At 32.2% G+C, this 144,179-nt stretch overlaps 3 protein-coding genes and 1 long non-coding RNA gene across 6 annotated transcripts; all 4 read left to right on the top strand.

Moving 5' to 3' along the window:
- Window positions 1-685: 685 nt before the first annotated feature.
- Window positions 686-8,152, top strand: LOC143043329 (monocarboxylate transporter 12-like). Of its 2 annotated transcripts, none has more exons than XM_076215696.1 (6): window positions 686-775; window positions 2,277-2,518; window positions 3,569-3,712; window positions 4,850-5,440; window positions 6,311-6,436; window positions 7,351-8,152. In XM_076215696.1, exons 2-6 carry the CDS (start codon window positions 2,278-2,280, stop codon window positions 7,476-7,478), a joined length of 1,230 nt encoding a protein of 409 aa, XP_076071811.1. In that variant the 5' UTR covers window positions 686-775; window position 2,277; the 3' UTR covers window positions 7,479-8,152. The 2 variants fall into 2 exon arrangements, with proteins under 2 accessions (XP_076071811.1, XP_076071810.1); XM_076215695.1 differs by having other exon boundaries at window positions 4,850-5,662.
- Window positions 8,153-26,999: 18,847 nt separating this feature from the next.
- LOC143043328 (uncharacterized) lies at window positions 27,000-31,874 on the top strand. Its single transcript, XR_012968313.1, has 3 exons — window positions 27,000-27,101; window positions 30,027-30,231; window positions 31,638-31,874. It is a non-coding gene; the product is annotated as an uncharacterized LOC143043328 (long non-coding RNA).
- Window positions 31,875-52,704: 20,830 nt separating this feature from the next.
- On the top strand, window positions 52,705-66,578 carry LOC143043040 (oncoprotein-induced transcript 3 protein-like). The gene is made up of 5 exons (XM_076215538.1): window positions 52,705-52,822; window positions 55,401-55,601; window positions 63,646-63,831; window positions 66,139-66,205; window positions 66,551-66,578. The coding sequence occupies exons 1-5, from the start codon at window positions 52,744-52,746 to the stop codon at window positions 66,576-66,578; spliced, it is 561 nt and encodes a 186-aa protein (XP_076071653.1). The 5' UTR covers window positions 52,705-52,743.
- A 2,592-nt stretch (window positions 66,579-69,170) lies between these two features.
- On the top strand, window positions 69,171-111,490 carry LOC143042076 (von Willebrand factor D and EGF domain-containing protein-like). 2 transcript variants are annotated; one of them, XM_076214317.1, is made up of 15 exons: window positions 69,171-69,514; window positions 69,973-70,070; window positions 71,210-71,528; window positions 75,728-75,813; window positions 76,913-76,988; window positions 79,144-79,353; window positions 86,573-86,787; window positions 96,025-96,382; window positions 96,952-97,107; window positions 100,456-100,651; window positions 100,904-101,091; window positions 103,038-103,301; window positions 105,802-105,826; window positions 108,053-108,167; window positions 109,463-111,490. In XM_076214317.1, exons 1-15 carry the CDS (start codon window positions 69,383-69,385, stop codon window positions 109,587-109,589), a joined length of 2,565 nt encoding a protein of 854 aa, XP_076070432.1. In that variant the 5' UTR covers window positions 69,171-69,382; the 3' UTR covers window positions 109,590-111,490. The 2 variants fall into 2 exon arrangements, with proteins under 2 accessions (XP_076070432.1, XP_076070433.1); XM_076214318.1 differs by having other exon boundaries at window positions 108,053-108,171; window positions 109,463-109,578.
- The last annotated feature ends 32,689 nt before the right edge of the window (window positions 111,491-144,179 follow it).

Below are 144,179 nucleotides of genomic sequence, written 5' to 3'. Positions count from 1 at the left end.
GGGCAATAATCCTCTTGTTGTTTTGGCGGACTGTAAGAGTATAGTAACGCTCTATCTATCGCAACGTTATTCTAATTTCATTAAAAAAAACAAATTTATGATCATTTATGGCTGACGACACTTAAAGTTTTCTCACCAACTAGCATAAGAAAAATATACAGTCCCGTAAAAAAATATGAAACAAGCTAAATTATGTTCTACATTTTTGGTAACAAGAAAACCCAAAATAGAGGTAAATGCATACACCATTTATAAACTATATAGATATAGTGGTGCAGATTTGTATCCCTTTAAAATGATCAGTGCGTACAATGTACAATCGAAAAAAGGTCATTATGTCTGCATATTGACATAGAAATACATAATTTAATTCAGATAATCTATATTGTCTACCCTAGACCTGTTGTTTGTTTGTCCTTGTCATTTTTAGCCATGACGTTGTCATTTTGTTTTAGATTTATGAGTTTGACTGTTCCTTTGGGATCTTTCGTCCCTCTTTTAGAATGACCTGCTTATACATAAAAGACTTTTAATACTTAATGTATTAGTCATATGCCATATTGTCTTAAAACACACTAAAATTACTATAAATGAACCATCTATCTAATCTCAAAATAGTTAAAGGAATTAATACATAACTTAAATATGTACATGAATTAACTGATGAACGTATACATACTACATACATATCAGTTCGTATATAAAATGTCACGATAAATCATCCACCAGGCGTGCTTAATACAGGGGGAAAAAGAAGGATGGTCAGCTGAAATATGTAAGTTTATAATATTATCCTTTTGGTAAGTGCATTTATATGGATTATTATTTCTATTTTTGCAGCGTTTTACATTTTTTTTAATACACAAAAGTCGTCACCAAATACCCAAAAAGAGTCTGATACCAAATTTTTGTTAATGAATATGTTACACTGATTCACTCGAAGTCAATTAACATTAATGGTGTGATCAAACTATCAGTCCTTACAGTAACATTAAAACATATTAAGCATTATCGCTATTTTGTGCATTTTTCTTTTGATCTTTTTTTGTGATAATTTTCATATCATGCTTCTCGCTTGAGATGGAAAAATTATCGCTAGAAACTAAGGAGGCCACGTGGCGTTGCTAACGAAATTGACATGAAATTGACAACGTCGTCATAGGTAAAATAGCGATAAACAGATTATCATTGGTCATCTCAACTCGATTGCTTTTCTCACTTTCGCTGTACCAGCTCAAGCGAGAAAATCAATCTCGTTGAGATGATCAATGATAATCTATAATTATTACACAAAAAAAGTTTGGAAAATAACCAGTTAGAAAGTCGTCAATAACCCAAGTCGAAGAATTCATTTGAAAAGGAACAATCGTTCTAACGATAAAAATTAGACATAAGACATAAAATGGCGAAATAATTGAACACCGCACACAATCATATCTACGATTCAATTTTGATGCAAGGTCAAAAGACTGTAGATTCCTAATAGTCCTGATTAGTACAAAAAAGACCGGTGACTGTAAAAAAAAAATGAAAAATACAGCATAGTCCTACAAAACTAAACAACCGGTCAAATATGGTCCAACTAAGAAAGAAAAACATAACAGTCATCATCAATAAGCAAAACCCCAATACTGAGGAAATAATCGGAAAATCCACAAAAATTTTCGAAAAATCAGACAAAGAAAAATTAAGCACCAATACAGTCTAAAGTATGAATAGGGAATATGCAAACCAACATATGTTTGCCGATAATAAACATTGAACACATTGAATTAGCAGAACAGTCATCAAATTTCCAACAATTCAGACGTTACGTTTTGTTGTTCATCATATATAGGAACTACATCGGCAACTGATAGAATGCATCTTTTCATCATCAATTTGCACTATGAATTTACACTGTTTTCGTGTATCATTTTTTTTTAAACAGTTGGTCGTTAAATATATGGTTCAATGTATAAGAGTTAAACTCTGTTTTATGGTGGGATTTGTGGTTTAAGCAACTCAAACAACTTGATAACAACAAGAAATTTCATCCTCGAAAAATCGAGGGAATTTTGTTTCGACACAAATATACTGTTTCTTATAATCATGATAATACATGGAGAATTTGGTTAAACGTCAATAAGAAAGCAGTCCAACAAGGCAAACAATCAGAAATAGTGTGTTTAACAACACTACAGCTCGCCAAGCTGTAAATTGACCCGTGGCTAAGATAGTTGACTAACATACTTCCATGACCTACAAGAAACACTAAATTAAAACGACTTTTTCAGAATGAAAAGACAAAAGGAAGAACACATTGTTGCTAGAAAAATCAACAAGACCGAAATGAATAGAATAGATGGCGGTTTTGGTTGGGTTATCGTTTGTTCCGCTTTCATGACACTTATGCTGGTTGATGGAGTGCTATTTACACTTGGTATTTTATATATAGAATTTCTGGATGAATTTAAGGAAGGAAAAGGAAAAACTGCTTGGATAACTTCTCTCATTCCTGGAACTATGCTAACAGTTGGTATGATTTTTCTTAAACATGACTTTTGTGTGTGTATATCATTATGTATCTTTTTAACGTATTCCTGTAAAATCAGACAAGTTGATTAACATTATAAATTGAGAGTATTTGGTGGAGTCGTGATCCATTTTAGAGGATTTGATGCAGTACATTATAAAACGAGTGACTATATATTCCAAACGACAAACGAAAATCGACAAGAAATTAAATTATGGTTGACAGGTTCTACACCTTCATCGATAATCACACAACGAGCATTGATCTTTATTATATACAAGAGTGACTTTTTAACTTAAAGTTCTCATTTGATCCTCCAAACGAATTCGAGATTAAATAACTGTTATGAAATATACATACTAGATAATTATAAACTGAATATTTGTACTATACTATAATGTGGTTGTTGTGTTTTTTGTTAAAGCTAAAAAGTGGAAACGATATCAATATAAACAATCTTTTAAACGTAGATGCCTTTATTAAGAATGGCGGTAAAGGAGTAGAACAATACGGTTTTATTTACAATATAAACCAGGAGATGTGGTATTATTGCCAAAGATACAACTCTTCACAAGAGACCAAATGTCTCAGAAATAAACACCGTTCTATCATCAACAACAAGCAAAGCCCACACCGCATAGTCATTTATAAAACACCACGAAATCACAAATGTAAACAAAATCAAATGAGAAAAAAATACGCCCAATCATTAAACAAGAAAGTGAACGGAAAGCAAATATGTAAATACAACAAAAAACAACCAATGTATATTACAGACCCCTGACTTCGTTAAGTCACATACTTGTCATTTGGTGTTTTTGCTGCAGAAACATTAAGCTTAATATACTAACAGTACTTTGCTATTTATATGTGAAGTTTAAAAACAGGATGGAATATTCGCTGTATGCCTTAATTAGTTGTATGCAAATTTTGTTAAATAATTTATTGGGTCAACAATTACCTGAAGAGTAATTTAAGTTCAACTAAGTACACGCGTGAGAATATAAAGTCGAGCGAAGAAGGATTTTACATCTATATATATTTAATTTAAAGGTCCAATTACCGGTGCTTTGACAAATCGTTTTGGGTGCAGACTAGTATGTATAATTGGTGCTCTTCTCTCGACCACTGGATTTGTACTCAGTTGTTTGGCTAACAGTGTGTATCACTTGTACTGTTCCTTTGGAATTATTACAGGTAAATGAAAGACAAAAAGTATTGTATATATTTCACATGAATGAAAGCATCATCATGTATGGGTTCTGGTGTTTCCTTAGTTATATTTCCAAAATTTTATTCATGATTGATTGATTCTTTACGCTACTTTCATCACCAAAGTGCTATTAGTATTCTTGGCAATCGGTCTGCATTGGTGGAGGAAGCCAGAGTGACGGCAGACACCCGGTTTCGGTGAGAAAAGAAACAATCCTATTCCATCAAGATATTGGTCAAACGCACCTGTCATGGTTGAGATTCGAATTCGAAACCCCGGTGTTGACAGGATGTTGATACAACGGTTTGACAACTTAGACCATTTGGTCACTTATACCACTTCCTATGTGCATGGGCCATGTTAATAAAAGAGTGGTATTTAAATTATGTATTACCTGATAATGCCATTGAATTGAGATTGGTATCCCTATTGAAATTTCAGTTAAAAATAATTTATATGACAATTCACTGCATAATGCTGCACATTACAATGAAGTCAAAACAGAAGGTATCGAAGTATCTATACGTTTTATATTTTGCTTTCTCATTTCCATTTGTACACAAGACAATAAGACTTTTATAACTTTATGTATTTAACAGAAACTTGAATGATGAGGGTTTGTATGGTGTACCATAAATAAGGTTATATTATTATAAGGAAGGTAATTTGAAAGAAGTGTCTCCTGGGGGTTGATGAATAAAGTTTATTATATCTACATTGTCTAAATTGTGTTAGTTAGCTATAAAACCAGGTTTATTCTTCGATTTCCTTCAGAAAAAAGGATATCCCAAGTAAGATATGAACGTTGTTATCCAGTTGTTTGATGTATTTGGACTTTTGGTTTTGTTTTTAGGTAGTAAACGGACTTTCAGTTTTGAATTTTAACGGAGTTCGGTATTTTTGTTATTTTACTTTTGATATCTATAGTTCGTGCTAAAAAATGTAGAAAGAATTATGTGCTACCATTCGTCAAAAAGATGCTTTGAATAGGAAAAGTTAGAATAGAAGTACTTCGTTTCATTGCAAAATATAAAAATGCTTTTATTTCAATGCTTCAATTTAAGGAGTCAAGGTAAATAAAACAACTGTGTATTTGAATATAATTCTTTATATCTTTGAAGGTTTAGGATTTGGTGGAGTTTTTTTATCAACATTAGTATGTGTTGGACATCATTTTGAAAAAAGACGGTCGTTTGCTATGGGTATATCTTTGAGTGGTTCAGGGGTAGGAATATTTGTATTCGCTCCAGTTGTGCGTATTCTTATTGAAGAGTATGGCTGGCGAGGTACTCTTTTGATAGAAGCAGGATTTATACTGAACATTATTGTGTGTGGCGCTTTCTTTCGACCGATGCCAAAAAAGAGTGGAAGAACGACTGAAAAATCTGAAACCAAAGAAGAAGCAATTGATTTATTACGATGCGACAATAATTTGATATACATAAAAGAAAATTGTACCCCAAGTGATAAAAATTGTACTTTTGAGGAAAATGCAAGCCAGGACGATGATGTACACGCATCTAAATATAAACAAGAGATAATAACACAAACAAAATCTACAAAAAATACAACTTTGAGTTTCTTTTCTAGACATTTTGATTTTGGGTTATTGACAAATCCAATATTTACCATTTTTGTAGTATCGAATTGCTGCACATGCCTCGGATTTAATGCACCATATGTGTATTTGCCAGATCGGGCAGAGGAAAAAGGTATGAACAAGTTGGACAGCGCATTTCTTCTTTCCGTTATTGGTATTTCAAATACATTTGGGCGTATTTTATTCGGATGGATTGCAGACCGAAAGGGTGTAAATCGTCTTTTGCTTTACGGTACATCACTGGTCATTTGTGGCACTGTGAATGTTATGAATCCCCTTAATGATAGTAAAATTTATCTTATGATCTATGCATCTGTTTACGGAATGTTTATAGGTGAGTATGTATTCTTTTTATTCAAGATTATTGACTGGAGCTACAAAGGCGTAGCGTATTTTAATAAAAAGTTGTAGACTGAAATAGAAAGAAAAAAAACCCAAAGAATAATGTATTAGTTCTTTCGAAATCCAAACGGGGGGATAGGCTAATTACTTAAGTTACTTATGTCAGCCGTAGATTTGTTTTTTATTTAACCATGGGTTGGGTATTTATATTCAATTATCGTTTCTCGAGCGATGAGTTAATATTATTCAGTAATACATGGAAAAAACTCACATTCTTCACCTAGATTAATTCTTTTGTATTATTTTATTACATTCCGATGCGTACAAGGACTAGTCAATTTTAGTCAAGGTATTTAGTACCACCATAAAACAGAAAAAGTAATGTTTATAGCAGTACAAGAACGAAACCAAAAGATTGAATGATTGATCACACAAAAACATTTCTCTCCTTCCTGATGCTTGCTACGTTCTTTCTTTTCTTTTAATATTGTATCCTCTTTTCTCTTTTATTTATCTTATTGATGCTTTCTTAGTTTATTTACTTATATGTTTTGGAAAGAATGGTGATGCTAATAATACAAATAAACAGACGTTTTGTATAATTTAACTGTTAGTAAAATAATGAATAATTTCAATGTAGGTGTATTTGTAAGTTTGAATGCTGTGATACTGGTTGACCTCTTAGGATTAGCACGTTTAAATAAAGCATTGGGACTGCTAATGATGTTCCAGGGAATTGCAACTTTCATAGGTCCACCTTTATGTGGTAAGAGTTACGTGTATAACATGTATTAGATCTATACAAAACGGATATACGTCAATGAAAAAGTAAACTTAACAAAAAAGAAATTTATACTTCAACATACAGTCTTCAAAAATATAGATTTGAAATATTATTGAAAAGATGCTACATGCACTAAAAAGAATGAAAAATGCAGTTATAATTGACCCGTTGAGATATATTTGTTCATTCATTAGCATGTTTAGATGGTTAATTAGAAATTAAAATATACAGAGACGGCAAGTTTACTATACAAACTTGAAGCTGAAACCAACGGAAATGCAAAAATAATAACATCAGTAAAATCAAGGTTTTTTATGATTTGTTTTAGAACTTAAAATAGACCCGTCAGGATGGGAAAAATGGAACATACAATTAGTATGAATACAAGATTAGTACTAAAAAAAGACCCGTCAGGATGGGTAAAATCGAACATACAGTTAGTAGGAATACAAGACATGTGAGTATACGTCAATGTGATGGCAATCCAATGAAAGGAATGACACTCTAGATGGTAACATACAGTCTTAAATAATGGAAAGTCTATGCACTCTTTCAAGCACAAAATTGTGTATAAATTCAACAGAAACTGTCTGACGTAAACAACCAATTCTTCAAATAACAAAATTCCTCAAGATATGACATACGACAAATAACGATGTTGTTCCTGACATGAGACAGGCACGTAAAAATTGGCAGGGTTAAACCAGTTATTAAAGATCTCAAAACTTCCAAATTAAATCTCTATCAGTATATTAACAAAGCAATATAAATTATTCGTTCTTAAAAATCATTGATCATTTTTCAGTCTTGTGTTCTGAGTTTTTAACTTATCATTTGCTCATTGACAAACTTAAAATTCACCCAAATGTATTATTATATAAAAATATTACTTCCAGGTTGGTTATATGATGGAACCGGAAGTTACAACATTCCGTTTTATTTTATTGGCGCTCTTATTATATTTGGCGGCGTGGAGTTATGTCTTATTCCTCTCTGCAAAAGAAGATTGTCAAGGAATATATAATGCATTATGGGAAAATAGCAAGATAACTGTTTATAATAATAATTGTTCTTACTATTTGTGTGTTAAAAGGAACACTGCTGAAAACAGCTCCTATATTAGTATTTTGTTTGCATAAATAACAACATAAGAATAATTGATGTCGAATGATTGCCAATGGGACAGAAAACAAGCAGAAACTAAACGAAGAAACTTAATGTAACCGTAGGACCATTAAAACTTCAGATTGCTAGTTGTTTCTGTATTCTGTTTGTATAAGGCAACAATGTTAACAACAATTCACATCGCATGGTGATTTCAACTTCCAAATTTCCAACTCACTAGAAACATATTTTTGCGGTCTTTGACATTTAGATAGTAGAAGTCGACCAGTTTGAGTATTAACTGATTGCAACATATGAATGAAGATGCTGGATTCAAATGGATGGTGATGCTTTCATAACACAAGACGCTTACCCAGTCAAAGAGACCGGTCTCACTCCTTTTGGATTTCATGAGATGATATAGATTCTACCACGTGATCCCTTTGATTGCGATATATCGTCCAATCAAGATAGTTCAATATGAGGTATGTATTATAAAGAGTGAATAATAATGGTAGTCGACAGTATATAATAAAATCTGTTTATCAAATATTACCGTTTCAATATGCAAGAACATGCCTTTGGAATACATCTGATGCGGTTAGTGCGGGGCCTAATATCTTGAATCGTTAATTGCGTGTACTTTTGAAAAGTTCAAAACAGAAAAACAATAACAGTACATCCACGTTTTTCGTGTGACAATCTAGATTTTTAAATCCTAATCTTTATGAAATACTGAACACGTACAACTAAAACAGATCGTTATAATAATTTCAATAATTCAGCACTGGCATGTATTTTAGCTACTTGAATGACTATGACTATGACAATTCACTTAAAGGTTAAAACATATTTGGGTCTATGTTTGTTACCTTACCCTTCCATAACATTTGAATTCCTACTCAAGTTTTAATGAAGTTACCATTCCTTAATCCTTAGCAATGTTATTCAGATCCTACCAAAATTAGCATTGCTGGCTCAATTTTCTTAAAATTACCAATTCAGGGGCAGCAGCCCATTAACAAGTTGCCCGTTTGGTCTGAAAATTTCAGGGCAGATAGATCTTGACCTAATAAACAATTTTATCCACAACAGAGATTATCTAAATACTTTGGTTTCAGAGATATGAGCCAAAAACTGCATTTTACCCTATGTACTATTTTTAGCCATGTCGGCCATCTTAGTTCACGGGCTGGGTCATCGGACACATTTTAAAAACTAGATATCCTTATGATAATTGTGGACAAGTTTGGTTAAATTTGTCTAAGTAGCTTCAGAGGAGAAGATTTTTGTAAAAGATAACAAAAATTTACAAAAATAAAATTGTTAAAAACTGACTATTTAGGGCAATTACTCCTTAAGGGGTCAATTGACCATTTTGGTCATGTTGAATTATTTGTAGATCTTACTTTGCTAAACATTATTGCTATTTACAGTTTATTTCTATCTATAATAATATTTAAGATAATAACCAAAAAACAGCAAAATTTCCTTAAAATTTCCAACAGCGTGTTCTCCGATTCATTTGAAAATTTCAAGGCGGATAGATCTTGACGTGATAAACCATTTTACCCTTGTCAGATTTGCTCTAAATGCTTTGGTTTCAGATATAAAAGCCAAATTCTACATTTTATCCCTATGTTCTATTTTCAGCCATGGCGGCCGTCTTTGTTGGTTGGCCAGGTCACCGGACACATTTTTAAAACTAAATACCCCAATGATGATTGTGGATAAGTTTGGTTATATTTGGATTAGTAGTTTCAGAGAAGAAGATTTTTGTAAAATTTAACGACAACAGACGACGACCGAAAAAAAAACATACGGACCCCCCCCTTTTTTTTGACGTTTAAGTGGTTGCTAACGCTCGTACTTAATTACGAAGAAAGGGACTATCATTCTCTTGCATATACAAAGATCTTTCTTAAAAACTGAACAACACTAAATATAAGTTTCTCCCATTTTAAAAGAAATTAAAAGACTATCAAGCAAACATTTCATTATGTCAAATAAATAATATAAAAATTTGAAAAGAGATAACAGACTTGAGTTTAAAAAAGTATGTACCTGGTATATTAATATATGTAAAATAAATATGTTAACCTATAAAGTTAAAACACTTTCTTTACATTAACAACATACATGGACATGTAATACAAAAGTAATTTACCAGCCCAGTAGTCAACACTAGTCAACACTTCGGTGTTGACATGAATATCAATGATGTGGTCATTTTTATGAATTTCCTGCTTTCAAAACTTTGAATTTTTCGTAAAACTAATGATTTTCTTATCCCAGGCATAGATTACCTTAGCCGTATTTGACACAACTTTTTGGAATTTTGGATCCTCAATGCTCTTCAACTTTGTACTTGTTTTGCTTTATAACTATTTTGATATGAGCGGCACTGATATGCCTTATGTAGACGAAACGCGCGTCTGGCGTACTAAATTATAATCCTGGTACCTTTGATAATTTTTAGCATGACATGCTTTATTCAAAGTAATTATTTAAATTACCATTATTTATAGAATAACTAATCGAAGAATTCAAATAGAGAAAAATATTCAACGAGTGACCGAACAACACATTAATTCACGAATGCGCGTAGCGCATGAGTTAATTATCAGTGTTGTTCGGTCACGAGTTGAATATTTTTCGATATTTTAATTCTTTAATTAGTTATTCTTTTTATTACATTGGCAAATGGCTTTTTTAAAGAAATTAACGTAAAACATGTAAGGAACTATATCTTTTTCCTACGCATTCACAATTTGTTTTGATCCACCGTTATTGACGTCTTGACGACGCCTATTGTTTTATGACGTCTTAGAGTGAAATAACCACGTTTATTTCACATGTGAAATTATCGGTTTTAATTTATTTAACTGGAAAATCAATGTAATGCATTGCAACCAATGTAATAAATGTATTTAGATAAATGCTCAATTACACATTACATTAAATTACATGGAAAATTGTAATGCATTGTAATGCATTACACTAAATTAACATTACATTTTAATTCACTCCATCCCTGCTTCAAATAGAATAAATGTACATTGTTTCTTTTCAGAACATACTTTGAGCATGGACATAAAAAATATAAATCATACAATTGAGAGATTTAACTACTTTTTTCTGGTTACACGAAGATGCATTTGAACCATTGTCAATTAACTATTGGGAATTATTCGTGACATACATTTTCTATTGTAAGAGACGTCAACCGAAGACAAGAGTTCTAGTAATTATTTTTGACATCATTATTCAAAACAAATGGTATACTTATTAAAAGAAAGTTAAGAATGTTGGGAATCGTATCTCTGTTTTAACTTAAGTAAAATAATTTCTAATGTTTTCATCGCATTGTCCCGATAAGACTATCATGTGTATAATCTTAAAAATTGCATCAACACTTTTTATAAATTTCATTTGAGATGAAAACCTTTAAAAAAAACAACCTATTTTTGTATTATCTCTTGTAAACAATGATACAAAGGGATTACATATAAATATCATATAAACCTGTTCTCTACTGTTTAAAAGTTAACACACCATAATGAACTAATGAATAGACAAGTGAACTTTCTGAAAAGATGGTAGTGTCTAATGTTGAATTTGATGAAAATATCAGTACTAAATCAGCTATTTTATCAAAATAATAATCGCTTTATTCAGTATCGAATCATTCAGTGGTGGTCGTTTGTTTAAATGTTACATATTGGTTTTTCGTTAATTGTTTTATATAAATAAGGCCGTTAGTTTGCTCGTTTGAATTGTCTTACATTTTCATATCGGGGCCTTTTATAGCTGACTATGCGGTATGGGCTTTGCTCATTGTTTGAGGCCGTACGGTGACCTATAGTTGTTAATTTCTGTATTATTTTGGTCTCTTCTGGACAGTGGTCTCATTGGCAATCATACCACATCTTCTTTTTTTTTTATGTTAACCATTATATAAAACAAGTGACGTCGCATGGTTGTCAATAAAACCACCGTCACTGTCACTAAAAACCAAAGTAAAAAATATTGGAAGCAGTACGAGTCACTTTACTGAATTCAACAATGAAGAATTCAAATACTATATCGGCAGCTATAAAAGACCACGAGTTGACAAAATGTGACACAGTTCAAAGGAGAAACAAACGACATGGTGGATTGAAGAACATTTGCATGTTCGTTGATATTACATTTCATGGTCTTGCAAATGTTTACATATATTTATAAGGAAAATTTGCAATTCGTGTACAATCAAATTCGTTGTTCCTCTGTACCAACAAAATCCACGAAAATAGGTATACAGCGAATAGGACTAAACACTCTTTAAAAAGTTATCCATGTTATCTCTGATTCAAATGTGAATCAGAACCAGTCCTTCAACCAATTAATGCAATGTTTTAGGTTGCATTTCTGTTAATATTGACAATGCAATTTCCCATAGGAACTTCTTTACGGCTAAAACTGTACCATTTTACTATGAAGTTTTTATATTTTTTTTTATTCTTGAATTGAAAGTTCACATATGCACTACAATTTTGTTCAAAGGTCAAAATATAGGGCTGTGCGGCATATTTTCAACGTTTATATGCCCTGAACTTTTTAGAGTTTAAACTATCACTAATTTTCTTCACTACCCCTACCTCGAATGAAGGGTTACCACAGATTTCAATGTAAACAATATGCACACGTATATTTACTGGTAACATTTCCAAGTTATGTCTCTATGAGATGGAACACAGAGAGTATAACTGGGAACCAGTATGTACACAAAATTAATTTTCTATGAATATTCTAGATCTCCCTAGAAGAGGCGTGGTTTGGGAAACAGCTGTATTTACAAAGTGCAACATATAAGTAGTAATCAACGTGGAATTATGAAATACTATATCGTTAAAGTTATAAGAAACCTCAAATTAAAAATAAGTAATGCATATGTTTTTTTATAACTCAATGGATAGTTTTCAATATAAAACTTATGTACATATACTTTTCTCTGAAGAAAATTGTTTAATTTGTTTATATTTAGAAGAAGTTTACTTTAAATTAATTGCTTCCTCCAGGAAGCAATTCCCCGACATATTTTCCGTATGCAAAGTGACCTCAGTGTGACCCATCTCGTAAAAATCCGGTGATCGCAATACTTATGAATGTCTTTCAAATAAACCATAATTATCTGAATGTACATGTTTAACACGTGCTCAATATCCATGCCTTTTGTTGATTGTTGAAAAACAGGTGACAATCGTTAATCTTCGGCTTCAAAACACAAACTTTAGTAACCTGCCATATTTTTACACCACTGACCGATTGAAAAAAAAATTGAGGATTATACAAAATTTGTGCGAAAAAAAATGATAAAATGGTGCACAGAAGACTAAGTTTATGATGTTTGTATGCATTGGTACAAGAATTGTAATAACATTACTTTTCACCGGTCACTTGTTTCATATGACTTTTAAAGCAGTCAGTTTGTTAAAAATATGTTCCACACATCGTAGGTGTATTATTGACTTGCAAGTAAATATTTTACATCATTGAACCAGATTTCATGTCAGCTTAAGTAAAAACCTTATTCATATACGCATGGGCTGTACATGTACTCGGCAAGTTTGGAAATTCAAAGAAAACAACTGGCAACATTGAAAGTTAAATAAGGATGGACCTTTTTGTATACTGATTCGATCCACAAAAATCATTCTCACACAGGTAAAAACGATAAGAAAATAGGTTTTACCTACAATTTTGAATAAAACAAATAAGAAAAATCAATGTACGTGTGTAAATCTATATTCATATGTATAGGAACATGACAGATGTCCCATTCGTTTGATTGTTTCAGCGTTTGGTTTTTCCATCTGATTAGGGCCTATACATTTTGAATTTTTCATCGGAGTTCCGAATTTGTGTTATTTAACTGTTTTTCAACATCAACTTGCGACTCTTAAACTGTTTCGAGCATTACCACAGATTTCTGATCCGAGTCAAGGAGAAACTTTAAGCAAAACTTACCGTATTTGCTGCATTTTTATGCAACTGTCCTTAGTCTAAGTTTTGTCCCAGACATTTTGAGACCCTTTATAGCTTGCTGTTTACTTATACTAGTTACAAGTAATGTCCGATGTAGATGGAAAGGCATCTAAGACAATTCAATGGAGATTATGTAACGCATTATAAATAATTATTCAATTATTCAGTTCAAGATGTAATGTCATCAGCAAGTTACAGTTATACAATAAGACATAAATATTCTGCAATTAAAAATGGGTATGACATGTCTTGGTGAACAGAGCAAAACACTTCATCAGTTGATAAAGTAAAGACATATCAAACAACAATGTTAATACCATTTTGTTTTGATCAATATTATCAGAACCTATGACTTTAGGTTTACCAAAAAAAAAAATATAATCGTTCGCTTTTACTTCTCATGCCCCATCTAAACAAGTTGCATTTTTTTTCTTAAAATTTTCAAATTGGTCGCTGGCTTCTATTTCTGGAGTTAAACAATTCGTAAAATAAGAAATTAAATTGGCGTGGCTTAATGCAGTTGTAACGAAATTTATGAATGACAACTAACCTGTGTTCTACTTCCTGGTATCACCTGTTCTACGATCAATAAAAACATTAAAATCAGATACACACAAAACTTGGAGTTCCTTACTTTCTGAATGATGGGTAATATTTCATATTAATAGACAGTAGATTTAAATAAAGGAAACAGTAGTATACCGCTGATCGAAACTCAAAAATCGATAGACAAAAACAAATCCAGGTTACAAACTAAAACTGAAGGAAACGCATTAAACATAAGAGGAGAACAACGACACAACAGAAACACAACATGCAACATGCACAGAAACGAACTAAGCATTAGACAAAACCTTTGAGAATAACCAAATATATCATTAAAACTAAATACATGATTTTGGGATAGAAAAGTACCGTGATACGTCTTATAGCAATGTGAATTCACACTCAAATATAAGAGGAAACAAACGACGCAACAGAAACACACCGTTAAAATGTAACACACACAGATACGAACTATAATATAACAATGACCATTTTCCGGACTTGGAACAGAACATTTTTTCAAAAGAAAAAAATGGTTGGTTTTAAGATATAATACTTTTTCGTCAAGCTCCATGCATGTTGATTTAGTAGCGGAAGTCATAATACTTGTCCGTATCCTTAAACCGAACTGTAGGATATATAACAGAACTATTTTGATTCTAATTGAAAAATACTTCTTTTATACTTCGGAATTATGAGACACATTAAAAGGTGGCCAGTTTGATATGGTGAAACTATCGCGCCCTTCGACAAGCTCTTCTGAAATGTAAAAAAAACCGCGCAGTCCATGTTTAAGAATGTTCGCTACTTTGTATCAAAATAACAAGCTCTTCAAAAGATAATTACAAACCATTAGAATACAAATAAAAGAACAAAAAAGCAGCAGAAAAAAAATATATATTGAGATATGACAGGAAGTTACTCCATATAGAGATTCATGAATTTATCATTGACACATATTTTCTTTTAAAAACTATAAAAGATAAACAAGGATTTTATTAGATTTTCAAAAATGGATTTTGAACTACTAGTGCGTAGCAAAATTATGAAAAGTAGGGGTTGACACTTAAAAGTTTCATTTGCACAACATGGATAGCGGCTTTCCATATAATTCAATAATATAATAAAAGTAGTATACTGCTGTTCGAAACTTATAAATCGATTGAGAAAAAAAACAAATCCAGGTTTCAAACTAAAACTGAGGGAAACACATCGACTATAAGAGGAGAACTACGGCACACCAGAAACACAACAATAAAATGTAACTCACACAGAAACGAACTATGATATATCAATGACCATGTTCCTGACTTTGAACAGGAGATTTGAAGACAAAAATGGTGGGTTGAACCTGGTTTTGTGGGAAGCCAACCCTCCCGATTTTATTGCACTGTTAAATAAAACATTAAAATGACAACATTACATGACAGGACTACAATACAAATGAATGGGAGAACACATAGGACAGAGAAACACACGAATAATAGCTATCATAAGGTACCAGGGGTTTATAATTCAATACGCCAGACTCGCGTTTTGTCTACACAAGATTAACAAGTGACACTCAGATAACAAATAGTTTAAGGTAAAAGAGCATTGAGGACCAAAAGTTCCAAACAGTTGTGCCTAATACGGCCAAGGTTGTCTGTCTGGAATAATAATATCCTTAATATTTAGTATAATTCATACTTTTGCAAACAGTGAATTTATTAAAATGACTATATAATAGACATACATGTACTTGTTAAAACGAAGTAGTGACTTACTACAGAATAAAATGAATACATAAATCAACCTAAATCAGCACATATATAGATTTATATCCCCGAGGGTATCACAAGCCCAGTAGTCAGCACTTCTGATTGTGTTAACTTGAGTTATCATTGATATGTTCATGATAACAAATTAAGTGTTAATAACATTTTTAATTTTGAAATAATAAGGCTTTAGTTTTCTACATCAGGAATATATTACTTCAGCTGTACTGGTAAAACTTTTAGGAATTTTCCATCCTCAATGCTTTTCAACTTCGTACTTTATTGGCCCTTTTACTTTTTTTGATTCGAACATCACTGATGAGTCTTTTGTAAACGAAACCCGCGTCTGGCGTAATATACAATTTCTATCCTGGGGATATGTCTTAGGACAAATTATTGGAAGTCTTATGACTGTCTTATGATATGTCTCAGACTGTACATCGAAGCTATCCTAAGATAATCTTAACAAAGATGTCCTATCGTGGTCCTAAGTGCAATTTACTCGTTGCCGTATAATGATGTAATTATGTTAACAAGAATATACAACAATAGTAGGCTTTCTGTATGCTACAGTAGGTTTGCACACTTATTATGCTTAAACTTAAATCTTCTAAAATAATATCAATGTAAGTTTCAAAATATCTTAAATCGAATAAAAGGAAGAAAATTAAGAAGAAAATATCATATAAAATAAATCAAATTTATACCGTTAAATTGTGTACACGTTCACATGTATACGGTAAAATATATATTTATATAAAAAAGGAGATGTGGTATGATTGCCAATGAGACAACTCTCCACACGAGACAAAAAATGACATAGAAATAAGGTCTTTTACAATGAGCAAAGTCCATACCGCATAGTCAGCTATAAAGGGCCCCGAAATGATAATGTAAAACAATTCAAACGAGAAAATTAGCCTTATTTATATAAAAAAAATGAACGAAAAACAAATATGTTACATATAAACGAACGACAACCACTAAATTACAGGCTCCTGACTTAGGACAGACACATACATACATAATGTGGCGGGATTAAACATATTAGCGGGATCCAAACCCTCCTCCTTACCTGGGACAGTGGTATAACAGTGCAACATAAAAATGAACTATAAAAATCAGTTGAAAAAGGCTTAACTCATCAGATGGACAAAAATACAAGTGAACGTGGCCGGGTACTTGTACATCCCAACAACAATAAGACACTAGGAACAGATCTGAGAGTACTCGCAGTTAACTGACAGCTAGGTCAAAGCCACTAACAACTAATAAAACAAATCATGCATCAAAGACTAAATTATCAATCTGTACACATCCAAAATCCAATGGATTTAGTATAAAGACGTCATTAACAGTCATAGAAAAATATTACCTTTTGCAATACCAAGATACAGGATTTAAATAATTAGATGAGACGAACTCAAAGTGCCAAAATGCTTAGATTATTCTGGTTCAAAGGGGAATATTGTGTAATCGTGTAAACTCAGGAAATAAATAATTTATCAACAGTTTAATAAAACAGCTTCGTGGAGCTGAAAAGTGGACTATAGTTAAACATATGAATCACGGTTAAGAAGGGGTTACGATTTCGAAAACAAATTGATCTATTATCATGATAAGTCGAATACATTTATTTTTAATTTGAAAACAGTTACCATTGTTTTTACATTTCCATTACTTTCCCTATCCCCCCTCCCCCGACATTTAAATTTGTGCTTTACTTGTGCATGATCACGGTAGCAGCAATGTTTGTTTATATGTTAGGACATCATAAAATTATCATAACAGTTAAAATGGTCTTATAATAAGACTACCCTAAGACAGCTTATTAGAAGTCCTAAAGTTGGGACCAAAACTAGGACATATCGTAAGATAAGATCGTTTCGATAATACGGCTAAGAGCAAAAAATTGTCTTAAGATGATCTTAGGACATATCTCAGTCCTAAGACACCTTCGATGACACGGCCCCTGGTATCTATCTTTTGGACACAAAATAGCGTTGGACATTACTTTGGGTTTTTTTGCCAAAAAAAATGGAATAATTAAGTGTTATAAATTTTGGTTTTTTAAATTTCGTTTCTTATTTTTCTTTATTTTGGAGTCTATTGTAATCAATTCAACCAAATATACTACATTCTTATCGAACTGGCCAGTTTACCATTTTATGTGATGATTATCTACACTGAAATTGAATTCGTACCAACATCGTGCGCGACGTCTGACACGTAACTACCGGTGTCATAATTCACCCACGTGCTCAAACAAATGAGACAGTACTATTTTTCTATTTTGTAAATAAGATTTATTGTGTGGTAATTGAATGAAAATTGATTATTCTGTAGTGTGTATGATTTATTTTATAACAAAACCAATACTATAAATTATTGTACAATTCATTAGTAAATTTTAATAAATTTTTGTACCAATTGCTTGTATCTATCGTTTGAATGCTGTTTCAGAAATGTAAAATATGTTCCTACATTATTTTAGTTTGATTTTTAACACACCTTGCCAATTCAAATGGTTTCATCACTTGGTATCAGTCTTCCAACGTCGTTTGTTAATTATTAACATCATCTTCTCTGAAACTACTGGGTCATATTTTAACTAATTTGAAAGTTGGCAAAAATCATCTTCGCGGTACCTAGTTTATACTAGAGGCTTTTGTTTTCGTTTCAGAGATTTAAGCGAAATATACAAACAGAAGATGTGGTATAATTGCCAATGAGACAACTCTCCACAAGACACCAAAACCACCATCACCATTTCACTGGTTTTCAGACCCAGTTTTGGGGCCTACAAAACACTCTCGATCCTACAATCCTTATGAAAATAAGAAAGTCCTGAAACGTACCCGGTGTGTCTGGATGTTTTAATCCCATAGCTCACAAATTGCGCAGCTCCATCGGTCTCTCTCTTTGCCAAGACGGTAATAAGCTCTTACATTCCCATGTGCGAATAGTTTTCCCTTTCGAGCACAAGGTTATAATTTTGCAGACCTTTACTTCGTGTCAACATCTTTAATGTCTTTGACAATCCAGGTTGAGTCCTGTCCTACATGTACACCTTGCCATTTGAAAATTTCCTCATCATTGCAGCGCTGTTCTCGATTGGCCTTAAAACACTGGACACTTTAAATTTGCAAAACACTCATTTGCAAATCCGCCGCCGCCTCAAACAAGAGTTACAATGTCATGAATATAACCAAAATGTGCGGAATTACATGGGATTCAATAATTTCATTGGCTTTCTACTGTTACTCTTATATTTATTTTGCTATTTGATTTATAAAAACATGGGATTTTCAATATCCCATCGGACAGGGCAAAATCCCATGGGATTGACCATTATCCCATGGGTAAAATCCCATGGGATTTTTTTTGGTCCCATGGGATAATTGTAGTCCCATGGGATATTTGTTGTCCCATGGGACCAAAAAAATCCCATGGGACTTTAATTATCCCATGGGATTTTTAATATCCCATGGGACAAAATAAAATCCTATGGGATTAAAATTATAAATATATAGATATAAATATACAGTAATGTGAATGTAACAATGAATGCTGTTTGGTAGTAAAATGTTTTAAATGTATACAAGGTTTTTAATATTTATTTAATATACATGTACATATATCTAATATTTTTTTTCATTTTGTCACAAACATGTTTTTAATTTGTTTATATGACAATAAAGATTATTCTTATTTTGGAATGTATAATAATATTAACAGTCAAAGAGTAAAGTCCTTTCACTGAAACAAAATGATGAAATGTCTAAATAAATGAAAAAATATTGTTTTGAAATCTTTGTCTTGTTTATTCTACTATGAAAAATAGAACTGAAAAAAATATTTCATATTCTGACTGAATTGTTTACTCTTTTCACGAGGTAAGGTTTTCTTTGTTATAGTTTCATTGCAATACATGAATATGCAAACAATTTGAATTATATACCTTTGAGATGTACATAATGGTATGCCTGTACCAAGTCAGGAATATGACAGTTTTTGTCCATTCGTTTTTGATGCGTTTTGTTATTTGATTTTGCCATGTGATTATGGACTTTCCCAATTGATCTTCCTCTAGGTTCAGTATTTTTGTGATTTTACTTTTTATGCTTATATTTGCAAATTTATAATATAAACACTTTCTGTTAAAGTTTTTGTTTTCTTTTTTCCCAACTTGCTATGTACAATTATTCAGTCCACTATATAAGAGTCAAGTCAATAAATTATTTCATCCACCAGAATATTCCTGCAATTCTTAGACAAAACATTTTTTTCAATCTGTTCTTCAAAGATCTTCCTCGTACATCTTTATTGGATGGAGCAATTCAAATGAGAAGACAAAGCAAGTTTATTTGGACAACATACTAATATTTTGTTCATTCGTTCCTTCTTTCAATTGATAATTACATTGTTGCATTTATATGATCAAGTTCTTGTGCATCTATGATCGTGATGATATGACTCCTATTTGTTTATAGTCATTATGTTGAAATTTCCCCTTTCTAATAAATGTAGGAAAAAACACGTTCCATTTCAAACCATTCAAATTAATAAAAAAAAGTCACACTATGAAGAAAAATATCAACTTTAAGTTTTCTGTTCAGTATTGATCTGTTGTATGATGACCATGAAAACTGAGATGTCTGACCTACAAATACACAAAATTCAAAAATTATCAGTGAAGAGAGCAACAAGAGGCTCTCAAGAGCCTGAATCGCTCACCTGGTAAGCAATGCCTTCGGTCATGTTTTTTGACGAAATAGAAAATAAAACACAAACTTAATTTTATACACCCTACTGATCATTCAAATGAAGTTTGGTTGAATTTGGTTGAGTAGTTTTAGAGGAGAAGATTTTTTAAAGTTAGCAAATATGATGAACAAATTGTGAAAAATTGTCATTAAAGGACATTTACCCCTTAAGGGGTCAATTGACAATTTTGGTCACATTAACCTATTTGTAGATCTTACTTTGCTGATCATTTTTGCTGTTTACAGTTTATCTTTATCTATAATGATATTCAAGATAATGACCAAAAACTGCAAAATTTCCTTAAAATTACCAATTAAGTGGCAGCAACCCAACCATGGTTTGTTTGATTCGTCTGAAAATTTCAGGGCTGATAGATCTTGACCTAATGAACATTTTTACCCCATGTCAGATTTGCTCTAAATGCTTTCGTTTTTGAGATATAAGCCAAAAACTGCATTTGACCCCTATGTTCTATTTAAAGTAAGGGCGGCCATGTTTTTTGACGGATCAAAAATCGAAGCACACACTTTGTGCAGGATAATCTAAGGAACTATCATGCTAAGTTTCATCCAAATCCATTCAGTAGTTTCAGAGGAGAAGATCTTTTAAAGTTAGCAAATATGATGAACAAACTGTGAAAAATTGTCATTAAAGGACATTTACCCCTTAAGGGGTCAATTGACAATTTTGGTCATATTAACCTATTTGTAGATCTTACTTTGCTGATCATTTTTGCTGTTTACAGTTTATCTTCATCTATAATAATATTCAAGATAATGACCAAAAACTGCAAAATTTCCTTAAAATTACCAATTAAGTGGCAGCAACCCAACAATGGTTTGTTTGATTCATCTGAAAATTTCTGGGCTGATAGATTTTGACCTTATGAACATTTTTACCCCATGTCAGATTTGCTCTAAATGCTTCCGTTTTTGAGATATAAGCCAAAAACTGCATTTGACCCCTATGTTCTATTTTAAGTAACGGCGGCCATGTTTTTTGACGGATCAAAAATCGAAGCACACACTTTGTGCAGGATAATCTAAGGAACAATCATTTTAAGTTTCATTTAAATCCATTCAGTAGTTTCAGAGGAGAAGATGTTTGAAAAATTGTTAACGACGACAGACGACGACGACGACGACGGACGCCAAGTGATGAGAAAAGCTCACATGGCCTTTTAGGCCAGGTGAGCTAATAAAATGGCTATTTTATCATGTTAATGAACATTATAATAAACTTTCATTTGAATATTCATTGTTAGTACTCTTATTTCAGTGCTTTGTGTCTATGATTTACATATTATTGGTTGTTGTTTGGTTCCGTGTTGCAGTCTTTTGAATTAAGCCCATTGCAACAAATGTTTACAATTTGTTCAAATGATGTGCTGTTATTAAAACCACTGTCCGGTATAGGTTTGGCTCATTGTCAAAGGCTGTACAGTGAACTATTTTTGTTAAATTAAGGCAGCTTGCGGGTCTAAATCAAATTTTTTTCTTCATATATGATTTCGCTATATTTTTCTATAAATGAACTTTATCTTAGAAAAAAAAAAAAATTAAAATGGGGTCACCCTTCATTTAAGCTCTCAATCTGCCTTCGAAAGAAACATACATTTCTGTAAAGGTACTTTTTTTTCTGTTGAACTAATACATGTAATAGGAGAAATAGAGGTAATATCGAAAATAAAAAAAGAACTAAATTACAGAAATCACTTATATTTTTTATAATAGTTTAGTTTAAGTACAGCTTATTTGAAAATGATAATAATCAAGAATGTGTCCAAAGAACACTGATGCCCCACTCGCACTATCATTTTCCATGATCAATGGACTGTAAATTTGGTAAAAAATCTAATTTGGAATTAAATTTAGAAAGATCATACCATAGGGAACATGTGATCTAAATTTCAAGTGGGTTGGACTTCAACTTCATCAAAAACTACCTTGACCAAAAACTTTAACCTGAAACTCGCACTTTTATTTTCTATGTTCAGTGGACCGTGAAATTGGGGTCAAAAGTCTAATTTGGCTTTAAAATTAGAAAGATCATATCATAAGCAACATGTGTACGAAGTTTTGAAGTTGATTGGACTTCAGCTTCATCATAAACTACCTTGACCAAAACTGAAGCGGGACAGACGGACGGACGAACGGACGGTCGAACGAACGAACAGACCAGAAAACATAATGCCCCTCTACTATTGTAGGTGGGGCATAAAAAATATAGGTCACCAATGAGTCAAAAAAGATATTACATTTCTAATGCCAAAAAATGGCATTTTGCACCAAAGGGAGATAATTTGCAGCTTTTTCAATGATATATACATTTTAAAAGTCATCTTGGGCCAAAACGAATTGATTGTTTTGAATGATTTGTGTACCGTATGATAACATGGATAAAGTAACAACTAATAAAGTTATAAATAAAATGAGTTATGAAAAAAAAAAAAAATTAAATATTTTTCTGAAATTTGTATACCCTAGAGCCTCCTTAAATGTCATTTGATCTCTATTGGTGAAAAGTCTAATTGGAAATCAGACTGCTAAGTGCTTCTTATTTTTATATCAACACAGCCATATTATACCTGTCCAATATCAGGAGCTTGTACATAGTTCAGTGGTTGAAGTTGGTTCATATCGGTCATTTTTGTTTTTCATAATTTGTTGTTTTTATAAATTAGTCTGGTATATTTGAAGTTTGAATTGATGCTTTGTTTCAAATTTTGTTAGTGTTGTCTTTTATAGATTACTATCACATGTATAGGGTATGGGTTTTCTCATTACTTACAGGTCATCAATGGCCTCTAATATGTAATTACAATGCTTACATCCACTAAATTGAATTCTGTTGCATAGTTTTCTCATTCATCATACATTGTCATACCACATCTTATTTTAATAAATATTTAATCATTATGACCAAAACTTTTATAACAGTGGACATACCATTTAGGCTTTGTTGACCTCTGTAAATCTATGTTTGTTGATAATTTCTTCTGTTTAAAGCTTCCCTTTATCTTTAATGTTCTTGCCCTACACATAAAAGGGTAAACATTATCATTTAATAAACTAAAAACAAAAATAACTACTATTACATAATTAGTAGGCAACTGAAAATTTTGCCTCATTTGTATATACATGTAACATCGACTTGTTCATCATTCTTGCTGTTTAATATTATCATCATTCTATGAAAATGAGGTCACAGTAAAATTAACCTTGGCAGACAAACATCTTCTTATTTTTATATGATACCTTGTAGTCATTCCATACAACAACAAGTAGACCTATGCTTATGCATGTTATAATATCTGATAAAATGACAAAACCAAGAAAACTTATCATTAACCAAAGAACATAAAATGCGGTCATGGTTATATAAATCTGCCAGACAGACATGCACACCTTACAATTGTTACATATCCACCAAATATAATCTACCTGTAACTTTAAACATATGATAAACTGACAAAACTATGCAGTGTTTCATTGACCAATGAACCATTTAAAATTAGGTCAAGGTCATATAAAATATGGCAGACAGACATGTGCATCTGGTATGATTGCCAATGAGACAACTATCCACAAAAGACTAAAATGACACAGACATTAACATGTATATATAAGTTTTAGTGAGCGTTCAGGGTATACATTCTGAATGATTTGTATAGTAACTGGTTTAATCGAAAGTCCTTCATTGCTTCCACCCCTTGATGAAATTTAAATGGCGAGACGTTAATTAATTAACTATCTATCTATCGGCATGCGTCGTTATTTGGGATACGTCACGGTAGACCGATCTGATCATATTCAATATACCAATCATCCTTTGAATTTGGTCAATTGATCTTTAATGATTAGGACTGATTGGTGATGGCAGAGCATAAGTCTCTGGTGATGGTTATAAACACTTAGAAGTAAACTTTGCAAAAAAAAGTTTCCTTGGAAAAAATAATAAAAATATATGAATATGTTAAATAATTATTTCTTTTGTTTGTAATAATTGAAGACGTTTAGAAATAACAAAAATTTTCACTAAATGGGAAATTTTCAATTCAAGTTATTTTATTTGAAAACTTTGAGAAATATAGATCTTATTCGATGTACAATGTGGCCCGCTTGGAGATCAACTTGTTTGAGCTTAATTAGGGGTTGTCTACTTTCGTCTTTTTATATTGCTAAACATTCTATAATCAAGGATTTGTACAAGGCCTTGTTATAATATAAATGAATCTCGTCGCCAATATCACCATAATTTTATAAAGAACAAATACAATCTTCTCCTAAATAGTTTGCCATCTAACAATTCAAAAAGAAATGTTGAGTCGAAACTGAGGTGCCAAATCTATAAAAAGAATCAATTTTTTTTGTAGCAGCTGAGACTACTATGTGTTATAGTAGTCTCAGGTATCAGTAGACGTCGAAATTAAACTGTATATATTCTTTTTTCAAAATTTCTGAAATAATTTAACATTATCTATAGACAGCTTACATATGCAAATCTTTTTAGAAGTATGTGAGCGTAAATAAAATTGTTTATTACCCCCCCCCCTTTTTTTTTTGCCTGTTTTAAAATTTAATTGTAAACGATTTTGTTTCTTAATTTGTGTTTGCTAATTAAGTTGGGTTCATACTGTCAAAAGTCAAAAATGTCTCCTTGTGTATAAGTTATTGATAAAAAAAAATATTTGAAGCCGCCTGAAGAATAAATCATTTCCTGAACTATAAAATACATTTATCTGTAATTAAAGAAAATTCGCCTAAAACATTCTCTCATATTTTTAAACAATTGTCAAATAATTAATAAATTCAACGACTTTCTGTTTGTTTACTAATACTTTTCTTGTTCAGTTTTTGTTTATACCCATAATATATGAAGAGCTCTTCATCTATTACATGTAGAATAATACATGTAATTACTGATCACAAATTTTCCGGATGCATCTTATCCTATTTTCGTATCGGACTTACATGTTAGTAGTTGAACGGAATTAAGTACTTTTTAAGGAATTTACAACTAAAATTTTCAACAACAAATTTCTACACTTTTTACCTGGATTTTTTTTCTCTGTTTCGAAGCCGCCACCGGTGACCCCGTATCAAACATAGCCAACACCTCATATGACGTATTTACGATGTTAAGGTATTGACAATATACAATCACATTTATCAATATACAGCAAGTAAGTAATTTGGTGTTGAATGCCAGTAGATCAGAATTTGTTAATTGAACTTTACCTGTTTAAGGTGCACTAGCTGTCAAATTCATGTTCATCATCGATTTTAATAAAATTCACATAACGTGTATATATATATAGTGTTGAATTGGTTATTAAAAAATTTCACGCACAATCTTGGCTGATATGCATGAAACCATTATTTCATGAACCTGCATGAGAAAGACTAATCGCATAATACCAGAACCAGAGACATATTGTATCTTATGTCTCTGCCAGAACTAAAAAATAAACCACCTTAAGTCCACATAAGAGGGTATGGATGTGAATTAACAGCAGAGGCGGATTTAGGGGGGGGGCAGGGGGCCCGGCCCCCCTTTTTGGGAAAAAATTGGTTGCATATATAGGGAATCACTGAAGCGTGACTGGAGCGGGCCCCCTCTTAGGCAGTCAGTAGCCCCCCACTTATGAAGATTTCTGGATCCGCCACTGAACAGAATAGAGAATAACGGACAAAAAAGCTTAAGAGAATAATGGGAAAAAGTGTAAGTTATTAAAAATATAGCTAAAAAAAGAAAACAGAAAAAAAGACCCCCCCCCCCACCCCGAGACCATCCTTACCTCAACTGTTATTTGACGCTGCCGAGTTAGTTTGAGACAAAGACAGCCCGTAACCCTTTTGCATCAATTTGAGGATTACCCAAGGTTAATTTTACGGCACCTTATTCGCAGGCACTTGTTTCTATCCATTGGAAGAACCACTATCAACGTATATTTACGAGCACTTGTTTCTATCCATTGGAAGAACCACTATCAACGTATATTTACGAGCACTTGTTTCTATCCATTGGAAGAACCACTATCAACGTATATTTACGAGCACTTGTTTCTATCCATTGGAAGAACCACTATCAACGTATATTTACTGTTTCTATCCATTGGAAGAACCACTATCAACGTAAATATACGTTGATAGTGGTTCTTCCAATGGATAGAAACAAGTGCTCGTAAATATACGTTGATAGTGGTTCTTCCAATGGATAGAAACAAGTGCTCGTAAATATACGTTGATAGTGGTTCTTCCAATGGATAGAAACAAGTGCCTGTGACCTTATTTTATTTTGGGTTAAAGATAAACATTGTCATAATTGACAAGTTTCCTTCCCCTGCATTCTCTATCGCACATGTAAATAGCACGTTGGTCTCAAATAAGACATTGATACATTACAACACTTGCCGTCAGTATATGAAAATATTGATTAAGAAGGTATAGAAAAAATAACGCACGCACACTGTTATCCACCACAGGCCTAAATCGTTAGTCCACAAACAACGAGGGTGATCAAACCTAGCACTTTGAACACAGCCACCGGCATGGTGTGAATTTGAAAGCTTCCCAAATTTATAGTACTGTATTAACTATTATCCATTTCTACCCATAGAAAACTTTTGCCCTTCATTTGTCAGATTTAAAAATGAAATATGTTGATATTAATGGTATATTAGAATTATTGGGGAATTCAAACCATTCCTATTGTAAGTGAAAAAACAACTTATATCAGGGTGATTGATATGAGGAAAAAAAGGGGGGGGGGTTCAGGGCTGATCAGGAGTTCAGGGCCCCCTTTTTGGAAAATATATACAAGCCCCTCTTAGGCAGTTGGTGGGCGTGGTCTTCAGTTGTATTATCTTAAAAGCTTTCCACCTGTAATATTCTAAAGTGTAAATCAAGGGAAATTAATGTAAATTATCTTTGCATTGGGGTCTATTAAAGGGTATTTTTGGGGGAAAAAAGAAAGGAGGGTGAGTCCATGGGAGGTAATCCAAACCCCCTCAATTTGAGAATATGCTATTATCTTGTAAACGGTCCAGATCCCCACCCCTAAACCATATATATTCTTGAATGGGACGATAAAACAAATCAAATGAAATGAAGGGAGGTCCCTTGGGTTACCCCACCCTGTTCAATTTGAGAATGTGCTATTATCTTGTGAACGATCCAGATCCCCACCCCTAAACCATATATATTCTTGTAGGGGACAATAAAATTAATGAAATGAAATAAAAGGGAAGTCCCAGGGGATCACCCCACCCCTATACCATATATTCTTATGTGGGACAATAAAACTAATCAAATGTAATTAAAGGGAAGTCCCTGGGGGTTACCCCACCCTGTTCAATTTGAGAATGTGCTATTATCTTGTGAATGATCCAGATCCCCATCTCTAAACCATATATATTCTTGTAGGGGACAATAAAATTAATGAAATAAAATAAAAGGGAAGTCCCTAGGGGGTCACCCCACCCCCTCTAGTTTGAAAACTTGTAAACTATCAAGATCCCCACCCCTAAACCATATATATATTCTTGTATGGAACAAAAAACACATCAAATGAAATCTAGGGAGAGTCCATGGGGGTCACCCCCACCCCCCTATGTTTGAAAAACTTTTAAATGGTTGAGATCCCCAGTGGTTAGTTAAAAAAATTCCGGATCCCTGATCTCCACCCTTAAACCGTATTTATTCTTGTATGAGACAATAAAACAAATCAAATGAATATGGGATCATCCCCTTTGTCTTGGGTTGGGAACCCCCCTTTTTAAGATGTCTGGATCCGCCCAGCATACCATCTAGCTAGCTATAAAGGCTTTATAAATATGAAATAAATCAAACAAGAAAATTAACAGTGTAGGCAACTGTTTTGAATTTAAAAAAAGGCTTTAATAACAATGTTAAATTTTTTGTGCATTTATTTTTTGCTTATTTTCAATAATGGACAAAATTGCATGATTGAAAATTGTATGATAAGAAAAATCTGCATACATGTTATAGAGTGGAAACTGGGAATTTGACAAAAAGAAAACAACCCAACCAAAGAGCAGACAACGGCCAAAGGTCACCTACATGTATGGGTCTTCAATGCAATGAGAAAATTTCGGCACTGGTCTTCAGCTCATTAATATGTATCCTAAACGCGACTGAGATACCGCTCTCAGTTGCATTAATAAAAACCTCACAATAAGTTCTGAATATCAGAATTAACAGTATTGCAAGATTCTCTCAAAATGTACACATAGAGCTGAGAAACTGTAAAACTAATCATGCTTATTTACATGTAACATTAAAGTCCTTAGAATCAATCTTAATATGCATACTCTTGTACAAAGGAATATAAGTATGCAAAAGACATAAATGGTCTTCAAAAATAAGAGTATCAATGCTATTAATTTATGACAAGATCTTAATCAAGTATTAATTTCGGTTTGTTTAAATATTTTGGAGGTTATTATGACCTCCTTTTTTGTGATGATGTTTTTGTTTTTAAGTTGGGATAATTGTTTGTACCAACAAAAAGAAAAACACAAAGTAATCTAGAATTATGTTTTTATCATTTTTAACCGGATTTTTGTGACAAAAATGTCGGTTATTGATTTGGGGATGTACGGCGGGCGGCCGGGCGGGCGGGCGGGCGGTCGGGCAGTCGGGCGGGCGGCAATCAAATGTTGTCCGTGCATTAACTCATGAACCGTTCAACCAAAGCTTTTAAAATTTTAATATGTTGTTACTGACAACTAAATGAAGGTCAAGTTCAATAATGGCGATTTTGACTTTTACCGTTCAGGAGTTATGGTTCTTGAAAGATTGAAAAATGGAGTTGTCCGTGCATTTACGCATGAACTGTTCTACCAAAGCTTCCCAAATTTTAATATGTTGTTACTAATGAAAGAATGGAGGTCAAGTTCAATAATGACGAATTTGACTTTTACCGTTCAGGAGTTATGGTTCTTGAAAGATTGAAAAATGGAGTTTCCCGTCGTGTCCGTGCATTTTCTCATGAACTGTTCTACCAAAGCTTTTGAAATTTTAATATGTTGTTACTGATGACAAAATGGAGGTCAAGTTCAATAATGACGATTTTGACTTTTACCGTTGTTCAGGAGTTCTGGTTCTTGAAAGATCGTAAAATGGCGTTTCCATTCAGGTTGTTGCATTTACTCATGAACCATTCAATCTAAGCTTTTCAAATTTTAATATGTTGATACTGATGACAAAATGGAGGTCAAATTTGATATTGACGATTTTCACTTTCACCATTCATCAGTAATGGTTCTTGTGATATTGCCAGGACACAAATAAATGTTAATAAATCCGGTTTGCTGTCGTTGTGACAGCCTCTTGTTTTATGTTTAGGTTGTCAGCAAGATGAAAAGGACAAATATTGCAGTTCAAAATTCAAAATGTGGATAAGCTGAGGTTCTTGAAAGGTCCTACCTTTGCAGATTTTCATATTTTGCATGAATGAATTTAAAGTTTATATGATGGATGGCAGAGAAAGAAAAAAAAACTTTTCAATTATCCTGCTCCTGAAGGATAAATGTAAAACATCTTGTTTTCGGTAAGTTTTATGCTCCTATTTTAATAGTGTTAGTGCATTCATCTGTTCAGTCTTTTCTCTAAATTGTATCCTCTTTAAGTTTTTGGTGAGTGTTCACAATGGATTTCAGTAAGTAACTTGTGGATTTACATGTTTATACTCAAAATTTAGTACTAATATTAATGGGATTTTAGCATGACATCCTGGAAAATGCTTGTTAATCATGTTTATGTTCCAGAACATATGAGTATTTGGACTGTACGTACAGTCTGCCCAATTTTAAGAAGTTGGTCAAGTTTATTAGAAACAAATGTACAGTACAGATCAACATAACTGAAATCTTTAATAGATTAATACAAAAAGTTTGCAGTTGAAATAAAAACACATGTTTGGTTGAGCTGGTACTAGACACTTTTTTTTACATAAATAAGGCCGTTAGTTTTCTCGTTTGAATTGTTTTACATTGTCTTATTGGGGCCTATTTTAGCTGACTATGCGGTATGGGCTTTGCTCATTGTTGAAGGCCGTACGGTGACCTATAGTTGTTAATGTCTGTGTCATTTTGGTCTTTTGTGGATAGTTGTCTCATTGGCAATCATACCACATCTTCTTTTTTATACTACAAGTATACTAAAATGGTCTGACTGTATGCATATGGTGGGACTGTAAGTGTATACTTTTATGTTCCGGACCGTAAACGTACGGTCCAAAAACTGATATGATCTGGAACATTTGTACATGACTTAAAATTAATATCAAACACATTGTTTTTTTTTTTAACTTGGTAATAAGTTATTCGATAGAACTATAATGTTTTGAGATTATCCAAATCAAAAATATCCCATTTTTACATTTGACAAAGAAGAAGATTATTGATGTATGTATAAATGTATATTAAAATGAGAAGGCAAGCCAACAACACAAAAAATAAGGATAAAACAATATAATGTTTTGTATCAATGTTATAATTTCCAATATATCCAAAGGTATTTTTTCATTGAAATAAAACAAAATCTGAAATCTGTCAGAACTTTAAAAGCGTAAAGAAATATTGTTTCTGTTGTCTGCATTTTGTATAATATATTTCAAATTCTTGTGAATAATGGAATGTTATTATAGTTGCCTAAAGTTTTAACATTGATCTTTATATATATATTATATATATAACTTGGGAAAATACCCAAATGTTATAAAGAAGAATAAATTAATTGATTGTTATAAAATATAAGAATAGGAAGATGTGGTATATTGCTAATTTGACAACTCTCCATCAGAGACCAAAGGATGTAGTAGGTTAGCAACTGATGACACTGGACAACCTTTAACATTCAGTTAAATCCATACCGCATAGCTATTTTTACTGAAAATGATATTATTGCTACATGTATGCAAACAATTTTGTATAATACATAACTTCTCTTTTTCAGAAGGATTGAAATTCATCACCTAGAATAAATGGAGAAAACATAGATACATGACAAGAATAAATTCAAAGACAAAAGTTGGATCAGTTATTATTTTCATCACTCAGTCAATGATTTGAAGTTCTTTTAAATACCAAAAGATATTGAAACCACAATAATGTCAAAGTTCTATGCTGAATGACCAAAAAGTGGACTATATAGATACCATCAAACAATGCTGGATGATAAGAAACTATTAATGTTTTGTGGGGAGGGATATTGTGAACAAAATAGATTTACTTAAATAGCTCTTAGTACATTTTAGTATGTTAACCCTAAAAATAGAGCTTCTCATTGATTTCAAATGGTAAATAATTGTGTTTCAAGAAAGTAAACATAATTATATTGATACTTACATTATCTGCTTTGTTGTTTAAAAGTTTAGTTTTGAACAGTTACAGAACAATATGTTGAATTAATATGTTGAATTAACATTTCCAAAGAAAAAAAGATATTCAATTAAAAAGATTCATCTTATAACAATTTACTACCAAATAGAATACATTGTAACATACTTTTACTGTATATTTATATCTATATATTTAAAACTTGAATCCCATAGGATTTTAATTTGTCCCATGGGATATTAAAAATCCCATGGGATAATTACAGTCCCATGGGATTTTTTTTGTCCCATGGGACAACAAATATCCCATGGGACTACAATTATGCGAGCCCGTGAACAGCATAGGAATCAGCGAAACGCTAGACGCTGGTGGGTTAGGCCATGGATCGAACTGCGACTGATGTTTAGGCAGTAAAGTACACTGATGAAAAGTTGAACCGGAAATCTGCCGGTGATTTCGATGGATTCATGAGAATCGAGCCTGGCATGTTTCAAGAGCTTTTGCTGAGAGTCGCCCTTGCATCACTTACTCAATAAATCGGGCCTTCTTTATATCCTAGTAGTTCGGAGTCAAACCCGCGAGTGACCCACGACTGTTGTGCGACAGTCGTACGACAGTCGTACGACAGTGGCACGACAGTGACACAATAGTAACTCGCGCATCCCATGACAACAGCCCAAAACTATTTAATAGATCTTCCACGACAAAAAATCGTACGATCTGATGTGACCGGGGCTTTAGGAAGAAATTGAGAAATTAGAGAGATCCAGAGTTAGTTGAGTTGTGCTAGGCGTTTAAATAATATACATAAAACTACCAATAGTAATACTCCGAAACTAGAAAGACAGATTTAAGAACAGCATGCAAAGGAAAGCAACGGATATGTTATCTGAGCGACCTTTTCGAATAATCCATTCAGAGCTCTTCAAAATTGAAAAGAAAATTTTGAAGAAAAAAAATCTGGAGTGGGAAGCAAAGTCAATTCATTTAGTTGACACATACAAGTAAAAATAAATATATACATACAATTTGCGCAATCAGATGATGTTGTTATTGCCGCAAATGATGCCTAATACTTTGATATTGAAGTGGCGCTGCAGAGGTACCATTTGCGCAAATTAGTTGTGGTTCAAATGAGTTCATTTTTGGCGCAAAAAGATATCGCCTGTTAATCTTCAATGTGCACGATTTGTTTTACTTAACAATATTCATTAAGGTTACAAGAGCTCAATTATTCGTATCCTGTATCATCCAATCAAAAGCCGTAAAGGATTAAAAATTATATTCTGAGTACCATCTCGGGGGGAAAGGTAAACAAATAATCGCTCTTGTAACCTACACGCTGTTTTCAAAAATGCATTTAATTTATCTGTTATTTATAACGTTTGCAAATCTAGACAACCTTCCAGATAGACACACCTCCAAGTAGAGTGAACAAATTAATATTCCAAGTCTATGAAATCCTTTTTATATCAGACATTTTTTTTAAAGAAGCCCTAAAACGGATACATCAGCATGTGCAATATTGAAAACGTTCCACTGTCGATAAATCAAAAGTAAATATTTCTTTTCGAACAGCGTCAATACGGAAAAAAACCGTATTGGTGCATGGCCCTTATATGCTTAAAATAATGATAGATAGATAGAAACTCAAATAAGCAAAAATGACAAAAAAGATAAAATAAGTTATTTCATATCGGTTGTGAATTAGCTTCTCTTATTGGATAAAAGGGTCCACATGACATTCTGTATTCGTCAGTAATAAATTCCACCAGTCATTAACAGTACAAAACGGACCAGAAAACCGGTTGTTAACGAACAATTGTACATGTTAATGACCGTTGGGGCGTGGTTTCTCTGTTAACGACTGATGAGGTGTGGGTTCTTTGTTAAGAGAGATGTCCCTTTTAATAAAAAAACATTTTCCTGTTTTCAATTTTCCATTCAAGTTGTAAAATTGTTTACAATGTGTTTTCATGAATCATAAAATTATAGAAAACTTTACTTAGTATTTTATCTCTAGTATAATAGTTATTGAAAAGCTGGTCATTATCGTGATATATGGATTGAGACAGCGATAATGACTAAGCCGAACAAACCATGCCCCACCGGTCATTTTCATGTAAAAGTCTGTTAACGACCGGTGTTCCGGTCCGTTTTTTTAATGACCGATGGAAATTTTTACTGAAGAATAAAGAATGTAATTTGACCCCTTTTTATCCAATAAAATAATTACGCTTATTCTCAACCGATATAAAACAATATTTAAGAAATAATTCATGGGGGCTTGAATATATCGTGATTTTACCACGGGTTGGCCCTTTATGACAAATATTTTACCCCTGAGCGATAGCGAGGGGTAAAATATCGGCATAAAGGGACAACCCGTGGTAAAATCTAGATATATTCAAGCCCCCATGAATTATTTCGATTCTGATAGGACACATACGGCAATTCTTTTGGATCGAAGCGCTCTAGGTGTAGGCAAATATTTGCCGTTCCCATAAATAAACGCACTAATAAACTAGCGTAAAAGAACGGAGCAAACTGCATTAGTGACATGCTTAAACTATTTAAAATAATGTATTTAGACAGCTTTGGATGAATTTGAATGATAATTTATTTATATGTCTTATATGATGTACAATAAAGGGCTTTTGCCACATTTTAGCATCATTTGTGTATGTTTCCTTGTGATGATTTTCGGATTCACAAGCGTGTATTTTCCCGTAAAATGCTTACATTCTAACGTCATTGTTCTATGACGTCGGGTATCTCATTCATAAAAAAGCATATGACGTGGGAGTACAATCGGAACAGCACTGGCAATATATTCATATTTTACCACGGGTGTGTACTCAAAGCGTTTGAAGGACGTCATGTTAGAATATTTCATATACTGAAAAATTGCACTTGAATGAATGGCAATAACCTTAGTTATATGTACTACTACGACTAGTCTTTACTCTTTGCTATACTAAAAAATCGTATAATAACTGAAGTCTGCTTTAAAAACTTTTAAGTTATGATAATTTGTAAAACCATGGTCCCTCCATGAAATAAAAATATAATCATTGAAGAACTGGTCATTATCGTGGTACATGAACTGCCCATAGGACAGTGGTATTGACTGTGACAGCGATAATGACCTCGCCTTTGGCTCAGTCATTATCACTGTCTAAGTCAATACCACTGTCCTGTGGGCAGTCCATATATCACGATAATGACCAGTTTTTCGATAACTTTTATGTTATTAAAAGTTGCCAATATAGTGGGAGAGACTCTTAATAGCAATACAAGATCAACAAACCAGACCACTGTAAATTTATTTAGTTCCCAACATTCAAATGGTACATAGCGATGGACTGTTTAACATTAAAAGTGTATTTGATAAAAAAAAAATTTTATTAATAAAAACAAAGCAAAAAGCTAACGTAATTTAAAAGTTTGATATTATTTCAAAAAGATTACATAATTTATGGCAAAAAAAATCATTTTTGATAGATGTTATTCCCCTTAGTACATAATAATGCATTTGAACACACAGCCTATTTGATAAGAACAGATAATTTTCAATTTAATTTAAATGTACAATTTTGAAATCAGGATTAATGGGAGTTATATAATTGTTACACTAGGTACTCGCACCAAGGATGCAGATTACAAAAAGTGCTTTAATTTTGTCATCTGACCTTCAATTATGTTTGTTAAGTAAAAAGACAAAAAAACAAACAAAAACAAATAAATCCACACACAGTTGTTGTCCATCACATATGAATGAGCATTTTGTTATCTGAAAATTAGCTCAATGATTTTTCGGGAAAGCTTAGCTCTCGTTAAAAAGTCATCAATTTGAAGAAGAAAAATTTGTGGAGTGTTAGTTTTGCTGTCAAGGCTTTTCTTTACTACTTATTTTCTATATAGTTTACTGTCCTTTAAAATATGAATCTCACGGTGTGATATATTGCAAAAATAAACAGTTTTTCAGTGTACAGAGCTTTTATGTTTATTGTGAACTTTATGAAGAGATGTCCATGTGCAAAGTGCTGAATCGGCAATGATTCATGGTTGTTTCATTTTAATCATGTGCACAAGAAAGAGAAGGTTACCTTGGGTAATAGCTGTGAAAGCTGATTACTCATCTATATATGACATTTTATAACATATCAAGAAATAGCCTTTAAACAACAAGAAATTGACAACAGTGATCAATGACAGTTCGAACAAGGAGATACATATATATCACTACTTTACACATTTCGATGTAGGACAAGGGTTCATCTGAGTTTCAAAAAATATTTATTCTTGATTTACAAACATGCTGTTAAACTTCAAATCCTTTGCATGTGTGTATTTATCTCGCCAGCGACGAAAGTGGTAAATAAGAAATATGTGTTGCTTTTCCGATGGCGACAGAGACGTCAACAATTGTTAAGTTTTCTGCAGAAGTCGGTTTGAAACAAACTATTTGCAATAGACTAATCATACTATCTATTGCTGTCAGAACATATCAGTTTGAGAACTGTTTTGAGGCCCTGTCACCTAGGTCATGGTCCAGTCTCTTTAAATAAGTTAGCAAGAAGTTTTCTGCTTAAGTAATTTTGATAAGAATTACTCGTGATGAAATAATGATATTTTCTGTATTATATCAGTTTGACGACTATTTCGCAGTCTTAAGGGCAGGGTTCAATGGCTTTGAAATAGTTAACAATATTGATGTCTATCAGATCATTTCTTTTTTGTGAGATGTTTGTTGACTGGTGAGGAATATATAGGAATTTACATATTATATACACGAAGCACTCGTTCGTTCTTCAAACACTAATTAAGATTGTATATAGTTTTATAAGAAACTTGTTATTTCAATTGCACTAACGAATTATGTTTTGTTCAAAAATTATGGATACATTTTATAAATAGTGTACGCATGCAGTAATGTAGCGATATAATATTGTGAAAGTAATTTAATTCGTGGCTGTCAATTTTCGTGCTTTGAGCAAAATTTACATGTTCGTGGGTTTTTAAATTTGTGGATTTTAGTTTTCTAAAAAAAATAAAGTAAATCGTAATGACCACACTTATTACTCGAGATAAAGTGATCGACAGATTTAAGACCATCAAAGGTGTTAATTAGGCCATAAACATGTTACCCAAAGAAAACAGTAAAATTAACAAATCGGCGTTTTGCATTTGCGCCGATGTTTTACAGGTAAATTACAGTTGAGTGTTATTTTTCATTTATCATAATTTACTTTTCCGTTAGCCAGTTGTAAACATGATATGAATTGTCAATCATAACATGTATATGACTGTTGTCCTCTGCTCACCACGGGAAATTGGAAGTAGGATAAGTCAATTTAAAATCAAGAAGTAAATACCTAAGATAACAGCACTCTGTTTATACTAAAATGACGAGTTAAACATTTTATTTACTACATTACATCCAAGATCCTTTAGCACATACTTACAACTTCTCGTCCAATCAAATTGCTTGAATTTGCCTTCTAATTTTCATAGTACATACTTTTTCCGTGTACTAAGTAACTACGCATGAATGACCACAAGGGTAAGATTTCATTGTATTGTAATCAAGATATTAGAACAAAAATTGCTACTGGCTATTTTGAAATAAATGATGTGTTCCAAATTTAACTAAATAGTTTGTAATTAGTTTTCAAACAGATTTTTAATATCCTACTAATCAATCTTTTGATGTAAATTTTGTTTTGACAATTAAAAAAGTTTCTTTCATTTAAATAAAGAGTAATAATAATGGTGCTTTATACCTTGATTAAAGTACAACTCAATCTAAAATTTGTAATCCTTTATCTTCCATGCAATTACTTTGTACACAAAAAGAGTCAACCATGAATCTTTTGAAGGGAAATTACTAATAAAGCAATTTGATATATTTAGTCATAAATTGGTAGATAATTGGTTGCCTAATGTCCAGTGACAAATATTTCATGCATATAAACTATCTACTAGACTACCTATGGGTACATACCAGGGGCATTTCCAGCCATTTTTAAAAGGTGTTTCAACCAAAGATGTGGGAGGGGTATCCAACTGTTTGTACTCATTCAAAAGCTAGTTTTAGGTTTTATGTGAAATTAAAAAAATGTTTTCAAGAATGTAAAGCTGTCACTGCAGTTTAAGAATTGTCTGCTCTTGGTCAATTCATTTTGTCATCTTACCATGTAAATAAGTACATGTACAGTAAAACAACTCTTCGTTCATATCAATAAACATACTTACACCAGCAGCTACCTTCTTTACATTCTAAAGTCAAGAACCTTTTGAAATCCCATTTTTACAATGATATTAAAGTGAGTAGATTTACAAAACTACGTAAATGAGCTACATCCAGTCAGCCAAAACATATCAATAGACTAATTACAGGATTACTCAAGTTGTAAATATGTTGCTAAATTGGATATTGTATAGAAAGGTATATACTATGAAAATAAGAGCTTGGGGCACAGCCCCTCGCTCTAATTGTCATAGTATATACCTTTCTATACAATAACCGAGACTAATTCAATATAATTTTGAATTGATTGTGACATAAACTCAGTAACGAAATTAGTTGATTCGTGTAATTACAGATTTCCTCGACCATAATTATAGACCTTGGAATACAATACTGTTAGTATGAATACACCCTATATTTTTCTGGCAATACTAGTTATGAGACGATAATAAATTCTCATTTTTCATTAATCATTCACTCGTAATAAACATTTAAATGCAATATTTTCTAACTGAAACCCTTATGTTATGAATTGTTTCCAGATATATGCGTTCACGTAAATTCGTTACGTTATTCATGGATCCTTGAAAATTTTGAAAAATGAAAGTTTCCCTGAAAACTTTTTTTTTATTTCGTTCGTCATCATCTACTTAAAAAGAACTTCTCCTCTGAAACTTTTGGAGTAATGGCCATTTACAGATGCTTTTCTTGTTGCGTTTTGTTACGAATCAGCTCTTGCATTGGTAATTTTTAGGGCAACTTTGCAGTTTTGGGTTCTTATCTTTAATACTTTTTTAGATGTAGATAAAATATCAACAGTAATAATGGTCAGCAAATAGTCCGGCGGGTACAAGCATATTTCAGACGAATTGTGCACATCCTGCTACAAGCATGAAATTTGGTATAGACCTTCTTCAACTATTACTCTTTTATTTTAGGTAGGGAGGCCTTTAAAAAAAATGTCTCACTCCCGGTAAAATCCAAAATGGCGGACATCATACTTAAATCCGCCAAATATCGAAGGCTATTATGTGAAAAGGTGTTATTATCATGCTACTAGCATAATATTTGGTACAAACCTTTGTTATGTACTACTTTTTGATATAATATGAGGCAGGCATTACCTGTAAATGGGGACGAAGTCTGTATTCATTTTTTTTTAATTCAAACATGTTGATAAAAGAAATCGAAATAACGTAACGTTTCCGATATTGGTTCTGTTGTAAGGGACTGAGTTGTGACGTAATCTAAGTCATGACGTCATATTCAATGTAAACAAAGAAACGCTGTTATCAGGTTACGTTTTTTTCATGTCAAACAATTATTAAAAATGATTGGGTGTTGAATTCCGTCCTATATTTGTTGATATGTTGATATATATACGATTTATTCAAAGTCTCACGCAAACAAGACAGGAACAGGAAGTAGATCTGAAAAAAAGTTAACGATTTTGAGTTCATTAGTAGAATGAAAAATTCGGGAAATATTCCCGATTTTTTTTTATTTTTATTTTTTTTTTAATATTGATTTTTCTACCGTTATTGGGGACTTTGTCCCCATAATATGAGGCAGGCATTACCAGTGAATGGGGACGAAGTCTGTATGATTTATTTTTTTAAATCAAACATGTTAAAAAGAGAAACGGAAATACCGTAACCTTTCCGATTTTGGTTCTGTTGTTAGGAATTTTATTTGTGACGTTATTTAAATTGTGACGTTATATTCAATGTAAACAAAGAAACGCAGTCATCAGGTAACGTTTTTTTTTTCTATAACAAACAATTTTTAAAAAGGAATTAGTTTTGCTTTCTTTTCTTGGACTGATAAATGTACTTTTTATTCAAAGTTTCATGCAAAGAAGTAGATATCTGCGCAAATCTGGGAATTCAAAAACGCGACAACAAAAAATTTGAACGATTTTGAGTTCATAAGTACAATTGAAAACTTGGGGAATTATCCCGATTTTTTTTTTTTTTATTGAATTTTCTACCGTAATAGGGGACTTCGTCCCCATAATATGAGGCAGGCATTACCTGTGAAAGGGAACGAAGTCTGTATGATTTTTTTTTCAAGTTTAAACATATCTTAATTTTAAAACGGAAATACCGTAACGTTTCCGATTTTGGTTCTGTTGTTTGGGATTTAAGTTGTGACGTTATTTAAGTTATGACGTCATATGCAATGTAAACAAAAAAAGGCTATCATTAGGTAACGTTTTTTTTTCATATCAAGGAATTATTAGAAATGAAATTAATATACATTGTACATTTCTGCGCAGATGCTGGAATTCAAAACACGACGTAAAAAAGTTTGAACGATTTTGATTTTATAAGTACAATGAAAATTTCGTTTTTTTTTTTTTATTAAATTTTCTACTGTTATTGGGGACTTCGTCCCCATATTATATAGATTAGAGTTTCAAAAACGCTACATCCGGTAAAATCTACAATGACGGACATTATACTTAAATAGGCCTATTTTTAAGGGAGGGTAATTGAAATGTGTTTTAACTAGAGATAAAGGATACTACAGATACAGTTAAGTCGGCTTCATATCTTGACTTACATCTAGAAATTGACAATGAGGGTCGGTTGAAAACAAAACTTTACGACAAAAGAGATGATTTCAGCTTTCCAATTGTGAACTTTCCATTTCTAAGTAGCAACATTCCAGCAGCACCTGCATACGGGGTATATATCTCTCAATTGATACGATATTCCCGTGCTTGCATTTCCTATCATGATTTTCTTGATAGAGGTTTGCTGCTCACAAGGAAGCTATTAAACCAAGAGTTCCAAATGGGGAAGTTGAAATCATCCCTTCGTAAATTTTACGGACGCCATCACGAGTTGGTTGACCGTTATGGAATAACCGTTTCACAAATGATATCGGATATGTTCCTTACGTCGTAACTACAATCCCCTCCCCTTTCATGAATATGACATACCGAATTAGACTATTTACCCGATTTGTAATCACTTAAGCAACACGACGGGTGCCACATGTGGAGCAGGATCTGCTTACCCTTCCGGAGCGCCTGAGATCACCCCTGGTTTTTGGTGGGGTTCGTGTTGTTTATTCTTTAGTTTTCTGTGTTGTGTCGTGTGTGCTGTTGTTTTTCTGTTTGTCTTTTTTATTTTTAGCCGTGGCGTTGTCAGTTTGTTTTAGATTTGTGATTTTGACTGTCCCTTTGGTATCTTTCGTCCCTCTTTTAACGTATTGCTACTATCTTTACATTGTGCAGGAACCTTTTTTGGTGCTTATGAAGGATACAATGTATAAGAAATATGTCTTTAAAATCCTTACTTCCAGTAAAATCCAAAATGGCGGACATGGAAATATCAATTTATTATTCAAATATTCAATTTTTTTCAAAATGTAAAGAAAATGATTTTTTTTTTGCTGGTCATTAAACTTTTGGCTTCAAGTTATTCCCAAAGCCACTGATTTTATCATGTTGAAAATTTTTAAATACAAAGATGACCCTTCCGGTCAAAATTTGGCGTAAATTTCAAAGATGAGTCCTCAATCCATTTCTTTGATGTAGAGTTTTGGATAGATTGATTAAAACAAAATAAAATCACTTTAGTACTAAAACATTTTTAAAACTACTACTATTTGGCCCAGAATATATGTTTATTCACAGATACCACCACATGCCAAAAGGCAGTGCACGGGAGACCAGATTTTTTCCACATTAACAATGACCGCGGCATCCTTTCTTACATCCACAATGTACAAGCTTCTGACAAAATGATGAGGCCACAGAAAGAGTTTTTTTAAAGGGAATCCAAATTGTCCCTTCGCTATCCATTAGCGCCTGGACTGGGTAGCACCAGAGCCAATCCCGAGCTCGTCCCCTAAACACCTGCATTAGTATATTGCACGTTTTACATGCTTGAAAAGACTAGACCAAGTTGAGGGAATAGCCTCAATTCTAATTAGCCTTCCCTTTTGTGCAAATACTTTTTTTCTTTCATCGTTAACCAATGTTAACATAAGTTTGTGCGATCTTACAGTAAAACCCAGGTGATTTAGGCTGATCAATCATCATTCTTTATGTTAAAGTCACATCTTCAAATGCCATCAAAGTCTCCCACGCAGTCTTTTTTTCCTTTTCAAGCATCATCAGTAACGACTATTAATCATGACTCGTTTAAGTTCGTGTTTCACTGCATCAGACACATGCACCATGATTTAAGTGTCTGTCTCTTAATCTGAACATGGTCCTACACTTGAAATACATCACGTGGTGGATAAGATATAATATCATGAGCATTTGTCGCTACAACTACAATACTCATCAAAGACTTCATCCACTCTTGTTACATTTTCAAGATATTTTATTAAGGTAAGGACATATTACCCAATCAGCATACTCGTTAGAAAACACCTTGAAACTGTAACAACAGTGGATGTAGTCTCGGATGCGAACAAAGACAATACTGGTATTTTAAAAGCTCAAGAGCTACATTTAGTGTAAAGGGAATACACAGACGAATCCAGGGTAAAACAAATCCTAAAAATTGGCAAAGTTTTCTGAGAGATGACGACAATAAGAAAGAATTTTTAAGTTTTCATTCACAGCAGCTTGCTCAATAAAATTGTGAGGAAAAAGTAGTTGTAGCAACAAATGCTCAGGATGTTCAGTGTTATCCACCACTCGATGATTTCTCAAGTTTAGCACCATGTTTACACGAAGAGACTGAAACTAGAATTAAGATCGATGTGTCTGATGCAGTGAAACACAGACTTAACTATGCCATGACTCGATACTGATGTCATTGTTGTTTCGCTATTCCGTGAAACAGGGGCAGACAGACTTTGGTTTGCATTTGGGAGTGGAAAAAGCTTAAGATATATATCTATCCATGACCTTTCCAATGCACTAGGCATTAAGAGATAACACGTTTTTCTGGAAAAGGAACTGCGTTGGTGACATTAATGGCGTTTGAAGATGTGACTTTAGCATTTAAAATGTTGATTGATTAGCTAACATCACCATTATCTTTGAAATTTACGCCATATTGTTGTTTTTTTATTACCGGAAGTGTTAACTTTGTATTTAAACATTTACAACAGCATAGAATTAGTGGTTTTGAGAATAACTTAAAGCCGAAAATTGAATGAACAGAAAAAACCCCAACATTTTCTTTACATTTTAAACATTACAATATGAAACTGATAATTATATGTCAGCCATTTTGGATATTACCGGAGGTAAGGGTTTTAAAGACATATTTCTTTTACATTTTATCAATGTGAGAAGCACCAAAAAAAGGTTCCTGCACAATGTAATGATAGTAGCAATACGTTAAAACACATTTATTACCCTCCCAAAAAAATCACCTTCTTTTTGTACAATATCCGCCATGTTGGATTTTATCGGAAGTAGGGTTATCAAAGACATCTAAGCTATTAATTGTATCCAAAAGTAGTAAAACACAAAGGATTGTACCAAATATTATGATAGAAGCATGATTCTAACACCTTTTTACACATTAGCCTTCGATATTGGGCTGATATAAGTATGATGTATGAGTGAGACATTTTTTTCAAATGGCTTCCTATTTGAAATAAAAGAGTAATAGTTGAGTAAGGTCTATGCTAAATTTCATGCTTGTAGCAGGATGTGCACAATTTTTCACAAAACCGCCGTACTAAAAGTAAGATCTACATATAAGTCACAATGACGAAAATTGTCAATCGACCCTTTTAGGAGATTTTTTACCTTTGTATTTAATTTTTAATATTTTTTTGTATTTTTTGCAGTGATTGTCTACATAAATCTGCTTCTCTGAAATGCATTTGAATCGCAGTTGGCCACAATCATCATTAGATTATCTACTTCGGTAATTAGCTTATATCTCTAAAATTATTGCTCTTTATAATACATTTTAACTTTTTAACTTTTTTGTTAATTTTAGTGATTCGTTCAAGAAATCTGCTCCTCGGTAACAACGTTTGAAAAAAGTAATCACATTTGGCCACAATCTTCAGTGGGGTATCTAATCTTTAAAACAAGTCTACAAATAGGTCAACATGATCGAAACCGTTAATCAACTCCTTGTTAGAGTAAAGTCCTTTGGTAATGTTTTTTTCATATTTTTGCGTTTTTTGTCTTAAAAAAATGAAATGATAATAGCGAGATAGAACCTTTGCTGGGAAAAATAATCAGCAAAAACCACAACACTACAATGAGGACAATAATGAGAAAAAGGCAGACAACTCCTTATTACTATTTTATCTTTAATTGTTGCGTTTTGCAATATATAATGGAAAACTTTAAATGACCAATAACACATATTTTTTGTAATGAATTCTATTCTTGTCTACAATGTCGAAGAGTGTCCTATGTTGAATATGCTCAAGTACCGAGGTTAACGACACATTCCCTTTCGACCCTCTAGTTATATTTAAATATTCTTCTGAAGGAGGATTGAGAATATAACAAATTCAGCAAATTTTTTAACTTTCTTTTTCATTACAAATTTTGTTTATTACACTTTTAGTTGTTACTTTGTTTATGATATGGTACAGACATCAACGAAACAAATTAATTTGTTATGGCCTCAGATGACTTTGAAATGTTTCTATCATTGAAAATGCTCATTGGTGACCTTTATTCTTTATTATTTGTTTTCAAATAACCTGGACTGAAACTAAACTATTGTAAGATTTAAACGATTTCTGTAACATGTATATATTTTATTTTAATTTCGAAATTACCTTTTCCCCCTATTAGTTCAACCAAAAAAATATCCCTAAACAAAAATGCATGCTTCTTTCGCAAGCAGATTGTGAGCTTAAATGAACGGTGATCCCATATTTTTATTTTGTTTTAATGGCTTTTTAGTAGCTATATACGGTTCAATTTTTAACGGAGCTGAACACATATTGCACTGAACACCCAAATCGAACATCTGAGAAAATAAGCAGTGGGCATCTTAAAAGTCTATTTAGAGACTGAACGAGTTGTAATGTGCCTTATGCACATCTTTCAACATGGAATAGGTTCATTTATTAAAATTTTAAACGGAGAGCCGTGGTGTAGTGGTAAGGGCATCGGGTCACATATACAAAGGTTCCTGGTTCGATACACGTTCCGGGGTGAACATTTCAGGAATTTATCTTTCAGCCTCCCGTGAAACCATTGGCGAGTAAAGTCCAAACAAAGTGTAATATGAATATGTTAAAGCTAAATGTAATTAAACGTTCACAGTATTGATATCAACAGATGAATTTGTTTACTTAAAAAGTAAAATGTACGGTCGATATGTGACATCTACAAAAAGTGATCTTTAGAAAATTAAACAGGTAAAATATGTTTCAAGCATCCTTTTTCTTCAAACATGAATAGTAAATAGTTATCAGGGGTACCAGGATTATAATTTAATACGCCGGACGCGCTTTTCGTCTTCACAAGACTCATCAGTGACGCTCAGATCATAATAGTTATAAAGCCAAACACGTACAAAGTTGAAGAGCACTGATGACCCAATGCATGGACTTATGTCAAATTGTTCATGTTGTTCTTAGTATTTGAAGAAATAAAACAATACATCTGTTATTCCATTATTCAAGATGTGCATTTAAGCATTGTTGTGATTTAAGTACTCCTTATTACAGAACCATGAATCGTTTGGAGGGTTTCTTCAAAACCATTTTTCATTGGATTCAATATGGACTCAAAATAAGGTTGGTGAAACCATATAGTAAATAAGCATACATCTACAAAATAAAACGGAACATTAGTTGTGTTCATAAATAAATGTAGGTCTATTTAAACTGACATAATATGTGCAATTTTGACACCCTCACGTTATATTTATGAAAACATATTGGATGTATTCTTGTTGATTTTGATTTAAAAATAAACATGATAAATATTCAGTTCCACTAAGTTTCTGTTAAGGCATGTTATTTTTAAAAGCTTTTGTAACTTGAAAAGTAATAGATTTTGCTCATTTTTTTTTATTTTAAAAATAGACCGAAATAATGCTATCAGAACTCATTTGAACTCGGTAACCTCGGTAAACAAATAGTGAACTATTTTCCTTATAACTTATAACGAGTCTATTATGTGTCTGTCAATAAATAAAAATAATACCCCTTTTTCCTTTCATATTTCAGCATTTCGTGAGTGTTTGAAAATTAAGTGGCAAATATTTAAATAGAATCCCAATGTGTTATGAAAGATATAAAGATCATAAAATTGGACAACTTTCGAAATACAATATAAATTGTTGTCCCTAATGGTATCTTGTCCTCTTCAATTACATTGTCAATCGTTAAAAACGTTTTTTTAGATATTGTGCTTAACATTATATATTTAAAGACGGAATATATAAAGATAAGAAACTGATAGATAACCAGAAGCACGACTTCAGTTAAGTTGATTTTGAAATATAATTCAGCAGACGCTACTGGACTGTGAATTCAAATTAAAACATATTTTATTCAAGGTAACATAAAACACTTTACAAAACTAATATTTAACTTAAATTTACAAATGAGGAAGGGAAAACCCAAAATAATATAGATTTTCTAACTTGATAGCCAATGTTCTTTAAAAGCATGTTTACTTTAAAGGTAAATAAATATAACTTTAAATATCCTCAATAATGAAATATGAATAAGCAAACCAGTTAATAAAACACTATTCTTTCTTTAAAAAGTTTTTAAAATTTTAAGTTGGTCCGTTGAACAATCATGACAATGTAGTATTGATAAATTCGAGTGTATGTTTCCTCCGATTTGTATTAAATCCCATGTTAAACAAAAGGTGATTTGTGTATTGATAGATTATTTAACAAATGCATTCAATGCTCTTTGACGTGGTCGAAAATATCTTGCCAAGTGTACAAGATCAAAAACTAACTGAAAATTTGTTCTTCTATTTCTAGGGAAAGATATGTGAAAACCACGATTACGTTTCAGCCAAAATTCCTATTTTTGGAATGACAAGCAACGGTATTCTTTCCCCTCACAACCCTATGTTTCTTTCAAGGCTATACCAGTATTTTGATTATTCTCATTTACGTATTAATAAGAAGTTAATTGATGTATGTGGTGGGATTTTGCGGTTTTATAAGACAGTAAACCAAAATCTTAAAACAGGAAAATTTAATCATGCCCCAAAATGGCAAACACATTCACACAGAGATCAATTAAAGATTAATAAAATGTACATGACAAACAACTCTCCTGGGAAAACTTTAATCAGGACAGATATTTAGATTGTGAAAAGAAGGACTTATATGCTTTTCCTAACACAGAAATATAAAACTGGATTAATCGATATATGAAAATATCACTTCTAAAACTGATAAAACGGTTTGGTGAATAGAGTTAGCTACACTACACGTTTGGAATCTTATACAAACTTTACTGATAATTATTTGTTTTTATTTATTTTTTTATTGTGGTTGGTGAATTATTATTTTGCCTTTTGTAAACTAAAATCACACTTTATTATTCGAAGGAAAAGAGCTTGAAATATTGTATAGACATATGTTTATTAATGAACACCATTTGTTGACCAATAAATGTCTTAACGTGTTAAGTATCGTGTAAATTCTATTGTTTTGACAAATTCAACACTAGTTGTTATATACTTCTTGAAGGTTTTGATTTCATTTACTGATAAATGTGAGCTTTATGGATGACGTTTCAATATATCTTGACGGGATATTCGGTTGTGTAAGAAAAAAGTAAAATCACAAAAATACGGAACATCCCTAAATCCAAATCTCAAACACATCAAAGGAATGCATGACAACTGTCATATTTCTGACTTGGTACATCCATTATCATTCGTTAGTGTGTTTGTAGCTAGCTAAAGCTTTCACTTGTATGGTAGTAGTATGAAATTCAATTATTTTGACAACGATGTGTGAACAAAAGAAAAAGACATACATCATGGGTTGACATGTTAAAAAAAGGATTAAAGCAGTCAACACAGGGTAATAATCTGAATCACAATAACAAATAAAATAGGTAACCAAGTATCACAAAAAGCAGAAAGACAAAGCACATTAGCAATAATGAAAGACAAGAATGCAAAAATTTACCATTATGATAGCGCAATAACACAATGGCCGGATGTGTAAGTAAGGAGTCACGTCATATGTAACAAGGAACACAAAAAGGCGTATGGACAAAGCACACAAGCAAACATGAAAACAAAAAATCAAACAATTTATCACAGAACTATGACGGGATGTACAGAAAAAAGTAAAATCACAAAAATACTGAACTCCTAGTAAATTCAAAACAAAAAGTATCTAATCAAATGGCAAAATCAAAAGCTCAAACACATCAAACAACTGAATAACTACGGAGCCCGACTAAAGACATGGAAAACAAATATGTTTCAGCTGTGCGCACAACATAATATATTGTGCACACAACTTATTTAAGCTGTGCAAACATTATATTTATAATGTGCGCACAGCTGAAACATATTGTGCGAAATAAATGAAAATATGTTTTGCGCTCGGATTCATTGACTATTCCCATGGAACGGAGCTTTAATGTCTCCTTTTCAAAGTGACAAAATGGAGATAAGTGTTTATTATAACGATTTGAAACATACTTGGCATTAGAGCGATGTCACTGTCGAACTTATGTAGACTTTGATAAAATGGTTTTACATATTTTCTTGTAACAATGTTATTGTTATTGAGATATTGAGATCAGACGTGGCACGGTACTTGTCTATCCCTAATTCATGTATTTGGTTTTCATGTTATATTTGGTATTCTCGTGGTGTTTTGTCTGATGCTTGGTCCGTTTCTGTGTGTGTTACGTTTCGGTGTTATGTCGTTGTTCTCCTCTTATATTTAATGCGTTTCCCTCGGTTTTAGTTTGTTACCCCGATTTTGTTTTTTGTCCCTGGATTTATGAGTTTTGAACAGCGGTATACTACTGTTGCCTTTATTTAACATTTCTATTTTTTCTTATGCATAATTCACGACTAATGATTTTGTTATGCCCCGACGACGATATAAGATAGTCATTATATTTAAAAGTCCGTCTCTTTATAGGAAAAATATTTTGGTCACAGTAGTTTATGATGAGGTTATAGTGTCAACAACTTAGATAAATTAAGATATCATTGTAAAAGTGTAAAGTTAGTCATATCAACTTAAAACTAAGTAAACGCACACGTTCATCATTAAAGATTACTATGTTTAATCATGATTAAGTACGGTTTTAAAATTTACTGTTCGTTGAAATTGAAATGTGACGGTGTGATCAGACTAAAAAGTTCACCATGAAGTTGTGATCAAATAAAGGCAAAACTAAGTACGTATATAATTTTAATACGAATGTCAATTAGACAGCTCTCCATCAAAGCCATCATGTATTAAAAGTTAAGAATTATAGGTTAAAGTACGAAAGTGCGGACATTATTGCGGAGCGTTGGCTCACACCAAACTGAAAGGCCCCAAAAGGACTATAACAAAACGATATCGCATCAGCTCCACATCAAATGGATATGATTCAAAGCAGACTAAACATGTGCAATGTGTTTGTGTCAATGTATTGCTATTTGTATCCATCTGATGAGTTGAACATTTTTTAACTGATTTTTATAGTTCGTTCTTATGTTGTACTGTAACACCACTGTCCCAAGTTAGGGGAATGGTTTTGATCCCTCTAACACGTTTAACCCTGCCACATTTCGTATGTATGTGCCTGTCCCAAGCCAGGAGCCTGTAATTCAGTGGTTGTCGATTGTTGATGTGTTACATATTTGTTTTTTGTTAATTTTTTGTACTTCATTTAGGCTGTTAGTTTTCTCGTTTGAATTGTGTTAACTTTTCATGTAAGGGCCTTCGTAGCTGACTATGCGCTATGGGATTTGCTCATTGTTGAAGGCCGTAAAGTGACCTGTAATTCTTAATTTCTGTATCATTTGGTCTCTTGTGGTGAGTTGTTTAATTGGCAATCATATCACATCTTTTTTTTTATATAAACAGTAGAAGTAGTATTCATAAAGACAAATACAAGAACACTATATTACGTTAAGATACTAAATAACGTCAGTAAACCTGCTTATAATACTGCAATAAATAGTTAGTCTTATTGGTTTTTAAAATATTGTTATTGAATTTATATTATTTATTCTTTACCAAATGACATTCCAAAGACGGTCGATATGAAATTACTGTTATTCAATATGATTGTTTTATCTAATCATAATGATGATATTAAACTTAAAGGATTGTAGATTAATATTCTTCGAAAGTATTTCCTTATTTTAAGTTTACATCATATTCTATATTCCTTATTAGCATAAATTGATATGAGTTTAACCTTTAAATATCATGAATATGTGTGGTCAATTTCTGACACTTGCATTTATTTAAAAATAAAACCATCTCCTTGCAATGAACACGTGTAGACGTTTTTGAAAAACCCAGTGACCTAATACAAATTTTACAAATAATTACTACATGATATAAATAGAATTAAAGGTAGTTTTGGAAGTTTTTATATAAAAGCACCTAAATGTCCTTTTAAATAACAAATAATTACCAATTTTGATGACTTGATTGTAGTATATTAATACGTAGCATATTTTTAAATCCACGTGAAACGTTCCTTCAAAGAACCCTTGTTAACAAGAAGGATCATGATAACATTACTTTGAATTGTATAACAACTTCGTGTAATTATTTTATTCATATACCTATTTTGTATTTCAATAACTTCCTTGTCAGTACGTGGGGTATCAGTCAGTTATATCATTGATGTTTATTTTACCATATGTTATCACAGTTTTAAACAACTTTCAATGATTCCCTTCAACAGAATCCCCTGGAACTGAGAAAAAGTGAGCCATCGATGAATAGCTTCTTTGGTCACTTATATCACGACCAAAACAGACCGATGAAGAATATCCCATTCATATAATGTCCATAATGATTAAGAAATTAAAATCATACAGGCATGATAACTTTCAAATTCCTTTTTTTTAACACTAGAAAACCAGATTTATCAAAAACGGTCATTTTAGTATGACCAGCTCTACAAAAATAAAATAAGCATAATCACCGAATTAACAACAGTGGATACGTCTTAAAATCGACAGAAAGACTAAACATGACTGCATAGTTGATTACTAAGATTTATTAGATGATGTTAAGTTATGTTTTTTGACCTTCTAAACTTCTAAAATTGAAAAAAAAATTATGAGATTTTGATCTACATCTACAAGTTTATTCAAGACAACATTATAAGCTCAGCTTACCGAGACTAAAAACTTTTAGAATGCAGGTGTAACTCGTATTCAATTCATAAATTGTAACAAAAGAAGCTTCCATGACAATTTCGGAAGACGCCAACTGCTAGAAAAGACAAAAATGTCCTGATCATATACAATCCGTTCGAATATACGTAACAGAACAATGTATAAAAAAAAAAAAACACAGAAAAATTAACCCTCCCCCAAAGAAAAAAAATAATACAATTTAATGCATTCTGTAAGCTGATTCTCCAATAGGAAAGTAATTTTTGAAAATATTCATTGCACACCAAAATATTTGTACATTCGTCTCAATATGTGGAAAGGGTAAAATATTTGGAGTTAGCAATGCAAACCTGCCCATCCAAACAAATTATCTTAAAGCTGATAAACAACCAATCGGAAAAATACAAGTCGGACACATGGCACCAATGCTGTTTGAAGCATGTAACATCATTATTTGCTTTGTTTTATTAACGACAAAAAAATGTGTTGATATCATGCTGATAATTCGATGGAGAAAAGGTGAATCAAATCTGCCGTATCTGATGTGGAGTGTCTCGACGGGTTTACATAAAACAATCTATACGAGTTTCACGATTACCGGACACACTATGATTATGTAGAGTACGTATTTGCATTTGAAAAACACATGTAACAACTTCAACGTCAAGCATATGCTACAACTAGTTACAATTATAGACAATTTTCGACCAAATACAATAGGATCACCAGGAAAATGACTACGAAGAAAAGAGCTGAAAGTGGTTAAGATTGGTTTCTTTTCATCAATTTTTTTGTTGATGCAAGTTTGATTTTTTAGAATTTTATATAATGTGTCAAGGTATTTACTTTTAATTCTTCGATGTAACGTGTTTTATATATTTTTTTGATTCATAAAACATTATTTGTAGTGCATTTAACGATAGGAATTTCCAAAAATGTCTTTTATGCTAATAATTATGTTTCATGTGATTTAAAATTAAACCTTTGAATTTCAAGAGACATAATATGCTCCATTTACAGTCCACTAAATTCGAAAAGAATATAATGAATATGAACCCGGAAGATCATAATTTTCCAATGATTGGTTGCTAGTTCATTATTTGCGTTATAACATGTATATATAAATAAAGATCACAATTCCATAACTTTAATTTTAATGATATGTAAGTGTTTGCTTGATGTTAAGCCGTATTGGAAATTGGTTTTTCAATGGAACACACGTCAATATCAGCATTAAGGAGTCTAATTGTAGTACTTTGCAGTGTTATACTGGATGTTAAAGGAGATGGTAAGTGCTCACAATACCCTAACATATATTAACACTAGATAACGGAAAGACCTTTTGATTTTGCTCATTTTTGTTATGATTTATTGATTTTGTGGTGCGCAAATTTTCATGGGAAATCTTTTGATTTCGTCTTGATTATAAAATGTATCAAACTGTCTTATTGTTCTGTGGAAAAGGCGTTAATAAATTCTTCTGATAATCGTTCTGTTAATTTTTCTATTAGGTTTATTGCCCTTTTCAGTAAAAAGGGACCGCACCAATGCTTTAATTGTAAGATACCTTCACGTTTGACTTTTTCTAATTATTTTATTTCATACCAATTTATGCTATTTCATGTTCTAGTGCTGTATGTGTGCCTCTCAACATATTAATTAGATGAATTGTTTATACTCGAAGCAGTATTTTTTATTTGGACCATTGCCATTTTTCTCTGTTAATACTGTTACACCTTGGACTTGTTGTGATCGCATTTCCAGCATCACATAAACAGCCAAATGAAAAATCATTCAGTTCATTTTATTAAAGGCCAATACAAACAATTTGTTTTTCATCTTTAGTCTGTTACTAAAGACTCATGTGCCTGCAAATGGTCTAACGAATATGGCAAAGTATTTTCCTCAAAGATAATTCGTGTAAAATAGCGGCTTTATCATTCTGCTTTGAGTAAATCTTTTCTACACCTACGACTTTTTTATTTTTTGGTATCATTTGCCTAATGTTAACAGCAGCGTCATATCATTATTTCCTGCTGAAAACTATTTGATGGTCGTATTACGAAGCCGAGGTTTACTGTTACCTTTGTAAACAATCAAAATAGAAGTATAAATAGTCATGTAAGCAGGTGTTTAGCATGTACAATATGATATAAATTATTTCGATAACGGAACGATTTTTACGACTGCTGACTCTCTCTGCCAATTTGGTTTTCCCCTTCGTACTTGCATTTACCGGCGTTTTACGTGAAAGGTCACGCTGAGGTAACTGCACAATGAAAACTTGTCGGCAAATGTTTTTGCTGGAAGGGAACAATTCAGAAAAACAATTTTATTTCTTAATGTGGACAAATTGAAGAATTTTCTTTTGAAAAAAACATGTACAGAAGTTTTGTAATGAATACAAGCCATTAAGTTATAAAAACCATACATGCATTTAATAATTGCCCTAGATTAATATCAAATATGTTATTTAAAAGATGCATTTTGTTAAAAGGTGACATTCATTATTTCCAATTCCTAAATTAAAGGTAACTACAACCCATAATGCATTCAGTATACATCAGACAAAATATAGATTTCAATTAAGATATTTAAATATTTTTGTAAAATAAAAATAATTTTGATTTGACAGAAACTACCGGTTACATTAATAAATCCAACTTCTGACTTCTACCTGTCTCTTATACATTGCTAGGACATTACCCCATGCAGTTGAGTCACAATCTGTAAGCCAACATTGTATATATGTATATATATATCTGGTGTAAAAAAAAATATTGACACCTTATGTTTGTGGTATAAGATCTTGACCACAAGTTTATTGTTTTCTGTTTAGTATTAAATTTATTTTAAGATCCATTTTGTTACATCTTGGAATCAATTTTTTTGGCAATCGCCAATAGCAGTCAGCAGGGTTAAAGAACATCAGTTGTTGGACCTGTTAGTCAAATGCGTTTTGTTTAAATATACTTTTTCACTTGTTTTGCCTTTTGGAAAATGTTGTTTGTGCTGTATTTAGACCCTTATACAACACAATTTGTTAAACATGCACACGTAAACAAATTGCTGTTTTTATCCAACGTTATCATAGGTTTGAACGTATTTTTCAATAAAGATTTGTTTGTTTATATATATATTTTTTGTGACTGTATCTTACATTAATTTGTAGGATCCTTTACTATAGATAATTTAGCTGATCTGTAAGAATAACATCTTCATGCCTTATATATCATGTACTGAAGTACGACTCTAGATTAAAACTGACGTGGAAAGGTAACACACGGCCACCGAAAGCTTCATTTTTGAAGCCCAGGTGGTCGTGTGGTCTAGCGGGACGGCTACAGTGCAGGTTCGAATACCGGCGAGGAAAGAACAAACAATTTGCGAAAGGAAATTTACAGATCTAACATTGTTGGGTTGATGTTTAGACGAGTTGTATATATATATATATATTGTGTTTGTGGCATAACATGTTGGCAACACGTTTATTGTTTTCTGTTTAAATTAAATTACATTTTTTGTACTCTCATATTATTTCGTTTTTTGAAATGTTCTATTAAATAGATAGTCCTGATAATTTATGACAGAGGGTTTGACAATGAGTCTTGTACAGGTTAAATACATTAATTATTTAATATTGAATTGCAGAGTAATCGTGTTTGATTGTGACTTCGAACCACAATCATGCGGGTGCCTCAATTGTCTAGCTTTGTCAGTTTTCCTATAAAAGGACTGTAATTTTTTTTGGGGGGGGGGGGGTGGCACTCCGGCTTCCTTCACCAAAAATATATGACCGCCATGAAATAACACAATAGTGGCGCTAAATACAAAATGTTATGTTATAGTTTCTTGTTATTTTACAGATCCATGTGCTACGGCTAATTACCTAAACAACTGGCGCAGGTCTGTGGCTTTTGAAGTTGATCCATCAAACAAACTATGTGACAATATTCTTGAACCGGGTTGGTACAGGATCACTAGCGGACAAGGTGACAGAATGCCAACAGAATGTGTAGAGGGTGGATTCAGATGCAATACTGCTGTACCGATATGGTTATCGAACGGTAAGTGATATTCTGTTAAAAGTAGAGGAGCATGTTTATATCCCGGTTTTAGCTACAATTATAAAGAGTGAATTAAATTTATTGCTTTGATAATTAATCAATGATGAAAAAAGGAAGGCATCCCTGAATCAAGATTAAAATTAAGCTGTAATATATAGAAATAGTTTATATTAACATGTTTGACATTTGGATTGTTAACACATGTGTTGAGGTGGGTGGATTAAAGTTGTAGCAAATTTGTGGCTCTCTGCTTTTTTTACTTCCCGCGTCATCGAACATACTATAAATAAAAAAGATAAGAACGAGAATAGAAGTTAAAATGAAAGAAGAAAAACATTTGGCGTTATGTTGATTAATTGATGATTCCAATTGATTTATCAATTGTATCAATTGATACTTATAACTTTTTTTTCGATATTAATATTGTTGTAATATATTATACGAACATTTCTTGAATTTTCAAAATCAAACTTAAACTAAAGTCTGTATTACATGACGATTATTTAAGCTTTTATAATGTTGGCTTCTTTTTCTTGCATAGGTCAACACACCAAAACTGTTGACATATCTCAGCAATTAAATATATTTCATTTTGTTCAATTTTAAGAGTTCGCCCAGGTGGAAAATGCATAATTCATATATTCGTAGATTTTTTCCCCTTTATTTGTATTGCATTTGTTAAATACTTGAAAGAATGTATCAGCAATGACAGAGAACACATTTGAATGCACCGTTTGTAAAAAGCGGCAAGATTTAAAAGATACAGACTGCTTCAAAGCTGTGAAATTTTAAAAGTGGCAGGAAATTAATGACCATATTGATCTGTTCAATTTGAAATTGGAATTATAGAATGTTTCTTGCAAATAACATATTTTACGTTGTTCGTGTTGTAAAATCACTATAAATACTAAAATTACTACACTGTCCATATTTTATGTTGGTAATTTTTTTTTTAAATACAAAATTTCTTATCTACTGATTGCGTTAAATGTAAGTCAGGTTAAATTACTAAATCCACTTGCATTATGCTGTTAACTAACTTATTTTCCTAGAGCGGTTTGATCAGGTAAATTCGCTTGTAGTATACATAATGTAAATACATTTCTTTGTAAAAAAATCAGGATTTTCTTTGTATAAAAGACGAATTAGAAAAATACACATTACGGAACCTTAGTTGGAAAGAAAGAAAGAAAAACCTGTATCCACGAAAAGAAATTTTGTTTGTCGTACATATGTACATAACATTAGCTCTGATGAATAGAAAAAAAACCATCAGGAAACCAATTAATATAACAGTTGAAACAAACCAAATAAGCAAACCTAAAACTAATACATATATACTGTGTATACCACCCTAAACAATGCCGACGGGAAAAGGCATTACCTCCTCCACTAATAGCGTTAATATTTTGAAGCCTAGGTGGTCGAGTGGTTTATGGTCCTGAATACAACACAGGTTGTGTCGCCCCGATGTCATAGAAGTATGGTATCGAATCCCGCAGCGGGAGGAGCAAATATTTGCTAACGCAAAATCCAATATCATCAATGTAAGGGTAAATTTGAGACGAACTATATGTTAATAAACATGATATATATAATCCATGACTAATGCGGTTAAGAAGAACATTAGTCAAAATATGTTTAAAATTTCATATGGTGTGGGTTAACGTTTGTAGAACTTCCCAAGTAGGTTAAACGGTCATATATGGTCATATCTGAAAAGACATGTACATCCAAGTAACACTGTCGGATCTGTTTACACATGTATATCAGAAAAATATTTTGAAATGCGGTAAAGTTAAAAAAGTACGTCGATAATAACAGGGAATTCGTCGGGTTTTATCATTGCATTTGTTCGACGTGTTTTCAATAAGCTAGCAACCATTCATGGCCATGTAAATGTATAAAACCACTCCAACTTGTTAAAACATCATAAAACAATCAACATGTAGTTTTAGGTTGTGATACTTTAAAAGTCTTCACTTAGATCTATTTTGGGTAGGCTCTTCTATGAACGTTTTTTTTTTTGTTGAACAGCCAGCATGAACGGTTGTCGTATTTAGGTCAAATATGTCAATTTCGAATTGCAATACATTATAGTCATAATGAATGAAAAAAAAGAACTTGTGCATCATTTAAGAGTTTGGAAGTGTTTTTTTAAGTGAGCTTGATTTACAACTGAAGACAACCTAAATGCCTAATGACACACTTAACCAGAGCTCGATTTGAATCAAAGATTAGTGACTTTGAAATTAAATTTTGCAGATCTTCAAGATGCAGTGTTGCGGTCAACATTGCAAATATTTGGAAACGGGCCAAATGAAAACGTTTAAAGATGGAAGACATTTTCATTTGAACGCCAATTCAAAAAACCTTATTTACTGCGTCACGTGTCCTGGTTGTCATGAAATTTGAATTGGACAAACCTTTAATTTTTGCGTTAACAATAAATCGTTAATGAGGTCAAAAAAGGAATTGCTAATATCTTCCAGAGTAAACGCGCGTTTAATCGGTGTCCGTTTTTTCAGTAGTAAAGGGGCGTTTACATCAGAAGTCACAAGTGTATTTTTACGTGCACTTAAAAGTAAACGCGCGTTTACTCTCCGAGTAACTTATTGTGTAAATAATAAAATGAACATCATGTACATTTGTATATCTGTTTTATTTTGTTAAAATGACTTTTATCAAAATATTGTACTAATGTGTGTTTAAAACCGTATGAATTCAAACCCCTTTAAATTAAATCGAAATATTAACTTTTCCCTTTGAAAAAAAGAAGGTTCAATTACTTGCAGTAGCGGATTTTCCATATTTCTATTTAAACGTTACATGTTAAAATATTGACGCACACAAATAAATTGAAAAAACTATTCCAAAATTAAATACGACAAAAGCTATGTGTACATGTAAAATTAAATCGTATACAGTATCATGAGTAATTGGTCTTAACAGCATATTCAACTGGCTTATGCTTCAGGAAATAGAAAAAAATTGACAGAGCGTAAACACATTTGGTTCCATGCCGTAGCAGGATCTCTCAGATCTTTATCTAAGAATCAATTATTAGTCATTCTTTGTTAACACGTCTTTACTACAAACAGTAAAAATGTGTTTACCTTTGCCTAAAATATATAGGAGATGCGGCTTATTTCACATTTAGACGATGATAGATATTTTGAAAGTACTAATCTTGTTCTATATTCATCTAAAGAAAAAAGAAACCAACATTTCATTACTTTTGGAATAATGCCTTATGATTCAAAGTATCTTCAAGTGTTTTCATCAACATTTATATGACCAATAATATTCTTAGACATCCTCCCTACCAACAAAATATGATAGCATAAGCTTTTTGTTTTAAATTTCAGTCCCAAAACATATTAAATAGTGGGGAAAAGTCTAAAACATTGCAAGATATAAGATAAATCACAAATGCACTACTACATGCAACAATACCAAATTTGATAAAATGCAATGATCAAACTTATTTTATTCTAATTTTTCAAAGAACCGAAAAACACATAATTTAAAATGTGGATATCACCAATTTACTCCCTCCAATTTAGAAAGAAGCTAGATAATTTTGAGCAAAAGCAAAATATTTATTGGTCAATGAGTTTTTTTAAAAATGTGGATTACTAGTATACTGCGCCCAAAAATAAAGCATCCAGAGAGAAACAGTTGATAGCAAATGACGATAATCAAGATAAATAAATGCAAATTTCTGATTCCTTGCCAGACTGCTAAATTTTGTTTTCTCTTATGTTGGGTTGATAAGACGTTCATGTTTAAAAGTTTTTGATTTTCATATTTTTTGGCCTCGTGTATTACTGAAGAGACATTTATTTGGGAAAGGTAAAATTACAATGATACGGAACTCCTAAGAAAGCTTAAAACGGGAAGTCCCTAGGCAAATAGCAAAATCAAAGAGGGAGGGGTAAATTCTACTTTGTAAAGAATCACACTGATTCAACAAATATTTCTCTGAAACTGATTCTATCAAAATGATCGATGACGTTTTGTTTTCTCATTAAATAATTCAAAATTTGGTGACTATATTGAACTCATCTATCCAATCGAACTAGAGATAAAAGATACAATAGATACTGATTAGTTTAGTCTTCCTCATATCTTACATCTAGAAATTGACAATGAGGGTCGGTTGTAAACAAAACGTTACGACAAACGAGGTGATTTCCATTCCAAATTATGAACTTACCATTTCTTAGAAGCAGTACTAGTATTCCAACAGCGACTGCGTACGGAGTATATATCTCCAAATCAATACGATATTCACGCGCTTGTATTTCCTACCATGACTTCCTTGACAAAGGGTTGCTGCTTACAAGGTAGCTATTAAACCAAGAGTTCAAAGTGATGAAGTTGAAATAATTCCTTCGTAAATATTACGGACGCATCACGAGTTGGTTGACTGTTATGGAATAACTGCCCTCACAGATTATATTAGATATGTTTCTGACGTTGTAACAACAATCCCCTTACCTTTTCATAAATGAGACTTACCGAATTAGACTATTTACCGGTCTTGTTATAACATGATCAACACAACGGATGCCACATGTGGAGCAGTATCTGCCTACCTTTCCGGAGTACCTGAGATGTTTGGTGGGGTTCGTGTTGCTCAGTCTTCAGTTTTTCTTTTTTATTTCGTGTGTACTATTGTTTGTCTGTTTGCCTTTTTCATTTTTATACATGGCGTTGTCATGTTTCTTTTCGATTTGTGAGTTTGGCTGATCATCTGGTATCTGTTGCCCCTCTTTTAGGAATGTTACCAAGATAAATACACAAAGTAACGCCGAAAATTAAAATTAGAGGATGACCCAAAGTGAATTGAGGGACAATGAGTTTTTCTAGTATACGATGAAACTCTCAGAAGTTATAGGGGCATATAAATGTTTGAAAAATATGCATAACAGAATAATGCATATGCATAACAGATGCATTATTTTACCTGTGAGTAAAATAGTATTGAATTTCTGCTTTCCATGCTAATATATGATTATCCTTTACAAAACATCAAGGTAAAAGTGTCACACTTTCATTCGTAAAGGGAGTTCTTATGGGAAATCTCATTGTCTATATTTATGTAAGTGCAACCTAAAATTAAACGATTATTTCACATTTCACATTTTTTTATTATGTACTCTGTTGGTATCATTTATTATATAATTAGTTGTAAATACATATAATCGGTATATTACAATGATCGACAAGCGTGCTGCATCAACAACTCGTACTGATATCAGATCAGCACGGTTTTAAAGGCTTTTTCATACCTTAGATCTGTATGACGTCATGTCATCGATTGCAGTAACTGTTGCAAACACTTTATCGAACCACTAATATGTATGGTGTAATTTCAAACCTCTTATCTGTCATTACGTCAGGTTATATGAAAAACAACTGCGTGAGGTATATGTATGTAATGAAGTGTACATGCTATTTTTCAATATCACACACCGTATGAACCGGAAACCAACATTATCTCTCGAGCAGGATCTTGCGATTAAAGGTTACACTTTGTAAATACAGCTGTTTCTCTAATCATGCTTCTTTAAGGGAGAAATATAATATTCGTAGATAACTCCTTTTGTTTACATGCTGGTTTCCAGTTGAGGTTGCCTCTCATAGAGATATAACTTGGGAATGTTACCAGTAAACATACATGATAATATTGTTTATATTGAAATGTTTGGTAACCGTACAGTTGAGGTAGGGGTTGTTAAGAAGTTTAGTGTTAGTTTAAACTCTTTGCGACATATAAACGTATATATGCTGCAAAGCCCTATATTTGGACCTTTGAAAAAAAAGGTTTTTTTTGAAAGCTTCAGATTAAATAATGGCAACAGTAGTATACCTCTGTTCGAAACTCATAAATTGATAGAAAAAAACAAACAAATCCGGGTTACAAACTTAAACTGAGAGAAACGTATCAAATATAAGAGGAGGACAAAGATATAACAGAAACACAACATTAAAATGTAACATACAAATAAACGAACTAGGCATTAGACAAAATCCGATGAAAGTGAAAGTGGTACAGTTTAAGCCGTTAAGTGAGTTCGCATAGTAAAATGCATTGTAAATATTTACAGAAATGCAACCTATATTGAAGTCTCAGTTTTATACGAATGTGTTTTGAAAAAAAGCCGTTTGATTATCTCTTTCTATCACGTTTTGTGTAATCAAACTCGTTCAAAATGCTAATCAACTTACAGTGAATGGAAATCTATGTTTCATACATTTTCTACTAAATAAATTCATCGTTACTGGTAAGGAGTTCATATGTGTATTTGGTCTCTATCTATAAGACGCAGTTGTTGGGGTGATGAATTTCTCTTATTTATTTCGATAGTTATCGAAACAATGAATTACTGAAAACAGTTGTGTGCTTTTTTCGTTAATTTCATTTGATTGATAACGATACATTCATTGAATTCATTTATATGAGGCAGGCATTACCCGTGAAAGGGGACGAATTCTATATCTATTATTTTATCAATTCAAACATATTTTAAGGAAGTTCGCTTGTCATGATTTTCAATTTTTTTTTTACATTTTCGGAATCCTCTGGTTTTATCAATTTGAATGCCGAAAAAAATGCCCATTGATTCCCATTTTTCTTTTTACAAATCTTTACATGTGTAATGATAAGGTCTTATTAAATTTTAATATCTGTTTAATTTTTTTTTGAGAACATAAACTTGTTAATGATAAAGCTATGAAAAGTCAAGAGAAAATATTTTCCATTAAAAATATTAAAATTTTGAACTTGTTGCCTTTTGTTGGCTGTTGTTCGTGTGATTCTTTGTCAATTGTGTTCTCCAATTTATTTATATTGTAGTCCTGTGTTGTCATTTTGATGTTATATTTCACATGGCCATAAAAGTGCGAGGTTTGGCATGCCACAAAACCAGGTTCAACCCACCATTTTTTCCTTTAAAAATGCCCTGTACCAAGTCAGGAATATGGTCATTGTTATATTATAGTTCGTTTCTGTGTGTATTACATTATAACGTTGTGTCGTTTGTTTTCTCTTATTTTTGAGTGTAAATTCACATTGCGATAAGACGTGTCACGGTACTTGTCTATCCCAAATTCATGTATTTGGTTTTGATGTTATATATACATGTTATATTTGTTATTCTCGTGGGATTTTGTCTATATGTGTTACATTTTAGTGTTATGTCGTTGTTCTCCTCTTATATTTAATGCGTTTCCCTCGGTTTAAGTTTGTTATCCCGATTTTGTTTTTTGTCCATGGATTTATGAGTTTTGAACAGCGGTATACTACTGTTGCCTTTATTCCAGACAAAATTTCAATGGCTTGTATCTCGAAAACAAGCATATTGACTTATATATATTTTTTTTGCCCTTTTCATTTCTTTATTAATCCCCAATCAATATAAACTAGTGATTTGATAAGTTAAGTATTTTGAAACTGAGAAGCGAAGTCAGCTCCCTTTACTTCAAAACTTGTTAAAAAAAGAAACGGAAATACCGTGACGTTTCCGATTTTGGTTCTATTGTTAGTGATTTAAGAGTGATAGAAACGCATCAGGTAACGTTTTTTTTTACATCAAAGAAAAGTTAAAAATGAAATTGTAATTGTGTTCCTTCCTTTATTTTACCGGACTTATTAATATATATTCCACTCAAAGTCTCATGACAAACGAGACTAGAGAAAGGAAGTAGATTTCTTCGCAAATACGGGAATTAAAAATATTGACAAAAAAGTTAATGATTTTAAGACAATAACAATCAAAACCAAGGAGTAAACAAAGACTCACAAAACCAAAAGACATTTACATCAACAGTTATCAATAAAAAATAAGAAACAACACGAACTCCACAAAAAACCGGGGGTGAAATCATGTGCTCCGGAAGGGTAAGCATGAATGAAAAAAGTACAATAAAAAAAATGGGGACATTTTCCCGATTTGTTTTTTTTTTATTATTGATTTTTTTTCTACTGTAATAGGGGACTTCGTCTCCTCTAAATTATACTTATCTACTTTTGAAGACTCACTTGATGTTGGAGAAAACATTTTTCCGAATGAAGGAGAAGTAGTGAATAGAACAGCATATGGGTCTCATTACAGTGGCAATTGTTACCAAACAACTCATGATATACGGATAAAAGGATGCAATGGGTTCCTGGTGTATTATTTAGTTCCAGTGGCAGCATGCAGTTCAGCGTACTGTTTTGGTAAGAAAAACATAACTCATATATATTTACCGTATATATTTTTATATTTATTCACAATATAACAATAGTAATGTTATTAACATGTAGACATGAATACATGTACATAAAAAAGTCGTTAATAAGATCAAGGGTGCAACATCTTGATCATAGATAAGAAAGAAGAAAAATACGAATTGCATGTTGATTCAGAATAACGTTATATTGTTTTCTTATTCGTCTGTTATTTTCGACTTCGTATTTAACTTTGACGTGTAAATTTTGGTCTCCACCTTTGCAGTTTATTCAAACTTCTTATTCCATTAATTTTTTTTCTTCATCAAACCGAACAAAAGTATTTAACCTGTCTGAAAGTTCACGCAACTGCAATAGTTCACCAAAGTCAGGTCATTAAAAATAGGAGATGGTAAAATAAAGTACTGAAATTACAATTAAACGTTAATATAACATGTTTAGTGCCAAGCTTTTATAAAAGTGCTACTAAATTTTTTACATATGTTTTGTCTGTTTACACACCTACTCTTGTCAATGTATAGGAACTATAATCCACTGTCTCTCAAGCTGGTAATTTATTTATGAACTAGTTATGAAAACTTATTCGTCGCATCATTTTATTTGGTTAATGTCTGTACCAAGTAAGGAGTAGGACAGTTGTTTTCCACTTGTTAAATTGATTGACAACGTTTGATGTTGTCTTTTGTTGTGGACTGTCCCTCTTTGAATTTGTCTTTGAGTTCGGTATTTTTATAATCCTTTTTATGCCCCACCTACGATAGTAGAGGGGCATTATGTTTTCTGGTCTGTGCGTCCGTTCGTCCGTCCGTCCGTTCGTTCGTCCTTCTGTCCTGCTTCAGGTTAAAGTTTTTGGTCAAGGTAGTTTTTGATAAAGTAGAAGTCCAATCAACTTGACACTTAGTATACATGTTCCCTTTGATAAGATCATTCTAATTTTAATGCCAAATTAGAGAATTTATTCCAATTTCACGGTCCACTAAACATAGAAAATGATAGTGCGAGTGGGGCATCCGTGTACTGTGGACACATTCTTGTTTAAACATGTTTTAACATAAAGTAGATTTCAACATGTTTATGTATTAAAGAAAGTGGCATTACATGCATAGTAACACAATATTTCAGAAGAAATAATTTCTAAATCATAATTTAAACAGTTTTGTGACGCTTCAAAAAATACTACTTGTTACCTATTGAATGATTCGTTGCAAAACGTATATACTTAAAAAATATTAAGCAACATGTTCACAGTATCAAAATGTAGTTGAATTCATGGGTTATCGGATTGTAAGTGTACGTTATCTTATCACCCTGCACTTAAGTTGACTTAAGTGTAATTGTACAGCATTTGTCTCGTTGACAATAATACAGCATTTCCCTTTGTTTGTATTACACAGGTGGTTATATCATGCCTTGAAACAATGTTAATACTATTGCAGTCTGGGTATATTCTTAAATTATAATTCTGGTACCTTTGATACCTATTTACTCAAAACAAAGGGTGTTACAGAGAGTCACATATTTCATAAACTAATAAGAGAGCTTGAAATTCCTTATCACGACAGGATATCCATATTCATTCGAATCACATGAAATTAATTTGTGTTGGGCTCTTGTTGCTTCTATTTTGTTATTTGTATACTGCAGTTTGTCCGCCGATATATATGAGTGTTTGTCATGCCATGGTCAGTTAATTGTGATCTAATGAGTTTGAATGTCCGTTTTGCATCTTTCGCCACTATTCAAATGTCAAATTAAGGTAATAAATTAAGCATTGTATAAACTGTTTAATTATCATTGTTTAAGGATTGTACACATGATTTACTTGTAGTCATTTTGTAGTCGCTCTGTCCTGGAGTAAATTATTTTAGTTGTTGTAAGCATTCATAAACTCAAACCTAATTAATCTTGCCTCATACATTTCTTTATAATAAGTTTTTGTAAAAGTATAAATTTGAGTGACTCCCGATAATAATAAAACCAGAGTTATCTCTTAATATCCAATGAAGCGGCTGGAACTCATTTTTTGTTTTATTTTGAACACTTTTAGCGGATTTTTTATACATGTAAGACGCATTTTGACAAATATACTAATTTTATCGGTTATTATATTTTTTTATGATAGATTTAATGCTACAATATGCTACAACACTTACTGTCAGTTCACGATTATAACTCTTTATATCAAACATGAACATTATAACAATAATATTATTGTTTGCTTTTTCAGTTTGGAGGTTTATGTCAATTTTTGTCTATCTTTTGTTTTACTCTTCCAATGTCGAAAATGTATTGTAGGCACGGAACAGCCATGTCCAGCAGGAACCTCTTCAGATACAGAATTTACACCTGGATGTGGAGGCGAGTATAAGGAAGTTATCCTCTTACTAAATAATATCATGCATATATATGCATATTTTGCGATACTATCACGAAATTTAACTCAATGTACTGTTGATTATAAACCGAAAGAATCGTGTTAAATTACCATATTCTTAACTTATATGTAAAAAAAATAAATATCAGTGAACATTCAATTCAGTAACAAATACGTAATCAACAATGTACTGCTGTTTGCCTAATGAAATATAAATGCTTGCCAACATATACATACTAAATACATTTACTTTGATTATTGAAATTTGACAAACCATTAATAAAGTGTAACTAGTATAAATGAAAAAAATATTTTGAATAAATTTTGATATAGCATGGACACAACCACGGCCACACTGTAAAAACAAGTTATTTGTATTTATTTTGCAATCATCTTTTAGTCTACTGCGACCCGTGCTGTACGTATAAGAGTCAACTCGAGAAATAAGGTGGGAATTATGCTTTTGACAATTTGATGTTGTCCGTCGTCTGTAAAACAGATGTTCAATAATCATCAGCCTACTCATATACAGTGTACATTTTGGCATCAGTAAAATTTTGTAAATGTATCAAGTAATTATACGACCCCAAAACAAATTTGGGATCGTATAATGGTATGATGTCGTCGTCGTTTGCATCGTCGTCTGCGTCGTCCGAAGACACATTGGTTTCCGGGTAATAACTTAAGTTTGAGTTAATAAATCTTTATGATTTTTTTTCAAAAGGTTCAATACCACAAAAGGATGGTCCCAACCGTTTAGGAATAAGGGGCCCAAAAGGGGCCCAAAACAAGCATTTTTCTAGTTTCAGGATAATAACTTGTGTACAAGTATTCCAATTGCTCTGAAATTATACCGCTAAGTTTAAAACCACAAGTAGAAGGTTTGGATTCATTTTCGGGGTTATGGGGTCAAAATTTAGGAATTAAGGGCCAAAAAGGGGCCAAAACAAGCATGTTTCTAGTTTCCAGACAATAACTTGTGTGTAATTTTATGGATCTCTCAGAAATTGTACCACAATGTACCATATAACAAAGGGAAGGCTGGGATTAAGTTTTGGGTTAATTGACCAAAATATGTAGGAATTAGGGGCCTAAAAAGGGCCAAAAAGAAGCATGTTTCTAGTTTCCAAACAATCATGACAATAACTTGTGTTTAAGTGTATGTATCTCTCTGAAATTGTACTATAAGGTTCAATACTACATAAGAAAGCATGGGATTGAGTTTACGGGTTATTGCTCTATGGGGGGTTTCAAAAAGTTAGGGGGGTAATTTTTGTTGACCATTTTTTTAAGGGATTCCTTTTTTTTATTCCTTTTTTTTCAAAATTTGAAAAATTTTATCCAACATTTAAACCTTTGCTTTTTCAACTTTTTATACCACTATTCCACATACTAAACTTAAAACTCGAATGAAAGAACTCGTCAGCTGATGTTTCCTTAACAAAAAGGGCACAAGACGTTTTAAATATCTAGTTCTGGGCTGGAATTCAGCTTACTTTGTAAAAAAATAAGACAGAGTCAAGGAAAAAATACACCGAAGAGGATATCACTGCCATGCTGGACTTTTTAATTGACAACATAATTGTTGAATTTGGAGGTTTAGTCTTCCAACAGACTATTGGAATCCCAATGGGTACCAATTGCGCTCCTCTACTTACAGATTTGGTTTTATATTCCTATGAAGCAGAATTTATACAAGGGCTTGTACAGAAAGAAGAAAAGAAATTAGCACAGTCTTTTAATTTCACTTTTCGGTATATTGATGATGTACTGTCTTAATGATAATAAATTCAGTGATCACTTACATTAAATATATCCAAGGGAACTTGAAATTAAAGATACTACCGACACAGATAAATCTGCTTCATATTTAGACCTTTTTCTCGAATGACTACTGATGGTAGGTTGAATACCAAAATGTATGACAAACGCGATGATTTTAATTTTCCTATAGTCAACTTTCCATTTCTGTGTAGCAAGATCCCAGCGGCACTAGATATGGAGTATATTCTTCTCGATTGATACGTTACTTTAGAGCTAGCTCAAAGTACGTTGATTTTGTTGAACGAGGAATACTGCTTTCTCAAAAGTTGCTAAGACAGGGCATGAATCAAACAAATTAAGGTCATCACTCAAGAAATTTTACGGTTGCCATCATGAGCTGATTGGTCATTATGACAAAAGTGTGTCAGAAATCATATCTGATATTCTTCCTCAGTCATAATAACCTTCAATCATTACTGAACTAAACAAAGAAATAACACGACGGGTTCCGTATACGGTGCAGAAAATGCTTACCCTTCCGGAACACCTGATTTCACTCCCGGTTTTTAGTGGAGTTCGTGTTATTTCTTATTTCTTATTTATAACTGTTGATGTAAATTTCCTTTGGTTTTATGAGTCCTTGTTTACTCCTTGGTTTTGATCGTTATAGTGTTTGGTAAGTTTCAAGAAAAAAATCTTCAGTTGTACAGTTTTGTGCAATATATTTGTTAGATCTTTGACCACATTGATTTTGTGACAAAAACAAATATTATGTAAAAACATTTGATCACAATGCAAATTCAGTCAGTATCAAGCTTGAATATTGTGACCAAACTTGCCCCGACTGTTCAGGGTTCGACCATTGGGTCGTATATAGCTGCGCCCTGCGGAACACCTGTTTTTTTTATGTAACCCGTGTTTTGGGAAAAATACATACTCTGTAAAACAGACTGCTAAAACATGATTTATGAGAAGAATAAAGAACTAGCTGAATTATATATATCGAGAGTATAATGTGAAAAATATTTCAATGCGACACATACATAAAATGCACTATATCTGTCTTATAAATTATGCGTTTATCATGCATATTAAATATGGAAAAAAAACGAAAAAAATATTTTTTATGCACAAATTCTAATTATAAAAGTTGCATTATCTGATCTTGTCCTTCTGTTTGTAGAGTTTCCCGATATATCGGTTTCTCCATTTGTTAAGCCAACACAAGAGGAAGAAGATATACAACATTTTACATACAGTAAAGTAAAACTTGAGTGTCATGCAAATGACCTTCAGTCGGATTACATATATGATGTCAGATGGTATATCAATGATTTAGAAATAAAAGAGGCTAGAACATTTAACTTGACGAAAACTGATATCGATGATGGTCTAGGTGCAATGAAAGAACATACGTGGACGTCAAAATTTCGACCAAACTTCATTGTTAATTGTTCAATGAAAGTAAGGGGAAATGGATTTGGATCCCCTAGTCCAGAACATCGTTCAGAGCATTTTTTTGCTGGTATCAAGGTATTAACTATAGACATGTTTTATCAAAAAAATATTAACCTACAGTGTATATAATATTACAAATTTTTATGGAGTTATTTAACTTCAAAACGAAGGATTGTTCTTATGATGAAACGACACGGAGTATGTAATGTTTCAATAAAACGATGATTTGCAAGGTCATCATATCCCATTCTTCAAATGCAAATTGCTGTCTACAAAATAGATATAAAAAGATCTTGTACGAGTGCCAATTATACAACTCGAGCTCTCTATCTAAGTCACAATTTGTATAAAGTAAATCATGACAGGTCAAAGAACGACCGTCTACACTGAGCCTGGACTCATACAGCACAGCAACATATAAATGGCCCCTCAAATGACTAATGTAAAACTATTCAAACAGAAAAACCAACGGTTTAATCTATACGAGAAACACTCTTTTTATATCAAGCATGTCATAATCATTTAAATTTTAGATAACTCAAGAAAACAATTATGTTGTAAACGAGAAGTCACCGCTTACCATACCTGTCCGTTTAACTATTCCAGTAGCATGCTATTGGAATAAAAGAAGGTACGTTTCATATTCCACATGTATTATCGCTTACGAATGGATCATTTCAAATTTCTGACCTTTCAAGAATATATCCAAATCTATCCAATTCAAAATTGTCCAGAAAAAAAAACAATCGATCGCAGTACTAGTCACATAGACTTTGTCTTAAACCGACTAAGATAATCAAAAGTTTGGCCGTTTGAAATAATAATTAAAAAAAAATATAATATGCACTTGAATTTTTGTTTTTATTTGTATTCTGGATTTTAATTTGATTTATAGCTGGTGTATTTGTCATGTTTAACTTGTATAATATTGCTTAGTTCACATTTCAACATCGCCAAAGATAGATCCCCTTGTTAACCAAACTCAAATGCAAGAAATCACTATTGCTATCTTTTAAGATACACAAGAACAGCTATATGTCTCTTTGGTAGTTAAACACCGAGTAAGTAGTGACTATTACATCGTCCATTTCCTTCTTTTATTGTCCTTCTGTACTTTTAAACCAGAACTGATCTAAACAAAATAACTGTTTGTCAGTGAAATATCATTTTGAAGATGCCTTTCCAATTTGATTTGAATTAATAAGATTCAGATCGCAGTACTATATTAAAAACAAGTATAAATGTGACAATCATTAAGAACCCATAGAGCATATATATTAGACAAATTGTCACCAGAGCATACGGTTTTGCCTGTGAGAATTCACATCAAAACCTGATGAAATATGTGTCGCTTCCAATAACGACTGTATTTTCTGTATATTCACGGAGAGAAAATATAAATGCAATGTAGTTTGTATTAACTTTATGCACTCTTATAAAGAAAAGAAAGCACTTAATGAAGTGTATGCGTTCGAAGCACTTCTATTCTCTTCTATCGAAGAGCACGAAACTAAACATATTTGAAAGAAAAAGATGTACAAATAAACATTTGACTGTTTTCTTGTCCTAGAAAGATGCGTGAACGTACAAATATCCATCGATGCTCACTGTAACTCACATACCACGTTCATTCCTGCCGAGTTTTTTAATGAATCTTTATGCTTGTCACTTTGAAATTGTATACAGTATTGTTATTGTTAAGTAATTTTATATTCGAATTTTGAATTTCGAAATCTTATACATATATTTTTTTAATATCTCTTATTCTAGTAAACCTTTTCTGCAACAACTTGCGAAAGATGAATGTGTTATTAATCTCCTTGCTGGCATACCAAACTACCAAACGAGACCCTCTCAGTGTAACAATGAAATAACAGACAGTGGCCTTGTATTTGAAAATCAACTTTGTGGCATCGCATTCAGTTATGATAATTGGAATGAAACACAACACCTGCAACTATATGGTGCTGTAGATAATAAGATTAATATAAAAGATCGCATAGTATTTCTGCGGTTATATAATCCACTTATATCACAGGCAAACGCTTCCTTATTTATGTGGAGGAATATCGTATTGCCAGATGTCAAGGTATTAATGTTATTTGTCTGTTCTTTTCTCCATTTGTCATGTAAATTTCAGTTAATGTTTGATAATCAATGTATTTCAATTTAAACTGAAAATTCAGGTTTGAAACGTCTAAAACTCATAGATGAAGAAAGTATGTACACCACTGCACGCTGAAAGCATACATAGAGCAATCAATATGTCATTGGTCCATGAATATATCCTGAAAAGAAAATGGCTGTTGATTACAAAGTTAATCAAATAAAATTGAGAATGGAAATGGGGAATGTGTCAAAGAGACAACAACCCGACCAAATAAAAAACAACAGCAGAGGGTCACCAACAGGTCTTCAATATAGCGAGAAATTCCCGCACCCGGAGGCGTCCTTCAGCTGGCCTCTAAACAAATATATACTAGTCCAGTGATAATGAACACCATACTAATTTCCAAATTGTACACAAGAAACTGAAATTAAAAAAATACAAGACTAACAAAGGCCAGAGGCTCCTGACTTGGGACAGGCGCAAAAATGCGGCGGGGTTAAACATGTTTGTGAGATCTCAACCCTCCCCCTATACCTCTAACCAATGTAGAAAAGTAAACGCATAACAATACGCACATTAAAATTCAGTTCAAGAGAAGTCCAAGTCTGATGTCAGAAGATGTAACCAAAGAAAATAAACAAAATGACAATAAAACATAAATAACAACAGACTACTAGCAGTTTACTGACATGCCAGCTCCAGACTTCAATTAAACTGACTGTAAGATTATGATAACATCATATGAACATCAGGCACAATCCTTCCCGTTTGGGGTTTAGTATCATACCATCATAACATATATGAGAAGAACATAACCCGTGTCATGCCAACAACTGTTTTTAGAATAAATGTGTTTAGTTCCGATGCAAAGACCTTATCAGTGACTCAATATTAACGCCAAAATATGCAATCTTTAATGACTTGACAACAGTATCGTAATTATATCCCTTCTTCATAAGTCTATTCAAAGGTTTTGTAAGTTTCTGAGGTGAATACTGACACCTTTGTGCTTTATAAAGAATATTTCCATAAAAAATTGGATGTGAAATACCTGAACGTATTAGAAGTCTGCATGTTGAGCTATATGTACGAATGATGTCTTTATACCGATGATAAAATTTAGTAAATGTTTTGACTAGACAAAGTATTGAAGTACTGAATATATGATGACCGCAATTTCTTGTGGATTGTCAGAAGCACTTGTGCAAGAAAAAAAAAACCGCATATCTATACCTGAAACCGAGGTTAATGTACAGATATATATTTTTTAGACAAGTTCCTTCGTGGGTGATGAATAATAAACAGGGAATTAAACCTCATCGTTATAACTATTATATTGCAGTGATACAAATCAGTATACTGTGGTTTGTTGTTATATATATATTACAATGATATATGTATATTAAAAGTTACATGTATATATAATTTTCATCCATTTGTATATCATTCTATTCTACTATTCTAAAAATAGTGCAGTGCAAGTGAATGGTGGACACTCTTCTGTAAAAATTCGATTTTTCTAATAGATTGGATTTAATTGAGGAGGCATTCATAGTATCACACAAATCAATCTCCCATGCAGACTTATTGCAAGGAGCTATAACTGCATAGGAGACTGCTGCAAAATTTCTTGAGATATTCTTCCGCACGCGTTAACACTATTTTTTGGTACGATCAATGACTTTTTACTTTATTACTTTATTTTCGATAATGTCAGCGTATTAATATGTTTATAGATTGGTTACCAGTCAAACACGAAATTTGTGTAAGTGGAAATCTCGTCCTCAAAAATACATCGGAATGCCATCACGATCATCGCGATGTAAAAATTGTGTTTTGATTTATAATTTGAATCAATTATTACCTTCCTTGAAAACTATCAGAATAATATTTTATATAACTGTTCTGAACAGTTCAAGCCCAGTTCTACCAGAATGGTTTAAGCAAATATAAGCATTACACGGTTCTAAGGTAGTAATGTCAGAATCAATCTAAAAATAGAACTGTTAGAAAGATTAATGGTATAGGGCTATCAAAAAAAAAACAATCTTATTCTCTCTGGGTCAGTGCAAAGGAAGACATGTTCAAGTAAATTATTGGGTAGAACTGTCAGAATTATTTTGATAGGTAGAACTGTTAGAATCTGTTTTAGGGTAGTATATAGCTATCAATGACGTAAATAATACCCGTTATTACTCAAAATTGACAGGATTGTCTCTGTTAGTAGCTGAAACGTAGCTTTTTTTTAAATTTGTATACGAACTTAAACATTAGGATATGTATACGTTTGATATTTCCGTAATTTTTATAAATTATTGAGTAATATATTCTCTAAAAATAGATGAATTTATAGGTTTAATTTTGGCACGCGCTTATAAGTTGGTACTATCAAAACTACTATGTGATATCCTCTCAAAATCTGTCAATCTTTAGTTCTATACATAACTGCTCTACAGTAGTCAGAAACTGTTCATACTGTGACCGGATAACTCATTTTTTCCAAACAAAAACAAAAACATTTATGGTGAATGATATTTTTTTTAAATGAATCACCTGGAATAAATAAACCCTGTAAGTTAGCAGTTCAGGGCAGCTGACAGAGGGTTGCCTGCTTTTAATTTACATACTTAATTTGCTAGGGAAAATACAAATGGTTGGAAAAACCTCTTTACAATATATATTCAATAAAAACAGCATCTGTTTACAATTACTTATTGTATTCTTCACACTTTGAAATTTTGCATTTCCAAATAACTTTATATTTTTAATATACATTATAAAATAAATATAACTGTTATTTATATTGTTTCCTTTCTACTTTTCATTTGCACTTTTTAAATTTCAAATACAAGCTTGTGTTTATTACACACAACCAATTATGAAATATTTGTTATCTACATTGTTTGTCCAGGGCCGCGTTCAATATCGTAGCTGCTACGTAGTGCTACGTAGATTTTGACTATTGAACATGTAGCTATAGACTAGCTGCTACACAGATATTGTTAGCAGCTTCGTAGCCGCTACGTAGCTGCTACGATATTGAACTCAACCCAGGTTAATGCCTGTTAGATATTGGCAAAGAAAAACCACGTGTTTCAATCACTAGAATTTCGATGTTAAAAGGGTTATTTGTAAAATAAATTTATGTGTACTTATGAAGAAGCTGATAGTTGTTCATCTGACAAACCTGGCCGATTAAAAAAAAAACAAAGGATATAATTGATTCAAACTGAAATGATCTAACGATGGTAAATTTTATAGATTAAATGATAAAAAGTACAAAAGTATTACTTAATGTATATCCATGTATAAGTGAATGTATTCTTGCCAATATTGTAAACGCAATCTCTATCACTAGTCTTCACTTCAATCCCGTAATTGATCCTGTTATTCTAGAATCATTTTATGAGTTGTTTCCCGGAAGAGATGCAGAGACAACAAAGAATTCACTGAAAAAAACTTATGCGTAATGTGTTCAATCTTTTATATAGCTACAATTAATGGATAAGCGTTGAGAAAGAAACCAGGAGCCCGGAAGCGAATGTTTTGTATTAAATGAATCCACGCGAAAACATGATTTCAAATTATCATGCTTTCCATTGGCATCGATCCGTTGTGTTTAAATAGACAACTTTCGAGTTCATCAGTCACCGGAAAAAAACCCTCATCACTTATGCGCGCCTTTATCACGTCATTTACAAGATAGTGGGGATCGCCTGTATCCCTCCACTATTAACGTCCATCAAGCGTCTTAGTGATCGACATTGTGCAGCATAAACTAGCAATTAGGGTAATTCTGTAGGTATTAAATTACAATTCCTTAATGATGCAAGTGCTGATTGTCAATTATAAGAATTCAATTTGCTGAATAATTAGTGCAATTTAGCATCTTAGTTTTTAAACAACTCTCTTTACATGGGAACGAAAGTGACGAGGCTACTAAACGCACAAGTGATGTTCACTAAAACCAAAGTTTTTGACGGAAATGCATCGATCCCGAAAGTTGTCTATTCGAAACCAGTCTACAATTGGCCAGGAAATACAACCCTATGATAAAAGTGTGTAGTAACAGATTAAAATCGGTAATTGAAAATCAGACGTTTGCCCTGCCTATCTAGTATCTGTTTGTTATCGAAAATAATTAGATAGTTAAATTTTGTGTATATTTTTTGTTTTAGGTTACAATACGTGACTCTGAACAAGAAACTGACCCAAAAGGATGTTGGTCACGGAATGATCCTCATATGTACAATTTTGATAGCAAGTATGAACTAGTGTTTTGATTAATAACACATTTAACTGTTGATATATACATCATAGGTTACAAATAAAATGTCAAAGTATTGGAACATCCAGATGGAAATTATAAAATGATGCAATTGAAGAGATTATCGATAAGAGACGGTACAATGTGGTGAAATGTCCGGAAATCAATTGGGTGGTAGAGATACGATTTGTGGACAATAATGGCCCATTCTACCAATTGTCTTCAAGAGGACCAAGGGCATGCAGTGTTTACTTTCCTACTTTCAACCAATTTGACTATGCCGGGACATTACTTTTCACAGCCAGTTGCAATAAAGTCACACACATGGTTTCCCACTCATAATTGTGTTCAATGTCAATATTATCCACAAAGCGAAGAGACGTCAATCTGCGTATTTTGTTTGGTAAAACGACCCCTTCTGTCTCGGCTCAACTTATGTTTCCGGATTGACACAATATATACAGAATTTTTAGAAATAATGAGCGTTTACTTTATTGTTTTTTAAAATATACTTTAAGTAAGCCTTTCTGATATTTTAGGAATCATTTCAAAATTTTAAAAATAATATTTATACTACATTTTATGGAGCAGGATCGGTTTAAACGTCTGGAAATTATCCCCAGTTTTATTACGGGTTCGTGTCTTTAGTTTTGATTGTTGAGTTTTGTGTACCATAGGTTGTTGTTTTTTTCTTTTTCTTTTTTAGCCATGCATTCTGTTGTCAGTCTATTTTCGACATATGAGTATGAAAGTCCCTTTAGTGTCATTCGCCTGTCCATTGCTATATATGTCGGATGTGTCGTGTATTGTTTTGTTCATGAAATAACCATACTATATATTACCTTTATGTTCTGAAACCTTCTTTTTAAACAAACATTTCTAATTTTTGTGGAGGGTGTGTGAAATGACTGTACAATGGCACATGCCGTTCACACGAAGACCATCACATCACTTTAATCATCGAATATAAAATTTTAGAATGTTTTACTAGATTGTAATATAACTGAAAATATAATTAAAAGGGTTTGTAACCTTCTATATAATTTGATGTTTTATTTTTGATATTTTCTGACAACTTGCAAATATATTTTTACAGAACCAATTGGGAACTTCAACAGGATATCGGCGGAGGAGAATACATTATGTACAAACACAGAAAGTTGCCTCTACAGGTATCTAATACAAATAGTACAAAAAATAAAGTATTTGGTAAACATAAATTAAATATATGGTTGTTTTTTTTAACTTGAATAAGCACATATTAGTATTGTCGCGCACTTGTCTGGATGTTCCCAGGTGCAATGCAAAACTCATTTATAGATGTATTACATCACAATAACCTATATAGGTAGCACATGTTCTAGCATTTTATTAACACAAAAATAATGTTTTCAAACGGATTTATACATATGTGTTTTTGATCGTTTCTAACATTTGTCGAATTGCGTAGAACATTAATTCGATGTTTCAGAATCTAAAGAACCAATGGTATTCAAAAATGAACACGACATCGTAAATTGGTTGAATTTAATAGTTTTAAACAAAATAAACTAATCACAACGTTTTGGTGAATGCTTTCGAAAATATTACCCAGCATGTATTATATTCTGAAATGGCGATTTGGCTTCAATTTGTTATGTGGAAACTACCGCGTAGGGTAAATAGCAGAGACAATTGAAAAAGCACACACACAAACATGTTTGTAAACTTATCGCACCTTTACATAAACTTATTCCAAAAGGTTACCAAATAAACACTGTAATAAGATCATTGAATATTGTTTTTATTGGTATTAATATTGATTTTGTTATCAGTTAATTAAAAGCAAAGCAAATATTACTAGTATGTTATATACATATACACATTCATGGATCTACAATCTGTCGATGCCTGCATCTTGGCATTGCACAAGGTCATGTTTTTCTCAGACTGTTTATGACGTCTTTACACTAAATCCATTGGATGTTTGATGTGTACGGATTGATAATTTAGTCTTAGACGCATGATTTTTTTATTAGTTGTTACTGGCTTTGAACTAGCCGTCAGTTAACTGCAAGTACTTTCAGATCTATTCTAAGTGTCGTTTTGTTGTTGGGATGTACAAGTACCTGACCACGTCCACTTGTATGTTTGTACATCTGACGAGTTAAGCCTTTTTAAACTGATTTTTATAGTTCGTTCTTATGTTGTACTGTTAGACCACTGTTCCAGGTTAGGGGGATGATTGGGATTCCGCTAACATGTTTAACCCCGCCGCATTATGTATGTATGTGTCTGTCCCAAGTCAGAGCTTGTAATTCAGTGGTTGTCGTTTGTTTATGTGTTACATATTTGTTTTTCGTTCACTTTTATAAATAAGGCCGTTAGTTTTCTCGTTTGAATTGTTTTACATTGTCATGTCGGGGACTTTAATAGCTGACTATGCGGTATAGGCTTTGCTCATTGTTGAAGGCCATACGGTGACCTATAGTTGTTAATTTCTGTGTCATTTTGTTCTCTTGTGGAGAGTTGTCTCATTGGCAATCATACACACATCTTCTTTTTAATATTCATAGCAGATATAGAGCAATGGTAAAATGACCTTTTGCATATATAATAAATCTGTTTTTAGGAGAGTAACCCTGTTTGTTCCTATTAATAATACAAATTACGTTAATGTATCATCCTATTCTATTATGTTATAGATTACTGCTTTATATCAAATCAATATATGTAAAAACGATGTGAAGTAGACCATCTTATTTGCTAAATAGGCTAGTTTTCATTCGTATTTGTGTATTTCAGAAATCGTTATTTTTAATCGATATGGCTGTATATTGTAATGGTATTGTGTTAATTGGCTTACAGTTTGAGGGCTGACATGTATCTAATACCTCCTTTTGCTTTAATCAAAACTTCAATTTTGAAGAAGATAATCATTACAATTTTAAGGAAAGAAACATTACATATGAGAGCTTAATCTTGACTCAATCCAAAATTGATTCAAAATTTAAGCCATTGTACTGTCTTTTTTAGGGTACATTTTGATACTTTTATTGGCTAATTTCCTTTAATGCCATTTCTTATGTTACACAAGTAGAAAATTTTATCAAAATTGTTTGCATCAGCATTAGTATATATATATATATATATTCTTTATTCCAAAAGCAATACAGCCTATAGGTAAAAGCAGCACTGAATACTATTGTTATGTTATGGAAAAGGGGAACATTGTTGGATATTATTTGAACTTTTAAGATATAGTTAAATTTCCGTAGGACAATCTTCATACTTTAACATGCTAGTGCAGCAAATGCCTTTATTATAAGAAAGTATATAACATTTCAGATTAATGCATACTTTCGAAAATGTAATGGAGCTGCCTTGTGCAATTGTGGACTTGCTGTTAGAAGCGGGGATAGCGTGTTCGTTGCCAATTTTTGTGAAACTGAAGTTGAAAAAAATGGAATAAGAACAAGAAAATTGAATCGTTATGTTATACAGCGACTTTGTGATGATCGAAGCTTGGTTGTGACAGAAGATGGGAATAAAATTGAGGTAAATTCGTGTATTTGTTAATTTAATCATGAATAAGAAATTTACCTAAATGGACAAATAGAAATAAGTCGCATTATACAATGTATATGTTACAGTGAATTTGTATAATCAGGGATTATGTAGAATCCCTGATTTTTCAGGGAATATGTAGAATCACTGAAATTATTAGTAATAATATATAATCCCTGAATATGACCAGTGATTTTACATAATCACTGAACATTTTAATAATTATTCTACATATTCCCTAATATGATTTCAGGGATTATCAATAATGTAAGGATCCTTTGTTTGTTAAAAAATAATAACAATATAGACAAATTATCATTTTTTTCTTTCATATTCCTTGCCAGATAACATTATTTTGCTTTTAAACACAGAGGATAATCTTAAATATATAACCAACACAGGGTTTCGAGATAAAGTTGAAGACTTCAAAATTAATAATAATCAACATTCCCTTTATAGCGATAACTTTACATGTATTGTTTGTTGCTATTTGTAAATCCACAGAGCTTGTTATTTGTGGTACAGAAGATTATGGAACATCTGTTTTGTGGTGGTTTTTTTGTTTTTTTATTATTTTTTTTTGTCAAATGAACAAGAAAATTCAAACTGAGAGAACTTACGCAGTTCAATGTATTGATGATAAAACAAGCAGAACTAGGATTGATAAATAGAACAAGATTTTAGAAGAAGCTGGTATTTGGTGTAATATTCTCATAGCAATTCCAGAGGGAAAAAAGAAAAGGGAAACCCCAAAAACATAATCATTGGCAATTGTTCACAAAAAGTCTGAAAAAGAACATTGCCTGGCCACAAAACATGGTATTTTGCTTGAACAGGTTCAAGGTTGCTCATTCCCTTTTTATTGGGATACCTCGAGATGGTTTTACTGAACACTTTATTTTTCTTAGGCGTGTCGAAAATTTTTGATTCGATATGTGAAGGAAAAGTTTTTAAATTTGAATATTGTGATAGAAACAGATGTGAAGCATATTATTTTAATATATTGCGTTTAACATTTTAATATATTGTGCCTAACTTTTTTTTAAATGGTGTTATCATTTTGATATATTTTTCTTAACATTTTACAATTTATGTTTATATTGATGTTTAAATATGATTTTATAGAATAGATTATTTGGCTTTTATTCATTTTCTTTATAACTAAAACTATTTCTTCATTTCAGTTATTATGTATAATCCCTAAAATTTTTTCTAGTGATTCTACATAATCCCTGAAAATTTTAGTCATTATACATAATCCCTAAACTAGCCAGTGATTCTACATAATCCCTGAAAATTTCAGGGATTCTACATAATCACTGATAATACAAATTCACTGTAACATATATATATATATATATATATAGTTTTGTGTGTCAAACTTTAATGACAGTTTTGACATTATAGTGTAGGATATAAAAATACCAGTACCCTATCCAATCATCTATAAACATTAGGAATGTATAAACATTTGATTTGTATTTGATTTGTAAAATACTTAAATACATTATTAACAGACATATTTATATATTATTTGGACAGATTGTCTAAATAGAGAGATATCCTATATAATTTGATTGCTGATTTTACCCAATTAGGAGGAAACTAAGTAAGACATCATGTTAGATTTATTTTTATGCCCCACCTACGATAGTAGAGGGGCATTATGTTTTCTGGTCTGTGCGTCCATTCGTTCGTCCGTTCGTTCGTCTGTGCGTCGTAAAGTTTTTGGTTAAGGTAGTTTTTGATGAAGTTGAAGTCCAATCAACTTGAAACTTAGTACACATGTTCCCTATGATATGATCATTCTAATTTTAATGCAAAATTAAAGTATTGACCCCAATTTCACGGTCCATTGAAAATGTAAAATGATAATGCGAGTGGGGCATCTGTGTACTATGGACACATTCTTGTTATTAGTGTTATGGCATTGTTCAAAAGAAATTATTTAACCTTTACTATCTAGCTAATCATGTATAAAAAAAATATCCCTTTATCTACCCAGTCTATATAGAAAACAGATGTGTTTCCAAACTTAATATTTGGTATAAATGTATTTTGCAAAACTTTACATGTTTTACGTCCTATATCAAAAATGAGGTTATATTGTAACGTTTCCTTAACTTTGGACTGGAGTGAGTTTCTCAACTATTTGTGACTGACGGTAAACACAAGCAGGGTACAAGACATATCTTTCAAATCCTTCAAAAGATAAAGGTGTTAATAAAATTTAAAAAAATGTTGTAAAAAATGAACTATTTATTCTAACGGTAAACAATTATTTTATGTAAACTATAATCAATAGACAATATTTTTTAACAATTTTAAGCAAGCAAATAATATAATAAGGATAACTCTGGTGAAGTATTCTGGTTCATAACATATAGATACAATATGGATAAATGTAATTTGTTATTGCTCTACTGAAAGTGTTCATACTCATTGTTGAAACTGTCATAAAATACGGGTTTGTTTGCATATCACCCGACTGATCAGTAAATTAGAAGCAAACTAAATATTATTGTTATATATATATATATATATATATATAGATTGCCTAACAATGTAATTTTAACACACTATTTAGTATGTAAATATAAGAATGTTTAAAATATTTACAAAATGATGAAAATAAACGCAATATATCATTTTGTAAATATTTTAAACATTCTTATATTTACATACTAAATAGTGTGTTAAAATTACATTGTTAGGCAATCTATAATTTTATTTGTGTAATTGAATTAATCTCTGTACTGATTAATCCACACTCCCATAGATTTGTATGTCATGTGCTGCTATTTATAGGCACTTATATATATATATATATATACACATTTATGGATATACCATCTGTCGATATCTGTATCTTGGCATTGCAAAAAGGTATTGTCAATAAATACAAAGTATGGATTTTGTGTAACTTATAAACCCACTGGGTCGTTTATTTCCATGAATTGATATTGTTTATATTCATTATATTTCTAGAGAGTAATTCGTTATAAGAAAATATTGGCTGAGTACTATTATTAGAAATGATACATTGGAAAAGCGTGCATCTGTATTCAGGATGCATAGAAAGTCTCTGACTTAAGGTGGTATGGGAGTCTACATTAAAAATGATAGCATTTGCTTATACTTTGCCAAAACGTAGTATCTACTGATTTTTGTTCAAAAATATCATAAAATTGGTAGATCACCGCGCATTTTCTCAAGCTACAGGTCGTGACAAAATGACATATTTTGTATGGATTATATCGGAAAAATCACCATTATGTGATTAGAACCAAAACTAAATGATAGAATTGTAAAATAAAATACAAGCAGATAGCTTTTCTAAAATGCTTTGAAAATATCAAAAGAAAAGATAGGGTCAACGTGCTTTTTTCCCCTGCTAAAATACAAAATAGCAAAATTCCATGTAGATTCCTTCAGAAAATGCACTATTTCAGAATGCCAATTTGAAAATTCAAATTCAAGCAGAACTTATCAACACTTGTACGGATATTAATATTTATAAGTTATAATCTTATAAATTTGTTCTTTTAAATGCAAATTCACATTAGTTATCTACATTCCTGCATCAAATTTTGCTAACTTGATTGAAAATCTGGAACTTAGATTCTCTGCTTTTTTCAATCCAAGATGGCGAAGGACACCCATACCACTTTAAGCGTTTCGCGTGATCTGTTTATCGAGTGTGCGATGTACCTCTGGAGTTAAATCACGACTGAAGAAACAACAACAAATTGAAGTTTTTAACGACCTTGATTGGCTATACAGCACTTGAATGGTCGGACGAAGAAACACAATAATGTGTCCTCTATTTATTCTTAGTAGAAACGCACCTGCGTGTGACGTCATAATTATTGATAACAACATTGAGACTGTTTTACGGAGAGTAAGCAATGGCGGCCAACGTTAGTAAAAGTTTGTGCTTTTGGCAAACATGAATATTGTATGACAGCCTACGATTAAACTATAAGATCTTTGTCTCTGAGCAATGAATAAAAGAAAAACGACTCATTCAAACAACGTTTTTACAACTATCCAGTAGATATTGAATAGGAAGACTTATTCCAAAACGCAAGTTAAACGACGACTCAAGCCTTAAAATATGCAATGGAAGAAAGATGTTTCTTGAAATAAATACCACATTTTAACTTTAGTAACCAATGTTAATCACATGTATATTAGAAAATGATTTAGTCATAAGGTTATGCCAAAATCGTATGTACTTATAACCAAATTAGGTTACTTAACTATAACAACGGTTGTCAGAAAAACGGCTGATCAACATCAATCAATGTTGTGTACGTAATACATACTTGTCCAGGTTATCCGCTCTATATATAATATAAGCATGTTTAGACCATGATAAATACACATTCTCTCCTATTTTTATATTAGATTTTGTTCTCAATAATTTAAAAATTTTAGAATTAGAAGAATATATTCTCGATAATCAAAACGAAATTAGCATGATTTCATTTGCTATTTTAAAATCACATTTGGTTTAATAACAATATAATCAACATGAAAAATTAAAACATATCATAAATGTTGTACAGCACAAACTTAATTTCATAGAGGGGAACAGTGAGACTAAAACATTTGTTACAATATGTCTGGTTAATAGAAATAAATACTAAATGTTTAATATTGATATTTGCTGTGTTTTCTACAAACCTTATACTATTTGTATTGTATGTTTAACAATCGTCGAACCTAATTTAGTCTATATAAAAATATTTTCCAATATCTAGCATTTTGTGGTTCCCCTCTTTCCCTTCCCAATTTTTGAATCAGTCATAATATTGATCTTTTAATCTTGTCCGGCATATTTTCCCCCAAAAAAATAATTAAATGAATAATTTATACTAAGTAAAGTGTTCAAGAATTGCATATCATGGGGTTTGCAATGTTAAAATCAAATGATTTAATCTTAGAATAATTAGTATTTATTATTTTTCTAACTGGAATAAGTGTTCTTTTAGACAAAACTTTTTTCAATTTCTATTATTTTTGAATAACAATAAAGAGAATTCCAAAAATTTCATTCCTTTCGAGTTGACCGAAAAGCTATAACCTACTTTTATTAACCAACTAAGTGCATTATTGCCTTTTATTATTAAAAATTACATATTTTCTGTAATGGACCAGTTTTTTCTGTAATGGCCCTGCTTTTTTTCTGTAATGACCCTGTTTTTTTGTAATGGTCCTGTTTTTTCTGTAATGGCCCTGTTTTTCTGTAATGGCCCTGTTTTATCTGTAATGGCCCTGTATTAATGCCCAGTTTGTCTGTATTAAGCCCTGTTAGAGTTTTTAATAATGTTAATAAAACTAAGTTGTAAAGAGTATAATACCTTTTTGCATCTTATTTAATTTAGTAACCAGCAGCCAACATTAAAGAACCATATAAAGGGATCACTTTTCATCCTGTGTTTTAACACATATCTCTTTCAACTTAATATCTTGGATATTTGGTATATTTAAAGCTTTATAATGGTAAAGTACAAATTATTTTGTTCAAACTAAACTGTCATTAAAAGAGTCAGACAGTACATCAAATTAGCAGCAACACATACACTTTTGTTCAGTTGGTTAATAGATGTATTGAGAAATGGGTGTTTTTATAATGGCCCTGTTATATGTCCTCGGTCAGTAATAATGGCCTCGGATGTCTGTAATAGCCCTCGGCATTGCCTTGGGCCATTACAGACTTCCTCGACCATTATTACTGACCTTGGAATATAACAGGGCCATTATAAAAACACCCATTCATTAATACTATAGTATTCCATTCAAAACCACAATTTCAATTTTGCACACATTGTATCTTTACTAGATTTGTGTATACACGTGTCACATAAAGTGTCATCTGCATAGATCAATTATTCTGTACCCTCTATTTCAATTACTTTTTTGTTGATGTTTTCTAATTAGTAAAAAGTAAATCCTCCCTCCAGGGATTCTTTTGAAGTATTTGTTTATTTTTAAATACTTGTATCAAGAATTTCACACTGAAGACTAGAAATATCAAGACTTTCTGTTCTTTTGGTATCTAGATTCTTACAATAATTCTTTCCATCTTTGAATAATTTATCCTGCTAATTGATATTGGGAATAATTTTGATTACTAGGTCTTTAGTTTCCAATCTCAGAAAAGTGTTTGAAGATTTTTCACCTTCTTCTATTCATTTTATTTTTGACCTGATTAAGAACCTCCTCATTTTTCTTTCCATAATACGTTAAGATTTGTTTTTTTTTAGTTTTGTTTTAGCAAAGTTTATATATGTCAAGGTTATTTCAGTATATTTTGAGGGTATTCTTTTTCTTTTTCTTGAATTTGAATTGTTTACATGTTGCTATGGGCTTTTAAACTTTTATAGACGTGCGTAATTTAGGATTTTATGCAATTATGTATGTGATTTACTTAAGAATTGAATGCTTCTTTTTGTAACTTTTTTTTTTGGTGCAAATGCGTTGACGGAAGTGCATTTCTAAATATATGCGCACGGTCAACGGTTTTACATCACTATAAAGTTACAAAAAGAAGCATACAATACTTATAATTACATTTTTAGCTAGGACCATGAAGCACGATTTTTGTCAAGTTTTTATTTAATTTATCTGTGCACTTTATTGTGGGACTTCATTGTATTGTGTAATAAAAATGATTATGGAATAACGCGAGATTACAGTGTGGTCAATCAGAATAACGTATTATAACGAAAAATACATCATTCTAATGTAATTATTAAAAAATGTTAATTGAGCTTCGAGATATGTGTTAACTTCTCGTGGATCATACTTTCATCAATTTTTTCTGTTTTACTTTTATATAAACCGTAATTATACTAGTAGAAAAAAAGTTAAGTTCATTTATAATTTCTGATTTCAAATGGCTTACGTCTGTAATATTCTTACAATTGGCCGCTTTGTCTTTGAGGCTATTGTCTGGTAAGACATTTTAAGCATATGTATACCAAGAATATACACCTTGTAAATCAAGGGATTTTGAAAGTTCAACGGCCTCTTTCAATAATGTGTTTAAATTGTCAATATTTAGTCTAGCAAGGTATGAAATAAATTGAATTGTAATAAAATTTTCAGCTGTAGGTCATCCTAGTTGGGTGCCTCTTTTTTTGATTAAAAATAAAAATTCTCATTTGATTTTATCAATTGATGATAATATCTGATTTTGTAGGTAACTATTCCAACAGGGACGAAAGTACAATTTTCTCATGGTAAAGTATACGACTTTTATGGAATAAATGGAATACACATTTATCCTTCAATGCTAGACTATGATATAACGGACGGATTGTGCGGCACTTACAACGGAAATACTGCTGATGATTTTATGGAGTACAAAGGACTTGCTCCTACATTATCAAAATCGGATTTTGCTAAATCTTGGAAGTAAGTGTAAACATTAAATGAGCCATTTATGCATTTGATATATGATTATGCATCCTTACAATGCCTGTGTGTTATCGAATTAATTCTTCTTTTCGATATCGCTTTGCTTGCAATAACGTATAAACGGTTTGTGTTCAACAAATACATGTGGGGTTATTCACATGAACATTTAGAATCATCAAGCGCGCTAAACGTGCCATCAAAATGTAACTTCATCTAGTTTCAGAAATTCCCTGTACTTAGCCAGGAACATGACATTTGTTATCCATTCCTTTGATGTGTTTTAGCTTTTGATTTTGCCATTTGTTGAAGGCTTCTTCGTTTTCGATTTTCCCCATATTCTGTATGTTTATGACTGTTCTAATTCAGGCTTGTGTAATTCATTGGTTGTCGTTTGTTGCTGTGTTTAATGCACAATTGTTTTTCGTTCAATTTGTTTGTACATTAATAGGCTCGTTAGTTTTTCTCGTTTGAATTTGTATTACATTTGTGAGTTTGGAACATTTTTTAGCCGACTATGCGGTATAAACTTAAATCATTGTTGATGGTCATACAGTGACATATAGCTGTTATTAAATTTTTGTGTCATTGTTGGTCTATTGTGAAGAGTTGTTTCATTGGCAATCATACCACATCTTTTTAAAATATACATGTTTTTATAGAATAGAACGAAATTATAAAAACAACAATCATAGATAAATTATTCATTGAACATATTACTGATAAAACGACTGAGACAAGTCCCTTGTTATGTATTATATACAAAGTGAGAGGTTTAGCGCTATAAAATCAGGTTTAATCCACCCTTTTTCTACTTTTGAAAATGCCTATACCAAGTCAGGAATATGACAGTTCTTGTCCATTTGTTTTTGATGCGTTTTGTTATTTGATTTTGCCATGTGACTATGTGTGTGGACTTTCCGAATTGATTTTCCTCTAAGTTCAGTATTTTTGTGATTTTACTTTTTATATCTAAGTTATCCCGAAGCATGAAATTTGATATTAAAAGGTGTCGTTGGTACCTGTAGTGTAATAGTTCTTACTCGAATATATGTTTAGTTGCATACTATTAGGTGCATTTATTTCACAGCAAAACTAGTGTTTAATTTCATATAACATATATATCACATTTGACTGTATGTGACGTTCTTTAAGGATATCATAAAAATGTGTTTGATCGACAATATTTCTATCGGTAAAGGTTGAATCATATTTCAACAGTCAGTCGGTATTCCTATCTTTACTAATAAGTATGCATTTCTAATGACAACATTTGCAACAAATTTTGAGCAAAACAGAAAGAGCAAAACAAAGAGACATCTTTCAAATTATTAAGTGCAATACTCATAGAAGAAGACCATATAACAATACTGAACGAATAACAATGAGATCAAGAACAACGATCAAGAGTTGTTGACGTATTTTCTAAACGTGTTGAAGTCCTTCCTTTAATCACAAAGCGATTAAAAATTAATCTAGACTTGTCTCTCGTTGTCTGTTGTTAATTGTAATTCAAATACCAAAATTAAAATACTACAGACTGTCTGTATATTATACTCATTTGTGTAGAGATTCAATCCTCTGTTTTTCATTTATAACTTTTACAACTTATACAAAAACAATCCTTTGAATTAAACATACATTTTATTACACCAACTTGTATTTACATTTTTATAACTAGAATATACACTTTACTTTGTGGCATTACTTTGAATACAGAGTATTGCCAGTTTGTGAAAAATGAGTTCCATCTGTTCTGTATAAAAACACTTCACTTGCCCCAATGTTCTCATGTAATATAGCTTTTCCCCCATGTTATATTACGAAGTTTTTGACCTCTGAATTTACACTTTTTCTCTTCTGTTCGATTATTGCACCCGCATTCAAGGGTGCCAAATGTCATTATCTGCACTGTAGCATTGAAGACCATATTATAGTAACATATTTAAATAAAGTCTGATTACGTAGGATAGACCATTTTACATTTTCAATTAAACCCTTCCCTGTCAATTCTAAATCTGTCAAATCATTACCTCGACAGTGAATAATAATAAAATGAGAAGAAGGTAAAATAAATCTTTTTGCATCCAATAGGGAGTCTAAATCTTTAATCTGTAAACCAGGTTGCCCAATGCAGTATGTTGTAACACCTTTTGACCCCAGTCCAAGGTTGTTCCTACCATATTTCTTCGCCTCTATGTTGGCCCAATGAACAAGGGAACTTCCAACAATCCATAAAAATCTTGGGACCTGTGAAAACCTGTAGCTTGTTAGCCTTTTGAAACTAGAAAAATTGCAACCTAATATATAGCGAGATCAAGCATGCGATTTCCGTCTGCCTAATCTCATAATTACCTCCTCTGAGACCCTCTGTCTGTAACAGACTTTCCAATTTGGTCAGTTTTTGACCACCTTACTCTGAGCTCCAGGACTTTTTTCCTAACTAAAATAGCAGAAATTGTAAAGTTGGAGCCATTCGTAACAGACTTAGTTTTTGAAGTAGTTATTTTCCCTCCTCTTAGCAAACAAAAGAAGGCAACTGAAAAAACTGCTGAAAATAAAGCAGCTTCATATTTATTCTTACATACTTTTTCTAAACAACTTATCATATCGGATAAAAATTGCACTGTAATTGGTGCTCTGCTTTCATGACGTTTCCTCCTTGAATTCTTTTTATTCCTTCTAATGCCTTTCCAATGATAAAGAATTTTGTAGTATCCTGTATGCCTTGTATTTTATGATGGTATGAAACTCCTGATATATAAGATGATATGGTACCCCCCCCCCCCCCCACCCAAGCCCCGAAAGACCCTGTACTGACAAAAAAGCTATAAAATTTAGCAAATCATTGACTGGCAACGGCCAATCCTGTTTTAATTTGTAAGATGATCTAAAATTACAAGGTTTTGGCAGAGCCAAATTGTGTGATTTTTGTGTATTTTTGGACACACACCTTGATTGACAATATAATCAGCCACCTGACTTAAATATTCCAGATCTGTGTTGGAATTTTGGTTAGCCACTGGTCTGCTTCTAGAGCTAGGCTTCTGAACTTCCCCCACTGAGAACGAGAAAGACAACAGCAATTTGGTTTTGTTTTGAAAGGATATTAATTGCCTTAACTAACGTTTTATTTTTTAAGTTCATTAAAACCGTCTGTCTTACTAAATTCATAACTCTACTTGATTTGCTAGTTTTCATATTAATGATTTGAACAACCGCCTGATTATCAACAGGAAAAATAACTTTTTTGTTAACAAAATACGACACAGGACATAAGTGCTGCTACAACTAGAAACAACTCTAACAATGTCATATCTCTGGTGATTCCAGTCTCAACCCAATGTTTTGGCCATATGCCTTGAGCCCACTGACCTGCAACATAGATCCCATACCCACCTTTTGACCCCCTGCACTATCCGTGAACAACTCTACTTTCTTCTTAGAAACCCATAAATTGTCTGTTATTACAGTGACACCATTGTATTGTTTTCAAAAGTATAACCAAACTTCTAAATCTACTTTCATCTGCTTGTTTACTCGAATTTTGTAATATGATTTTCTTACCCCGATTGTTGAATTTATGAGTCTGCGACAGAAGGTGTGGCCTGGAACAACCATCTTATAAGTAAAATTTAGGAGCCCAAGAAGGAATTGCATATTATTAAGAGTTATTTGAAAACTGTCTAAGGTATCTCTGATTTTTTGTGAGAGTTTGACAAGTTTTTTATTTGGAAGCCGCATGATTAAATTCTGTGTATCAAATTCTATACCCAAAAACATGAGTAATGTAGTAGGCAAAATAGTCTTGTCACTAGCAAGTGGAATACCTATTGTGTTGCATACCTCTTGGAATAACTTCAAAGTATTGGCAACTGTTGATGTTGGCTCGACTCGGCAAAAAGAAAATCAGCTAAATAATGGAGGATATCATCATTTCCGCTTTTTTGTTGTATTATCCAATATAAAGCTTTTGCAAATTTTTCCCACAGGGCACAACTTATTGAGGCCCCATTGGGTGCATTTTATTAAGATAATATTCACCCTGAAATTGTATCCCCAACAAGTCAAAATCGTGCGGGACAATTGACAACAAACGCTTTTACATCACACTGACTTAAACATGGCCAACGTCTTGTGTGTATTAATCAAACATACTGATTCGTCCACTGAACTGTACTGCACTGAACAATGATCCGTTTATTGAATTTTCTCAGGATAGGATAAATATTGAATAAGTCTGAAATCCCCATCCTTTTTTGGCACTAGCCCCATTGGTGATACCTGAAGTGTGGGAAAATGTGGGTATCTTTAAAAATTTTGGGTAGCTGTAATGCGCTTTTTTTTAATTGGAACTCTCCCCTGAATCCCTAGAGCCAAAAACCATATTTAAAACCAGATTTAATTTCATGTGCTTCATTGTTAGGTAGGTCGAATTCTAAATAATTTTCCAAGACTGATACTTTAATAGGAGTATTTCCTAATGAATATAAAATAATATTTTTTGTTACCTCTTTCTTGGGTCCGGTGATTACATTGGACCTTTCTGTGTTTGACACTGCATATTTCACATACGTCTTTAAACCTACAACGAGGGAAGTAGGGACAGTGATTACCATTATTATAGTATTTCCATGACATATTTACACTTCCGCTTATTACCTGTGATTGTTGATGTAATCTGAATTTTAAAGCTGTACCTGCGTTTGAGTTATAATTACCCCGATTTTGTGTATTTGTTCTATAACCATGTGACTGCACTGAAACACTGTTTTGTACAGACTGTGGGAGATGTGATGTGTAATAGCCAATATTCACCGTGTATATTTCCCCAAGATAAATTTGGATTTTTTCTATTTTTAGCATAAATTGCTCGTCATAGGTGTCCCAATTTTTCTGATCTCGTTGCCGCTAATCTTATATCGCGCATATATTTTAACAATGCATGTGCCCTAGTGCTGTATGTCTCAATGTAGACACTCGTAAAAATCATGAAAGCTGAAGTCCATTCATGTATGGACAAATAAACACCCGATGATCTTTTTTCAATGCAAATTTTCCCCTTTTTTAATTTTAAATCGCCCTCGTCAACCTTTTCCATTTCTTTTTGCGTTCTCAAAAAAGAATGAAGTTCTTTAAACTTTCACTCCCAAATCTTTTCCTTAGTTTTAAAAGGCACGTGTTCCCCCACTGTGTCATGAATGCTAGATTCTTGTGACGGAGTGAAATCAATGGAATTATTTGGAACTTTAAAGTGTTTGTGTTATGGGTCATGCCTTAAAGAAGGGAATGCCCGTGCATCCTCCTCCGACTCATTACCTGATGAGATATCAGTAGTTTCCTCCGGTCCTACTACCACCACGTGTCCGACCTCTTGTGCTATCTTGGCAGTTCTTTTTCGGCATACTCTTTCCTCCTGTCCTGTCGGTAGTTCTTCTCTTCTTTCCCATGTCACTTGATGGCGATCCTATGGCATTTCTCATGTTTGGCATCTTTTCTTTTTAGATAGTTTGACTAATTTGTGTAACACCTGCTTTCTGGTCTACAGCAAATTAACAAGTGCCCGATACGGGAATTCCAAAATTCTGATTCAAGCTGATACGGAAATTCCAAAATTCTGATTCAAGCTGATACGGGAATTCCAAAATTCTGATTCAAGCTGATTTGGGAATTCCAAAATTCTGATTCAAGCTGATACGGGAATCCCAAAATTCTGATTCAAGCTGCGAGCGCCATCTATGGCCTTTCACAATATAACAATGAGTTACAGGCTGCAACACCCACGCACCCACACAAATATTTGATTGAATTAAACCAGATTATTGAAATACAAATGTTTTATAATCTCTATTAAAATTCACTTTCATATGCATGTACTGATTATGACTATTTGTCTTTTCATTCAATAATCCTCATCTTGGTGATTACAACCACATATCGAGCCATAATACTATATTCTAGTGAACTTGCAATTAATGACACTTTAGCAACTAGATGGTCTATATCATATTTTGATCTTATTTTCGATACAAATAAAAAATCTATGACAAACGTTATGATTTTCAGTTAATTGTCAACTTGCCATTTCTTAGATGAAGTATGTTAAAAACTTAAATTTAGAAGTTTTCCCATGCGTTTTATCATTTTTATTGTTACGCAATGGACAGGCATTGACAATTTCGTGTCATAAATTTCGCTAATTAAACTAAATATCTCGTATGATCAGAGCGAGATCGAAATATTAACCTACCTTTTTAATAAAAGTCAAATTATCAATCGAGACAAAGAAGTAACACCAGTAAAAGCCCTTTTCGGCTCCAAAGCAGGTTTAAAAAATTGTGAAATTGTAAACTTTTAACCATTTATTGAAAAGTAAAATTCTTCTGTTACATAAATATCGGCTATTTGTGACAATATATATCAGGTGCTAGCATGCAAATTTACGGAAATCGTCACAATTTTGGGATTTGAGCTAATTTTTAGACGATTTCCCTCTCAAATGGGAGTGGTCACATTTGTGTTCAGTCTTAATATTTAAATGTATGTTGTATTTGGTGATTATAACATAACATATATAAAGATTGGAATGAACACGAATGCTATCACTTTTTAAACAATATCCTTAATAAAAAAAAAAGCATATGAAAAGTTTTATGGCATGTTAAGTAGATTTTTCATATCTAAGCTTGAATTTGGGCGTCGATCTTTAATGACTATATAAGTTCAAATCTTTCACATCGACTAATTGAATGGAATAAAAAAGACACTTAAGTGTTTCAAAAGTGTTCAAAATCTTGCATCAGATAAACCTGAAATTTGAGGCCAAAATTGCCCTTATCATTAATTAAAATTATTAATTTACATTGTATTGGGTTGATTTTATAGATCAACACTGTTTTGAAGTCATGGTATTCTACGACTTTTCCAAGAAATATATGTCTGTTTTAATTTTCTGTTGAAGATAAGAACTAAACTTTATTTTTTTTACGCTAACAAATAATCCTTTGCTTTTGAAAGTTTCATACCATATTATTTCCTCTGGTAGTATATCAATTGCAACAAAGGAAACCTGGTTTATACAAATATTTGTATATATTGTAAAAACAACTATGCCATTTGTTGTTCATTATGGTTCTTATAAAGAATATTTACAGCAATCATTTTTTTTGTAGGGAAAATGATAGTATTTTAATTAATTTAGCTTTTTCTCTACTGAAATAAACAATAGTTTAATTGCATTCACGAAATTTAAAGCGCTAAATTTCCATTAAATAAAAAGCTATGCAGAACCAAAGTCCATCCCGAGGATGTTTGCTTATCTCGCTTTTTACAGTGGTGAAATATTGGGAATCATCCAGTCTTATCCATGTGGTGACATTAAAAGTCATGCTCGTTGACACCTACCTTTCTTTTTCATAATTTTATTAAATATTTTTTGAAAAGCTTTTCTTTAAAAAATATCATTAAGACCTTTCTATGTGTTCATAGTTTAAAGAAAAAGGTTCAAACGTTTGATATAAATGTACGAAATCTCGGGGAAAATCAATTCCTACCAATTCTTTAATGACCAAGCACACGGCTTCCCCTATGAAATTAAACTACATACCAAATACGATTATGGTTTTATTCAAACAGACCTTATTACAAACTAACACATAATCGACACCTCATCCAAAAAAAGCATGCCTCCGCTACTTCGTCGTGGTGAGGATATCAACTGAGTATCAGTGCTTCGAATGACTGGTATAACTGGCATGGCATCTCTGTATCAAATTTTCCCCTTCCTTTTATTTTTTATTTTTGTTAACCTAATATTTGTTAAGTTTAGAGCATAGATCCATATATTATATTGATTAAGTATGGGATTAAATACCAGCTGGTTTGCAAACCTTTTTCATCGTTGGACATCATTACAAATTGAATATAGCTGCTGAATCACCCATATAGCATGTATAGTACAACTATGCCGTTTTGTTATTCATTTTCAACTTTTCCTTTTTCCAAAAATGTTCTGAAATATTTTATAGTCAGCTGTAGTCAGCACTTATGTTTAAATAAATATTCAGATATTAAAAATGTCCATCATTACTTCTCTGTTTGTCCAAAATACACATCATGTAGAAAAACCTTATTCAATAGTCTAAACTGGCTATCCAAAAACTTTGTTTAGACACAAAACTATTAATTTGCGGGTACACTCAAGCTTGGAATTTTCGAACGAACAATATATTTAAATTTTCAAATATGTTCTAAATTTCATAAACAGGTTAAACATGCGGATTTCTTGTGCCTTCATAAATCATCATCATCATCATCATCATCATCATCATCATCATCATCATCATCATCATCATCATCATCATCATCATCATCATCATCATCATCATCATCATCATCATCATCATCATCATCATCATCATCATCATCATCATCACAAACTTAAAACTTTTTTTGATTCGAGCGTCACTGATGAGTCTTTTGTAGACGAAACAAGCGTATGGCGTAAATATAAAGTTCTAATCCTGGTATCTATGATGAGGTTATTCGTACAATTTTATTATTTTATTTATTTGGCAATTATCTAAATCTCATATATAGTGATTATAATTTTACTGTTAACATTTTTTTCAGCAATTTAAGTTGTTTAAGATATTGGCAACATATGAATTGTTATAACAAAATGTCCTATATGGACAGTAAAATTAAGAACGGAAATGAGGAATGTGTCAAAGAGACAACAACCCGACCACAGAGCAGACAACAACCGAGGGCCACCAATGGGTCTTTAATGTAGCGAGTAACTCCCGCACCCGGATGTGTTCTTCGGCTGGCCCCTAATCAAATATGCATACTTGTTCAGTGATAATGGACGTCATACTAAACTCCGAATTAAACACAAGAAAATAAAATTAAAAATCATACAAGACTGACAAAGGCCAGATGCTCCTAACTTGGGACAGACGCAAAATTGCGGTGGAGTAAAATATGTTTTTTGAGATCTAAGTAGGTAATTTAGGAGTCATCCAATAATTTGGTTTTGCTCTGCTGATTATATTATCATCTTTACTATTTCTATCTATATATCTTCAAACCGAGAAAAAAGGGCAAACACTGGAAACGTAGGCGATCAACTTATATATGGGCATTAACTTCTTGACAGTTTCTATCTTTCTTTTGAAGTTTTAGAGATAAAAAAAAAAAAAAAAAAAAAAAAACATGCTTTTATTTGCATTTTAGAATTCAATCTGGCAACAATAATGGAAATCCGGCACTCTCAGATTATTCATTATTTGATCCCACAGGAAAATTACGCCCGGCAGAATATTTTGCGGAATCATATTGTACGTGCAGAGTAAACGATACAACTTTTCCATATGAATTGCCTGAATACAATTGTGATCTAGAAACACCAATGGAAATATGCCGACGGCGCAAATCGACTAAAAGCGTCATTACTGCTAATTGCGCTACCACTGTTTTAAGAACAAAGCGATCCATTGGTAATCATTTTACTAAAAGATCTGTAGAAGAAGATCTAGAAGAAGATGAACAACCACAAGCATACGCTATGGTACCTGATTCAGAGGAATCCAACGTAAGTATATAAATTGGTAAAATCATCCAAGGAGCATGTGAAAAATGTCATTATGTATTCCTTTTGATATCATCAGATGCTCATATATCTAATATTACAATGATATGTATGATACATGTACTGTTGAACGCTACATTTAATGCATCGATTATCATTTCATTTTACTATCTAACGATTGTTTTTGTCGATCATGTACATTCCTCTGATTGTGTTCTGTGAATCTAAAAAATATGTTTACCCTTAATTTAACCTTTATATCTCAAAAACCACATTAAGGAAGATCGGGGAAAAAGGGGGTGTCTAAATTTAAATCCATATATTTTTTAATAATTTGTTAAAACGTAGTTTATATCATGTTTTTTTTTCAAAAATGTAATAGCAAATGTAGGTCAGCCGGTTTTTCGTCATGCTACGGGTTAACACATGCATTACATACTACTCTCGAAATTTGCACATTTAATTAATTATAACGTAAAAAGAGAGAGAAAACAAAGGAGAAATTATAAAATACAAATTGATTTCTTTGATTTGATTCTTATGGCAACGTTATGTTTATTTTAATGTAATAGGTTACAGTAGAGTGGCGAAATGGTTGGACCGAAGAATCAGCAAGAGAATTTTGTACGCAAAATATACAAAATTCTCCAGCATTCTTGCCATGTTCCGAATTCGTTCCAAGCAGCAGCCCAGATACTATTATTGAAAATTGTATATTAGATATCAAGGTAAGAAATAAAGGCAACAGTAGTATACCGCTGTATTCATAAATCGATAGAGGCAAAAACAAATCCAGGTTATATATAATAATGGCGATTTTCCTGATTGAAACAGAACATTTTAAGAAAAGAAAAAATGGTTGGTTGATCTTGGTTTTGTGGCATGCCAAACCTACCGCTTTAATGGCAATAAAAACTATGACATTACAATGACAACAATACATGACAGGACTACAATACAAATAAATGGGAGAAAATATAGAACAGAGTAACACACGAATAATAGCCAACAAAAGGCACTAGATCTTAAATTTAATACGTTAGACGTGCGTACCGTCCACACAAGGCTAACCAGTGAGGCTCAGACGAAAAAATTTTGAAAGCAAAACAAGCACATAGTTGAAGAGTAAATCTTATAAAATGACTATACAATAGATATACATTATAAAACTGAAGTTTTGAACTACAGAATAAAAACGTATACGAAGATTGATCTTAATGCAGTATACTATCATATTATTACACGGTATTTTTGAAATCAGATGTATGATCAGGCCATGGTTCAATATCAGCCCCTCAACCGATGGTTAAAGGACAGCTGGTATTGACTGATGGCTGATAATACATCTGATGTAATCAAATGACTTGTTATGATCTTGTTATCATATTCTTCAATAATGTAGAAAAAAACCGGTATAATATATAATTTTTGTTTACTGGTTTTCGTAGAGAAATTCAAAATGTGAAAATTTACGGACGCCAAATGTACATGTAGCACATCCGTTATAAAAAATTTCTATCACATGACTTTACAAAGAAAAATCGCAACAACATAGCATATTTTCATATTGACGATAAAAATATGGACAATCATAAGGAACACTGTTTTGGAAAGTTAATATTTTATATTATTTGGATCTCAAAACAGGAGAAATGAAATTAAGAATCTTCTAAAACTTTGGTAAATGAGCTATTTAGTCCTATATGAGAAAATAAATGGGTGTTATGGGGCAAAATACTTTACCTGGTATTGTATGGAAAACACCAAGGAGTCCGAACATTTCAAAAGGAATTCCAAAACCTTAACTAAGTACATCCTTAATTTTTTTTTTTTAATTTTTCAATTTTACATAATATATAGTATCCTTCATTGTAATGTTTTTTATACCCTACTTTATTTTTTACTGAAAACGTACCATTCAGGTGTATTCACCAGAATTAGTCGGTTTATTCTATTATCATACTAAAAAAACAAGTGTTTAGCTCTTTAACTATGGTAAATCATTTTATTAAATATAATTAAGCAGTAAATACAGATAAAGATTATATAATATTTAAGGAATGACTGTAATATTTTTATGCCCCACCTATGATAGTAGAGGGGCATTATGTTTTCTGGTCTGTGGCTCCGTTCGTCTGTGCGTCCATCTGTGCGTCCGTCCGTTCAGGTTAAAGTTTTTGGTCAAGGTAGTTTTTGATGAAGCTGAAGTCCAATCAACTTGAAACTTAGTAAACTTGTTGCTTATGATATGATCTTTCTAATTTTTAAGCCAAATTAGACTTTTGACCCCAATTTCACGGTCCACTGAACATGGAAAATGCGTCCGTCCGTTCAGGTTAAAGTTTTTGGTCAAGGTAGTTTTTGATGAAGCTGAGGTCCAATCAACTTGAAACTTAGTAGACTTGTTGCTTATGATATGATCTTTCTAATTTTAAAGCCAAATTAGACTTTCGACCCCTATTTCACGGTCTACTGAACATAGAAAATGAAAGTGGGAGTTTCAGGTTAAAGTTTTTGGTCAAGGTAGTTTTTGGTGAAGCTGAGGTCCAATCAACTTGAAACTTAGTAAACTTGTTGCTTATGATATGATTTTTTTAATTTTAAAGCCAAATTAGACTTTTGACCCCAATTTCACGGTCCACTGAACATAGAAAATGAAAGTGGGAGTTTTAGGTTAAAGTTTTTGGTGAAGCTGAGGTACAATCAACTTGAAACTTAGTAAACTTGTAGCTTATAATATAATCTTTTTTAATTTTGAAGCCAAATTAGACTTTTGACCCCAATTTCACGGTCCACTTAACACAGAAAATGAAAGTGGGAATTTCAGGTTAAAGTGTTTGGTCAAGGTAGTTTTTGATCAAATGGAAGTCCAATCAACTTGTAACTTAGAACATATGTTCCCTATAGTATAATCTTTCAAATTTTAATACCAAATTAGATTATTACCCAATTTCACGGTCCATGGAATATAGAAAAGGATAATGCGAGTGGGGCATCCGTGTACTTTGGACACATTCTTGTTTCTGTCTATGAAGAAATAACATAAAAAAATGTGGTGCACACTGAATAACGCGCGTAGCGGGTGATTTAAAGTGTGCACCACATTTTTTATATCATTTCGAATAGACAGAAAAAATATTACAGTCATTTCTTATAATCTAATTCATAATTCCATTTTAAACCGGAGTAAATCATGAAAGAACGTTGATGACGTCACGTTCACATGACACAATAATGTCTATGGGCTGATAAACAAAACGACGTCAGTCAATTAGAAGACACGTTACATCCAAAATTCAATTATATATTTAGATCATCAGCAATCGTGCTGTGTCAGCCATCAACTGTCATGTCACATACATTAACATGTTTCTCAGGTATATATAATGAAGTGTATATGATATGGCTTCTTCCCACACTATCAACCCTCACCCAATTTAATCCGTCTATCAAATCAGTTCAGATTATATTGATATCTAGGTTGATACTTTTCTATAAAAAAAAGTATTCACAAACTAATATCTTTTCCCCCTATGTTACTATATAAGAATTTAGCAATTCGTTATGCCCTTTTGTTCGTAAAGCTCCTCACGTGTTTATGTCTTATTTGTACATCAATGTCGTTTAATCTTAAAGCTGAGAGCGTTCCCGATGAAGTCGAATCAAGAACAGCGCTTTGAATGTCAATTATATGTCATTTTTATAAATTTCCTGTTTACAAAACTTTGAATGTTTTGAAAAACTAATGATTTTCTTATCCCAGGAGTACATTACGTTATCCATATTTGGCAAAACTTTTTTAAATTTTTGGTGTTCACTGCTCTTCAACTTTGTACTTGTTTGGCTTTTTCAATATTTTTATCTGAGCGTCACTGATGAGTCTTATGTAGACGAAACGCGCGTCTGGCGTATTAAATTATAATCCTGGTACCTGATAAATATTTTTACTCTCCAACAGATTCAAAGACATAATTTTATTTAGATGCAATCCAATTAAAAAAAGAGATACAAAACATCTCTTTTTTTCAAAGACAGGAAATTGATTAAAAGATAAGAGAAAATGATATATTTTTCAGTTACAAGGGGATAGTGGATGGATAGGAGCAACACTACAGAATTTTGCTGATTCATGTCTAAGTCAGGCTGTTAGAATGGAGAATCTAACAGAAACGAACAGCACAACTTCAAATGGACAGGAGAAATCAATATTTAATATAATTGCTGAATCGACGTGTCCTGGGAATTGTTCTGAACGAGGAATATGTGTTAATGGTAAGCACTTCCATCATTTAATTGCATTTAAGTTGCAATGTATTTTAACTTTTTTGTGACCATGACCTCAAAACGATAGGCCATGAGGAAGTGATATCTTCATCCAGATTACTTATTAAAGATTACTCACACGATCAGAACCTTAGTTTAATCTCTTTTGGATAGTTTTCTCAGTGTCAATTATATCACATTTCTTTATTTTGTAAATGTAAATGTAGTTATTTAAATATGATGAAAACATTTATTTCACAGGAATATGTAATTGTACAACTGGTCATTATGGAGTAGCCTGTGCCCAGGACAAGTCGGATCCACCTTCAATAGAGCCTGATGCGTTTGAAGGGAGCTGTGACCCCAAAAAAAAACCATGTAAAAAGTTTATTATTCCTGGAACACAGTTCATAGATGAATCACTCACTTGCAGATTTTCACAGTTTTCGGTAACATAAATTTAAATTTATAGATGTGTTTATTACTACACGAAGAGGCATGTTTTGTTTGTCACTTTTCAAAAACATTTGTTTTTATCTTTGCAAAACAGCATCTTGAAGCTAAATAAAACAAGAATGTGTCCTCAGTACACGAATACCCCACTCGCGCTTTCATTTTCTATGTTCAGTGGACCGTGACATTGGGATAAAAACTCTAATTTGGCATTAAAATTAGAAAGATCATATCATAGGGAACATGTGTACTAAGTTTGAAGTTGATTGGACTTCAACTTCATCAAAAACTACCTTGACCAAAAACTTTAACCTGAAGCAGGACAGACGTACGGACGAACGAACTAACGGACACACAGACCAGAAAATATAATGCCCCTCTACTATTGAGGTGGAGCATAAAAAGGGCAATATGTAGGTTAGGTATAATGACCGTCCGAAATGAAGGTTAGGGGACTGCAACAGGAAAATGAGGGTATATCGGATAGGGACAGGAAATTTTTCTCTTGCAACAGTGCTCATAATCACCCCTCGTAGAGATTTTGCAAGGTTTTTTAAAATGCAAAGAGGGCGGCACTTTCTTGACACGAATCATTGGATTCACTTCATTCTGAACGGATGTGGCTGCGTATATGCACATCCCGCACATCCTAATTGTGCACCCACTTTATTAAGGGAATAGCCGGTTCAATTGTTATTCGTAGAAATCCCGCTGCGTGATATCCAGTTGAATTTAAACAAAAGAAATAGAACTATTTATAAGACAAGGTAAACATGGACACACATGAATATATCCTCTTCACACATCTCCCTGTTTTTATATTAGTAAAATATATTTCATTTTTTTTTATATCTGCTCCTGTGAACTGTAAGAGTTTAATTTTGGTGCATAATTAAGGATTTTGTTCATCCGATATACGTGGTTAAACCAATTCATAGTATGGAGCTTCGATTTTTACAGACTTTTACACTAAAGACATTTTTCACACAAAAATACCTTTAAAGTATTGAAGGTGTGAATACATCTGGATCTCTATGCATATGTATAAGTCCCCCCTAACAAAATTCCACATAAAGATAGACATTGAAGCTTAAAAGCATTTAATTAACTCATTGAACCTGACAACAGTATTTATTTCTATAAGGAAAATAACATAAAACTGAGTAATATTCTGATTCTTCTTGAATTTGGTAATACATCATCTCGCTAATAATTCTTTTATTTGCTATATGGTTACATTTTGAAAACAAAAAAAAATCATAACAAATGGGCCAAAATGGCTGTGTTTAGACCTGAAAAACTACTCTGAGTACAGACTCATCCTTTCAGTTAGGTAAGTTTTGAGGCCTTTAGGAATATAAATTACAGAGTCAATATATATATATATATATTTATAGATTACCGTTGGCCATCTCAACGTCATTAATGTTATTGCTTGAGCCAGCAAGTGAGATAAGCAATGAGTGAAAATTACCAATTATACTCTGTTTATCGTTATTTTTATGATGAAGTTGTTAATTTCATTGACAACCACACATCTGCACTTATTTTCTAGCGATAATTTTACATATCACTCTACTGTGCTGAGAATATAAATTATTAGTCAGTAAGATAAAATGAAAATATCGAAAAATAGTGCTAAATAAATATGAATATTTGTTTAGTTGTAAATGTTTGATCCATAATATCTAATTATACTGTTTATTTTTTGGTGTGTCCTTTTGGTGTAATGACATAAATATATATTTATATATATGGCGAAAATGGAGAATATTTGGTTGTATGAATAAGTTAGTCGTAACGCGGAACAGCTGTCTTTGTGTATTACTGCGTTTGCGCTTAAGGTAGATATATTGTCATTATACTGACTGACGATACTAGGTCGTCATATTAGAATTTTGGATGATCATTTTGAAATATGTTATATATATATCTATTACAGATTATATCGAACGACACGACAACTATCCTTGTCACAGGTGACAGTTTCACATATCCTGGAACATATGTCAGCGATTTTTTTATGTATTGTGAACTGCCACCCTCTAGACGAAAAAGATCAGTAGACAGCAACGATTATCTGAATGGATATAACATTTCAGTTTCTAACAATGGTGTTGATTTCACAGAAGAGCTCACGACGATAATTTATGATCAGGAATGTTATGATTGCAATCTAACATCATCAATATCATGCGTTCAACTGGTAACTATTTACCTACATTTTAACGGATGAATGATGGAAAAGGTTAAGGTTGGAATGTCCGATAATAACATGAATTTGAAAAGGTCGAACTATCCTTTTGCAATTCATCAAACACGTTTTTTTTAACTTGTTTTGATAAAATTGACCTAAACTGGTTGATGAACGCCAATTGTTAATTCACTCTTTCTCTTTCATTTATGATTGAACAAAAAAATCTTATTTTATTATTTTTCTTATATCTCGTAGCTATTACTCATAAATTTGATATAATAACATTAAACTCCGCCACACAAAACATTGGATTTCATGTTAAATTATGACTGTACGTGACAGCTATTTTTTTCCATAAGGCACAATATAAATGATGTACATGTACCAATAATACCGTTTTGATCCTTAAAATAACTGAAGAGACATTATTTGTCGAGATCCCTATCCGATGTACTAATTATTGCACGTCGTGTTTGTGGTCTATTATCTTTGTCGCAAGTTTATTGTTTTCTGCTTGGTATTAGATTAATATTAAGATCCATTTCGTTACATATTGTGATCAATCTATCTGGCAATCGTTAGTGACAGTAAGCACGGTTTAAGTAGATCAGTTTTTCGACCTGTTAGTCAATTGCGTTTTGTTAAAATATACTTTTTCACTCTTGATCTTTTTGAAAATGTTGTTTGTACTGTATGAGACGCCTCTACAACGAAATTTGTTTTACTCGTATAAAAATTGCGGTTTTTATCCAAAGCAATCATAAGTTTGAACGTTGTTTTCAAATTTGGACTTGTTTATATACCAATAATATATATATATTCGAAAACCGACATAACAACACGGATTATATATTTTGTTTAATTGTCAGTTGATTACAAGTCTATCAATACGTAACTTTGAATTATAAAGCTTATTCAACTGATAATGATTGGACAAAGTTTGTTTCCTCAATTACCTAGTTTTTAAAAGTGGTAACAGTTGATACGATTCATAACGATTTCACACCTCCTGAGTCAATAAATATCGACTTTGTACATTATAAATTCTCATTCGATTGATCACTTTTGAACAATGTTTGTCGACTTAATCAACTTCTCATTTGAAAAGGTACACCAGCGATCGTTACAATGAATGCAATTGAACAACACTTGTAGAATCAACTTATTGTTTGATGAATTTATGGTCTCGAAAACTTTAGAACTAGTTGGAGAAAACTCTCAATCGATTCCAACAGTTTAAATCAATCGGGTCAAGTTATCTTTTCTTGTCACTTGGCGTCCGTTGTCATGTTTTGAATGTTTTGTCAGATTTTCGTTTATCCATTTGAATCTGCGTATTTAGTTTTACCCAATTTGCCAATCAACATCATGAACATTGATAAAATGGTAGAAAATAGAACATAGAGGTCAAATGCAAGTTTTTTGTATTATCTTAAAATTTGAATGTATCTTAAAACGTTATAGTTAAAAAAAATTATGAATAGGTAAAAATTCAAATTAAGTTTACGTATGTACATCAAATCTGATCTTTCTTTTAAATCCTTCTTGTAGGACTTATTGCTCTTGCATGATAAATTTTACCATATTTGCTCATTATCTTGAAAATTATTAAAGGAAGAAACTTGAACACCAAACATAATAAACAAGACAATATATACAAATACATTATCTTGACCAATATCTTGCAAACTATAGCAGATAGAAAGAAATGTTCACAGGACAAAACCATAACTAAAATAAGATCTATAGAAATATGTTGGCATGGTCGAAATCGGAAAACGATTCTTTTTTGAGTTATGACTCTTTATATATGAAGTTTTACAACTCGTGGTTAATTTGCTTTTAAACTTAAAAACTATAATTAAAAGATGGAAATTTAAACTGCAAGTAAAGACTAACAAGACTACAACTATGACAATAAGGATGAACTCGTCCGTCGACTTCTTACATAATATATCGTCCTTCTATTAATTATTAAAGAAGAGTGATTAGCAAGACAAGCTTTGTATATGAAATTACCATTTGTCGTTTTGTAGAAAAACTTCTAGCAATTATTGACGATTTTTATCTTTTGTTGTGATTTCAACAAAAAATAAAAGAGATCGAAAATAAGTGAGCAACTTCAAGAAGGGGGAGGGGGTGTATTTGTTTTGTCTGAGACATCAATCACATTTGTTTTTATCAAATTGAACTCTAAAGGTATGGATAAAATCTGGATTCACAATAATTTGTTTTGTCATCTTCTTGACCACATTTTTTAGGAAAAAAGTATGACCAAATCTCCCACTTGAAGGTAAAGGGTCAGTTGTTCTATGCCGTTTCAACAGCATGTGTACACTTTCATGACCAGCTGTCTTTATACATTAGAGTGCCACGTTATTTAACGCGAAATTCCCGGACTAGATTATTTCTGTATCCAATTTATGTTATATAATTTAACATTGCAGTTTACAGTGCAATGCATGCTTTATAGAAAATCTTCAATCCAAAAAAAACTTGTATATTTCAGGAAACCTGTCCGACTAAAACAAAGGGTGAGTCTTACTTAAGTTTTATTTTTTAATCATTTGATTTAGATAAAATGTAGTTTCGTTTAGATAACCACTTATACAAGTATTGTCCTCTGTATTAACCACGTTGAATATAACAAATTAAATGTCAATTGACCAGTTTTCAATTACGTGTAAACCGTTTACAGTGGGTAAAACTGTCCTTTGCTATAACTAATGAGATGTGCTTGGGATTTTGTCTGATTGGTGCTAGTGGATCCCGGTGCTGGTTGGTTTGTTTCCTTTGTAACAGTAAACTGCCTTCCTGTTGTGTAAGTTCGCAAAATGAAATTGTCTTGTAAAGTGCTGATAATGAGAAAAATGTCCTGTTTTCTGGGTTTTTTTTTTTGGTTTGAGTGAAACATTTGAACATATAAGATCACTGATGCATTACATTTGTAAGATTAATAATTCATATACATGTCTGCATTAATTCAGTTGGGCAAACTTAGGTCTATCCTAAACATTTTAATTATATAAAAAGAAAAACAATTTTAGCTTGCATGTGCGTTATCACAAAAAAGGTGGCAAAATGTTAGGCCCTTGCCTTGTAGTCTTAAACCGTCTTATATAAGTCTTATGTATAAGGGAATGCAACAGTTTATTTTGGATAAAATGTACCCAAAAGGCATGTAAGTTACTGTTATCATTTTGTGACTCACTTCGTCGTCCGTCGTCGGCAATTTGTATTCTCTAAAACAACAAGTTCAGATGTAACTAAATTTAACTGAATGTTTCCTACGGAACCCAGATAAAACAAGTCTAATTAGGGAATTTATCAATCAACAAACTTGACCGATGGGAAATGTAGAGCACTTGAGTAAAACTAGTCGTATTCTGGCCTCTACTCTGGTTTTGTTGAATGAATAAAGATGTTAATTCCATGTAATTGAAATTTAAAAAAAAAAAACACAAGAGAGAAATATGTATACAATTACATCCTTGATTTGATGTACTTTATAACTTTGTTGTTTTCTAAGTGTTCTTAACTTTTGTAAAAACTCTACCAAATTAATACAAAAAAAAAGCAATGTCTAAATTAGTCCCATGGGCTAGGAAGAGATTTTCAAGTGTTCAAGTGTGATGTAATAATATAATTTATTTAAATATTTATTCATTCAATGAGATTTTGAGGAGGTTATTACTATTTACTGCGAGAGGAACGTGTATGCAAGTTTTGTACGATAAAGGAATGTTTTTCATTCTTAGGCTATACACATCTCCATGTCATCACTTTTCAGATTTAAAAACTGTCCAATGCTATCCTTCATAATTATTTTGAATGTAAGTTCGATGCATATACCATATTCACTTGTGGGTACAGAATTGACCATTGTGTGTTTTCTACCTGAAGTTCTGCTTACAATATTTGAAGTTGTGAAATTGAGTTTCAAATTTGTAACGGCACTGTTTAAGTCACGAACGGACAAGTTGAAACTTAAGCTTTGAACTAGCTTTCAGAAACTACACGTAATCTTCCCTCCCATTTGTGTATTTTAATTAACATTAAGTGCTAGTGACATTGTTTGCTCTCATCCCATAAGGAAATTACTGACCCCATAAATACCGTATAAAGTCACTACCACACTATGTAACGAATTTATCTTACCGAATATCTTAACATGTTGTATTTAGACTAGTTTTCTATAAAAGTGAGCAAGTAAGCCTTAGACTTCAACATCGTTAGCATTAAGAAATTACTTTCATTGGTCACACTTAAACAAATGCCAACAATAACAAGTTGTAAGGGTAAGATATGTGTTATGAATTTATTTCAATCTTTCATAATCAATTTCTTCGTCTGTTGAAACTTACGGATGTTTTCCCAGTACCGGATAAAGTATAAAGGAACGTATCACCACTATAAGCCATGTATTGAAATAAGCCCCGCCTACTAACCTTATATGGAATATACACGGTCTCTACGCGATTGCTTTAAACCAACCATATTCATAGAAAAATATAGGAGGTAAGATAAATATATATATAATATATATAACAACGTATATAAATACAGTGTACAGAATGTATATACCAAAATTCAAAATTCGCAGACTATATCAAATAATAACAGTTCGTTAAAATATTGCCACTAGCGCTTTCACGCCTTCTTATTATTTGATGTGAAATGTAGTATACATATATATTTATATGTATTTCGATGTAAAACAAAATATTCAAATATATAGCATTCTATTTATTTTCTTTCAGAACCTTCTGAAGAATCAAAACTTAGTATTTGGATTATTGTTTTGATAGTGTTGGGTTCCCTTATTTTGTTGATATCGATTGGATTGTTCTGCTTTCGTAAGCACTTAAGATGTGGGTAGGTATATATCTCTATACTTCTTATATTATTTTCTCAGTATCGTTACGACAAATCCAATCCCTGCCCTCTCTCTATAGTATGTGAAAAAAATGTTTTTGTCTTTGACTTATAAGATTGAATATTCATTTGGTATATTCTGACCCTATTGTGTAATATTGATGACAGGCTTACTTGTATGATTTCTGTTTTGAATAAATGCTTGATATACTTTATGTTATTTTTTTTGTAAAAGATTACAAAAAAATAAGGAGTAAAATCACAAAAATACTGAACTGCGAGGAAAATTCAAAATGAAAAGTTCCTAATCAAATGGCAAAATCAAATGATAAAACACATAAAACAAATGGACAACAACTGTCATATTCCCGACCTGGTACAATCGTTTTCAAATGTAGAAAATGGAGGACTGAACCTGGTTTTATAGCTCTAAACCTCTCACTTGTATGACAGTCGCATCAAATTCCATTATATTTCGATGATGCGTAAACCAAACAAATAGACATAATAGGTAAATTGTCAAAATAGGTGTACAGCAGTCATTTTATACTCTCTAATCTATTCGCATTTATTCCGTTTGCCGTATCATACGTACAAAAAGTTATATATATATATATATATATATATATATATATATATATATATATATATATATATATATATATATATGTAGATAACGAATGATTGGAACACTTTGCTGGTCTTTATGAAGCTTACTTGTGGTCGGTTGTTTGTTCAAAGGCCAGATTTAAAAACTAGACTTCTAAATTGGCATTTGCTATTTTTCGTTACGCATGCAGCAAATTCAAATATGAGCATTTAATCTTTGGTTCTGAATCAAAATAAAAGCGACGGTCTAGTACAATAATTTGCAACTAGGTGCTGAACGTCACTCCCCACTGTTTCAAATTTGTGTTAATTGTATTTGAAAGCCTTTATTAAATTGTTGGTGTAAAAAATTAAAGGTGTCTACTTGAATCAAAAGATCAGTATACATGTAGCTATATTTTGTATACAGGGAAAATTTTGAGGCATTTTTTAAAAAGGAAAGCCCCAATCAAATGGCAAAATCAAAAGCTCAAACACATCAAATGAATGGAAAACAACTGTCCTATTCCTGATTTTAATTACACATATCATAACTACATTATCACTGATTTCATTGAAAATATTTCAGATCTCGTTTATAAAAATATCAGATTTTCATACATATGTTTTTGTAAATCAGCAAATAAGTTTAATGTGCATGACTGGAACTGAAGTGGATATTATAATAACTATTTTATCTGTTTCAGAAAACGGGACCCGTATGTTTCAGATTCGACCGCTTCATTACCAAACACATTTATGCATGCACAATCGAAACCACCAACTGCTCATAACGACATTTTCCTTGCAACCCATCTGCCAGACGAGAAATGACACTGAAATGTAAATTGAATAAACACAAAGTACTGCGCACATTTAGTGTACAGTTATACTATGTATTAATGAGATGTTTTAATATGGTTGTTGACTTTATTGTATTTAAAATGTGCGTATTGTTACGCGTTTACTTTCTACATTGGTTAGAGGTATAGGGGGAGGGTTGAGATCTCACAAACATGTTTAACCCCGCCGCATTTTTGCGCCTGTCCCAAGTCAGGAGCCTCTGGCCTTTGTTAGTCTTGTATTATTTTAATTTTAGTTTCTTGTGTACAATTTGGAAATTAGTATGGCGTTCATTATCACTGGACTTGTATATATTTGTTTAGGGGCCAGCTGAAGGACGCCTCCGGGTGCGGGAATTTCTCGCTACATTGAAGACCTGTTGGTGACCCTCTGCTGTTGTTTTTTTTTGGTCGGGTTGTTGTCTCTTTGACACATTCCCCATTTTCCATTCTCAATTTTATTTTGCATTATACCAGTTTCTTTGTCATTGAAATTAAAACTTTCTGAGTGAACCACCTATTGCATTTCTACATATACACGGTATATAGTTATAAACCTATCAGGTATTTAACACAAAACCACTCTGCTATCAGCTTTGCCTTCGTTTTGGGTGTATGTTGACAAAATATTCAATCATGATTTATGAGAGGAAAAGGTATATACAAAACGCAGTGTTAGTTTATTTGTTTGTTGTTTATTTTTGCTTCTTTAAGTCTCTCCCTTCCCAAATGTTATTTTTTAAGTATTTTTCATGTTTATATGTTTATGGCTGTATATGCAACTCAAATTTATGCGCTTATAGATTGAAAACTGAACCAAATTAAAAAATTCAAAAAGGATATCTACAAACAAGTCTTGTAATGCTTTTCTTGATAATTGCGATACAAGTTAACACGATAATTTACACAGAGGTATGAAATTTAAGACTTCGGCAACATCATGTGAAGGATGTTCGCATATCTTGTTTAAAAAAGCAAACTTTTTAAAAGATTGATTGGTATGATATGAAAAGCAGGAAAAATTAAAAGTCCGGGTCCTTGTTTTCGACATATCAAATAAGCTATAATTGAATTTTGGCCAGGAAATAATTCTCTCTATACAGCTATAACAATATTCCAAATGTCTGACAAAAAGAATTAGATCCCATTTTAGCTCACGTGACCAAATGGACCAAGTTTGCTTTTCTCATCACCCTTTATATGAGTTTTAGCCCTTAAATGAGGATGGTTTTTACCCTTTTTTGTGTTTAGAGCTCGAGAAAAAAAAGATAGAATGAAATGATCAGCAATACAATTTCAACAAAACGGATATTGTTGTCACTAATTCGATTCTCGTCTATAATTGTAAGAATATCCTTTGTTGATCATGAAAATAGACCAATGTGAGCGGCACAGGTTCTTAACAACATCATACTAACAGAATTATAAATGTGAGAAAAAAATGTCAAAAATAGTTTATTTACTTCTTTCACTCCTTTAAACATTGCCAAAATCAAATTTATTTTTGAAATATTTGATTTGTTCAGACACATATAATAAAAAATAAACAATTCTAATATGTGCTTCTTATATTCATAACTGATATTTTTTCTTTGTAAGACGGGGATTCACAAATGAAAGTGATATCCAAAATGAGTCAGTAATATATGTATATAACTCACATATTTGCGCATTTTAAGTCTGTATATATTCAACTTAGACTGTTTTGTGTCTGTTATATTGTGTAAACAGTTAAAGAATAATTTGGACGTTTTACGATTGTTACGGACGTAAAACATTTCTAAAAATACATTATTTCAAGAAAAATTATAGCATAATAACATGCTTGTGCATTTCCTCCATGGAAACATTTATTTTACCAAAATGGAAGGGTTTTGATTTATTATATCATAACCTAAATTGAAGATATATGTTATTTTGTTACTATTTAATGATACGATAATTGAAGTATATTCCATTTATATACTTTAGATTTTTGTTTAAACATACTACATGTATGTACAGTAATTGTTAAATATGGTATTTGTAGGTATGTTTTCAAATTGTTTTGCATTAATGCCATACATAATAGATCTTAGAGATATTTTTTTGGAGTTGGTAAAAAGTAAAATCACAAAAAAACTGAACTCTGAGGAAAAATTCAATCGAAAAGTCCCTAATCACATTGCAAAATCAAATGACAAAACACATCAAACGAATGGACAACATATCCAAATACATCGGTTAAATGATATATTCAGGGCAGATCCATTCATTTTTACAAGGGGTTCCCAACCTAGGATAAAGGAGGGGCTCTTACTTTATGTCCCAATTCGAATGTATTGCCCATTCAAATTTATTGGTGTTAAAAAAGGGAGATTCAAACAGCCCAGAGACCCCACCCACCCTCGTAGATCCACTATTGGATGTGGGATGGATATGCATTTTCAAAAACACTGGCAATGTCAAATAGAACTTTTGTGTTGTTTGAACAATATACGTTCTTTCAAATGGGCAGATATTATGAGTAGAAAACACAAGTGTATCAAACTTTGATTTTTTATGTAAGGAACATATTTTCTGAATACAACTTAGAAGAACATGTTTGTCACATTATTTTACAGAATATATTATATATTGAAAGTACATTAGTTGCTAGTATTATTATGCCTCAGTTGTTTTAGTATATTGATCATTGACAATGCAATTTAAAGTCAGAGAGAGAGAGAGAGAGAGAGAGAGAGAGAGAGAGAGAGAGAGAGAGAGTTCTATATGGTTTATGTGAAACTAGAAAAGACAATTTATTGAACTACAGGTATAAAACTGAAACATATTGTAAAATTGAGAGAGAGAGAGAGAGAGAGAGAGTTCTATATGGTTTATGTGAAACTAGAAAAGACAATTTATTGAACTACAGGTATAAAACTGAAACATATTGTAAAATTCCAGTAATTTACACAAAGGAGTTCTTTTGTCAAATTTGCGGAGTGGCATTATTGAGCATCGTAGCACGAATGTTTGACAATTTGATATTATAACAAGATTGAGTCTGTGATAATTGTAGTTTTAGAAGATAAACCCATGTTATATTATCGTCTCCATTATACATGTATGGCGATGTATGGGAAAACCAATTGTTGAGGTTAAACATTTCAATCGCAACTTTATGTGTTTTTATGATAAAAAGGCGATTTTATTCACATGTATTAATATTATTTGAAGCTGTGCCAAAGCCTGTTATCTGATATCTATTTCAAATAGACGTAGATATAATTATATTGTAAATATTGAACCTATGAATATGTGAATTAATATATCTAAAAATGTTTTAATGTTATAGGATCTTATATCATTTGAACAAGATTGCCCTGTACTTTAAATTATATAATATATTTTGCATTTAACGTAATGTTGTATTTCATATATCATTAACAGATGAGACTGAAATGACATATTTATTGTAATGTTAAAACAGAACATGAGCATAATTTATACTCAAAAGCAAACTAAATAAATCTACTCAATTATTTACTGACTTATTTCTTAAGCTCAAGTTCAAACTTCTAATTGAAAATTCCACAGCGTGAGTACTGTAATTTTGATTGTTTTGTTGTTGCAAAAATAGGATCAACTTTACTTCAATAGATATATAAAACGTTTCATAAATTCTTCCATAGACACAGATATTTGATTTGGAAGTTTGGCTATAACTTGAGAAAATTTATTTCAAAGGAATTATTTTACGTTGTTATTTACCGGGGCCGGAAATTAAGATACGATTCGGGTTAACTTTTAAATTCTTTGAATAATCTTTAAAAGGTTACCAATTCAAAATTATAACTAAATAAAGGCAACAGTAGTAAACTTCTGTTCGAAATCACAAATCGATAGAAAAAAACACAAATTCGGGTTACAAACTAAAAATGAGAGAAACGCATCAAATATAAGAGAAGAACAACGACACACCATTAAAGTGTAACATACACAGAAACGAACTAAGCATTAGACAATATTCGATGGGAATTACAAATATAAAATCAAAACTAAATATATGAATTTGGGATAGAAAAGTACCATGACACGTCTTATAATAATGTGAATTGACACTCAAATATAAGAGGAAACACCGGACACAACAGAAAGACAACGTTAAAATGTAACACACACAGAAACGAACTATACAATAACAATGGCCATATTTCTGACTTGGTACAGGGCATTTAAACAAGAATGGTAGGTTGAACCTGGTTTTGTGGCATGCCAAACCTCCCGCTTTAATGACAATGTTAAATATAACATTAAAATGACAACATAACATTACAGGACTACATTACAAATAAATAGGAGAACATATTGGACAAAGAAACACACGAATAATAGCTAACAAAAGGCATCAGGTTTAAAATGTAATACGCCAAAAGTGCGTTTCGTCCACACAAAACTAACTAGTGACGCCCAGATACAACAGTTCGAAAGCCAAAACAAGTACAAAGTTGGACAGCACTGAGGACCAAAAGTTCAAGAAAGTTGTGCCCAATATATACGGCTAGGGTTTTCTGCTTGAGATAAGAACATCCTTATTATTTAGAATAATTTATGCTTTTGCAAACAGTAAATTTTATAAAATGACTATATATTAGATATACATGATAAAACTGGGGTATTAACTAATTACAGAAAAAAAAAACGAATATATTACATAATCCAACATAATCCAACACAAAAACATACACACCCGAGTTAATCAAAGCATCAACGCAAAAATTGACATCACATTTGAAATTGTAAAAAAGCACAAAAATGACGTCACATTTGAATGAATAAAACAGCACACACAAAATGACGTCACATTTAAATGAATAAAATACCACACAAAAAATGACGTCATATTTGAATGACTAACACTATTTCTCAAAAATAAGATAGAATTAGTATTGATATCAGATAATAATTTTTTGTACTAAATACTGATATTGCATTTAAAACTTTGACTATTGTTTTTATGATGTCTGTTTGGTTCACGCATCATTGTAAATATAACGGAATTTGAGAGACTGTCATCAAAGTGAGAGGTTGAGCGCTTTAAAACCAGATTTAATCCACCATTTTCTACATTTGAAAATGTCTGTACAAAATCAGGAATATGACAGTTCTTGTCCATTCGTTTTTGATGTGTTTTGTCATTTGATTTTGCCATGTGATTATGGACTTTCCGATTGGATATTCCTCTGACTTCAGTATTTTTGTGATTTTACTTTTTTTTGTATAAATATTGAGTCAGTCGGTTAACAGTAAATTAAAACCATATTAAACATGCGAAAACTTATTGTAATACACTTAAAACCATGCACATTCACAGTATAATTTTATTATCTTGTAGGTATCAATTCGTTATTTTGTAGGTATAATGTTGTAATCTTGTACTAAGGTTTAAAATCATTAATATGTTGGTTTTGAAATAGCTCCTAGATCTAGGGATTTTTTTCAATGTTGTTGAAATAAAACAACGGTCACCTCAAGTCTGTGCTTTGTTTAACTTTGATGGGGTTTTTTTTTTGTTTTGTTTTGTTTTGTATCGGTCTGATGAGTAAATTAAGGGGTAGCATAGGCGGATCAAGGTGGGGGATTGAGAGCCCAAGCCCCTTTTTTGTGGGCAAAAATTGGTTGATTATATAACGAATCACTGAAGCATGACGGGAGTGCCCCCCTTCATGTCCCTGTGTGAGAGGACCTGGATCCGCAACTGGGTAAACCTGGTATAAGGGAGACAAGTCTTACACATGTATTGAAAATAATTAGTGCGTTTTAACATAGCAGTACAGTAGACAGTGATCAAGCATTTAAGAAATAATTGATGCAAGCTATACCTTATTGTAGTTTTAACAAGGGTAGGCATTATATTCGTGATTATTTTTGCCCGAGCGATAGTGATAATGCCTACCTATGTTAAAACTACAATAAAGTACAGCTTGCATCAATTATTTCGATTCTGATTAGGAAAATTAAGGTAATTTCTATGTTCGATGTGTAATAGTGTAAAGCGATTGAGTAGGCTCTTCCATGAACCTTCCTTTTTTGTTTATAAAGAGGCAAACAGCTGACACTGTCATTTTTCAGAGGGAGGAGTTTTAGAACAGGCAGCATGAACGGCTGTCGTATCTAGGTCAAATATAAAATTGAGAATGGAAATGGGGAATGTGCCAAAGAGACAACAACCCGACCATAGGAAAAAATAACAGCAGAATGTCACCAACATGTCTTCAATGTAGCGAGAAATTCCCGCACCGGAGGCGTCCTTTTAATTAGCTGGCCCCTAAACAAATATATACTACATGTAGTTCAGTAAAAATGAACGCCATACTAATTTCCAAATTGTACACAAGAAACTAAAATTAAAATAATACAAGACTAACAAAGGCCAGAGGCTCCTGACTTGGGACAGACGCAAAAACGCGGCGGGGTTAAACATGTTTGTGAGATCTCAACCCTCCCCCTATACCTCTAGCCAATGTAGAAAAGTGAACAGTTGAACGGCAAACGATTTAATGGCGTCTAAGTTCAAGACATTGGTCACGTGATAAAAGGTCAGAGTTTACCGTTTTTTTGTGAACGTGCACACCTCGTGGTTTTTTACCTCGTATAGTCTTATTGCAACTCGTACTTCAATAAACATTATAGGATTCAAATCTTAAATGAATAAGCTTCATTATTTTGTATACTTATTCATGAAAAGTGTTATAAAAGTATGCTAAAACAACGATGGAAGTTGAAATATTTTTTGGAAAATTTACGTAGGTCTACGGAAAATCTCAAATCATTTCTTAAATAGGTTTGGTAACGTGTGGAGGGGTATAAAATATGAAGTAAAACCATTTTCTAGATCTAATTTATGAATTATAGATCATAAAATCCCCGGATACGCAATTCTGTCAGATTATTCGTGGCGAAGCGGAGACCAAAGGGAGATAACTAGGTCCACGCAACGTACAGGGAAGTGAAGTGCAAGTTCAATAAAACTGTAAAATTTGATGCATGATTACAGTTCAGTTAAAAATATGTCGGGATTTCTTTAAATCGTTAGTAAATAATAAACATCAAGTTAAATTTTAATAAATTTTAATTACACAAAAATAGATATGAAACGATTGAATATTGCATTTGAACATGCATGTTCTTCCACAGATTATAAAAACTTCAAAATTTATTAATCTTGTAAGAGAGAGGAACTTCCCTAAACTCTAGGCAATTCAATTTAAAATTTTCAAACATAAAAATAATGTATTCATTAAATTCAATTGTTAAGAGGGGAGAATTTACAATTATGCTAGTGTGGTTGAATGCTGCTTTGTATTAAATTATTTCTAGACAGTGTGAAAATAGTAAACAATCAGGGTTTTTTAAATGACTTGCAAAGAAAAAGTGACATTTTGTGACATGATAGCCTTCTATAGCAACAATTTCAATAAAAAAAATCAGATGAAAACAACAGCCTTAAAATGATTTATTGTTGAATTTTGGCCAACAATGAAAAAATGATTTCAAACCAAAAAGTCAGACTGAAAGTATGTATTTCACTTAAAATAAAATAAAAATATAGAAATAAACACGCCCACCGGTTTTATTGGTGGATACACTGCAGTACCCTTGCAGCGCCCTCTAGCGATCCAACAATAGAAAGGATTTATATCCAATTTCGGTTGTTGATTCATCAGCAGAACTCGTGTTATAATTAGAAAAGAACTTTTTTTTTAATTTTATCCAATCTATGTACTTTACAAATTGAAAATGTAGACAGTTGATTAAATATTGATATCTAAGCAATAAAACATTATTTGATGTGAACAGAAATATAAACATTCTTATTATATTATCTTTCTAGATTAAAAACTATATCAGATGTACAAGTTCTACTGCTGGCTTTAAATTAAGAGACATTCAAACATCCAAAAGCCAGAAATGGATTTAAAAAATGCAAAATAAAGTAAAAATAAAAATGAAGAAAAATCTGAAATGCAATATGGTATTAACAATTCACATTAATGGCAAAAGGAGTTAGTGATATTTTTTTCTGAAATTAAAATATTCAAAAGTTCTAAAAAGTTCAAGCAAAAGCAGAGATTGCTTTTAATTTTTAATTCAATTATGAATATCGAAAAAAAAAGGGTCTGTGAAAAGTTTATCCTATGTGTTTTTCTGCTTTTGGGAAATTAAATAATTAAATAAAAATTAAATGTTATTGCATTATAATTAAATAAATGGTACAAATATAAATGAACTGTACCATGTGTACTGCAATTTTAAATTTAAACCAAATTATGTTGTTATTTAATACTGTTTTTAAAGGAAAATAAAATAATAAAAACAAAGCAAAGCAGTAAATCATAAAAAAAATAAAAGTTAGCTGAACTAACAAATAAGTAAAAAATAAACTGATAAATATTTGTTTTTCTTACACCTCTCCAGCATCCTCGCAGTATACATGAAATGAAATATGTTTCAATAAATTAATAAGAAAAAAAGATGAAGAAAAAAAAGGGAGCAACTTGTACATGTACATGTATTTGATGTGCAACAAAATATACAGCCAGTCATTAACTCTTGTCACAACAGGGGATATTATCAACAAATGATTACTCAGTCACTAACTACCAATGACTTCACTTAACCCTTTCCTCCATAATGATGCTTTTTGACGCAACCACCTTTACTCCATAATGACGCCTTTTTAATGCCTAATTTGAAACATCTTACCTAGGACAAATCTATCAGAATTAATAAAATTTGTTCTAATATAAAAAGTATATCATGAATATATGACTAGAATTTCATTGATGGAATATGTGTTTTCACACTGTATAAATTTACTACTTTAAATCTTATAAACCTAATTATAATAAATCTTTTTAATTTTAAAAATCCTATGCAAATCAAATTATTTTAAAAAAAAATCCGTAGAGGAAAGGGTAAACTTATGTGATATTTATTTTCTAATATAATTGCATGCAAAAGCAATTCTGTATGTTAATAGAAAAGAACTGTTACAAAATTAGTATGCAACAAGAATAACACTTTGCTATATAATTTGCATGCACATTGAATAAGCAACTATTCTGTTAAAGAGTAATAGGAATAGAGCATAAGCAATACTATGTTGTGTGGTTTAATGGCAACAAAAACAAAAACAAAATAAACAAGTTCTATAATATTAAATCTACAGGTAAGAGGAAAACTACAAGAATTCTATGTTATATTGCTTCAGCCAAGGAAAAACTAATACTAATCTACACTATATTAGATACTAAGCTACACTATATTAGATTATCTAAGCTACACTATATAAGTTACTAATCTACACTATATTAGATACTAAGCTACACTATATTAGATATACCCTGTATTCATCAGGATACAATTAGAAAGCACATTCACCTCAAAAGAAAACTTAAATGGGACTTACTAAATATTATAACCTGAAAATATGTCAATGTTATATATTAAAATCAGTTACATGTTTGACATATAATGGATATGGATTACTTTTACAAATTATGACTTGAATTGAGAGTTGTCTTATTGGCAATCATACCACATCTTCTTATATCTTTTTTATGTGTAATGACCGTGCATGACTATGTTTTTTAACTTGTTTTTGTGCTTGGTACCAATCAGGCAATCTGTAAAGTTCACCAAATCAAAACTCTCCAGGTGTTGAGGGTTAACAATCATTTTACTTGCCATACTTTTTATGTAAAATTGAGAAAGGAAATGAAGAATGTGTCAAAGCGACAACAACCCGATTATAGAGCAGAAAACAGCCAAAGGCCACCAATGGGTCTTCAATGTAGTGAGAAACTTCCGCACCCGGAGGCGGTCTTCAGCTGGCCCCTTAAAAAATATGTATACTAGTACATTGATAATGGACTAAACTATGAATTATACACAAGAAATTAAAGTTAAAAATCATACAAGACTAACAAAGTGTGTCTGTTCCAAGTAAGAACATGGGAGATTGTTTGAATTGGTAAATAAATTGATGTTTATTTTTTTGCATGCCAAACTGGCAGTATGGGTTTCACTGTGAAGGTGACCTTTAGTTGCTTACATTGTACATCCACATCATTTAAACATTGGTCTAAAGTCTTAATCAGATTCACAATCATACCACTTGTCCTTATTTAAATAAACTATTTCTCCATCTTTACTCATTCATTTTAGCTAATTTAAAACCATGTACATTGCATGTTGGACTGACTGAAGTGGCTTGTAAAGCCTACCAATTAACAGAACATAAGCTGTTGACGTATCTACAGAAATGTCTCGCCTATTCCTTTTTATACTAACATACAAATTTTAAAATTTAAATATAGTATTCAACAAAGTAATATTCAAAGATCCAAATATCAATGACCAATTTTTACCATTTAAAACCAGATATTATCATGACCTTAAAAACATAAATTCAGCAAATGTTGACAAGAAAACAGACCAGGAATGTGTGAAAAAGGCCAAAATATCTTCACCAAAAAATGGAATGTGCTGGGAACCTGCAAACAACTGACAACTGCAAACAATATTATTGACTTCCACACAAACTTAAAATTTTAACAAAACTATAATCATGTGGAGCAGGATCTGCTTAAAAATCCTCCCAGAGCAACGGAGATCACCATTTTTTTTGGTGGAGTTTATGTGGGTTCATAGTGTATTGTTTTCTATGTTGGACTTTGTATGCCTTTAGGTCCTTTACTTTTTATCAAGATTCCTCAGTTTATCTTTGACTTACAATGCAAGGACTAATAGGTTCTAATGTTCCTCTAGTTTCTTTTGTCCCTTTTTTCCAAAATGAACAGACCACAACTCAGAAAAAAAGTAAAAAAATAAGATCCATATAAAAAAAATGGGGTATAGCACTATCATTTAATGACATTACCCAAAATTTAACAGGAGACCTTATCAACTTGAACAACTTAACTGACCTTATCACAAACTTGTTTACCCTGCCGGAAACAGCATGCCTTTGTATCGCCTTGAAAACCAACTTCAAAGTGATAAAAATAACCAAATATGATTTCATTTCCACTTCTCTGATACATAAATAAAAGAATTGAAAATAAAATCATCATTAAGTTACTGTTCATTCATCAAAAGGGATATTGGAATGGCAGTTTTAGTTAAGAATTAATGTAAAATAATGATTTCATATATCTGCAATATTTTTAACACTCAATCTTCAAATATAATACAATAACTATTAATCTACAACCCCCTCCATAGTCATAAGATAACAATGTTTTATCAAATAAGTTATTTACTGGAATTGTCTTTCCTTTAGCAAAATCATTAGTAACACTTTTTGAATGAGCAAAAAAATTTAAGCAAAAGAACTTTCCTTAACATTAATAAAACTATGAAAGACCAATATGAATTTTTAAAATTGTGCTTGAATTTTATTAACATCTGAAAATCCACTAAAATGGTCAATTTTTATTCCTAAATCAAGAACATTAAGAGTTTGATCTTCCAATATATATTTACCTTAAATTGGTACAGAAAAACTTAAAGGACATACTATACAGTTTTAACTCGCACTGATATTTTGATGAAAGTTTGATTAAGATCTTTTACCCCTTCAGTCAATTTAAATTTGAAATGAAAAAAATGATGCACAAATTTTTGGATAGAATTTCTGTTTTTTTTTCCACATTTCTAACCTTTGCTAACATATCAACACTTTTTGTTTTAAAAATATAATCACAAATTAATATAAAATAAATTTGAAAGTCTTCTTTGCTCAAGTTTAAAAAAAAATCTTTTCCAAATGTTGCCAAATTAGTTTGTTAGCGATTAATTACAGTGAACATTACCACATCTGTAACTGTTTCGTATGCCCTAAAATTATTGAGATTACACACAATAAAAGTTGATGATGGACTTAGTAATACCATAACGCAGAATATTTCAGCTTCAACGAAATTCAAATGTTTTACCAACAACATGAAAAGCATTGTAGACAATGATCTACCACTCTCCATGAAGTTGTACATTTTATTTAATAACTGATTATTGTTTGCTTTACGTCCAGTTGCAAATATTTTATGCATGTTCAGGACGATACCTTTTATTTCACTACATTTAATAACAACAAAGTTCCATCTATTCCATATATTTCTTCAAATGTTCGTCAGTCATAAGTTTCAAATAACCCATAAATAGCTAATAATTATTAAATAAAAATAAAATGAAATGTTTTTAAACTGTTCCCAACGACATGAAAAACTTTGTAGACAATGATCTACCACCCTCCATGAAGATGTATGGCAGTTTAACGAGATTTACTTTTAAATAGTAAAAAATTTACTAATAATTTTTCTTTTGTATTAACCAACCCATATTTCATGTATTTCTCAAGTAACTTTAAAACAGAATTAAAATCATTTAAACAAATATTTTAAAAATAATAAAGAAAATTAGATAACTTAATTTATATAATTAAAAAAATAACCTCAAATTGAGGGATGTCTTTCTTTTGATTTGTTGGATTTTATGAAAAGGGAAATGACCTTTACCTACTATAATTTGAAAGGGGTTTTAAAAATGAATTAACATTAAATCATTTAAAGATGACCTAAAATTTTTGCAAGGATAAGGTGTTAAGATACGGACACTAAAGTTAAATTTTCCCTGTAAAATGATTTATTTTTTACTTTTATTATAAATATTTCATTATTCAATAGTTATTTGAAATCAGAATTTTGTAGAAGGAGCTAAAATTAATTGAAATATTGAACAATTGCATGTTTTTTGTAATTTACACTTCATCAAAAAGGCATTTCATCACAAAGCTGCAGAGCTGTAAATCATTACATACACCAAATATAGTTAAGCAGTATCTAATAAACTTACAAATTAGTGAAAAATTATCATTGACCAATGAACAAGGAAAAAAGTCATGAAACCTGCCAGACATATACATGTATTCCTTCCTCATTTAATGCACCAAATGTAATATACAAAAAAGAAACAAAAACAAAACATTGAACCCTACAAGTTTAAAGTCACATTGGGATGAAACATGCCAAACAAAACTTACACCTTACAATCATTCAATACACCAAATAAAGTAGCCCTTATCATTCAATACACCAAATATAGTAGCCCTAATCATTCATTACACCAAATCTAGTAGCCCTTATCATTCAATACACCAAATATAGTAGCCATAATCATTCAGTACACCAAATATAGTAGCCCTAATCATTCAATATACCAAATATAGTAACCATAACCATTCATTACACCGAATAAAGTAGCCCTTACCATTCAATGCACCAAATATAGTAGCCATAATCATTCAGTATACCAAATTTAGTAGCCCTTATCATTCAATATACCAAATATAGTAACCATAATCATTTAGTACACCAAATATAGTAGCCCTTATCATTCAATATACCAAATATAGACATGTACATATTAAAAGGAACCTATATATATATATATACCAATTTCTAAATATAGTTATCCTTACAAATTCAAGGAAAATAGACATATGACAGACTAAAACTTCGTAACAGAAGAACCCAGGTACTTAGTTAGGCACATGCAGACAGTAAGAAATTTTTAAAACTTGAAGGGCGATTAAACTACAATGGGTAAATACTTCCAATAGCCCTTCTGATACTAAAGTAAAAACGTTTAGTTCCATCCTCATTTAGATGAACACGATCAACCTTCTTAAAATAACGGGCTGAACTTGTTATACCACCCCTGTGGTACCAAAAAACAACATCAGGTGATGCATGCCTAACTGAATAGTGAGCATCCAACTCTCTATTCAACTTGTCTTTTTCCTCATTGTAAAAGTCAACATCTGTGTGGCGGACTTTAAGACGAGGAAAAATCTCGCACAAAACAACTTTTTGTACCTGGTATTCAGTTTGAAGCTTTGTGATGAAATGCTTCACAGACTCCATATACACCTGTGGATGATAATCTTCTTGATCAATATCATTACCACCTATCTGTAGAATCACCATTTCTGGTCGAAAACTACGGAGTTTGCCATTCAGTCTCCTTGACTCATCTTTAATAAGGGTACTGATAACACCACCCCCGAAACCAAGACAGTGAACTTCAGCCTGATCAAGTCCAAAATCAGGTCTTAATGAAGGAATGGTATAAACATCATTTCCCAACCGAGTAACAAAACTATGTCCAACCACCAGAACATTATGTTTCTTTGGTGCTTGAACAGTAACTAAATCTAAATTACTCATAATTTTTGGAAAAAATTATAAAAAATTATAAAAAATTAACTAATATTTATGCTTACCCTGAATACACCTGAAAAGTGTATACAACAAGAAAGTAAAATAAAGGGCATTGTTTAAGTAGCAATCTAAAGTGAACACTAGAAAATGACCTAATACATTTGTACAAGAATGTATGATAATATAAAATATTAAGAGTATGTAAAAAACATTTCGTTTTAACTTTATGAACCATGAGTCCATAGTTTAGATAAGCAGATAACAGTTATTTAAAATACTAGTCTTTATACTTGCAAAATTAAATTTTAGACTTTAGGAATTCTTACATTATTAATATATAATATAATTTTAAATTTGTCACAAAAATAAATTATAAAAAAAAATAAAACAGTAACACCAGATTTTAATTTTTTTTCAAAAAGGAATAAATTTAAAGAAAATTAATGAGAAATTAAGATGATGTGAATTCTCAGATACAACAGTACAAATGGTCATTTCTAGCCTCCAATCGAAAAATAAAATAACTGAAATTAATATGATAATGTAAATTATTTTTTCCCTTCCCTTCACCCCTTGTCAATGTGTCCAAAAACTAGTCATGTTCCATCATTTACATTAATCTAAAACCATTACTTATAAGGGGGTTTTGGCCATAATTCAATAAACTCATTTTAAAGGTGGTTGCAAGTACTGGATATACAGAATGCTACCGTACTAATTGAAATTCATTAGGGTTTAGAATCCTCTTCGCACAAATTAGTGGGCTGCTGTCTCACTGGCTATATATATATACCACATAGGGATTTATCTTTGTCGGTGGAATACTGTCTCACTGGTTAATATACAAAATCATCTTATTTCTATTGATGGAGTGCTGTCTCAATGGCTATATATATACCACATAGGGATTTATCTTTGTCGGTGGAATACTGTCTCACTGGTTAATATACAAAATCATCTTATTTCTATTGATGGAGTGCTGTCTCAATGGCTATATATATACCACATAGGGATTTATCTTTGTCGGTGGAATACTGTCTCACTGGTTAATATACAAAATCATCTTATTTCTATTGATGGAGTGCTGTCTCAATGGCTATATATATACCACATAGGGATTTATCTTTGTCGGTGGAATACTGTCTCACTGGTTAATATACAAAATCATCTTATTTCTATTGATGGAGTGCTGTCTCAATGGCTATATATATACCACATAGGGATTTATCTTTGTCGGTGGAATACTGTCTCACTGGTTAATATACAAAATCATCTTATTTCTATTGATGGAGTGCTGTCTCAATGGCTATACATATACCACATAGGGATTTATCTTTGTTGGTGGAATACTGTCTCACTGGTTAATATACAAAATCATCTTATTTCTATTGATGGAGTGATGTCTCAATGGCTATAATATATATACCACATAGGGATTTATCTTTGTTGGTGGAATACTGTCTCACTGGCTATCATGGCTTTATACCAAGTTTTTTTATGTGGAATACTGTCTCTGGTTATTATATATATTAAAGATCATCGATTTTTGGTCCTTAATCTCTGTCAATTTCAAACATTGTAGTTGTTAAAAATGAATCATTATGATAGATATTTGATTTGACATTTGTACTTAGGGGATTCTGGATTCTAGTGTATTTCAATTTTTACTGTATTATCTGTTACATACATATTGATACAATGGAACTAACAGAAACACACCATACAGCCGTTACATATCATCCATATTAAAAACACAACAGATACAACCAAACCTTGCTGCGTACTTAAATAAGGGTTGGGTGGAGTAGGGAATAGGTAAATGGAGTGGATATAGGGGATAGGTGAATGGAGTTATTAAACAAATGAATAAGAATGATAGAACAGATGGGGCTTTGCTCATTGTTGAAGGACATTCTTACACTGATAGTTGCTTAAATCCACTGCACAAGGATAGCTGTCTTGTTGGCATTCATACCTTATCTCCTATTTAATATGTATAAAATTTAGAAGTAAATAGGGTCACCAATACATGCAAGAAGTCTGTTATAATTGGAATAGTAATAGAAATAAGCTCATTTTCCCAACTTGATACATAAGATATAAGCCTTTGAAACTCTAATAATTGTGTATCTTTCACAATTGCAACATTATAAACACTTTTTCCAAGGAAGTCACTTCATTAGAAATTATTGAATACAGAATAGGACTAATTTTTTAAACTTGACAGAAACGTTACTGATATCAAACTGTAATGTAACTTGCAAAAAACACCTGACAGTATGCTTCATCTTTTTTTCATGGACAACATATATACTTAATTGACTCTGAATATCAGTGGTTCTCTGCAGGTTCCTGTACGAACCAGAAAAGACGGCCATAAAAAGTCCTCTGTCGAAAAGTAATTAAAGTGGTGTTAAACATCAATCAATACATTCTTTAACGGACTGGAAGGCGTCAATAGACCAAATCGTGCTAGGAAAATGGACTAAACTTAAAAATGAAAGTGTTATATAAAAACAGCAGGGCATGGTTGTATTGGAAGGGTTTTTAAACAAAATGAATATCAATTGTAAGGTGAGAACAAATACTCGGCAGATTTACAGATCTGGTACTAGTTCACCTGTTAAAAATCCAAATGTATCCCAATATTGCTGAAACTCTTCTGATGGGTGAGAAGGGGCAATTTGCACTTCATCCTCACCTTCATCAGAATTTGAATCAGAATCAATATCGCTACAAGCATCTAACTCAGTATCAGAAAAACATTCTAATTCACTTACAACCTGGACCACAATAACCACCAACACTAAAACCAGACTTCTTACAACTGCATCTATTAGTGGTACAGCCACTTTTGCAAGAGCAACCCTTGGTGTACCACTTAATAGTTTTCTCCACTTTATCTATGTTTACATCAGAATCCCAAACTACAGATACAGTTGTGTTTTTAATAATCCAACCAGATTTGTCTATGGGTTCTAAATGCATAGAATTGTCAAATGCTTGCTTCCAGTACTTGGCAACCCAACAACTTCTATCCCAATGAAGCTGTAAAGCATCTGAATTGGGGAGCATATTATCCTCAGATTGTATACGCTCCCACATATGCTCACGTATAATCTTAACCAATGCTGTGTGACTTTCTAATCCGTCACCCAGTTCAATAGTGTTATATAATTCACTAATAGAAGCAGATGGCCGAAAAGCAGGTCTATGTTTAGCAAAATATACTGATGCTACCAATCTATAAAATGAACATAGCCCTGTTTCATCGTGTGTGGAAAGGTTCAAATCACCTGCAATAAACTGTGCATTCTGGTAAAAGCCATCTAAAAATGCTTTCTTACCACAACCATGGAAGAATGACACAAAATCACACCCACTGCAAATATATAACATCTGAATGCACGATTCAATATGATGTATACCTTGCAGTGAGAGGTCATGAGAAAGAAGTGAAACGAAGCTCATCATGTCTATAAAAGTCTTCTCATAGGGAGTCTCTTTAGTCTGTACAAAAACAGACTTCTTTAGAGACTTGACAATAGGGAGACCAATGAAAAAGGTGTCTGTATCTGGACTATAAATAACTACTCTACTGGCAGCTGCCTGAGACGCATGTAACCAAACCCGTGTATCACCTTCTTCATGATTCCCAGACAGCTGTGCAAACTCTACAATGCCAACGTGAAGACAAGAGATTCCAAGTGCTTTGTCATGGTTGTCGTCATCAAAACCACCAGCTGTAATGACAGTACACGAACCTTCTATGAAAAATGGCGATGCTAGTCTTAAAAGTTCATAGGACAAAAAATTCACCAAGTTTCTCTTGTTTTCACGGTTGGCTAGAAAAGACCTCCAACTGGAAGGCAGCGAAAGACCTGTATGTATTACTGAACTCAACACAGTAGGATCAGACGTCTGAACACTACTATCTCTTCGTGACCTCTCCACATCCTTCGGACTACAACCATGCCTGTTTGGGTGATCAAACACAACATGGATTTCTGAAGCAGAAAACTGCTTATATGACCTAACAATCCACCTGTCAAATATAAACTTAGCGTAATCTCCAAAGTTCTTATGCTGAGGGGCTGGGTTGGAGTTAATCATAAACATGCCTTCCAGTATAACTGCAGTAAGTCCTGCCTCTGTGGGTAAAGCAGAAAGGAATGCATCAGGATAGCGTGACTTAAAATGATGAAGGGACAATGACTTCTGACCTTTCATGGGAATGCCTTCCGCATCACAAATAGCTCTAGGCAAAGCCAAAAACTGATCCAGATCAGAAACTGGTTCTGAGGAGAGTTTTGAAAAAGCTATTTGCTTGCGTAAACAAGAGATCACAGTCTTGTTATCCTTGATCTCCTTCTTCTGCTTATGAACAGTGACCTTAGGAGAAGAAAAGGTTTTAAGGTTTCGCCTTTTCCTATGTGGCTGCTTAACTGAAATATCTGGGACCCTGATCAAGAAACACTGAATATAATTATTCATGTCCTCACTACCATAGTACCTGTACCTCAAAAGGGAATCTGCCTGGTCACTAGAAGCTGTGGTGTGTGTAAATATGTGATGAAGACCACCTACCAAATCGTCAACAAATAGTGAGGAAACCTTCAAATTTTCCACATATTGGAAAATCGTCTGCTCTTCACTATGAATGTAAGACTTAGACAATTCTTTGCGTTTACCTGACTGACCACTTTCAATATCTAACTGCACCTTCAGATTATGCAATGATTCAGCTCTGTAAGGCAGATAATATGTCATGGCAGTCAATGAAGGCAAACTGAAGGTGTTTATTGCCTTTTTGGTCTTTAGGTTGATCTCCATCTCATGAGCTTCATCAAGAGCCACTGAAAAAAAATTATCCCCAGACAAAGACACTGCAAAGCAACCAGCCTTAAAATGGTGTATGACATCAACAGGGAATGTAAGTAGGTCAGCAAAGTGATAAGGAATCATACGCATGTAATTATGCCTGTCGAAAGCAGTGAAAAGGCAAGCCAAGTTCTTCAGCGAGGCATTTCGTAAATCCCAATTTTGTTCCCTAATGGCAAGGTATAGACCTAGGTATGCCATAAAGTCTACATGAATAAAAGTATCCCAAAAACGAAATGTCTCGCTTTTTTCACTTGATAGCTTACGCCATTCATCAAATTCGACTTGTACACCTTGCAACATCATAGAAAATCTATCCTTCTGTTCCAAAACAGAAGACCAAACCTTGAAATCTTGAATATCACCTTCAAGATTCCCATTACAGTCTCTACCGACTGTAATGTCAGCACTTTCCAAAATGACAGAAATGATTTTCTGAAAATCATTATCAAAACAAGCAACACCCGGTGACCTGTGTGACCTCATGAAAGACTCTACCTGATATCGGAACATGGCTTCCCAAACATGTGATAAAAACCGATGGGTCATGGGAAATCTAGTGCACTCTGTCAACACCTTCAGAGTGGCCCCGTGATGAAACTTCACAGCTAGTTCTTTTAGACCGGCATCATAGTAAATTTTCATAAACACTGGTAGCAGGTTTTTCAGAATATGCCAATCTCCAGGGTATGGCAAAACCCAATCTAGTGCATTACCATATTCTGATTTCAGCTTAATAAGAATATCGTAAGACTTGCCATCACCAACTACAACTAAATAGTTGATCTTAGTTCCAACCTGGAACTTACCATACAAAATATTGAGTGTCAACTCAACCGTAGCTTTGGAGTCGGCGGTTTCATCCAAAACTGCAATTGAGTGAAACTCAGAAACCTCTGTCTGGCTGCAGTCATATGCTAAATAAGCCTTAAGTCCGGGAACTACAATATGATTTGTTTTCAACACTGATTTAGAGAAACAGTACGCAGACAAATCTGACACGTGTTTATCCCACGCAACTTTCTCTACCTCAGATATGGAAAAATCATCTAAAGATAACCGAGTAAACCTATTTACTTTAATATTTGAAGGTTCACCAATGTTGTCTCCAGGTTCCCTTAAGGCCTTAATCAAATCAGATGGAATACTCCTAGATACTGATTTTACACATGTATCCGAAGCACTCTGATCTGGATCACCAGACTCAGATGGCTTTGGAACATACGTAAAATCATGCTTAACACTCGGCTTAGGTGTAACTGCTTGAATAGTCGTGCCATGAAAACCTGATTTGTTTGCTCCTGTCCCAACTATAGCATACTTTTGGTTTTTATCCAAATTGTCAAAAGATGCAACAGTGAAACTGTCTGAACTTAACAAATTAGGTTCTTTATCAAGCTGAATGCACCTACTACTAATAAAACGCCTCAACGACTCTTTCGAAACAGTTGCACCTAGTCGATTGCTTATTGCTAAAAGTTCTGTAGAAGAACCACTGTATTTGTCCAAGACATCACTTAGAAGCAAATGAAGGGGTTGACCACATTTAGAACTTTGAGCATTAAAAATGCAGCTAGCAATAAAAAGCCTAGGAAATAATCTCAAACATGAATCATCTATGCCCAAATAGCTGTTTTCCCATGAATTAAACACATCTCTGCGCAATTCTTTCTCCTCAATTTCATTTGCAGTAAGTCTATAAATGAAATTCCAAAGAACAGGGTCAAGCTTCCGTATCTCATCATGCACATCAAAGCATCTAATATCAGGTAGTTCAGAAGAATTAACACTTGAAGAAACATATGATTTAATACACTGTCTAGTGATTTTTAATGTTTCATCAAGACATTCAATCTTCTTCATTGCCTGTAAACTTTCTGACAAGTCATCAAGTTTAATCTGCAAGGCCTTATTCACAGCTTGAAGTTCATCAATACTCTTTTTATGACCATGAAGCTGTGAATGTGCACAGCGCATGAAGTCTGTACCTACTCTATATACCATCCTACCTGTCTTCAAACCCTCTGGCACCCAATAGTGAAGTGCAGATCCTAGGCATGACTTAAGCATTTTAAAAATCCACCTAATATCATGCCTAGCTCTATTTTCACTATCAACATTTAATGAAATGTTCAAAGTGTTGCACAATTTTGAGACATGTCCACAATATTCTGAGTACAAAGACTGAAGTAAAAGTGGTTTATATGTCAAAAATTTGTTTACAACTTCTGCCAGAATCATCCTGAAACAAAATAAATCAATGTTTGTGACGTCCACTGATTTAATATCAATCTCATCAAACTCCTGTAAACAATCAACTAAAAATCCATCAGACTGTGCATGAATTAATGTGAAATTAGTAGATTTTGAAAACAAGTTGTATGATCTATAGCAACTCAAACATACTATCATGCTTTCAAAATCTATTTCTTTTTCAACATTTAATTCTTCTATAATGTACAGGTTGAAATGGTCATGTTTATCTGGAGATATATTAACAAACTTTTTAGAATATTTCAAAGACTTGTCACATATACAACAGTTAATATCATAAACACATTTCTGATACTCTCTATAATGATGCTCACATAATGTAACCTTAGTATCAATGGAATGGGGAAGGGGTTGCTTAGATGAGTCCCAAAGTTTAAAGCAATTCTTAAACTTGTGGGGCTCAACTGAAGCAACCCTACATGATATATCACAATGTAAAGCTGAAAGGAAACATGAACCTGAAATAGAAACACATGGATCTTGTGCAACACTTGCACAATCACTTAAAGTGGAACATGAACCTGAAATAGATCCAGAAAAATCTGGTGCATTACTAGCACTATCACAGAGTTCTAGACTTCTGCGTTTAGTAGGGGGTGTAAAATCATCACTCACGAGACGACTGTCCCTTGTTAACTTTGCTGTTAACTTTGCATCACATTTCCTGCAAATGCAATCATCATCTTCTATAGAATGATGTTCCTTTACATATTCATAATATGCAGGTAGTCTATCCTTTTTCTGACACATATGAACATAGCGCTTCGTGAGATCATGTGTGCCACAAAGTTTACAGGGACCTGGCTCCCTTCCACTATGTACCAAGCTACAATTAGTGATATGTGGCATTGTCCAACTGTTAACAATCAATTTATCAATCAATCTAATGCCCGTTACAATTAAAAAATAAGGTAATGCTAAGTGTACAGGGACAATAACGTATGAAAATACATGTACATGCTGACTTAAAATGGATGGCTGTGTGTATTGGAAACTGATAAACAAGGACCTAAATCGGTTGAATTTACACAGATCTGTGTTTAAATTGACAACAAACACGTCTGGATACTTCGTAGATGTTATAAGTGTGTGTGTGGTGTTACAAGAGCTTAATATATGGCGATATTACAAACAAAAATGAGTGTTTTTCTGAAGAAAATTGCTAATACAACCTTCCGTGAGGAGTCCTCTTCAAAAACAACGTGGTTATGTAACGAAGGCTGGTAACGTGTAGCCACTTTATAACGGTAAATTTAATTGGATGATCTTCAGAAAACAATTATAAAATTGCTAATAAATGATTGGATATCAAATTCTGTCAGATTATTATTACATGAAAAAATGTAAACATTGAAATCCGCCATTTTTAAATACGGAACAAACTCATTTTCAATGTAGAATTAAAGAACATTGCGCATATTGCCAGCATATCATACATAGTTTATCATGGAAATATATATATTCAAATATGTTTTCTATACTTACTATTGTATGTTTCAGTTAATTTAAAGTGTTAATTCCTTAAAGAACGGAGCATCGTGCTCAAAGACGACGAAGAAAAAATTATAGGTGGCGCTGTTTGTGGGCGTAAACATTTTACATACGGGTTCTTTTTTTGTCGACAAATTGACCTCTATCTGTCAGATTCAGGCGTTTGCCTTCAACGCATAACAATACGCACATTAAAATTAAGTTCAAATATGTCAATTTCGGAATGCAACACATTACAGTCATAATAAATGAATTAGAAATAACATGTGCGTCCTTTAATAGTTTGGAAGTGTTTTAATTAAGTTAACGAAATATATTAAATGCATGCCAATTTGATAAAATTCATTATTCTGCAGTAGTCAATATCCGCATGTGCCAAAAAAAAATATTGGATTTAGAGCATGGGTTTATTTTGTTAAATTGTTCCCTTTTAAAAGTTTTGGATTCTCATAAATTCTATGTATAACTTTTGGACTGGTTTGAATCTGGTCTATTTCTGTAATTTATTCTTACATACTTTTGATTTTTTAACCCTGTATGCGTACATTGCCTATGTAAATTTTAAAATTGTTTATAATCCTGGTACTTTTGATAACTATTGTATGCACATTGAACGACAAATTTATGTGACGTATATAATTTTTCTGACGTCAGACACTCAAATCAATCCATGTGTTCGTAGATAGTAGATGTTTTTGTGTCCTGTTAAGTTGTTATACGATGATGACTGATGTACCCATATTTTGACTATTTTATTAATTGTGACTGTTTATTTAACGCATCATGTAAATGTAGCGGAATTTGATGAGACTGTTATTAAAGTGAGAGGGTTAGCGCTATAGAACCAGGTTTAATCCACCATTTTCTACATTTGAAAATGCCTGTACCAAGTCAGGAATATGACAGTTCTTGTCCATTCGTTTTTGATGCGTTTTGTTTTTTGATTTTGCCATGTGATTATGGACTTTTCAAATTGATTTTCCTCTGAGTTCAGTATTTTTGTGATTTTACTTTTTATTCATAAAGAGAAAGAAGCACGCATATTAGAATTATGTTGTTTACATTTGATTGTGAGAATGCACATAGATATGATGCAAACAGATCTAGTAAACTGTACATGCATTTACACGGTGGGTATGGTTGTCCTGCGAGAGAACGTTCTGTGCTGGTGATTTGGTCCTGTCAGGTGCTGGTGGGTCCTGATTCTGTGCTGGCGGGTTTGTTTACATTGTATCAGGACGGCAATAAAACGACTGTTTTGTTGCTTAATTTTTCTCTGATTTGTCAAGTACCATGCAAAGTATATTATAACAATATTATATTGCAAAAGTCGTGCTAGTTCCTTAAACGGAATTGTCCTGACGCTGTGCTGGTGATAAGAAAAACGGTCCTGGTTCTGTGCTCCTATGTCCTGGTTCTGTGCCTTTATATTTTAGTTAAAAATGGCACATATTCAAGATCATTGATACTGTTATTGACTAATTAACTGTTGTCTGCTTTCTTGAAATTGACATTGTTGTGAATCTGTTTACTGTTATTATGAGAGAAAAAATAGCCCTATTTTTTTATTATTTTTTTTAAATTAACTGTAATCTTATTTATTGGCCTGTTAATGGAACCCTTCTTGCCCCCTTTTAAGATAAGAAAATATGTTTACGATTTTCGGGATTACGATCATTTTGCAAGATCACCAAAATACGTTGTAATTTATACAATACTTATATAAAGTAGATGATGTGGTATGTTTGTTGTCAATGGACAAATTTCCATAATAAACCAAAGGAAGTATATGTTAACAACCATACGTCATCGTACGACCTTCAACAATAACCCATAAAATAAAAATGTAAAAGGTTTTGCATAAAAATGGAGAGCAAAAATATAGAACAAAGGACTTTCTGAGCGTTTGAATCATATGTCTTTAGCAGCTTAAAACACATTTGTTTGTGAACAATTTAGTGCTGACTATAAGAATGACAATAGTATTGCGGGTTTGTTTGTTGTTTTTTTTGGAGGGGATGGGGGATAAGTTAGAGCGAGGTTACAGTGAAAGTTTTAAGCTTGGAATAGTTTCTCGTAAGATTTAAAAGTTGTATTTTAAAAGAAAAATGTATCTTATAGCTATTAAGAATCACTTGCTGTATCTGTAAGATTTTTTCAACATAATTTTTTGGTCTGAACGGTTATCAGGTATTTTTTTTCGAAAGTTCGATAGAACACTAAAAAAAAATCACTATTTTATGAAAGGGCAGACTAGAATATGTCAGAGAATGAAGACGAGATAACCTTTGTACAGAGATTTTTGTTATGTTTATAGCATGGGATCAACACAAGGGTACATTAATAATATCTATTTAAAAGTATTTGAAACTACCGTTTGCTTTGTTATTTGTGCCTTCAATTTCAAATATTTCAAATATCTCGTAGCTTCATACTACCAATTGAGTATAAAACAAGTATATAAGTTTACAAAAAAGAAATTCTTAGATTAAACACCTACACTTAACTTAAAAAGGTCATAACAGTTTAAAACAATACAAATCTACACACACAAAAAACTTGCTTACTTTCAACTGGTTATCAACCCGAATCGCTATATGCTCATATATAAGCTCACCTGTGTCGAGGGGTCGTGTGAGGTTCATGTATTGTCTTGGCGTCCGCAATTACAAAAAGATCTTTTCTGAAATTACTGGACCAAATGATACCAAATGATTTTTCAAGAGTGAATCTAGGAAAAACAATATTCATCAGCAAATATGACCACTGTCTGTTAAAATGTATTCGAGTTTTTAGTTACAGCCGATTCCATTGAGTATGTAGGCAAAGGTAATATCTTTGGTTAGCTTGCTTGTTAGCTAAACCGTGAATTCATTGTTAGGTAAGGTATACTACCCTCCTTTCGAAGTAGCCTGGTCCTACATACAGAAAGATGTGTCCTTTGTCGGACTAGTCTACTCGTAAAGTTTACATAACCTAACAATGACTTTTCTGTTCAGCAAGCAAGATAACCAAAGATATTCCCTTTGTCTACACACTCATTGAAATCGGCTTTAATATTGCAAAAGTTCAAACAATTAGGGCAAAACCTACCGAGTAAAAAAATCAAAAGGCCAATGTCTATCTACCTTGCACATTTCAGAAAATTCAGATCAGATAACGAAACTGGGTCCAGCAACATTTATAAGCAATTTAAGATTTTGACCCTCACAGTTTCCATTCACCACAAATATTCTAGTTACAACGAATCATTTTAAATACAAAAATACCAGTTGCAGCCTTTTGTTTATCTATTAATATATGTATACGGATAAAGCTATGAAAGGCAACAGGGTCACCATGGTGAGGAGTCCGTGCCATCTGAAATAAATGCTAAGCATAGATCTAGAAAGCGACAGATAAATTATAATCATGACATTAAAAAACTCTCTTCTTTTCGACTTTTTCGAACAAATTGACACATAAAATGAATTATATAGTATTGTGGAATTGTTAACTTGTGTTCAATTCATTGGTTACACCTTTTACTAGGATAACAATCCTGTAAAGTATGAGCTGGGAAAAATATTTCAGAAAAGAAGATGGAAATGTGAAAGTTTCCGTGTGTCAGGTGCAACAGCATACGAACAGCTAACATGCCTCCCGAAAATTTGATTTAAAGCCTTTATTTGTTCCAACAAAGTTATTGAGATTTTGTTGAGGATTCATTTTAACCATCTACGACAACAAGAATTTTTTTTTAGAATTTACAGCTCTTCTATAAATATATGCGGAGCGCTAACAAACATGTCTATGCGGCATATGCTTTGATCATTGTTGAAGCATCAATGTAAGGGGCATTCAATATCTTAATAAAAGTATTCTTATTTTAGATACTATATATTGTTATCTGATATTGGACGAAAGGTGTTGCCCTTTTATGTAATTATGTAATACAATTTACGATCATTTTAAAACACATATTAAACAGCCAAATGGATGCACAAGAGCTAAAATAGGAGTCATAGATCCTATTGACAACAATTATCTGCCCAATTTTATTGATTTTGTAACATTTGTTTCAAATATGACCAACTTCTTGTCCAAAATCACCAGCACCGTATCAGGACCCACCAACACAATGACAGGACCCACCAGCACAGTATCAGCTAGGACATGAATAAATTGAGAAAATGCTAAATTTTAATAAATTGCAATGTTTTTTTCACAAAATAGTTTTGTCGTGTGGATTGCGGTATAGAAAGCGGACTCTATGAGCATTTTTGTTTTATTTTTTCAGGTCTAGATTTTCTGAAAATGAGCATTTTTGTGTTACGCTTACTGAAACAGATAAGAGGGTCAACTTTTTAATGGTTTACATATGAACCCATAAGAAACAAAATTGAAAAATCTCAACTGTTTTCTTCCATTTTTTATGAGTGAAAACGTCAAAAATCATCATTTTCGTCTTTGTTTACATTTTTTCATTGATCATCAGCACCTATCAGGACCGAATCACCAGCACAGAACGTTCTCTCACAGGACAACCATACCCACCGTGATTTAACTAACGATCCTTTTAAATGATGTAGATGAAAAGGTAGAAAATTACCATTCATACATGAATTGCTTAAAAAAAAACACCAAGGAACTGAGTCTGAGGAGTTCTGGAGCAACTATACTGGCTAAAGTGTCTTGTGGCATCATTTAAAAAAATTATGGAAGTTTTTGGAAATCCGATTTGAACAAACATTGACAAATGGAAAAGATAAAATGTTGTTTTTTTTTCAATATAAAAGGCACTGTTCTAGAAGATTTGATCTGAACATCAATCCTAGAACAAGCTTAATATGCTTATATATAATCTACATTTACACAAAGATAGTACTGAGATAGTGACAGACTGTCAAAGCAATGAATTCTGATAGCGTTTGATATTGATGAAAGGGGCACTTTGTAGTCTGGGGAGAGAAACCAATATAATTATAGTTGTGTAAAAAATTATGTCTATTCACCCCAAGGGTACTCGTCCCATACTGAATAATATGAGGCAGGCATAACCTGTGAATGGGGACGAAGTCTGTATGTTTTTTTTTTTTTTTTACCTCAAACATGTTAATAAAGGAAACGGAAATAACGTAACGTTCCCGATTTCGGTTCTGTGGTTAGGGATTTAGCTGTGACGTTGTTTAAGTTATGACGTCATACTCAATGTAAACAAAAGAAACGCTTCCATCAGGTAACGTTTTTTTCAAATCAAACAATTATTAAAAATGAAATTGTATTGAGTTCCAATTTTATATTTTACTAGACTGATGCATATAATTTTCTTTTCAAAGTCTCATGCCAACAAGACAGATTTCTGCGCAAATGCGGGGAAAACCGGAAGAGGAACTAGATCTGAAAAAAAAAGTTAACGATTTTGAGTTCATTAGTAGAATGAAAAATTCGGGAAATTTTCCCGATTTTTTTTTTTTTTTTTTTTTATTGATTTTTCTACCGTAATTGGGGACTTCGTCCCCATATTACTGTTTGTCCTTATCAAATTTATTATAATTATTATTGGGACAGTTCACCTTTGACAATTACACATAAAAAGAATGCAAATATGTCTGTAGAAGGTTTTGTAAGGGGAAAATTAATTTTGTCCCAAAATTATACTTTTTCGAGTGCCTTGTTAGCCAACTTGTGTAAAGATTTTGAAAATTTCAAACGGTCAAATTCGATAAAAGCTTGTGATTTTCCAGATTAATAACCAATAAATGTTTTAACAATTTTTGTCAGGAATTAAACGACATTTTTTTTCTGGCTAAGTTTGAAAACAAATGTGTTCTCTGAGCTGGCCAGGCTTTTCGCCGTATCGATAATATGGGGACGAAGTCCCCTATTACAGTAGAAAATTCAATAAAAAAAAAAAAAAAAAAAAATCGGGAAAATTTCCCGAATTTTTCATTGTACTAAGGCAGCAACCATTTGATTTTCTGGGGGGGGGGCTATGTTTTTTTTTTTCGAAAACAATTTTTTTCTTTCAATTTTAGCATTACATATAGTGGCAGCTGAGGGTGTAGCAAACAATTTTTTTTTCTCAGAATCAAAAACAAATTATTTTTTTCTCCAAAAACTGGAAACAAACTTTTTTTTCCAAAAAAAACCATAGCCCCCCCCCCCCCCCCCCCCCAGAAAATCAAATGGTTGCTGCCTAATGAACTCAAAATCGTTCAAATTTTTTTGTCGTGTTTTTTAATTTCCGGATCTGCGCAGAACACATAACTCTACTTCCTTCTTCCGGTCTTGTTGTCGTGAGACTTTGATTAGTCTAGTAAAATATAGGAACTCAAGGAACACAATACCAATATTTCATTTTTAATCATTCTTTGTCTTTGGTATGAATAAACGTTAGGCCTACCTGATGCATTGCGTTTCTTTGTTTACATTGAACATGACGTCATAACTTAAATAACGTCACAAGTAAAATCCCTAACAACAGAACCAAAATCGGAAACGTTACGGTATTTCTGTATCTTTTTTTTAACAAATATTTAAAATACAAAAAAAATTTTTTTTTAACAAACTTCGTCCCCATTCACAGGTAATGCCTGCCTCATATTAATAATAAAAAAAAAACGTTTTAAAAATCATTTCAAATCTAAAAACAATTAGAAAGAATAAATATTTCGTTAAGTTTAAATCGGTACTGAGTAACATTGTGTACGTTGTGTGTTTATTTAAAGGGAAATCACACTATTGTTTATACGCATCGCTCTCGGCGCCGCTATAGTGTCGTAACTGTATTATGACGTCGCCGTTTTCGTGCCCGTCGTAAAGGTTGTTAATTTTTAAAAAATAGCGAGCCGCTCGAGTGAACGTTCCACTAAAGCAGGAGAAATGATAATGAACATTTCATATTTTTTACAACTGTTATAATTAAATTAAAAATACGTGTCCATAAAAGAGGGTCTGATTGTATTGGGGTAAATTTACGGAATACAGAATAATGGGCAAATACTGCAGAATAAAAGGCAAAATACAGAAGATTAGAGAATGAAGCTTAAATATAAAGAATAAAAAATATTGGTAACACAAAATAAATATTAATAAATAATTACATTAGATGTTTGTTTCATTATAATATGTTATTCTGATTGGCTAACTGCACATCACGTGTTATTCCGTAAGCAGTTGCATTGCTCAATACAACTTTTCATTCATGATAACACGTGCTCCAACAATAAAGTGCACAGGTGAATTAAATAATAAAATATATAAAATTCGTGTTTTCATGATCATAGCTAAAAAATGTAATTATAAGTATTGAATGCTTCTTTTTGTAACTTTATAGGGTTGTAAAAGCGTTGACCGTGCGTACATTTTTAGTATGAAGCGCTTCATACAAAATGTACTTCGGTCAACGCTTTTACACCCCAATAAATTTACAAAAAGAAGCATTCAATTCTTAAATGAATGACCCTCTATCCAGACCCTTATGATGAAAGGAACATATCAATACAAAACACCTAATCACCATGAATAATCAACACAAAGAACGATGGAAATTCATAGCATATTCAATATAATTTAGTATCCTCTCGAACAATTTTCTCGAAAACGAAGTCGGTGACAAATACTTTTCTTTGGCAGCGTATTGTCGCGATGCGGTATGTAGAGTTCATGGTATATTTTCGGGGGGGGGGGGTACAAATAGACCAAGAGAAGCGTACACCTTCCGGAATCTGTAGTTTCAGTCCAACAGAGGGTTGTAAATAGGAACAATGAGTTTCGACAGTTTTCTCATATCACATACATGAAACGTCATAACTATAGTTTTCTATACTACATGTATTGTGTATAAATAATTCATCAAAAATCTCATTTCACTTATATTTATCCGGCGCAGCCTGTCGGGCTAATACAAATCAGGGTAAAAATTAATATGTTTTAGTTCTGAATACATGTATGGATTAAACTTGCCACTGGACGTAAAGTATGTGTGAAGTGCTATTTGACACAATATCCAAGCTTGATATATATATACTGAATTTGGACTGTTATCAAATTTTTGACATAATATAGGTTTCTGACACAAAATAGATATGGTCAAAGGTCTTTAAAAAAAACTTTTGTGTAATTGGAGATTTACTCTTGATATATTAAAAAAAAATTATGACCCTCCCCCCCCCCCCCCAATTCCTCTTGTAGTAATTATCCCCAAAACTCAATCCCAGCCGTCCCTTTGTGGTGTGGAACCTTGTAGTACAATTTTAGATAGATCCATACACTCAAACACAAGTTAGTGTAAAATAGTAGAACTAGTAAAATGCTTGTTTTTGAACCCTAATTCCTGAACGTTTGGAGCAATTACATGTACCCCCAACCTCAATTTGTGATATGAAACCTTGTGGTAAGATTTCAGAGAAATTCATTACTTCTCAATATCATATAAAAAAAAACTTTTTTTAATAGTAAAACCCTATAACTCGGAAACATAAAATCTAAAATTCATAAAAGACGAAAGGAAGCTCACGTCAATAGATACAAAAAACTCACCAAAGTTTTATACAAATTGGTTGAAGCGTCCGACATGTTGACGACGGACGGACGGACGGACGGACAGACGGACAACGGTATACCATAATACATGTACGTCCCGTAAACGGGCGTATAAAAATTTAACACGTACTATACATTTGGCTTTAAAAGTCTCCATCAAGAGAAATTTTCAACACACACACACACATGTATTTATGTAGAGTTATATGTCTCACAGAGGACTGCTTAACTGTAACCAACACATTAATGGCCCGTCTGGTGAAGGAATATTCCACTCATATAGACAAAAGTTTTGTGCTGATGATCATGTAATATTTGCCACTGAAAATTTTGCAAAATTCATGAAAACAATGAAAAAAACAACTAGTAATGCTAGTTCAGATCACACATGTGATCACTTGCCTGTCGACAGTGATACAGTCAGATTGTCGGATTCCGACCTTGACTGAAAAGGACAACTAGTTTTTTAATACAAAGGTAGCTGATTAACCTCTCATTCTTTGGTTCTTTAAAAAAAAAAGCCAAAATGATATAGCAGAGAGTGCTTGTATTGACACACCGATTCAATCAGTTATTTTCAAATCAACTATCATTTAAGAATTGAATGCTTCTTTTTGTAAATTCATTGGGATGTAAAAGCGTTGACCGAAGTACATTTTGTATGTGCGCACGGTCAACGCTTTTACAACCCTATGAAGTTACAAAAAGAAGCATTCAATACTTATAATTACATTTTTTAGCTATAATTAAGAAAAAAACGAATTTTAAATTGTTTTTATTTAATTCACCTGTGCACTTTATTGTGGGACCACGTGTTATCATGAATAAAAAGTTTTAATGAGTGATGCAATTGCTTACGGAATAACACATGATGTGCTGTTAGCCAATCAGAATAAAGTATTATGATCAAACATACATCTAATGTAATTTTTGATCAGTATTGGCCAAAAAAAAGTACATATACCATAATGAAAGATAAATGTGATAAAAGAATATACATTTAAAGAAAGAGAGTTGCACCAACAGAAAATAGAAACTGCAATATTTCTTACTCTTAATTTCATCGGATCTCAAAATGTGTATGTACTCTTTCCAGAATTTTTACTCTGTCTAACAGTATAACTCGGAAGTTTCTAAGTGTAACTCTAGCTTTGACTAAAAATCTTACTGGAATAAATGTTCGAAATCAAAATAAAACTCGAACTCAAATTTTACCTGGAAGTCGAACTTAATTTGGTTCGATTATATACATATATATTTATATATATATATATATATTTATATATAATGAGCGTTGTGTAATTACGGAAAAGTTAACTAATTTCAAATTTCTTCCGAAAATGGTGTCATTAAGGGCTTTTTTTTTAAAGTGCCGAGTCTGTGGATTTTTAAACACGGCATATCAGGTTTTATCTTCACGGTGCGAATATACAAGTTAGTGAATTTATTCTGTTTGTAGTCTAAATGGAACGTGTTACTTTCAGTCCGGAGACCATCAGTCTTCCGAAGTAGAAGATTCTTTATCTGCAGGCCGTAAATTATTTCTTTAATACGGCAGACAATCGTTTTCCCTATACAACGAATGCAATTAAAAAATGTAGATGACTTCAACTTTGACAATTACTTTATAAATAATAAACTGTTACTGTATTTAATGTTTAACGTTTCGATAGATTCCAAGCATTGCTAGAAATGCTCCTATGCTAGCAACGTCGTTCTATAACGTTAGTTATAGTTCCCGCCAAAAATCGATAATAAGATTTTTTCCGTTTTAGCGGATTTAAAACATCGGTGACCCCCCATTTTAATTTATGGTTTTAAAATCTCCCCTGAAGCTGCAACTTATGCAGAAGTTTGAAGGAAAAAACATTAGTAGCTTTTTTTTATTTCAAGAAAAATCTATAATAAATCGAAATTAAAAACGGCGGGAAATGTTCAAAGGCCTTGAAAAATAAGGAAACTGAGAAAAATAAATGTGTATCAGGTAAAAGTTACAATTGACTGTTTTAGTTTTACCAGTAAAATATCGTTTTTCAATTATTTTGCCTTCAATTAGCAAATTAGAGCGCTATTTCTATATTTCCGTATAACGCGATTTTTTACTTTTTGATGACGTCATATCTCGAAAATAACATCGGTGACCCCAATTTTTTTTTCGCCTAAAATATTGTAATAAGTATGATCAGTCTACATGCAAAATTTCAATGATTTATTATTAGTAGTATAAATAGTGTGATTTCCCTTTAAACAGATTATGCAAATTTTACTTTCAGAAGCAAAAAAAGGTATAGGCAGTGGAATACAAAGAATCATTTCTCTTGGCTTCATAAGATATGCAGATTTGTCCACCCTCGAAAAGTCATATTATCCTCGGGTAATGCCCTCTTCAAATATGATTTTTCTTGTGTGAACAAATCTTCATATTTGCCTCAGACACGGGAAATACATGAATATTCTAATATGACGTCCCTATTACGCTTTGTAAACAAAGTTGTGTACTAATCAGCACAAAAAATATGTTTGACACATGCGCATAAACTGACTATCTGCATTCTCGTTGTTTTCATTTTTATCTTCATAAAATTCAATATATTTTATCTGCTTACATAAAATCTATTAGTTATTGACATAAAACATTATATAATTGCCCTCTAGTCGTTTTTAAAACCTTATTTAATATGAAAATGCCTGCAAATGGCTGCAACCGGTATCGTTGTTATGGCTGTTCCGTCCATTTAGTAAACCTCCCATGTAAATGCACATGTTCGATGATTCATCGTCTGCTGTCAAAATGAATAGATACACAGTATCGCCGTTGAAAATTGGACTCAGAGTAGATTATAAAGGGGCATCTTATAAAATAACAGACCACTTCATGGAACAAAATGCTGTTAGGCAATACATAATACAATCTATGGCTGATGGAGGAACAGAAAGGGTTTTCAGACACGAGATATGTGATGCCAGAGTTAGTTCAGTTTTCTCAAATTTGACAGAGGACACCATAATATTCAATTTTGAAAATAATGAACAGTCACAGTCAGATGAGGAACTATCCCAGATGGATGAAGACTTAACTGCTAACTGTATAAACCAGTTTTACTGTGACAATTACAAGAAACAAAAATGGTAACCCTCTGTGCCAACAAATCGGAAATCGG

Source organism: Mytilus galloprovincialis, chromosome 8 (assembly GCF_965363235.1).
Source record: "Mytilus galloprovincialis chromosome 8, xbMytGall1.hap1.1, whole genome shotgun sequence".
Taxonomy (NCBI): Eukaryota; Metazoa; Mollusca; class Bivalvia; order Mytilida; family Mytilidae; genus Mytilus; species Mytilus galloprovincialis.
This window is presented reverse-complemented; position numbering and strand designations above follow the sequence as displayed.

Excerpts from the sequence above, each read along its gene's own strand:
- LOC143043329 (XM_076215695.1), top strand. The coding sequence starts at position 2,278 with ATGAAAAGACAAAAGGAAGAACACATTGTTGCTAGAAAAATCAACAAG. Across the intron at positions 2,519-3,568 it reads TGGAACTATGCTAACAGTTG|GTCCAATTACCGGTGCTTTG; the intron begins GTATGATTTTTC and ends TTTAATTTAAAG. Across the intron at positions 5,663-6,310 it reads TGTTTACGGAATGTTTATAG|GTGTATTTGTAAGTTTGAAT; the intron begins GTGAGTATGTAT and ends ATTTCAATGTAG.
- LOC143043040 (XM_076215538.1), top strand. The coding sequence starts at position 52,744 with ATGGAACACACGTCAATATCAGCATTAAGGAGTCTAATTGTAGTACTT. Across the intron at positions 52,823-55,400 it reads ACTGGATGTTAAAGGAGATG|ATCCATGTGCTACGGCTAAT; the intron begins GTAAGTGCTCAC and ends GTTATTTTACAG. Across the intron at positions 55,602-63,645 it reads ACCGATATGGTTATCGAACG|ACTCACTTGATGTTGGAGAA; the intron begins GTAAGTGATATT and ends CTACTTTTGAAG.
- LOC143042076 (XM_076214317.1), top strand. The coding sequence starts at position 69,383 with ATGAAAGAACATACGTGGACGTCAAAATTTCGACCAAACTTCATTGTT. Across the intron at positions 71,529-75,727 it reads TCGTATTGCCAGATGTCAAG|GTTACAATACGTGACTCTGA; the intron begins GTATTAATGTTA and ends TTTTTGTTTTAG. Across the intron at positions 79,354-86,572 it reads AAGATGGGAATAAAATTGAG|GTAACTATTCCAACAGGGAC; the intron begins GTAAATTCGTGT and ends CTGATTTTGTAG.